At 44.0% G+C, this 123,467-nt stretch overlaps 6 protein-coding genes across 10 annotated transcripts; 4 read left to right on the top strand and 2 right to left on the bottom strand.

Annotated features, from left to right (window-relative positions):
- Nucleotides 1-3,822: 3,822 nt before the first annotated feature.
- wipi2 (WD repeat domain, phosphoinositide interacting 2) lies at nucleotides 3,823-9,190 on the top strand. 3 transcript variants are annotated; one of them, XM_070923259.1, is made up of 12 exons: nucleotides 3,823-4,008; nucleotides 4,864-4,946; nucleotides 5,671-5,840; nucleotides 6,062-6,158; nucleotides 6,654-6,751; nucleotides 7,002-7,094; nucleotides 7,272-7,342; nucleotides 7,476-7,583; nucleotides 7,720-7,884; nucleotides 8,610-8,717; nucleotides 8,870-8,967; nucleotides 9,049-9,190. In XM_070923259.1, exons 1-12 carry the CDS (start codon nucleotides 3,935-3,937, stop codon nucleotides 9,159-9,161), a joined length of 1,278 nt encoding a protein of 425 aa, XP_070779360.1. In that variant the 5' UTR covers nucleotides 3,823-3,934; the 3' UTR covers nucleotides 9,162-9,190. The 3 variants fall into 3 exon arrangements, with proteins under 3 accessions (XP_070779360.1, XP_070779359.1, XP_070779361.1); XM_070923258.1 differs by having other exon boundaries at nucleotides 7,476-7,589; XM_070923260.1 differs by lacking the exon at nucleotides 9,049-9,190 and having other exon boundaries at nucleotides 7,476-7,589; nucleotides 8,875-8,908.
- Nucleotides 9,191-12,474: 3,284 nt separating this feature from the next.
- Nucleotides 12,475-28,284, bottom strand: LOC139299926 (myosin-16-like). The gene is made up of 44 exons (XM_070922878.1): nucleotides 28,075-28,284; nucleotides 27,788-27,931; nucleotides 27,202-27,358; nucleotides 26,694-26,721; nucleotides 26,502-26,598; nucleotides 26,312-26,404; nucleotides 26,155-26,218; nucleotides 25,927-26,025; nucleotides 25,454-25,561; nucleotides 25,090-25,224; nucleotides 24,740-24,841; nucleotides 24,460-24,626; nucleotides 24,206-24,376; nucleotides 23,942-24,118; nucleotides 23,392-23,577; nucleotides 23,055-23,142; nucleotides 22,789-22,906; nucleotides 22,584-22,704; nucleotides 21,779-21,915; nucleotides 21,542-21,623; nucleotides 21,267-21,440; nucleotides 20,748-20,828; nucleotides 20,266-20,412; nucleotides 20,022-20,126; nucleotides 19,842-19,928; nucleotides 19,592-19,737; nucleotides 19,267-19,357; nucleotides 18,422-18,478; nucleotides 18,179-18,265; nucleotides 17,849-18,094; nucleotides 17,626-17,743; nucleotides 17,367-17,494; nucleotides 16,953-17,149; nucleotides 16,657-16,789; nucleotides 15,704-15,920; nucleotides 15,408-15,544; nucleotides 14,964-15,067; nucleotides 14,413-14,605; nucleotides 14,117-14,320; nucleotides 13,791-13,916; nucleotides 13,435-13,605; nucleotides 13,121-13,321; nucleotides 12,634-12,827; nucleotides 12,475-12,511 (listed from the first exon to the last, which is right to left on the bottom strand). Exons 1-44 carry the CDS (start codon nucleotides 28,282-28,284, stop codon nucleotides 12,475-12,477), a joined length of 5,865 nt encoding a protein of 1,954 aa, XP_070778979.1.
- A 4,298-nt stretch (nucleotides 28,285-32,582) lies between these two features.
- Nucleotides 32,583-47,709, top strand: smurf1 (SMAD specific E3 ubiquitin protein ligase 1). Of its 3 annotated transcripts, XM_070923923.1 has the most exons (19): nucleotides 32,583-32,637; nucleotides 38,717-38,755; nucleotides 39,829-39,937; nucleotides 40,203-40,336; nucleotides 40,465-40,530; nucleotides 40,675-40,750; nucleotides 41,332-41,543; nucleotides 41,678-41,762; nucleotides 42,303-42,449; nucleotides 42,846-42,913; nucleotides 42,968-43,098; nucleotides 43,567-43,670; nucleotides 44,276-44,390; nucleotides 44,494-44,672; nucleotides 44,777-44,914; nucleotides 45,054-45,174; nucleotides 45,305-45,506; nucleotides 46,254-46,338; nucleotides 46,429-47,709. In XM_070923923.1, the coding sequence occupies exons 1-19, from the start codon at nucleotides 32,583-32,585 to the stop codon at nucleotides 46,526-46,528; spliced, it is 2,166 nt and encodes a 721-aa protein (XP_070780024.1). In that variant the 3' UTR covers nucleotides 46,529-47,709. The 3 variants fall into 3 exon arrangements, with proteins under 3 accessions (XP_070780024.1, XP_070780023.1, XP_070780021.1); XM_070923922.1 differs by having other exon boundaries at nucleotides 42,846-43,098; nucleotides 46,263-46,338; XM_070923920.1 differs by having other exon boundaries at nucleotides 42,846-43,098.
- Nucleotides 47,710-48,768: 1,059 nt separating this feature from the next.
- On the top strand, nucleotides 48,769-66,724 carry rnf216 (ring finger protein 216). The gene is made up of 17 exons (XM_070923241.1): nucleotides 48,769-48,807; nucleotides 49,657-49,793; nucleotides 51,270-51,400; nucleotides 51,636-52,973; nucleotides 53,141-53,217; nucleotides 54,091-54,199; nucleotides 54,762-54,923; nucleotides 55,005-55,116; nucleotides 55,324-55,457; nucleotides 56,253-56,303; nucleotides 56,698-56,835; nucleotides 57,474-57,622; nucleotides 58,366-58,444; nucleotides 62,976-63,073; nucleotides 64,067-64,289; nucleotides 65,286-65,355; nucleotides 65,784-66,724. The coding sequence occupies exons 2-17, from the start codon at nucleotides 49,727-49,729 to the stop codon at nucleotides 66,170-66,172; spliced, it is 3,327 nt and encodes a 1,108-aa protein (XP_070779342.1). The 5' UTR covers nucleotides 48,769-48,807; nucleotides 49,657-49,726; the 3' UTR covers nucleotides 66,173-66,724.
- An 8,111-nt stretch (nucleotides 66,725-74,835) lies between these two features.
- Nucleotides 74,836-88,225, bottom strand: fscn1a (fascin actin-bundling protein 1a). The gene is made up of 5 exons (XM_070923577.1): nucleotides 87,385-88,225; nucleotides 78,073-78,229; nucleotides 76,798-76,919; nucleotides 75,434-75,601; nucleotides 74,836-75,044 (listed from the first exon to the last, which is right to left on the bottom strand). Exons 1-5 carry the CDS (start codon nucleotides 88,223-88,225, stop codon nucleotides 74,836-74,838), a joined length of 1,497 nt encoding a protein of 498 aa, XP_070779678.1.
- A 23,482-nt stretch (nucleotides 88,226-111,707) lies between these two features.
- Nucleotides 111,708-116,107, top strand: actb2 (actin, beta 2). The gene is made up of 6 exons (XM_070922429.1): nucleotides 111,708-111,813; nucleotides 113,297-113,426; nucleotides 113,786-114,025; nucleotides 114,452-114,890; nucleotides 114,997-115,178; nucleotides 115,295-116,107. Exons 2-6 carry the CDS (start codon nucleotides 113,304-113,306, stop codon nucleotides 115,436-115,438), a joined length of 1,128 nt encoding a protein of 375 aa, XP_070778530.1. The 5' UTR covers nucleotides 111,708-111,813; nucleotides 113,297-113,303; the 3' UTR covers nucleotides 115,439-116,107.
- Nucleotides 116,108-123,467: the final 7,360 nt, after the last annotated feature.

Raw genomic sequence — 123,467 nt, 5'->3', positions numbered from 1 at the left:
CTGCAGTGTATTTATCTCCACATAATAAAAAGGGAGTCATTCTCTCTCTGTGTGTCTCTAAATTTCCTTTTGCAGATCCACTCATGCTTCCCTTCAAACACACACACACACACACACACACACACGCTCAAACCGAATGGAAAATTAAATATTACCCAACAATAACAGTGGCCAGCAGAGGCCCTTTGTGGCACTATGCAGCAGCTGTGTGAGACAGAACAGACACATTATGCAAACACACACACAGACATCCAAACAAGTTTCCACACTTCAAACAAAAATGCGTTACACATTCACCCCCGGCTGTGTTTGGAGATAGGATTCAAAATATCAGCGACAGTGGCCAGACAAGCATGTTTGCACAGGTAAATAACAGCGTCTGTTGGCTGTTCCCAGTACACCGTACAACTATCAGTGTGCATATACAAATGTAGTGTAGCGTGATTACAAACATTTTAAGAGCATGTAGCCTGACTTCATATTAAATCCACTATGAGTGACAAAATGTGCCTTATAGCCAACAGCAATGTTGAACATGTGTGTTTTATATGCACAGGTTCTATGACAGTGTGTGTTTTTCATCTTATAGCACCATATGTTTTCATGTTGTCGTTGGATACAAAATCCTTGAAGAAAACACATGTTTGGACTCCAGTGATTAACATCAGGTATATTTTCTCTCTCTTCCCATCATGGCATCTTATCATCATCATCAAAATAAATATGAACTTTTTTTCCATAAGGGTTTGCAACTTTGCTTTCTACTTCACAAGCCTCGCCTCTGTCTCTCTGTCCGTCATGTTTGTTTGGAGGCTATGGCTTGTGTAAACCAGAGGCCCGTACACAGTGTGTTGGACTTCTGCCTGTGCTGACAGACCTCTGGAGGAGAGGCAGCCGCTCAGTCCCCGAAAACACTAAACTGGACCAAAGGACACGGCTGAATCACAACTACACAGGAGCAAACAAACAACTTAGATGCTCTGATTAACAAAGTGATTCCAAAATGGAGCCACTGTGGTCATTTTACAGATGAAATTTCAAAATAAATGCATCTGTAATGCTCTGTGCTGAGGATTATCATCCAGACAATTCACCGCTTTGACATCTAATAAAATACTACAATAATAATAACACTTACAATACCTTCTGGTTAACGGAGGTGGGATGTAACTAACTACATTTATTCAAGTACTGTATTTAAGGGCAATTTTGAGGTACTTGTACTTTACTTATAAGTAGTATAAGTATTTCCACTTTCCATGCTACTTTGTACTTCTACTCCACTAAATTTATTTGACAACATTAGTTACTGGTTACTTTGCATATTTAGATTATGAATACAAAATATAAATCAATTAATACATTATGATATAGTATTATGGATTAAGATACCCAGCAGTATATAAAATAATTACAATTAGTTCAGCTTTAAAGTGATGCTTACACATTAATGCATCGCTAATTATAATCCAATGATATAATATATATGATTCTGAAATGAGACATTCTGCACAACGATTCCTTTTGGTTCTTTAACTGAGTATTTTTACACTGTGGTATTACTATTTTTCTTTGAGTAAAAGATCTGAGTACTTCTTCCACCATGAAGGTTACTAACTGATACAAAGATTCATTATGTTAAAAGTTGGACTTATTTGTTTGTGGTTTTCTCATGTTTGTTGCCTCTTTCTCTTGCTTGCTTTCCTTTTTGTACTTTCGTACAACTACTGTTGGCTACTGTACCAACTAGCTGACAGTTTGTTGTGTTGATGATCCTCACACAGGCGCAGCTGCCTGCAGAGTCGCTTCAAGGCTTTCTGTTGTTAACCAGTGAATAGTTTGTGTCAGTCACAATCGCACTCTGACATGCTCAGACTTACACCTGAAACTGCAATGAAACTAATATATGTAGACAGAAACTGTGACTCACACCCCAAATTACACAGCCAATACATCTGTTTCCCTCTCGCCCCACGCCTCAGACACCGCTGCTCCAGCCACCAGGGTCATTAATGTGCATTGAGTTTTGATGCTCATGTCAAAGACAGTTCACGTCAGAAGACAGTCAATATGGGGCTCTTGAACAACAATGCAGCTGAAATTAATGGATTGAGTTCACAACAGCTGAAATAAATGCAATTCAATGGTATTATCTTCCTTCATTTATTCATTTCTAGTAACACTGTGTCCAAACCATCTACATGCAGCTGACAGATACAATCTGATACATGGACATATATTTTGATTTATCATCTGTTTTTCACGTACAGTATATTAAAAACTGTATGTGCTGATATGTGGCAGAAATATTTGTTTTGTTGTAATAATATAATATTTATGTAGGCATGCATTGCTGTTTAATATACAGTGCGTACACACCCCTATATTCAACATAAAGAAATATGTATTCGAAATATGTGATTTCAACATGTGCATAGCTAAGACTATTGTGAAGATATGGCTTTGCATTACTTTATAGTATATATAGTACTCAAAGCATCTTTATTATTTATATATATATATATAGGTTTGTACAACATGAATTATAACAGTGGCCCACATATGCAACCACACAGAATTGTCACTTTTGTTTTGCAAAATATTTGAAAATTAAATCATATTATTATATTTATATTCATAATCATATCTTAATATCTAAATATATATCATCATAAAATAGATGTTGTTATATATGTAGCCTGTGTACATTTTTTAATACTTTATTCTCAAAGAAAATGTGCAGTTCAAATTGGGAATATCACAATATCAATGGTATAAATCACATAATACAGGTGGAGTAAACTCACTAAAACACTCTGAAAGGGACTCAAAATATAATTTGTGTCATAGCAAAGTGTGTAAAGTTTGGTTGAGTCTCTTTTCCCGTTGCATAAGTGGATATGATATCTTCCAAGTAATATCATTAAACTAACAAACCTGAGACTTATTATTATTTGTAATTTATCCATGTATAAAAAAACAGAGATTTGTGCTACTGTAAGAGATAAGCAAGTCCTTATATCAACCCAGAGCAGCATTACAAAAGGACACGAGTAACAAAATGTTATTTTTGCATTGACACATGTACCTGGAGCAGGATCAAAATGAAACTTTAGGATCAGAAAATCAGCAACAGGGCATGTGTTTATCTTAAAGCCAGTCTCATTCACTTTATAAAGAACTGGACAAGATACAAAGTGAAAGCTTTTAGGGGCACAGTTTTGTCAATTCATAATAAACAGTATATTTAGGTCACCAAATATACCATGCACAGCGTTATACTTTAATATTGAGATATTTGAATAAAGAAGATTATTTCTAATTAACTGGAGAAGAGCTGTTGGAACAGCTTTACAAATCGTATGGTACAAACTAGGTCAAACATTAATATTACATATTAGGTTGGAGTTAAGAGAAGAAATATCAATGATATGTTGAATAAGTAGGCCTACAATATCGTTAACACATCAATCAGGGTAGAATGAGTATCTCGCCCATTCATTTCAGATGTTGTTTGCACATATTGGCAGTGGGGGACGCTGTTACATCAAGTCATGAATAGTCACTGTACAACAGAGTGTTTCCAGGAGAGCCGTGTTTGCTCCTGCTTTCTCTCTCCCGTGGAGCCGAGATATCACACCAAAAAGATACCATTCACAGTCATATCGGACGGTATTACATTCATAATCATCAGGAATCTGCACTTCACAAAACTGTCCTGGCTCTTTAAAGGCACCCCACGCTGCGTCCTTGGAGCATGCGCAGTAAGAGGGAGCAACAGCCCCTATGAAAAACAACAACAATCACTACAGCAAGGCTAGGAAGAGGAGATGGCTCCTTGAAGCTCAGCACTTCTGGCCCTTATCACAGCAGTAATCCCAGTCCAGCTGCTGCTATTTCTACCGGAGCTTTATATGTCGATGGTGCCGAGCCCATGAACTTGGCCAGTCAAAGCGGGGATGCTGGCGGAAGCCAGCTTCTCTTCGCCAACTTTAACCAGGACAACACGTAAGGCAGGGCCGGGGAGAGTGTCTGGGGATCCGATGGCCTGTGCTGTCAAGCTATGTGACGTTAGCTAGCTCAATGTGGACTTGTCTGGGCGCCTCACGGGATGGCAGGGCTCGGTGTGAAATAGTCTGGATGTGGTTTCTCGCGTTAGAAATGGCTACCAATACACGCTGAGTTTAGCTAGCTAATGAAACTGTCCATTTGTTATTATTTCGCCCGTCACTAGCATAACGTTAGCTTTCGAGCTAACATGATGCTGTGTGGTTCGCGGCTAACTTTAGCCACAATACACATGTAGGTTCGGTGTCATGTAACTTCTTGGGAGGCTGAGGTGACGATTGTTATGATTAATATAATGACTACAGATAAATACAACTGAAGTCTGTGTGATTTAGCTTGTTTCGAGCGCAAGTGTTGACTGGCTAATATCGTTTAGTACTGGCAGGTCCAGTTAGGATGACTGTTATAATGCAGTAAATGTCACAAAGTGGGTCAGTGTATTTCTTGTAGACAGACTTCAATAACACATGGGACTGGATATGCCGCTGTAGTACACGGAGAGGATAGTCCGCTAAATTTACTGGTGACTGCTCCAGGCCTCAGAGGCCTGGTCTTATTGCAAAACAGTTCCAGTCGTGTGACCACTGTCACAATCTGACCAGTACACCCAGTGACACAGAGACAGCCGAGACTGCTGGATTACACGTGCACTTCTAGTGTCCCGTTTGAAACGCCTCTGTGAGCTTTAATAACGAGATTACAGTCTGTCCACATCCAGCGTGTGTATGGCTGTAATATCTTGCTGATGCTTGTTGTTCACTGCTGCTGTTGTGTCTGTTTCTGTCATTTCTGTAGGTCCTTAGCTGTTGGCACCAAATCAGGATACAAGTTTTTCTCCTTGTCCTCTGTGGACAAATTGGAGCAGATATATGAATGTAGTAAGTATTGCCCAAGCTCTGCTCTCCCTTTCTTATGCCCTCCCCCTGCTTGTTCTACAATAACAGCATCACTACTCTGTTATATTAGTGCTTAGTCATATATTTTGAGTTATTGTGTTTAATGCATGCTGTCTAGACACAATCACTGCAGCATTACAGAGTTGCCGTTACTTTAAATATTAATAAAGTTTTTCAGCACTTTTCCCACACCCATACACTATAATATCGAGCTTCCTCCGCATTATTGGATTTACATAATCTATAATACAATCTCTGCTTCAGTCTTATTATGCCTGTTATCTGCCCATTTATGATGAGCCAGCCTGTACCTTTTTTATAATCCTGTTCAATTTGAATAGCCAATGCAAAGCAGGTAGTAGGCAACTCAAGTCGTACAGTCAGAGGAAGGCAATGAGTGTTTTGACCCTATAAGTGTTATTATCTATAATTCACGAAGCCAGCTTTTGCTCAGTGCATTCACTAAACATACAACATACACTCTTGGCAAGTCATTGTATTCCTCTCTGAATCAGCTAAATGTTGTTATTTTGTGATGCTTTCATTTGCACTACTTCACTGTTCAAATTGTTGCCACAAGGGTCACAGAAAGGCAGCTAATAAAAGATGAAAGGCTTCCACTGAGCGAACGTTGTGAAGTGATGATTTCTTTGTCCGTGTGTGTGTGTGTGTGTGTGTGTGTGTTTGTGTGTGTGTCTTGCTGCAGCGGACACAGAGGATGTGTGTATCGTGGAGCGTCTGTTCTCCAGCAGCCTGGTGGCCATTGTCAGCCTGAAGGCTCCCAGGAAGCTCAAAGTCTGTCACTTCAAGAAGGGAACTGAGATCTGCAACTATTCCTATTCCAACACCATACTGGCCGTCAAGCTCAACAGACAGGTAGGGAGACGAGGGCAAAGACATACCTGTCTGTCAGATGTCCTGTCTTGTGTTATTTTCACTTGAAATACACCACCTCACATCACATATTCATCAAACAACAGAAGATGTATTTGTCTTGTGCGAATGTCGTCGTTGGCTAATAAATTAGTACAGCAAAATGTCTAATTAGTGTTTGTCTTTGATGGACATGCTTTTGATATTTTGTGGTTCCCCTGCAGAGGCTGATAGTGTGTCTGGAGGAGTCGCTTTACATTCACAACATCAGAGACATGAAAGTGCTGCACACTATCAGAGAAACTCCGCCCAACCCATCAGGTGAGTCTGAGGAATGACACACATTATGTCAACATAGTATAGTATAGTAGGTAGGACAATAGTAAAATGCTATGCTAAAAGGGTGAAAAAATAATTAAAATACTCCTATACAATACTGTGTGCTTATGCTGAAACCAGGGACGTGACTTGGATTTTGGTTTCTCTTTCATTTTTATCAGTTTATTTTTTAGGTCTCAATTAACTCCATTTTGTTTGCTGCTGCCCTAAAGGCTGAAAACTGTCACTGCGATCTGAGTTACTTCTGTGATATTTGTGTATTTAGTACATCCACAGAACAAAAACCCACTCATGCTGTCAGAACTATTACAGACATTTGGATGATTGCAGTCTCACTGTGTACATGAGTCATTCTTTCAGTTTTACTTATTGTCACATTTCAGATGAATGGGGTTCTGTTGAAAGCTGATTTGTCCTTCTTTCTTTATTTGGCTTCCTTTTGTTAATTAGTTTGTATTTGTGCTCATATTCCTCCAGGATTGTGCGCCCTTTCCATCAGCAACGATAACTGCTATCTGGCCTACCCCGGCAGTGCCACGATAGGAGAAGTTCAAGTGTTCGACACGGTCAACCTGGTAGGTGAACACCGGCACAGTAAAGCCCTCTGCCCTACACTCTCTTTAATAAAGCCCTTATATTTAATTTGTCACACCAGACCTTTCTCCGTAGCTCTTATTTCCTTGCTATCATACATAACAGTTCATGGCACACAAATACATATTATTACTATTCTGACAGCCAGTGTTTTCTATCACAGCTGATGCTCACTGGTTTTGTCTTTCTGAAGTAGTGCATCTCTAACTAGTGTCTGTATTTGTTTTCCAGCGAGCAGCTAATATGATTCCAGCCCACGACAGCCCATTAGCGGCTCTGGCTTTTGATGCCAGCGGAACCAAACTGGCCACAGCCTCAGAGAAGGTACCACAGTTACTGTACAGTACAGTGGCCTGTTGTCTGTGTGGCTTATATTTGTGTGTGTGTGTGTGTGTGTCTGTGTGATTTTAGTCGTTTTGTTCCGCCTGAGCTAATACAGATCGCTGTGGTTGCTACAAGTGTCGTCATCAAGTGTATCTTGTGTCTTTCGCTTCCTCCCAGGGCACAGTCATTCGTGTCTTCTCTATCCCAGAGGGACAGAAGCTCTTTGAGTTTCGAAGAGGAGTCAAGAGGTAGATGATTTGATGATTGATGGACTACAGTTTTGGTTTTTCATAAATTAAAGTCCTACTGTGATGGACTGGCATGATTCTGTAACCGCGTGTACAATCGTTGGTATGTTTGTCTCTGTGCTTCTTACCGTAGGTGTGTGAGCATCTGCTCATTGGCGTTCAGTATGGAAGGCCTGTACCTGTCAGCCTCCAGCAACACAGAGACGGTCCACATCTTCAAATTAGAGACGCAGAAGGAGAAGTATGTGTACGTACTGATCCGTCTCCGTCCTCATATGTCTGATTTTAAAAAGCTTCTGATGGCTGGCATTCACTATGCTTCATATACCTCAGAGAAACACAGGCCTCTCACATTGTGTATGTGTGTGTGTGTGTAGGCCAGCGGAGGAGCCCACCACATGGGGAGGGTACCTTGGCAAGGTCCTGATGGTGTCCACCACCTACCTGCCTTCCCAGGTTACGGAAATGTTCACCCAGGGGCGAGCCTTCGCCACCGTACGTCTGCCCTTCTGTGGACATAAGAACATCTGCGCCTTAGCTGTGTGAGTATACAGACCCACAGACACACACCTACTGTATATGCAAACATACAATATGCATGTACACATATAGCGTTGTTTCTGTCTTTGAAACAGGGTAAAACAATTTGTAAATGCTGTGACACACAAGAAAGAACTGCAATGAAGTGAAAGTGTAATTGAAAGTAATATGCATGACTTGATGCCGGTCTGCTCTCACGGCCAGATTTACATTTATAGACAGATCATACAAAGTTGTATTGTGCCTTCATTCTCATCTTCATTTCTTATTCAAAATCTGTGACATGTTCTTCATGGTTTGCCTTTGGTTTCTGTGACCATTTTTCCCTGGACAGCCCTGAGATGTCATATCAATACTGTGATACTGATGATGTTTACCAATGCAGTCTTGCTATCGCTGCTCATGCTAACAACCAGTCTTGCTATTCCGCTGTTGCTGCTTCTATAAAATATGAATCCCTATATAATATAATCCCTATATGAAGCTGCGAGGAGTCTTAATAACTGTTGTGTTATATTGATCTGTAATCGAGTCCTTTGAAGAGAAAGTGCTGCAGATCATTACTTCAGCCAAAGAGAACTGTGATCCAGTCTCAGTAGTTGCATAACAACAGCATCCAAGCCATGGTAGCTACAATTGGCGCTCAGTAAATCAGAGGCACTTCATCTTTAAATTTGCTCTAAGATGTTTGTGAATCTTTTTTTTTTTTTTTATGTTTTAAAATTAGGATTCAGAAGATTCCCAGGTTGTTGGTGGCAGCGGCTGATGGCTACTTGTATCTGTACAACCTGGATCCACAAGAGGGAGGGGAGTGCACACTTATGAAGCAGCACAGGTAACATGCACGCAGAGTAAATACAGAGCGAATGTGACGATGCACAGGTCTCTGAACACTATAATCTGAAGTTTAAAACGACCAACAGCCTGAATTTTGAGAGTCGTACTGAGAGTTTGTTGCCTCTGAATCTCTGCTGTCATTGACCTCAGGTTAGACGGCAGCGCTGAGCCATCCAACGAGATCCTTGAGCAGGGGTCACATGACCGCCCACTTGTCGCCCAAACCTACAGTGCTGCTGTCACTAAAGGTATGTCACACAAAATATATTCAGTAAGTAACACTTTATTTTACAAGTCCTTAATTTGACCTTTGACCTCTTGTCTCCTAGGTTACTGCGAAGAGCAAGGTGCCGTGGGAGGGGCGGGGCTAGAGGATGACCTCAACGACTTGCGCTTAGAGGAAGAGAACGAGCAACCGCCGCTCATCCTTGAAACTGACTGACTTAACGGACGGCGGTACCCACCTGCTATGAACATGTGACACAAGGGGGGCAGGGGCAGGATCAAAGACAGGGGGGCTGGGGTGTTTTTAAATGCTCCAAGCGTTCGAGAGCCTGTCTGTAAGTCTATCTGTGCATTTGTCTGTTCACATACATGTCTCTCTTTTTCTCCCTCCTTCCTGCGCTCCCTTTACCCTCAGTTTTGCCTGCGCAGGCCAAACTGACGCTTTGCATGTACATGTGCCAACCGCTGAAAACATGCTCCAATGTGAAAGTGAGTAACTGTGTGTGTGTGTGTGTGTGTGTGTGTGTGTGTGTGTGTGTGTGTGTGTGTGTGTGTGTGTGTGTGTGTGTGTGTGTGTGTGTGTGTGTGTGTGTGTGTGTGTGTGACCAAAAAAACAAAAAAAAATGTAGCTGTGTCTCCACTTAAGACACACACACTGACGCAAGCACTGTGTAAAATGAAAGTGATTGTGTTAAGTGCCTCGCTGCCCCGGTGTCATGGTTTCTTCTGTTTGAGAGGGGGGATCTCTTTTTATTGGCTCAATAAAATCTATTTTCAGTTGTCGGATCTTAATCGAGGGTGTGTACTTATCTTTTCTGACCCTTTTCCTCTCTCACACACACGGTCGCACACTGTCCTCTGAGGAGTGTGGCATCACACATCTGGCTCAACTTTACCCTCCGAAGCTTTTGGCATGAGGCAGAGGTGTTTGCGAATAAGAGTGTGTGTTTTTGCGCTTGTGCTGAGGCCTAATTTGTGCGCGTGTATGTATGCTGGGCATGTACATTTGCAAAACACTGAGTAATTAGCCCCCCCCCTTCCCTCCCTCTCACTTTTACCTCATCCAAACAGAGGCTCAGTGGACCCCCCCCCTCCACCTCCTCAGGCCTGCAGTCATTGGTTGATTTTAAACTCTGATATTAATGATCTTTTTTTAAAATCTACATAACCGATCATAACCAATGATGTGTCATGCGTAAGAAAACATGCATGGTGTTGTTGACGTGGTACTTTGTCCATACATTGAAGACATTCGGGTGATGATGACCAGTTAAAGGCAGCCAGCAGATCAGTCGAGAAAGGCACAAAGCTGTCTGCTACAGACTCCTCATTACTCCTCATCCTACTGTATCTCTACTCTGTACATTACTAGATGTGGCAAGATATCGCTGTATCATATATGACCATGGCTTTCGAGATTTTACACTCTGGGATAGTGGGTGTTTGGCCACCGAGTGAACTGTGGATTGTAATTTGACTGATCTGGAGCTCAGGCTGAACCTCATCAACTGGTCCAGGATGCTGCATGATTCCCCATTAATCCTCTGGTGACTGAAGCCGCTAAACAAGGATTAGCTGTGGGATTTTGGAGTGTCAGGCATTTTCTAATGATTTTGTATAAAATGTGAAACGTTCATCTGAAACTAAAATGAAAATAAATTCCATGTTGATGTATGAGCTAGGTGCCTTTGTTCTTGTTACACAGTGGTAACTTGCTTTTATTCATTAAGAAGAGCAGGAGGGGCAAGACAGTGAGAGAACAACTAGCATACAGTGTTGTATTAGTTAGCATCACAGCTACTATAACCAGAAACTGTTATTTTACGTCATCCCAGATTCAATTTTACAATAAGTTCATGGAAAATTATTGAAAAACTTTCCATAGAAAGATCTTTATGTTGAAGATTGCTGGCATACAGTACGGACAAGGAGGAAGCACTTCATTTCAAATGTATAATTTAAAAGAAAGAGCAAACAAAAGCCACTTTCAGCACTGCCCCAGTGTCATTGTGTGGATGAATGTCCCTCTGTTAAGTAGAAACTTTGACTGGCAGACCACAGTACCCCACAGAGACTCAGTGTAATCTTCACACATTCATAATCATGGCAGAAATGCCAACCAGGCAACGGCCCGCTCTCTGTGTGGCAATTGTTTAGTGGTTATTAACTGCACATTTGTTTGGTAGCATGCACCAAAAAAAAACCCAATATGAACTGAGATGGTAATTGCCTTTGGTGGATTTTGCATTTCATCTAATTGTAAACCTGCATGAATTGATTGTTTTGCCACTTGGAGGGCAACGCAACAAACTATAAACACAACACTGACATATCATCCCGTTTTAAGTTGATATTGTTAGCAAGCAGTTGCTCATTTACACATTCAGCAGACACAGAGCAACATTAGCATTGATTTGGAGTAATGTTTCTGGCCACCAGACAAATTTAAGTCCAATATTTGTTCTTCTTCTAACTCTGTTTTTATCTCTACCAATTCCTGATGGAAATATCTGCCGTTTGCTTCTGTGTAGCTAGCATACAGTTTGGTTTTGACAGAGCTTTCATGCCCTAAAAACAATGCTGATGAGAGCGGTGGGACTGAACCAAAACAGTAAAGGTGCGGAGCGTGTAACCAAAACAGAGAGCTGAAAGAAGCTAAAAAAGCTCAGTAGAGCTGAGAGGAAGTGCTATTCTCTGTGGGTCTGTCACTACGAGTGACTCCTTTCACATTACACGTGTACATTTGATCCATTGTTAATGTGGAAATATTGATTAGGGCAGCTTTAATGCAGTCTATTAGAGAGGCCCCGTGTCTAAATCTAGTTATAACACCTTCAATACATCAGTTCGTGCATATTCTTAAATACATTTCTCTGTGTAGCCAAATGATCACAAACTGTGAGGTCTGTTTCCTTTAAAAGACACAGATGTGTAAAGTACATTGTACACTGTTGATGTGGTCTCTATGGATTCACCTTTCATCTAGACCGGATGAGACAACCCCCCCCCCCCCCCCCCCTCCTCTGAATAAGCCACAACTCTCTGCACATTTGCTTGTACTTTATTAAGACTTTGCAGCAGGCCGCCACACACACTCTTTTGACACACGTGCAGCAGCGACACACACAGGTGGGCTCTCTATCGTTGATGTGAGAACACAGCTTCACCCCCCCTCCAGTGTAAAGACACCAACTGAGATCATGCAAGGCACAGACACACATTTAACAAACTCTCTCAGACACATACTAAAAAAACAATATGGGATCCAAAGCACTTTACAGAACCATGAGAGCAAAGGTCAGACACAACCGAAGCTCCACACCGTCCATAAGACTGGAGACATACAAGGCACACTGAAGCGTGCAGGCTAACATCGACTAGTACAGCTGAAGTGACCAATCCTAAGACTACACTGATTAAGACTATTGGTGATGTTAAAGACTCATTTAATTATTTAAGACGTTCTAAGGAGCTCCGTCTGGGCCTTTTTAAGACTTTCCCCCGAGGTGCCTGAGCTCATACTTCCTCAGTCAAGCGTCCTCTGGAGGGCTGAATGGGTGTGTCACTCTGTGGGAGCACAAAGACAGACTGTTATATTGTCATATATGAGACAGATGATCGTCTTCTGTTTAAATGCTTACCTGCTAGCGGTGTGTGTGTGTGTGTGTGTGTGTCTCTTCCTCCTCTACCCATCCTGTCCTCCACTGCTGGGCTTGCTGACCTGGACGATCTCCACCGAGGTGAAGCCCTTATTGGCGGAGGCTCGGTTCCTCATCCTCATCTTATTCAGGGTCATCTCTGCCACCTCCGCACGCTCCTCAGCATCATCCAGCTCGTGGATCGTCTTCCTGTATTTAGACAGGCTACTGTTGGCCTGCTCCTCCTACAGTGACACAGACGAGAGGTTTGAATTGAATAAACACATGTACATTTGCTACTTTAAAAACGTAGCCTGCTCTCTAACATGTCTGCTTTTGAGGAATTAAAAGAAAGCGTCCCATTTCTTGCTTGACCTATATTTGAATATTCTAGGCTGTAATGGGATCCAAGTGCCACAGTTTAAAGAAATTGTTCCACATTTTGGGAAACTGCGTATTCACTTTCTGGCGGAGAGTTAGATGAGAGGTTTGACACCGAGATAAACATAATCATTTTAAATCCAGCATCACCACTCACAGCATCCTCTATTTGCCGTTTGTAGCACTTGAGCTTGTTCTGGAGTTTCTCCACCAGCTCCTGCATGCGCTGATTGGTCTTGTGGTCCTCCTCCGTCTGGAAGATCAGCTCCTTGAGTCGGCGCTCGCCCTTACGGAGGTTTTTCACCGTCTCCATGTGGCGCTTCTGCTCCTGGTCCAGCTCATTCTCCACCTCCTTGATCTAGGAGCAATAAAAGGGACAAATCGACGCAATATGTGGATGAGAGGTTCCCCTCTTGTCACTTTGAAGGTCATGCTATCGCCTGTCACCCCTCAATCAGCCCAACTCCTCACCCTGGTTTCTAGTTTTTGGATGGTGCGTTTCCCGGCCTTCAGAGCCTGTTGCTCAGCCTCCTCCAGCCTCAGTGTGAGGTCTCTGAGGTTCTGCTCCTGGTTCTTCTTGACCTTCTCCAGGTGGATGCTCCGGTCCTGCTCCTGCCGTAGCTCCTCACACAGTCGCGTTGCCTGGAGGCAGACATACGCGTGAACACACGATTCATTTTGAACTCAACAACAGAAAAAGTACATTATGGTTGGCTTGACCAAATTAACTGAACTCATCGATTTAAATCTTTTCATGTATTTTATGCCTTTATGACATTTTTCTGTGCACCTACAGCTGAAACTGTGTGTGTTGTCGTGCAGCTTACATCAGTCACAGCCTTCTTGGCTCTCTCATCAGCAGAGCGAAACTCTGAGATCAGCTCTTCATTCTCGCTGGACAGTCGGGCGAGGTCGGCCTCCAGCTTCCTCTTCAGGATAGTCAGACTTTGGTTCTAGAGCGAGAAAAAGTGATGAAATTAGTTGAGATCATATGATGAGCCAAAAGAGAAAAAGACAACATAAAGAAGTCAAGAGAAACAATAAAGAATCAAGATAGATTTTATTTTGAAACCATATTAAGCCCATGGGTTCCCATGCTCTTACAAATGTGCACTTGCATGGGGCTGCCTGGCCCTCCTGTGCAGCCGCCTACCTGCATGCTGATCTCACTGAACCTCTCGGTGGTTTCCACCAGCTCCTGCTCGATTTGTTTGCGGGCCCTCTCGGACGCCTCCAGGCCTCCTCTCAGCTCCTCCATCTCGCCCTGCATCAGGCACAGACGCCGCTCCTGGAGGCTGTACTTCTCCCTCAGCTCGTCGTGCTGACGGGCGTCCTCGTCCATCTGCACCTGCAGGTCCTGGGTGAGACACGAGGATCACAGCTGTAATATTTTCAAACTACGAGCAGTTTCTGAGCAGTTTCTTATGCCGCCTCAAATGAAACTCCTACTTTGATCTGCTGCTGCAGCTTCTTGAGGGTTTTGACCAGCTCGGCATTGTTCCTGTTGGCGTGCTCCAGCTGAATCTCCATCTCATTCAAGTCTCCCTCCATCTTCTTCTTCATCCTCAGAGCCTCGGCACGACCTTTGGCCTCTGCCTCCAGGCTGGCCTGCAGCGACTCCACCGCACGTGCATGGTTCTTTCTACATGGCACATGTCATAGCACTTGTTGGTTATGAAATACAGATACATTTTTGTTGATCAAGGTAATCAATCAGAACAATTGTGAATGAGTCTTCTATAGTTATGTAATGAATTAATGGTTTACTTAAGGGACTGTATGAAAACAATCATTTTATTTCACCTGTAAACGTGGATCTTTGAGTAGGGACTGAACATTGTCTTTCTAAAGAGTGCATCATTTCTTCATTAGCCAACAATCGTCTTCACTTTATGACACATTTATTATTGATGTAGTATTCATTTGTCTATACGTGTGTGTGTGTGTGTGTATGTATACAGTCTTTGCTTGTTCTTGTTACAGGATGTCTGTTTTCTAACCTGGTGACTTCAAACTCCTCCTCCTTCTCGTGGATTCTGCGATCAATGTCGGCCTTGACCTGAGCGAGCTCCAGCTGTACACGTACCAGCTTACCTTCCTCCACCTAGACACACACACACACACACACACACACACATTTTGACAACTGGAAAATAGACAACTGTACAGATGGACAGAAGCAAAAGTCCCTTGTTTGCTCCAGTGTTCAACTTCAAATCCATCACCAAATCTGTTAGACTACCTTCTGTGTTCTCTGCCACTAACACTGCAGGCGTTTATGGCTGTCTCAATCATTTTTGATAATTTTCTCTTCAAAGTCTTCAATAAATTCACCAACAGCCAAACCTGACTGGAAATAATCTGCCATTATTTTTCTCAAATTGTTCTACTGTCAGAACTCACACAAGGCGAGTCTCTTCTTAGCCACAGGAGGCTCTTTGTACCTCTAGTGAAGATTCAGCCTCGTCCAGAGCCAGCTGCAGCTCCTCCTTCTCCACCTCCAGTTTCTTCTTTGCCTTCTGCAGCTCGTGGACGCTGCGGCCTCCTTCCCCAAGCTGGTCCACCAACTCCCTGATCTCCTCTGTGGGGAGAGAGGGCACATTATCAAGACAAGCACGATAAGAGTATTCTCATGTAATGAGATTTTATTATTATTACTATTTTGGGATATCATCCCCTCTATTGCACTTTTCCCATCATGATCCACTGCACCACAGTATCTGCAGCAGTTAGAGGCTACCTGAGAGGGTCTTGTTTTCCTTGCGGACGGTCTCTACGTGATCCTGGCTCTCCTCGTAGGCCGTCTTCAGCTTGTAGAGCTCCGTCATGTAGGAGCGGCTCTCCTTCTGGCTGTTGTCCAGCTCCAGTTGCAGCTCCTCGTTCTTCTGGCTCCACTCGGCCGCCAGCTTGTCGAAAACCCGCTGCTTCTTATCCAGAGCTGCTGCTGCTGCGCTGGACTGGTCACACAGATGCAGATGGAACACAAATAAATGCCCCTTTTTGTGATTATAGATTATGTCTACACACTCAAAGACAAATCAATTTTCAGTCCATCTTATACATGTTTTTAACTGATATACAGATGCTGACATACAGATACACTCTCAGAAAAACTAAAAATATATGCGTCCCTATATTTTTTTTAAATGTCTGAAGGTGGCCATTAGTAGCTTATGTCCGGGAGGTTGAAAGGCTCTTCAGCCATTGATTGACAGCTGGTACTTCAGTTGTTTTCCTCTGAAGGGCAAGACAATATTTTGCCTGTGAGATACAAAAACTAACCAATTTGACCTTTTTTGATAGTTTCATATCATCAGGAAAGAGACACAAGATACAGTGACAAAAGAAGCAATATTAGATAATTGACGGACGCTGCTAAGTTGAATGCTAGGCAAACAAACAAGACATAATTTTGGCCGCTATTAACTTGTGATGGCCATTTGTTTTTACAGCCAAGTGATTAATAAATAAATGAAAAGACAAATAAATATATGAAGGAATTAATTATCCCACATACAGCACTATGAGAGTTTACATTTCTAGTATGGATGCCTGGTCACAGCAGAAACCTGAACTCCTGCAGAGTGTGTGTTGAGTTACAGACACTAATTTGTCTACATGTGTGTGTGTGTGTGTGTGTGTGTGTGTGTGTGTGTGTGTGTGTGTGTGTGTGTGTGTGTGTGTGTGTGTTACCCTCTCCAGGTCTATGGTGAGGTCCTCCACCTCTCCCTGCAGCCTCTGCTTGACCTTCTCCAGGCTGGCAGCTCTGGCCTGGGCCGCCTCCGCTGCCTCCTCAGCCTCCTGGAGACGCACTGCAAGTTTGCGCCTGGAGGAGAGTGGGTGGAGGGAAGGAGAGAGGGAGAAGCCACCGTGGGATTACATTAAAAAGCATCAAGACAACCACGTTTCACTTACACACAAGACTAACAATTTATGTCTCCACTTTGATTTACAGCTGCAGAGTCCCGCATTAGCTCCATTCAACCTACTTGGTCTCCTCCAGCTCCTCGGTGCGGTGGATGGCGTCCGTCTCATACTTGCTCCTCCAGGAGGTGACGTCGGCGTTGAGCTTGGAGACGAGGCGCTGCAGCTCCCCGCGGGCTTCTGACTCCTCCTCCAGCTGCTCCTTCAGCAGGGAGAGGTCGTGGCGGGCGTTGGCCAGGGCCACCACTGCTGTGTTACGACCCTGCACAGAGGGAGAGGGGTTCTACTTTATAGGCAAGTTTTAAAGGCAACAAGAAGAAAACTATTGAGACAAAAAGAGGACAGATGGTCACCTAAAGGTCAGAGAAGGACTGCTGATGTGCCCATGTGAGACTGTGGCTGAACTTGGCAGCTGCCACTTGTGAAAATGTGTCAAAATATCACACATTCCTTCTACGTAACGCTTAAATGACTTGTACCTTGTTCTCCTCGTCCACCTGCCGCTTGAGCTCGTCGATCTGCAAGGTGAGGGAGGCCTTCAGCCTGGTCACCTGGGTCAGCTTGCTCTGCACGTCCTCCAACTCCCTGCTCAGATCATTGTTCTCCGCTACACACACACAAAAAGGAATAAAATAATATAGTGTTTGTGGGCATCCATGTAAGTGTGTGTGTGTGTGTGTGTGTGTGTGTATGTGTGTGTGTGTGTGTGTGTGTGTGTGTGTGTGTGTGTGTTCTCACCAGTCAGATGGATTTTGGCAGTGCTGAGCTCAGTCTGAGTGCGTTCCATCTCAGCCAGGCGAGCGTTGGCCTCTGCCAGGTTGTCCTCCAGCTTATGGGCGTGGGCCTCAGAGTTCATCTACACATGTCAACACCCAGATACACACAGATGCAACAGCAGGAGTGTGTATGAGTTTATATTCATGCCTGTGTTTTTTTGAAGACTTTACAAACTACACCATACCTTCGCTTTCTGAGTGGCCTCCATGGTGACGTTGAGGTCTTCGATCTCAGCCTTCATGCTCTGTTTGTCCTTCTCCAGTTTCACTTTCAGCCTGGTCAGGTTCTCCAGCTGCTCGCCCAGCTCTGCCATCGCGTCCGAGTGCTTCTTCCTCAGCCCCGCCGCCGTGGCCTCCGATTGGAGCGCTGCCTCCTCCAGCTCCCGCCTCAGCTTCAGCAGGTCCGTCTCCCGCTTCCGATTCTGCTCAATCTAAAGGACAGAGGTCAAACGAAAATGTCTTAAACTGAGGTTCCACTCCCCTCTGATTGACTAACAACTGTCAGTCACGCTCACCTGGGTGACGGTGGCTCCTCCCGCCTCCTCCAGCCTATCACTGAGGTCCTCCAGATCTCGTGATAGCTCTGCCCTCTGCTTCTCCACCTTTCAGAGAACAGAGAATCAACTTTAATCTATAACTTCAGTAAGTAATATCCCACCTGTCTGCCTAGTTATACTTATACAACATGTGAGGACATAATTGTTAACTAAAGTAGCCTGTTATAACTGAAAGTAAATTGTTACAGATTGAATCTGTACCTTGGCTCTCATGGCTCGTTCAGCTTCCAGCTCCTCCTCCAGCTCCTCAATGCGGCCCTGAAAGGAAATGAATAAAACCAGACCATTTATCATCCTCCTGTGCTTCTTCAGCTCCTCATTTTCACCCTCTCCCTTATTTCCAAACCTCATATCCTCACTGCTGTGCCTCTTCTGTTCATCTGCCATCACCTTGCTCCCCTTTCCAGCACACACTCATCTCTCATCTCACATTCACCATCCCATAATCCTTTCCTTCTCACTCCTTACTGACCCTATGCAACAATCATCAGCTAACATTTACCACTGTTAAAAAACAATCATGCCAGGCTCCTCGTAGCATTTGCAAACACTGCAGTGAGGGAATCAATAGCTCCTGAGTATAAATTGATTTATAAGTGGGAATTGTGATGAGTCGTAAAACGACAGATGCAATTTATAGTGGAAAAAAAACCTGCTCTTATACCATCCTCAGGAGGACTGCCATATGTAAAACTGAAGTTCATTTAACATGCAAGTGAGGACCTCAGATAACAAGAGTCTACAGCCCTGTTAGTGGCAACATGTAGGTATAATGTTTTCCATGTTCACCATCTTAGTTAAGCGTGTTAGCATGCTAATATTAACGTGGCTAAAAATAGTCACAAGTTTAGCTCAATGTTTGCAGGAACAACATCTGCAAAGACTGCTCAGGCCTAGACGTCTCCTTATCTGGTGCTCTTAGGAGCTTGTTACCTCCTCGCTAGTTGACTTCACTGACAAGCACATATTGAACCACAGAAGAAGGAACGATTGAAATCAAATGTAGTGCTTCGGGGAATCGGACTCCCGGGCCTCGAGCCACAAACCTGGTGCTCTTTGAGCTTGCGGCTGAGCATGGAGCTGAGAGCCTGTTCGTCCTCCAGCTTCGAGTTCATGTTGTTGATCTCAAAGTCTCTCCTGGACGAACACACAGCAAACACACACACACACACACACACACACACAGCAGGGAGGGGTATCAGCAGTGAGGAACACACACAGATGTATTACGTTTGTATGCTATGTGTACAGAGGCAGTCCAACGTCAGGATACTTCGAAAGCGTAAATGAACTTGTCAGCTTCAGTGTGTGTGTGTGTGTGTGTGTGTGTGTGTGTGTGTGTGTGTGTGTGTGCAGGCTTTTGTCTCTCACTTCTTGATGACCTCCTCCAGGTCGAGCTTAGCGTGCTCCATCTCGTTCAGGTTCTCTATGGTCATCTTCAGGTCTCCCTCTGCCTTCCTCCTCGCTTTCTCCACCTCCGCCCGGATCCTCTTCTCCTGCTCCCAGCTGTCCTCCAGCTACACAAACACAAACACAAACATCCAACCACGACAAAGGCACTAGTGCTGAGTACGTTCAGCTGCAGGTCTGTACATATTCCTTCCGGTGAAGAGTCTCATACCTCATTCACTTGGCTGTTGAGTTTGCTGTTGGTCTTGGTCAGATGGTTGACTTTGTCTTCTTCTGTTTGGAGATCCTCCAGGGTTTTCTGATTTCATTATGAAATATATATATATATATCTTCACTCACTTTTAAACTTAAAAGCATAAAAAAGGTGTGCATGAGTGTGTGTTTGTCTACCTGTTGCAGCTCCTCCAGGGCTCGCTTTTCCTTCTGCAGCTTGGCGATGTGGTCGTCTCGCTGGCTCAGGTCGCCTGTCAGAGTTCGCACCCTGTAGTCCAGACACTGAACACACCATTGAACAGAATTCAGTTTCCTGACTTTGTGTCCATTAATCCAGACAATATTTAGTGAAATAAATGATATCTCCACGTCTGCTACACTTCATTTCCTCTCTCCTCAGCCTCATTCTCCTCCCCTCTACCTGTTTCTCCTTCTCAGTCTTGGCCAGCGTGGACTCCAGAGACTCCAGGTCTCTCTTCAGCTCTGTCAGTTCGCCCTCCAGCTGTCTCCTCTGGCTGTGGAGGGAGGCTGTGTTGCCTTCTTCCTCCTCCAGGTGCTCACGCAGATCCTTATCATTTGACACCAAGGACAGTTTTTCAGCTGTTTCCAAGACATATAACTCTCAAACATTATCAGATTTCAGATTCTTTATAAGATCATCTGGTCTTGTGCATGCTTTAAACATTACACTTATAATATTGTCAGCCATCACTTTTAGCATTAGACTGTTATTCTTCCAGATTGTCTGCAGCACTACTTGTAATTACTGTACAGTGACGATTTTGTAGAAAATAACAGCTGACGCTTGTTTGTTGCTGTATTAGTACAATGTCATACATTCTACTGCTAAACATGAAAGAGCTGAATACACATATAATATATGGTGTATCTATAACATAATACCTGCACTGACTCCTCCAGCTGAACCTTTTGGTGCATCAGCTGGGTGCAGCGCTCCTCAGCATCACCCAGCGTGTCCTGCTCCTGTGGGGAGACAAGGAGATAGACTTTTTTCATCTAGTTGGTTTGAATAGTCTTTTAGGATTCTGTAAATACCTTCAGAACAGTGGTCACTACCTACTGGGTTTTTCAAAGATCATATTTATTTTTCGGAAAAACAGATTCTTTCCGTCCTGACTTGAATGTAACGGTGATACGTGAGAGGCACAAACTGGGGCTAAAAGATTTCTGTGATCCTTTAAAACCAAAGAAAATCAAAGGAACCAGAGGATTTTACTGGTGATTCAATCTTTCTTTGACTGCTTGCTAGAAGCCAGAAGAAGTATTGACCTCATGTTTTACCTACTGCACATAAAGATTTGTCAACAGACTACAAGAATGTCAATCACAAGGCAAATGAACGAGGTCTCAGTAAGGGGGGATACCACGCTGACTAAACTGACTGTGCAGATGTGCACTTACTGCAGCCAGCGCCAGGGCGAGGTCATTCTTCTCCTGTGACAGAGTGACCATCTTCCCCTCCAGATCTTTGATCTTGCCCTCCAGCTCTTTGGCCCTCTCCACTGCCACCCTCAGCTCCTCTTCCTTAGCCTTGAAGGTCTCCTCCTGACGGGCGACCATTAGGAGGGGCTTCACCTGAAGGAGCCAAGGCAGGAAATATGATGATGAAGGTGATGGGGATGATGATGATGATGATAACTCATGAGGTGAGATGAGGTAAAAAGTCAGCATTTTACCTTAGTGTAGAGTTTCCACCAGCCCCAGAAGCGCAACTGAAGGAACTTCCTCACGTTACGCTGGATGGCCATCAGTGCAATTCTGCATCACACACACACACACACACACACACACACACACACACACACACACACACACTGTTGGCACTCAAACATGCACTGCATACTCCATCTCTCTGACCTTAAAGGAAAACACATTTTCTGCATGTACACACAGAAACACAGGCACACACTGACCGTCTGTCCACCATCTTCTTGAACTCGATCCTCATCAGAGCTCCTCTGAGCTGAGCCTGCAGCATCGTGAGGATCTTTGCCAGCCGCTCGTCACGCATGTCCTCCAACTTTGCCAGGACGCCTGCACGGAAAAACACCTGGAGAGGAAAACACAAAGACAGGTGAGAGGAGGAAGAACAGGAGGGGTGAGAAAAAGGAGGAACATAGAGGATTTTATCAGCTGTATGCTCTCCTTTGTTAACACACACAGTTCACAGTAGATCACACACAGTAAGCAACAGAAGAGACAGTGGACAACAAGTGAATTAACTCTTTATACACAACAGCTGAAGTTTTTGGTTGGCCAACTAACTAGTTTACCCGCTACTGCCGAAGGTTTCAAACAGATTAATAGATGAGCTTCAAGCGAGGTAGATGTATTTATAAAATTAACTGATTGAGCCAAATATTTGCAGAGGATTATTTCAAGTGAGCCTGAGTTTGTTATTTATATGTTACATGTAGAGAGTGAGGAGTATCTCAAATATATATTGATTATATTATCTATTATAATACACCAATATACCAACTATTGCCAGTAATTATCGTATATGTGAATAAAAAAATGTAAAATTAAATAATAGCCAATAAATAAAAAATATAGCCAGTTATCAGTAACATGAGAATATGTCGACAATTATATGTGGAGTCTAGATTCTAATATGTTGAATTTATTATCAATATATGTTGATATGTATTTGTTCAATAAGAGACATTATTTAAATGTGCTGTGTTTCAGATATGGCTGATTACAACAGTGGTGTACCTTGCTGTGGCCGATGCGGTACTCCATTTTATCCAGGCCGACTGAACTTAGGAGGAGCTCAGAGGCCTTCTTGTTGTCAACGAAGCCCTTAGGGATGACGCTGGGGTTGAGGATGTAGTACCTAGGAGACAAAGGCAAAATTGAATAAATGTGGAGATGAATGCTGGAGTGATGGAGATGGATACAGAAAGAATGGGAGCCAGACCTTTGTTTGAACTCTGGGTACTGTAGTCTGTTGGGGAATCCTTTCCTGCAGATACGGATGCCCTCCAGCACGCCGTTACAGGCTAACTGGTGCAGGATCAGATGGTTATCTGTCACACCTTTACGACATGACAGAGAGAAAAGGTGATCATGAACACCAAGAGTTCCCAGTGGATAGTGAATGTTTGTGCCAATGTCTCAATAGTGAACACGCTTTCATAGATCAACACTTACACACCACCACACACACACTCTTCTCTCACTGACCTGACTTCTTGAACTCGTTGGGCACGATGCAGCGAACAAAGTGGGGAGCAGTGCTTCGCAGGGTGCTCATCAGCTTGTTCAGTTGTTCCTGTTGTGCAGAAACAGTTAGAGGACACCTGTGAGACCGTGAGCATGTGAGAGCAGAGTGTGTTTGTGTGTCTTTCTGCTTGTATCAAGTACGGCTTGTATGCTTGTATGTTCGTTTCAGTTTTGGTTAAGGCTTGAGTCACTGTGAGTTAAGCTTCATGATGAGGCAGGCCTGCTAAAGTACTTTAAAGCAGTCGTTCGACATTTTTGTAAATGTGCTTTATTTGCCTTGCGCATCTGTGCAAATTACCCTGTAGAAGTTGGAGACGGTTTGAAAGGAGGACCCTTTCTTCTGTTTCTTGACTCCTGCAGCGGCCTCCTCCTCTTTGAAGAGCAGAGCCAGCAGAGGCATGGAGGACTTCTGGAAGAGTCCCACCACCGTCTCATTTAAGGGGTCTTTGTTCTTCTCCAGCCAGCCGGCGATGCTGTAGCCCACCTGCGAGAAGCACAAACAGCTTAACTGCACCTATGCATGCGCTGAAATTACACATCCTACTTTACATTCAGGGAGAAACAATAACTTTGTTGACAGAGGCAATGTACTTGCTGAATAACAGAAATACCTACACACATTACACATTGTGCACAAAATTGCACAATGTGTAAGAAGAGAGAAGGGTTAGTTGGTATTTCTTCAGCTAAAAGAGACACAAGGTCAAGCTAAGGCTATGCATTCATATGTGTGTAACTATCCTTTTAACTATGCTTCATCTCAACACAAACACAAGCACATTCTTTCCCATCCTGATGGAGGCATTAGTGTATTTTTATGTCAAATGCTACAACAATCCAGTACTCACAGTGCCGGCATAGTGCACAAGTTCAAAGTGGGCCTCGGGTCCTTTCTTCCCCCCTTTGGGCTTAAGGAAGTTGGAGGACTTGCCCAGGTGGTTGTCATACAGGGCCGCTTTGAAGGTCGCATCTGTCGCCTTTGGAAACACACACTGCTCCTCCAGGATGGAGAAAACCCCCATAGGCTAGAGAGGAGACAGAGAGAGGGAGGTGGAAATAGAAGAAATGGGGTGTACTCGACATACAGTATACCGTGTGTGGGTGTGTGTTACCCTCTCCAGCAGGTCGATGCAGGCCTGCAGGTCCAGGCCGAAGTCGATGAAGACCCAGTCTATGCCCTCCTTCTTGTACTCCTCCTGCTCCAGGACAAACATGTGGTGGTTGAAGAACTGCTGCAGCTTCTCATTGGTGAAGTTGATGCACAGCTGCTCAAAGCTGTTGTACTGGAGGCGAAACACAGAGTTGGATCAGAGGATGAGAGGATGAGATAACCCAAACAAATAACGCAGCGGACTACAACTCTCACCTCAAAGATCTCAAACCCAGCAATGTCCAGCACTCCTATGAAGTACTGCCGCTGCATCTTAGTGTCCAGGGTCTTATTGATGCGGGTCACCATCCACTTGAACATGCGGTCATAGATGGCCTTTGCCAGAGCACCAATGGAGTACACACACTGGTCCTGGTTCTGACCTGGCATTTCAAATTCAAACATTGTAACTGTGGACGAGCGCATTGTCTACACTTGTTGAATAGTCTCTCTTTGCAAGAAAATTTGAATCATCTAAATAATGTCTTTGGAATACCTTTGGTCACAAACTCATTGCCAACCTTGACCCTGGGCCGCGTTATTCCCTTCTGCAGCTCCCCAGAGCTGATGGCCATGAGGTGGGCGACTTTGTCAGCCACTTCAGGAAGGGAAGGAGAGAGGGGACAAGGGATTACTGAAATTATTTCAACAATGTCTTGTAACACATGCTGAAAAAATGGGTCAAAACAGAAATGAAATAGGGACTGATGACAGGAAAAAACAATGTATAGAGTTTTGAAGTGTCAAAAGAGAGGTAAAAAGACTAGGTCAGATGGATGAGGTAGAAGGAGGCGATAAAGAGGCATGTAAACAGACCAGAGAGAGAGAAAGGTGGACTTTTTATACCCTCAGTGGAATCCACATCAGCCTGTTCCTCTCTGGCTTTCTGTTTGAACTTCATGTTGCCGAAGTGCATTATGCCTCCAGTCAGCTTGTACACGCTCATCTTCTCCTCCGGAGTGAAGCCCAGGACATCAAAGGCTTCCTGTGGATACACAAGCACATGGGGGGGGGGCAGAGAAGAGAATATCAGTACTGAACAACAGAGTTACACAAAAAGAAGCAACAGCACCATCAACAGGCTAATGAATTTCAATTATTTCCCATTGGTCATGCAACAGAAGTATGTCAGCCTTGATTACTGATTTAAAATCAAAGCACAGCAGGAATAACTCGCACACAGTAGCTCGCACAGAAAAAAACTATCAACTCACATCAGTGAGCAGCAGTTCCTCCCCGTCATCCATGTTGTCCACCACAGTGACTCCCTGACACACCCACACATACTGTTTGGGGTCTGGGCTCAGCAGCAGAGCCTCTGGAAGACATGGTATCAAACATAATAATAAAACAATTATTGTGTGTTACCTTGGACGCAAATCCCATTGTTTGATACTCGATATTATTCATCATTACCATCAGAAAGTATCATTTCGACCAATGGTTCCTAACATTTTTTGTGACGAACCCCCACAGCTCTGTCAGACTAACTGGAGTACTGGAGTAGTATTTTTGGTGTTAGAAAGAAAAAGAAACTCAAAGTCTTTCAACACAAAGCTGATGGTAAAACAATAAGGTGTCTCCAGCAGTGAAAAGGATCTTTAGTTTGTCATTTCTTACATTCGCTTTAATTCCATACTAACTGGTGACAATGCAGCTTTATCTTTATTCTATCTGTCTCACCCATGAGCTCTGGCTTCCTTCCAGACAGGAGCTGGTAGAAGATGTGGTATCCTCTCTCAGCGGCCTGCTGCGAAATCACTCTGGATTTCTCGAGCAGATCTGATGCACACACACATAGACACATAGACGCAGAAAAAATTGAAAAATTAATTGTACTCCTGTCATCTACGTAATATCTTCATTCATACAAGGTGCACTTGTACAAAGTGATAAAAGAATTGTACTCACAGCTCTCGATGTCAGCACCAGCCAGCTTAGCTGTTGGCCCAAAGTGGATGCGGATGAACTTTCCCTAAAACGACACATAAATGTTATTCTCACAGATTTAGTGATTGTACTGTTGGACATGAATCATTTTATGTCATGATGTAAAAGATGTCCTTACAAAGCGTGAGGAGTTGTTGTTCCTGATGGTCTTGGCGTTGCCAAATGCCTCCAGCACTGGGTTAGCCTGAATGATCTGGTCCTCCAGGGAGCCCTGAGAGGAGAGGAGAGAAAATAAATTTACATTATTTTGTCAGACAAGAAAAGCAACATATAAAAACATGTCTATGCATACACAAACACACACTTGCCTTGGAGTCGGAGGCTTTGCTGCCAGAAGCTCCGACATTGGCGAAGTACTGGATGACCTTCTTAGTGTTTTCAGTCTTGCCAGCACCAGATTCTCCGCTGGAGGAGAGAAACAAATAAGGAATTCATAATAGTGAGACATGCAGGCTACACCGAATACATCAAATTTGAAAAAAAAAACCTGTTGTCCTTACGTGATCAGCATAGACTGGTTCTCATGCTCTGCGATGAGGGGATGCAGAGGGCAGGAGAGGAGAGAAACAGAGAGAGTGTGAGAGAGACGAGGATAATTACTGCTGATTTCCCTCTGAGCAGATCAGAGGACTGCTGATGTTCTCTGTCAGCAGTACCAGCAACACAGACAGCTGTCAGCTCTCCCCTGATGCCATATAATGGCTTCAAATACTTTTCTACTCCCCTAACAAATCATCACACGCCACGCTGATTACGCACCACCGGCAACTGCCCCACTCCCTCTTTCCACATGAAGAACAGTGTAATGACTTTGAAGCAACTCATCTCAGAGGGGCTATCCTAAATCACCACATACCCCTTGCATGCTTACTTGTCCACTTTGCCAACCTTACCACCCTCCCCTCACCCACCTATGACTTCCCTCTACTCTTCAAAGCCCCCCCCTCTCTGTGTCTTTCTCCACATCTCCCTGAAAATCCAACGTTTTGTTTTTCGCCCTCTCCTCACCCATCAACATGTCGTGGTAGGCGTTGTCAGAGATGGAGAAGAGGTGAGGAGGAACTTCGTTGCGTTTCTTCCCCTTGTACAACTGGGCCACTTTAGCACCATAGATGGGCAGCCATTTGTATGGGTTGATCGCCACACAGAAGAGGCCTGAGTAGGTCTAGAAGTGGAGGGGAACATGTAAAGAGGTTTGAAGGATGCGGCAGGTTAAAACGACTGACACACTCAGTAATGTGAGCACAAGTCTGGCTCATAGGCACCTCCACGCCCCCATTTCGTTACTCTGGTTTCTCTTACAAAATGTCTAGTCTCAGAGCCCGAACTGAGATAACCCCGATGACATCATTATGACAATATCAGGGTTATTTTGTGAGACTTGACAAAGCTCCTCCAGAGACACAGAAGATATATAGATGAGTGGTAGTCGCCATGACAAATAAAGTGATCTTTAAAGTTGTTGTTACAGTCAGGTTGCCGTGACAAAATAGTAACACTGGGCCACAAAACAACGTTTTTCTACTGTATTCGAGGTGTCATGTGGACATGGTTTTGAGTGGGTTTTTGTGGTGCTGTTGATTAACAGGCTTACATAGATCCTCATGCTGACGTAGCGGCTTCGCAGGTTTTCCATGACGCTGGCCTCGTTGAGGAAAGTGAGGTTGGCCATGTCGCTGGCTTGGTAGAACTTGGGAGGGTTCATCTGCTGAACATCATCCATCCTCACAGTCACAGTCTGATCAGAAAGGAAAATCACTCACTCAGTCATTTTGTCATCATCATGATTATTATGATCAGAGTGAGATTACTCTTGACATCAGCTCATTTTTACTTCAGGAACGTAACCCAAACCTTTAAGACAAAATAGCTTAGACTTACAGTGTTCTTGGTGGTCTTGATGGTGACTTTGTCTCCATCTTCAGACTGAATCTCGCCAGCAATGAAAGCCTCCTTCTCGTCTTTGACCCAGCAGGAGCGCTTGATGTCGTATGGTTTATTCATGGCATCCAGGCGCTCCTTCTCTGAGGGAACCAGGAACGGCATGGGGTCCACATCGTCCCCGCACTCCCCTTTATAAGCACCCGGCATGGCTGCTACTGCTGCTGCTGCTGCTGCTGCCACCAACTCACACCAACCAAATGACCAGCTCACTCACCTTCTGGCTGGGCGATGGAGAAACAGCAGAAATGAATGTGTTAATTGTAGTAAGAGGAATTAGCCATCAGTTAAACAGGATCCAACATTTGACTCAGATACTCACCAATGCAGGAGGTGGAGGCACGCTCAGGAGGAATATGGGTGAGTGAGCTGATGCCACGCTGTTATATATCAGGCCTTCTCTTTCCTGATATGGTCACGACTCTAAAACCAGCCATCACCCCGAGGTCTCATCCCTCCAATCTGCCCGGCAGCGCGGGATCTGGGAATTCTTCGCTCTGCCTCCGTCCATCACTCAGGCTGGAACCATCCCCTTTCCTCACCCCATCACTCGATCCATCTTCTCCATCCCTCCGCCCTCCCACACCTCGATTTTCATCTCACCCTGCCTCTGCTCTTAACCAGCAATTGCTTTCTCTCTGTGCGCCCAACAGGAATTGGGATGAGTAAGGCATCTTAAATTAAAACCATTCACACTCGGAGACAGAGTGGGCCATTTTTCTCTGAATATTTTTCTCATTTCTTTAAAGACTGTCCAATTTCAAACCATTGAATATTCAAATATGATGCACATTTAATGCCTTTTTGTTTTGTTTTTTTTGTAACCAACTATTATCTGGTTATGATGATGATACAGGGTACTGTATGTGTGTCGTATGTTATCTTGAAATCCTTGTGGAGTTGAGACACTGAGGCAGAGCTGAGTTTGATTCTGGGCTGAAACATGACCAAGTAAGATGAGAAGAAAACTCTTGTATCCACCAAAGCTTGTTGTGGCACTTTCAGGGAAACTTCACTCATTTCAGCATCAGTGTCTCGATCTTATCCAGAATGTAGCCTCGATCTCGACCAGATTCATCAGAACTGAAGCAGCTGTTGCCCCGGTTCCCCGAAGAGAGCTCTTGTGGATACAGTCTGACGCTAATCACACACAGAAAATCAGCCTCAGGAGAGTTAATGGTTTGACTCAGGCAAGACCATAATTTCCAGCTTTCTAAAAAAAAAAAAAACAGCTTTCTAAAGCAATATTGTTGTAGTGAAGTTATGAACTGTCACTGTCCCTTCCCTTCTTCACATTGCCTGATGTAATTTATTCTTTGCCCCCTTGTATTTCTTCTTTTTCTATTTAAATAATTTTGAGAGAACAAACAAACAAACCCAATGGGAGTTCCCAACTGTTCTGTGCAATGAATGACTTCATCTTCATTAACTGTGTGTGTGTGTGTGTGTGTGTGTGTGTGTGTGTGTGTGTGTGTGTGAGTGTGAGTGTGTGAGTGTCCCCAGAGGTATAACTAAGTTTGTCTCTATGATTGGAATTATCTAAGTAGTTGTGAACACACTCAGTTGGTCTCAGGGGTTCCAACGGCACTTTGAATAACACGCACACACACACACTATATAGACACACACACATAATCACATAATCATACTAACAGCTGTACATGACCGTTGGGTAGAGATAAAGTAATTTGTGTGTGTGTGTGTGTGTGTGTGTGTGTCTCTAGCGATACTACAGCCACTTGTGGAGTGTTGACACATGCATGATACACCAATGCTTCTATGAAATCATTACTTCCACCTGTGCTGAGAAGGAGAGAGAGAGAGAGAGAGAGAGAGAGAGAGAGAGAGAGAGAGAATGTATATTACTCATGTTGTGGGGACATAAATCTGTTTACATTGTGGGGACTCACCTTTCTTTTAGGGACAAAACGCAAGTCCTCATGACGTAAATCATCACATTTTAAGGTGAAGACTTGGTTTAAGGTTAGGTTAGGGTCGAGGTTAGGGTCAGGGGTAGGGTTAGGGTCAGTCTTGAGGAAATATGAATGTAAGTCAATGCAAAGTCCTCTGAAGTGATGGAAACACGACTGTGTGTGTGTGTGTGTGTGTGTGTGTGTGCCTAGCCTCTGGAAGTGTGTGGTGTCCGGCGAGCCGTTTCACTGCTTATGTGGATTTACTGTGTCCTGTAAACAAGCTGGTGAGAGGGTCCATTGTTCCGCCAGCTAATACTGCAGCCATGCCGTTAACCCCAGTGCTGCTAAAGAGCCAAATCCCTCCAGCCATTATCCCTGCCCACCCAGCTCTCCTTGACCTTTAACGGGCCGTACCGGTGTTTTGACCTCCTGTGTGCTATACTTTACATTCCTGACAAACATTTTTTAAAGCATATCATATAATTTTAGACAAAGTAATGCATTGACTTGAACTTGATTTTATATCATATCTGTGAGCATAAAAGCAGTTCAAACGTTCAACTTTTGCATAAAGTCTTCCATCTTGTGGTATTCAAATGCTCGTCGGAAGTTCCAACATCCAAGAAGTAACTGCCTGTGAGGGACACCCTCTCGCTACTCAGGTGAACAGTTCACCTGTATTCTTACCTAACTTTAACTTTTTCGCTATGCTAGAGGCATCGCTCTAACAACTATTGGATGGATTGCCCTGACATTTGGTACAGACAGCCATGGTCCCCAGAAGATGAACCCTAATGACTTTGGTGATCTCCTGACTTTCCATGTAGCACCATCATCAAAAAGTTTAATATATACTTTGTTTTTTGACCAAACACCTGCAAAACTAATGACATTACCATCTGCCTCAGCTGTACTTTGTATTTAGTGCAAATTAACAAATGCTAGCACACTTATACGCTAAACTAAAACATTATACCTGCTAAACATATTAGCATTGTCATTGTGAGCATGTTAGCATGCTGATGTTAGCATTTAGCTCAAAGCACCACTGTGCAGAAGTACAGCCTCACAGAGCTGCTATAACATGGCTGTAGTGTTTCAGTGTAGGTGATTATTCATTCAAATATTGCTCCACTAAATTAAGATTCAGTTTGGTGGTTATGGGTGTGCTGGGAGTAACTGCTAATGTTGTTTACAAGCTGTGCAGCTGAGTTGACCAATTTTGCTGTCATCCATTATTATGAGTCGACTCCTATTTACAACCTTCAATCAACCTTCAACACAGATTTTGGAACAAATTAAATCAATAGATTCACTTTTTTTGGGTGGGGACAAAGTTACACATTGAATTTAAATAGACACTTCCAAACAGCAACCTTTTAATCCAAGAAGCCACTGAAATCTCACTTTCCACAAGAAACTCTCAACTTCACTGCAATTTGAAAACTGATTTTAAAGTCTGTATGTTGGAGGTTTCCACAGACACTTGAAAATGTTTATGGAACAGTTTTCAAATTAATTGTCGACAAAGTGAATATTTCAAGTGCTTGCTAACAAAAGTTAAATAATGGGACCGTTTTTACTTGAACGACAATTGATATTATGGACTTATTATGGAGCAGTTAAATAATGGAAATCTCTCAGTATAAATAAGAAATGGAAAGCAGAAGTGTAGGAGGGTTAATGTAGTCAACTATGAAAAACAACAAGCTCTTTTGAACGGAGAGATTATTGATGAGAACCTACACAATTGAGATTTATTTGTTGTTGGAGATCATGTGGGAGGGGAGAATAACCATAAAAAAGAGGACTTTCTTTTCTCACAGTAATAATTTTAATTTCTACAGTATGTAGTGACGTTGGAGGAGCTTGAACGGAGGCATAGATAAATATCTTTACTTGTACTACTTTTTGAGACTAAATAAAACAGAAAATACTAATCCAAAGTAGTTTAAACAGCTGGAAGTGTATAATTATTTGAAATGGAGAGAATAATCATAAAGAAACAAACTGCATTTCATTGTGACAATTTATTTCCATGTCATGATATCTTATTATCCTATTGCCTTTCTTACTATGTTTATAGTATTATTGTCTGTGTTTGTAACTCACAAAAACATATCAGACATTATTAACTACCGCAAATAAACATAAATAACGAGGGGAATTTTCGTTCTTACTCATGTAGGATACTGTCATTAAAATAAAAGCAAAACCGAAGGTCTGAAGGATTCCATGGAAGAAGCTGATCCTCACGGGCACGCCCACGCTTCCCAGACGCGAGCACGTAAGGTTATACCCGTTAAGGACATGACGTCAGTACGTGCTTGAGCCTGCCCGAAAATGTTCTCTCGTGTTGTTGGATTTCGAAGGAGCGCAGGACTTTGCGATGAAATAATACATTTTTACCCGTGAAGAAAACAAAAACAAACCGCATGTTTTTAAACTGAAGTTATTCGCCTTCCCATTAAGTGGAGAAACTGTGTTTTTGGGAGACTCCAAGGGGAAGTTTGTGTGATCGTTTTTCACGGAGTGATGTCGAATCCTGGGACTCGGAGGAACGGGTCCAGCATCAAAATCCGACTGACAGGTAAAAAAACGAGACCGAAAGAAAGCGCTTACGGTGCATGTTTTAAATGGAGCCTTGTGTGTTGCCCTCACACTGCTGTTGTAACGTGTTGCTATTAGCAAACCAAACAAGACATCACGAAGTGTCTTTCAGGCTCTCGGCTCTGCTGTTTGCCCAAACATCCGGTTTTTGTGTGGCAAACACAGAAGCACAAGTGCTAGCCTGTTAGCTGAGATGCTAACCAAATTACCGAGAGGACAGTCCAGAAGCTGTTCACTATCCTGTGGGTTTCACGGCTGAGACAGCAGACTAGTCGGCTGCTTTCGGGTCATTGGAAACCCCGACTCATGAAAGCCACGTTCAGAAACTTTAACGATTGCTAGCACTTGCTTCATAGCCAGCTAGCGTTAGCTAATAGTAATACTGTAGTTAATGTTGACCGCTAACGCTTGCTAGCTACACCCATTTTTTGGGCTGACCAACCGAACTCATCGCTTGACCTGAATGCGACGAGCTCTGTACCAGGGATGAAGGCAAATGTCGAACTACAGCCTCTCTGAAAATCAATCTGTCGGTAGATTTGACATGCTAGCCTAGATTACCCGTGAGTATTGACTGGCATTTCGCTGCTGTGTCAGCTGCAGCAAGACAAATGTTTGACTCGTTGAACTTACTCAGGGAAGCTTGACACGTTTGCTCATTTTGGGCACCGTGTACTCAACAGAAAGATTTTGTTCGTTTTTGGGTCAGACTCTCCTCTACAGGGCTCACATGAGTCTCTCTCTGTCTAACACACACACGCACACAGCTGGAACAATGGTTTTTACTGTAGCTAATGTAACCCCACTGGGCACCCAGGGGCCTCTATTCAAATGGAAATGACCCCTCTGTGCCTCTGGGCAGACGCCTTGTCCTTGTTCTGATTCAAAACTGAGCAAACACATACCATAATGTGCTTGCTGGTAGACTAAATATTTCTTCATGTGGTTTGTATGGACCAGTGCAGGAGGGCACATCAAGTGTATGCTTGTGATGGATGTTTTTTTTTTTGGTTGAAGTGCTTTCCTTAATGCTGTCTAAAAATGTTTATTTTCTTACTCTGTTCCTATTTTTTGAAACTTGATTTCAAGAGGGCAGAGCAGGCGTCAAAAGCATAACATACACACAGCGAGAGACATAAATGAATTATATAAATGTCGGGACAAAATTTAAAAGAGAGATTGAGAGTAAACCAGATTAGAAAGTTTTTCTAAACAGTAACAAAAATGGCAAAAGGTTCCCTGGTTCCAGCTTCTCAAATGTGAACATTGTCTGGATTTCATAGTCTTCATTGATAGTGAACTGAAAATCTTTGAGTTTGGACTGTTTGTCAGACAAAACAACACATTTGAAGACGTCACCATGGGCTCTGGGGACGTGTGATGGGTATTTTTCACAATCTACTGACAAGTTATCGATTAATCAAGTAAATAATTAATGGGTTAATCGAAAATGAAAATAATCCTTCATTAGAAGAAACAAGGCCATAGTTTGAAGAAACAATACACACAGTGATAGTACCATCATCCATCAGTATCATAATATGTTCAGTACTAACACATTCAATATTTAGAATTTCTTCTAGTGAACTGCAGTACAGTATCAGACAGTTGTTTCAGATGAGTCGAGGTGAAAGAGAGCAGAGAAAGTGTGTATGGATGTTTTCGACAGTGGAGGGTGTGTGTTTGTGTGTAAACCAGTCACTCATTATTTCAGCTAGGATGCAACAAAGGTTATTGCCCCTGACTGTGCCCCGCCCCCACAGGTATGAGTGGAATTCTAATTGGGTGAGGAATGTGCGATGAGCCAATGGGAGAGCAATGCTGCCCGGCTGGCCAGCTCTCTGTTTAGTCTGTCAGAGAGAGAGGGGTTGTTTGGCCTACATCAGAAAGGCCTGTGTGTGTCTGTGGCAGGGACATAGACACAGACCAGGCAAGTCTGACACTGGTTCAGATTTCAGAGACGGCGTTGGGTTTATATGGACATGTTTTAGCTAGCCAAGAAGTGATTGTTGTGTCTTTCTGTCTCTGTTTTTCTTTGTGGATAAGTTAGCTGAAGGAGAAGTGCTCTAGGTATAAGGAAATTGACATTATCTTTAGGTTGTGTGGTCTAGTGAGATGTGAATGGACAGTATTAGACTTTATCGAGAAACACTTGCTGAAAAAGCCTTTTCCCGTCTGGTTTAGGACTTTGTTTTGAACCTAAATACTTTTTGAAATTGTGTATCAAACACTGTCAAGTACTGGAAGTGGGCACTCAATGCTTGGTCGGACTCTTAGTGTTGTTTATTATTCAGTAATTTCGTTTATTTTATATTGTGTTTTTATTTAGGATGTCCTGGGCAGCATCAACAAAGCAATGTTTTGGTATTACCGAAACTTGGTACTTGCACAACATCAAACATTTCAAACAACACCCGGCCCAATTCTGTTTGTTGGCTTTTAAAGAATCTTTGTTTCCCTAATGCTGGCAAGGTTTGAATGCAGGACATGGTCCGGATGATGAAAAATGCAGGAAATAAATAGGTCAGAAGAAAAAAGGGTGCTTTTGATTGGAACTGAATGGGCTTTATTGTGATAAAATGCCATGTAATGGATGAAAGAATCAATGATTCAGGAGGATAAAGTTAATTTGCTCATGGAAGCAACACATGCTGCTCAGGTTTTCGTGCCAGGTAGTCGGATTGAACGCAGACTCGCCCGTGAGCCAATACAGGGCAGCGTCAGGACAGCAGGTGACTTGGGATACTCTCAAGAGGGGGACGGAGAGAGCTGGAAGCAGGGCAGAGAAGTTGAAGAATGAAGAATAACTAAAGGGTGGGGGGGGAGCAAACAAGCAAGGGACACAAAAAACAGCTAGAGTGTAAGAGAGAGAAAGAGAGCGGGGAATCCTGCTTACTTAGGAAGCATAAGCACTTCTAATCCACTCACTTACTGAGACAGCAGCATGTGCAGAAACACACACATACACTCACAAAAGCACACAAAATAAATGTTGAGAATGGAGGGATGTGACACCGTTGCTCAAACAAGCACATCAATGAGGCAGATACCGCCCGAAATGATTCAGTTTTTTTATGTTGCTTATTTAACTACCGGCTTGTGACTATTAAACCCACTTTTTGTGTTTGGTGGCAGTGAGCGCAGAGGCCCGTTCGTCATCCTCCTGTGTGTTGGAGTGGCTGGTGCAGGGCATGTTATTAAGTAGGTGAGATATTTGCTCACGTGCCCGCTGGCCGCTGCTTTTGTTTTTGGAGCTGAGAGGAGAAGGTTACTCAGGAAAGACATCGTTGTAATCTCACATGGGGAGGTCACTCTTCCTTGCACCTTGTAAATCGGTTCGTGCACTCTGAAACAGGTCTAGTCAGTCCCAGAAGGATCTTAGTAGTCATATTTTTTGGGCTACATCAGCGGTCACGATTATATTATGCACCTTGGCATCTTTTCCTAAGAACCATACCGTTATCTGTGATTTAAGAAGTTTTAATGAGCTTCTGAGCTCCTACAGTTTTATGGTTCCTGTCATTACCTGAAGAATATCAAGTACTCTCTGTGGTTGAGGTGCAAGTGTAGAGCAAAATTGCATATCCTTGAAATGTTTGTGGGAGATTGTTGACTGTGCTAAAAACATGTTGTGACTTCAGATTCCTAGAGGAGCTGCTAGCGTGGCACAGAAGCAGCTCGGTTTTTCATCATCTCCCCTGAATTGTGTCTGCTTGTTCCCTCAAGATTGGATGAATAGAATTGTTCCCCCGCTGGCTTTCTGCAGCTCTCAGGTTGTTAAAAAACAGAAATGCCAAAAAAGAAAGCGGCAATGGGGAAATTGAGAACCAGCTGAGCTGTAACTGTGTGTGTCTTTACCAGCCGTGACCTTGGCAGAATGAGGAATTTCCTGAGATGCTGAGAAGGGGTCCTGTCACACATTCACTGCCACAGAAGAGCTGGGGGGGGGTCCCTTGTCTCTGGTCTCTGGTCTCTGGGAAGAGATTGGAGGGTGAGAGGGGTGACAGTGACAGAGGAAACCTTCCTCCATTGCTTGTCTGAAAGAGGAAGCAGGGGCAAATTAGAAACTTGATTCTTTCACTGTGTCTGTGTAGAAAAGATGAGGTCTCGGTGTGGAATGTGTGAGTCAGGAGGAGGAGGGATGGAAGGGGTTGGCGAGGCAGAGGGAAGGATATCCTGCAGCCATTCTCAATGGGTTAATCACAGGAAATAAACCAGGCTATGCCAGACACATCTACACCACCGCACAGTCACCACATCCTAAACCACTGGCTGACTGACTAACTTCCTAGATGGCTGTCTGGGCCAAACCAAACCATGCCAGATTTTAATTGGACCTCAAAGCTGTGATAACAGTTCAGGTAGTGTAGAAAATCAGTTAGGACCAGTTTGAATAGATCAAGAGATTCTTTTGTTTCTCTCAGCCAAGACAATACCACTAATCTGCATCTCCGAAATGTTGCCAATATAACCCCATCATTGATTAACATAGATTGTATTCAGGGTTGCGGTTAACAATTATTTTCATTGTTGATTAATCAGCAGATTACTTTTTTTGCTTAATCTGGTTATCGTTTTCTCAGAAAAGTTATTATTCATTTTTCAGTGACTTAAAAAGCTTGAAACGGCGAAAGGCAACTAACCACACTCACATTGATGGCTTGTAAAATGACCAAATGATTAATTGGTCAACAAGTGGTTTCACGTGTCATTGTAATGCCAAATTTAAAGCTCTGGTAGAAATGCACAGGAGGAAACGGAGCCTTCATAAATTCAATCACTCCTAGCCTGCATCACCCTCGTCTAACTGGATAAAGGTGATTGACATGCTATCGTTACCCAGTCCGCCTCATTGGTCAGATGTGCTCCAACTTATTTTGTCTTGAAGGAGAATAGCAGAGAAATGGGGCCAGAGGTATTTCTAAAACATTACTGTCTCATTCTCCCTCTTGTGTCTGCCCACTAAACATGGCGATTTATCTCAATGACCTGTCAGTCAGCGTGAGTTCATGAAAGTTACCTGCCGTAGCTTTAAGTGAAGAATCCAAATGGTAATTAAACACCGGTATATACGTGCGCCACACGTGTTGGTGATGCATCCCGTGGTTCACATAATCATTCAAACACAGATGAGATGTGACACTATAATGAGGCATTTACATAGCTGCTCTAGAAATATGTTCTGCTGCATTATACAGTAAAGCTAATCATCAGGTTTTGTCAATCACATAGAAACAGGAAGGGTTTCTTTGTTGATGCACCACACTGACATTAAACAATGTCAGTTCCCAACAATGTGCTTAAAGGCCTATATTAGAACTAGACATAAAGACCTGCAGTGTAAATATTATAGTTTTCATGCCAGCTACACCTTATGTTGTAGTCCCCTTTCGAGTGCATTACATCAGAATACAAACATGCAGCTTGTTTTTGTTCAGTGCCCACACTGCCCTATAATCAAGACCTTTACTTGTGACTGGACATGATTGTGTTTCTAAAAATGGGGGTATTGTGGTTCAGTTGTGTTTTTTAGTGTTACAGCAGTGCTCATTGAGCTGATCTAGAGTGTCATATGCCAGCTCTCGCACCATACATTTGTCTGGCGAACAAACGGCAAGAAATTGTACACACACCCACCCACACAATAAACTAAATACACACACTTAGAAATTCACAATGTCTGGGTCAGCATGAGATGCATAAAGATGATGTGGCAGAGAAGGCATTCTGCCACATTCACTGTGTGTGTGTGTGTGTGTGTGTGTGTGTGTGTGTGTGTGTGTGTGTGTGTGTGTGTGTGTGTGTGTGTGTGTGTGTGTGAGAGAGAGTGAGTATGTGTGTGCAATGACACTAGGCTATACTTTACTGCTCACTCTTGTCTGCATGTTTTCCTGCTCATTTCCATCCTCTGGCATTCATATATTATCCTAACCAGCGTTCTTCCTCCTCACACAGTTTGTATATGCACCAGCAGACATTTGTATCAGCCTACACACTGTTAAGATCATTTACATATTGTGTGTGTGGCATTTTGTTCATAATGATTTCATCTTTTACAGTATTATGTGCCAAGAACCTCGCAAAGAAAGACTTCTTTCGTAAGTACTTTTTTTTTTATTGTGTTCATTTTCATGTGCATGACTCTTACTTCATGACGATTGGTATGATGATAAGATAATGTGTTTCAACAAAGGTCTGTGTGTGCCATCAAAAGCAACTCTGTCAACAAAGTGGCACTGGGGTTGCTCAGTTGCAGTACTGTGCACATGATTGTATGCATTTGCACTGCGCCGTCACAGCAGGAGTAACTGTGTTGACCTGTGATGGCACCATAATAACAAGTTTGGCTGGCTAGCCTGCACACACGGCAGCAATTGACCTACAATCAGTTTGTTGGTCTTAGGCGGCATTCAGACAAAATCCAGCGTTGCATTCATTTTGAATGAGGGTAGTGCATTTGGGCTGCGGTGGTGGTAAACGCAGCGCTGCTGTGGCAAAAAGTTGAGACAGATTCAGCGCGACGCAACCCGACATCACGGTGGGGCGGCCAATCACGCAGGCCGCCAATCAGATCAGAAGATGGCCAAGAAAAGAAGAAGCTTGTTTACCTTTTACCGAAAGTAAATGTGTGTTTTTAATCTGTTGATGGGGACAGACGATCACAAGCCGGCATACTAGCAGCCCGAGTCAGGGGTTAAAGTTCCTCTTCTTCTCTTTAGTTGTTTGGTGAACTGCTTTTAAGTGCATTACCGTCACCCTCTGGATTGAGTGTTAAAGTTAACGCCACACAAACGGGCGACGTAGTGTCACTCCCACACCACCGCACAACCCTACATTAATCACCGCAGCCTAAGACTGCCTGGATGGTTTCACCATGCTGTGATTAAATCGTGCATTCCAGATACTGTTAAATAACAGTGACAATCAAATAGAATACGCTGTTATTAGGTTAGAGGTTTTCAAATTGCAGGACCATTTCAGTAAGGGCACAGATACGAAGGAAACATCTGCTAAATGTCTGCCGTAATAGAACACTGAGCTTTGTTGTGGAGGTAGTGTTATGTGCAGTACTTAAGCCAATTGAGATATGTCTAATACTTGAATGTTATCTTTTATCTTGGTGATTTAATGTTGTGGATGCAAACAATTAATTTAAACTGTGTGCTTGCAGGCCTGCCAGATCCATTTGCCAAAGTTGTGGTAGACGGATCGGGTCAATGCCACTCTACAGACACAGTCAAGAGCACACTGGACCCCAAATGGAATCAGCACTACGACCTGTGAGTCTCCTGCACCGCACACGCAACTAATGCATTGAATCCATTTTTATAGATGTGATTATGTAATATTTTCTCAATTGTTCAGTTTTTTTATTGAAATGATAACGTTGTAATAAGATGGATATCTTCTTTGTTCTTTGTTGTTCTTCAAACAGTCTTCTTCCAAGAAACAGGGGTTGCAAAAATGAGGGATTGTCTTTCAATAAGAGAAACACCAGACTGTGTTGAAAAACAACGAGTATCTTACGATGTGTCTGTTTTTCAGCTACATTGGAAAGACAGACTCCATCACCATCAGTATATGGAACCACAAGAAGATCCATAAACGACAGGGGGCGGGCTTCCTGGGCTGCATACGACTTCTTTCCAACGCCATCAGCAGGCTAAAAGACACAGGATGTAAGTCTGTCTTTTTTTTGTCCAGCCCTCTGATTTTAAACACGCATAAATGCACACATGCTCACAGATGGTAATCACATAAGAAAAGCTTTTAGATTAAATGCATTTTCTTTCTCCTCTTCTTCCAGACCAGCGTCTAGATCTATGTAAGCTGAACCCCTCAGACAGCGACGCAGTGCGGGGGCAGATAGTAGGTAAGGCTGGACACACATGCATTATTTGTACTAATTACTCCTCATCGTCCCTCTCGCCGTGTCACTTTCACTATGTCCATATTCTGCCTTCCCGCTCTGTCAGCCCTGTCATCTCCATGACCTTTACCACCTGCTTGTTTCCAGTGAGCTTACAGACGCGAGACCGCATCGGCAGCGGAGGCCCCGTGGTGGACTGCAGAGGACTGTTGGAAAACGACGGGTGAGTGTGTCACCAGAAATATACACAACATTTAGAAAAACAATTGCTTATTGTCACATAGTTAAATGTTTCACAGATTTAGAGAAAGATGATGAGAAGCCACTGCTTTTCTTAATGTAATGCAAATATTAGCCTGAAATGTAGTCAATTTCTAAGTAGGTTGTTTGATATTTTCATGAGGGATCGAACGCCTTTCTTCTAAAGCAATATTCCCACAACTCCATAGCATATGATTCACATCATTTTCACATTCCCAAACCATTCAGTGCCTCATGTCCTGTATGGACGCACTTGCATGGAAGTTTTTGTTCTGTTTCTACATGTGTTTATTCAGGTTCAGGTTTTATCCGTCTTATGTTAATGCAAAGGCTCTTCTTTGTCGTGTTGGGATCCCATGTGACCTTGAGACCCACCTTGGGTGCTTGTTGTGTTGTCAGATCAGTTCAGTCATGATTATAATCAGTTTGATCCTCTCCCAATCTCTTGCTACTCACAGTAAAGAGCAGTCGACCAACCACGTGATTCCAGTAAGACAGAAAATAGGACTTCAGTGATGTGTGTGTGTGTGTGTTTGTGTGTAGGCCTGTGTTTGAGGGATGTTTCAGCGAAGAGCCGCTTCCCTACTCGGACCCCACTGGCGCAGCAGGAGGCGGGAACTGTCGGCTTGACTCACCCAGTCAGGAGGGCCGTCTTCAGACGCAGCGAATCAGAGGGCAGGACTCCAGAGGCCATGGCCACACCCCTCAGAACAGACCTCATGGACACCAACCGCCTGACCTGCCAGAGGGATACGGTCAGTCAAACAGTCTGAGGGTCTATAATTCACACAGTTCTCTGACCAAAATGATGATGTTACTATTTATAAATCTCTCGTGTCGTATTTATAAAGTCACTTAACGTCTTTCTTTGTTTTCTTTTTAAAAACAGAGCAGCGAACAACAGTGCAGGGCCAGGTGTACTTCCTTCACACACAGACCGGCGTCAGCACCTGGCACGACCCTCGGATACCGCGGTATGACCCCACTTCGCTTCACTTGTGTCTAGTCTGAGCACAACCTGAAATGAGATGAACCTTGAATAAAACCCAACTGACAAACTGGGTCATTGCAGCAGCAGAGGAAGAGGACGTAGAGAAGAATATAACGAAAAGAAAGAACAGATCACCACACATGCATTATATTTTGGATTATACAGCAAATATACAGCGTCTTTGTAATACTATGTAATTTAAAGGATTATTCTATTTTTATGGCACGTTCAAGTTGAGAAACGTATTTAGAAATGTATGAAGAAAGGCCCCCACTTTCCTGTTGGCATCGCCTCATGCTACTGAACATTGACTGTAAAGGTCCGTGTTCTCCTTGTTTTGTTCTGCCACTAATTACACCAACAGATTTAGAGAAAATCCCAGGTTATTTCCCTCAGCCCTCGTGGTCTGAGTTCAGGTCAGTATGAGGGGTTAAGAACGTACAGTATGTAGGGTCAGAATGTTTGCAGACAGGCGTCTGGTTGAAGGCTGTAGTCTCAGTCTGGTTACTTGTTGCTGGTGCAGGGACCTGGCCAGTGTGAGCTGTGAGGAGCTTGGGCCGTTGCCAGTGGGCTGGGAGGTCCGAAGCACCGTGTCTGGCCGGATCTACTTTGTGGACCACAACAACCGGACCACACAGTTCACAGACCCGCGCCTACACACAATAATCAGGTACAGGCACGCATGCACACACTCGAAATGCCCTCCGAAATATATCCCTAATGGCAAAATCAATCTACACCTGGGACCCTGACACATACAAAATAAGTGGTTTCAAGACTAATCTGTGGTTAATCTAATCTCTCACAGCTGTAATGCTGGACTCAGACTGGTTCTGAACATGACCTACTAACAGTCATCAGCTCTGTTAATAATACTGAATCGTGTGATTTACAGAAATGTGGGCTTATAGTAGATTTAGCTGCTCTGAGTGAATGCACAGCGTGTACTCCAGTCTGCTCCTTTTTTTTTTGCTGCATTTCTGTCAACTCTTTAACTCCTGTCATTCTTCCCTCTCGTTAAATTGTCTCTTCCCTGTCCTCCTTTTCTGCTTCTTCCCACCTCTAGCCAGCAATCCCAAGCGAAGGAATCCTCCCAAGCCCCCCAGATGGATGTGGGGGGCGAGGAGGTGGGAGGTGGAGGAGTGGGCGGGGGAGGAGGAGGAGGAGGAGGAGTAGGAGGAGGAGGAGATGGAGATGTGGCAGCGCGCTATGAGAGAGACTTAGTCCATAAGTTGAAGCTGCTCCGCCACGAGCTGTCCTTGCAGCAGCCCCAAGCAGGACACTGCCGCATAGAGGTGTCCCGAGAGGAGATCTTTGAGGTGGGTGCAAACGTCAAACCAGGAAGGAGCAAAATGAAAGAGTCACGAAAGCTTCTGCTGAAAGAAATGGCAACATTTCTCTCCCATGAGCGGCACATAACCAGACAGCCATGCCAACTCTCTCAAACACATGCGGATACATTTGTACAAATGTGTTCACAGCCGCTATGAAAGCAGTGAGTGGGTAGTTCCTGTGAAGGTTTACATTCATACAGACGCATCCACACTCCTCCTGACTCACACACCAGTCACAGTCACAACAAACCTATTCTGTCAGCGTCTCTCTCTGGAGCACAAACACAGCACTGATAGTGCATATTAATAAACTGTCTAACAGAACATCACAGATCTAAAGGGCTCTGTGGCCACTCACCAATTATTTCTTTTGTGTGTGTGTGTGTGTGTGTGTGTGTGTGTGTGTGTGTGTGTGTGTGTGTCTGTTACCTTTCATGTTGTGTGTGGGTGTAGGAGTCATATCGGCAGATAATGAAGATGAGGCCCAAAGACCTGAAGAAGCGTCTGATGGTGAAGTTCAGGGGAGAGGAGGGCCTGGACTACGGTGGAGTGGCCAGGTAATTCGCTGTTCATCTCTGAGCAGTTCTGCGTTCATTGGAGGCTAATCCATTATAGTCAGCAAACTTGACCAAGCATGGTAGTTTGCTTTTTCATAAGTCACTTTTCTCTCCCTGTTAACTTAAGCTCAAGTGGTGTAGCTAATACATTCACAAGTCTTCTTTTATAGCTACACAAATTAGAATTATGATACAGCTGAGACTGTTAATTCATTGTTGTCTGTTGCAACAGGTGCTTAGGAAAATAAAATAAAGTAATGTAAATGAAAAATGTTGAAGAGCTGCACACTGTCCGTTTTTAGAGAGTTTCTTTTAAAGTGAAATATATATCACTAGAAATTCATCTTTAATTCAATCTTTAGTACTAACTGGAAAATCCCTCACTGTTTACAGAACTGACAGCTTAATACCTTCAGCTGTAAGAAGTTTTAGCTACATCTATTCAATACAGCTGCTAGTTTTAAAGAAGGACACTCCAGTGGACACACAGACTACATCGTGTAATCTACTGTTTTTCAGTTTTGTCATTGTTTCTTGATAATGATTGTGTGACCAAGTTTCTATAAGTTTTGAACATGTGTTAACAATGTGTTGGTTGTCTGTAGGGAGTGGCTGTACCTGCTGTGTCATGAAATGTTGAACCCCTATTACGGCCTGTTCCAGTACTCCACAGACAATATCTACACACTACAGATCAACCCCGACTCCTCCATCAACCCTGTGAGTACATGCAAACATGTACACATGAAGCACATCACGATTGAAGTGAATAAGGAGAATCTCTTTGACCCTATCTCTGTCTGTCTGTGTTACTTCCTTTCAGGACCACCTGTCATATTTCCACTTTGTGGGTCGTGTCATGGGCCTGGCAGTCTTTCACGGTCACTACATCAACGGGAGCTTCACTCTGCCCTTCTACAAACAGCTGCTAGGCAAACCCATCCAGCTCAATGACCTCGAGACCACCGACCCGGAGTTGCACAAGAGCCTCGTCTGGATACTGTGAGCAAACGCACCTGCACACACGCCAATCTGACAGCAGAGAGCTTAATTTCATACACTGATCGTATTGGCAAGTTAACTTATTTCTCACACTCTTTGTGCAGAGAGAACGACATCACTTCAGTCCTCGACCACACGTTCTGCGTGGAGCACAATGCCTTTGGGAAGTTCTTACAACACGAACTGAAACCTAATGGCCGCAACATCCCCGTCACTGAGGAGAACAAAAAAGAATACGTAAGGTAAGAACAGTGAGACACTTGTGCTCCATCTTTTTTGTGGGTGTTATCCAAACTGTCTTGTCGGCAGAAAGAGTTATTGGGCACAATACTTCTGCAACTTTATTACAGTGTATTTATTATATGTGTTTGTATTTTTCAGACTTTATGTGAACTGGAGGTTTATGCGTGGAATTGAAGCCCAGTTCCTGGCTCTACAGAAGGGATTCAGTGAGCTCATCCCCCAGCACCTCCTCAAACCCTTCGACCATAAAGAACTTGAGGTGCGTGTGTTTTCGGTCAACAATAAACCAGTGATCATAATGAAGTGGGAAAGCTAGAATAAATTAATCCATAAATGTGGCAGTGGTCATTTTAGTCTGATATATCCTGCTTCCTCTCCCTCTCCTCCAGCTGATCATCGGCGGACTGGGGAAGATAGATCTTGCAGACTGGAAGACGAACACCCGCCTGAAGCACTGCACAAGTGAAAGCAACGTGGTGCGGTGGTTCTGGCAGGCAGTGGAGGCCTTCAGCGAGGAGAGGAGAGGACGCCTCCTGCAGTTTGTCACGGGCTCCACCAGGGTCCCCTTACAGGGGTTCAAAGCGCTGCAGGGTGGGTCATGGACTGGCTCACAGACCACACACACTTACTGTACACACATTAGTTACTTTGTTCATTTGATGCTGACATTTGGTCCACTTATTTATCTGTCTGTATGATGGTTATACAAGACCTCTCACACACACTAGCAGCATTTCAGCTAAAGAAATGAAAACAATACCTGTTCACTATGTTTTAGCCTAATTATGGTACATTTTACTTGTGTATCCACATCCTAACAAGAACATATAGGACATGGAGTTGTGCAGAGATACTTGCACAGATACTTAATTTCCCATTTGAGAAGCTAGAAACAGCAAATGTTTGGCGTTCATTCTCCGTTGATTGACTAGTTGCTTCATCAGTGAACCGACGCAGCCGTAGATTCATTTATACATTGTTCCAATTATTGGCTTTACTCCTAATCCAGATTAAAGTCAGTTATTTTTGTATTTTTTGTATTTGCCGATAATGGGAGTCCTGATTCAACGTTTATATTGTTGGACACTCTCATAACTGCACATTGCAGACTTAACACACAGAAGACTTAAATTAATTTTTTAAAACACGTTTTATAAAAGTTCAAACGCATGTCCACACATTTTCAGAAGACACAGTTTAATGTGCAGTTGCAGTTACTCAAATGACAGTTGTATGCCAATGAAACACCTCGTTTATTTGGTAAACTTTGATGAATAGACTGTTGAGTGCTCCGTGCACCAGAGTAGAGCAGTGATAACTAGAATGTATGTGTGTAAGGTTCTACAGGTTCTGCAGGACCAAGGCTCTTCACCATCCATTTGATAGACGCCAACACAGACAACCTGCCCAAGGCCCACACGTGGTGAGCGCACATAAAAGAAGATGATGCAGACTTCTCTGTCTTTATTTGTGTCAGGTTTGGCGTCACTAATTCTCACCTTTCTGTCTCCAGTTTTAACCGGATAGACATCCCTCCCTACGAGTCTTACGAGAAACTTTACGAGAAACTGCTGACGGCTGTGGAGGAGACTTGCGGCTTCGCTGTGGAGTGATGAATCCACAGCCGAACCAACACACTCACACTTGCACTTGCACACAAACTATTTGACATTTTACATATATTACAGACATGTCAACAGAATATCAAGTATACGCAGAGTATACAGGAGCGGCCAAGCATCATAAGGACACACACGGCCTCTTGCCACCTCCTCACCACCGAACTGTTGGGGGTTAAAGGAGGAAGCACAGCAGGAGGGGGAAGAAAACACAAAAAGCAAACAAAAAAATAAAGTATTTTAAAATTTTTTCAGATGTTTTGAAGAAGCATTTTTATCCTTCAGTTTTAACAAGCTATGATGTCATTCTTCAGAATGTCTCCCGCCACAGCGACTTTGACTCCCGACACACTTGAGTCTCCGGACAGAATCAGCCAATCACATACGAGCCTGCGAACAGAGACTTTGAAAATCAGACGCGTGAAGAAGAACAAGGCGGAGACTGATTGTCTTTCTGTCTGACAAGCTGATTGATTGACTAGTGTTCATGCTTCATGTTTAACCACTGTCGTGTATCAGAATGTGTGCATGTACGTGTGTTTGTGTGTGCATGTGAGACAGTGCGAGTGTATTTTTGTCTGTGTGTGAGAGTGAGAGAGTGTGTGTGTGTGTGTGTATGTAATGGCATGGCACCCGGTTACGCTGTAAAAATGATCAAATGAGCCTGCTCCTCTGTTTGGTAACTTTTTGTCTCTTCCGTTTGTATCTGCGACCACTCTGATCCACTCTGATATTTTATTATTTATTACTAAGTGATTACTGACCAAGCTGCTATACGCTCTACAAAGAGCCCACACTAATCTCTTCATCACCCCCTCTATCAGAGTTGAAGGGTCAATTCACTTGCAATTCAAGTAATCCACAAAGTGGGTTTTATTGAATTTTGTTACATTTTTTTAACATTCATATTCTTGCAGAGAGATACTCTTGTCGGTGTATGAAATCTGTTGGTGTTTTTTGGTGTTTTAAATGCCATGTTACATTTAATTGATGTGAAAGGGATTGATCTTCCCAGCCCTAATTTTAAAATCTAACTCTACTGACGTTATGGAGAGGTCCGAGGGCATGGCCTGGATATTTTTTCAAAATGAGCCACGAGGATGGAAAGAAGGAGTCAGTTTCAGGAATTCTTCGGTTGTATGTGACATGTATAATAAAATCTCACAAGCCTTTCATACATGTTTCATCATCCATTTCACCATCTTTTCTTTTTTTTCTTCTTTGTGGCCCTGATGTTTCTCTCTGCCCGTCTCTCTTTTGTCTCCATGGCCTGAATGTTAGAAAGAGTAGTCATCGTCCTCAAGACCACCATGAATGAACAAAGTATCTTTGCAGTCATAAATCCTCCATGGGAAGTGAAAGAAATCAACAACCTAAATGTGGAGCGAGTAATGTGGGGGGAAAAAGTTGGGATCTGTTGTGGATTGAATATTGAAGACTGTTAAGCAGTATCATTTCAATCTGCGTTTTCTAGGTTCTGAGTTCACTGTGTAATGGATGCAAGAGTATTGTAACTTACTATGTACTAAACATTTATGAAAAAATACAATGTAAATAAGATTATATTAAAAGAAATTAAATTGAAAATACATTCCTTGTGTTGTGTGCATTATTCTCTGAGTATATATGACTGTCCGAATCAGTCAGCAAATATTCACTATATATAAATGTATCTAATAAACCTTAATGTATTATTTCCTTTCTATTTATAGGCAGAGGAGACAACAGAGTGATACATTTCATCAAGCTTTGTGCAGCTGTAATTCTTACTTAACTGGATGCTTTTTGATAGATTTAATTAAAAATATTATGTATATTCATTTTATATAATCGGTGGTGTTTTGTCCCTGTATGATTTTGATATTTGAAATGATGGATATCCTGTATTGTTTTGGAATCAAACGCTTCAGTTACACCATAATACTTTTCAGAGTAAGACTGAGACGGTTCTTTTCTTTCTCTTTTAGTGACCTTGGCAACTCAATGACGCCAGAACTGCCCACAGCTATAAAACTCTGCTGCTCTTGTGGCTTTTGTACATATAAATAGAATATATCCTCCGTCCAAGGCTTGGGTGTATTCCTGCCCTGAGCCTGACTACAGGAGGATATCCTCTACCTTTAGGACTACATTTCCCAGCGGCCACATCCCCGACGTCGCGAAAGGCATTGTACGGGTGACGTTGCTACTGTTTTGGCAGTTTGTTTCGATATTCACGGATTGTCAGTTCACCAAGAAGACGTCTTGTACTGGTTATCCAACACGAAGCTGCGGTATTGTACATTTCTGCATGTGTAGTTTTCATATGCATATCTTAAACTCTACGGGGTTGTTTCAGAAGCAATGTTATGGATAGAAATCCCGACAGGAGTGAGCTAACTACTTAACCTACTAGCTAGCTAGCAAGCCAAGCTAATTAACATTAGCTTAGCTGAGAGCAGTGGTTTGTTCTGTGTGTGCGCGGAAATGATCGATTGCTGCTCTGACAAATTTGTTTTTAACCACAGCATCTTAAACTTTAAGCTAATGCTACAGTGTTAGGACTAATGTCAAGATGGTGACTGAAACGCAAGTTCACATAGCTAGTATTGCAACATTGCCAGCTTCTCGCTGTGTTAGCGTCAGCTGTGTAACAACATGTAAGATTTACATTGATTTCATGCCAACATTGATCAGATCTAGGGCAGCTAGGGCTGGGTTAGCAAGTAAAGATGACGGAGTGAATGTTTCAACATATTCCTGTGGGATCAGGTGGGCCAACACGTCAAATCAACTTTCAGTTTTCTAGCTAATGTTGTTTCTAGTTGCTGACACACACACACACACACACACCCTGCTCCTCATGCTTTAGGTGCTTTTATCATAAGCTTCCTCTTTGTTAAGTTCTCTTTGGCTAACAGGCCAGGTGAGCCGACCACTGGATAGTCGCATATATGTTCTTTTTAGCCTTGTGTGATAAGATTATTTTTGGCAGTAGGGTGGAGCCCTACCCCTCTCGAGTTTGGTAAATGTTATGACAAATCACACATTTTAAAGGGAAACCATTTGTTGAAATTTCAGGGGAATACCAGCTTTAACATTGTGTGTGTGTGTGTGTGTGTGTGTGTGTGTGTGGGGAGTAGATGGCATTGATTGAGCAGTGACTCTTGTGTGTGTGGGCTGGTTCAGGGAGCTGGAAAGTGTAGTTTCACAATGGCAGATGGAGGCAGTGATGACGATGTCATTCACCTGGCAAGCTTCAACGTCCACCGCAGCCAAGGTGAGGCACACCTCCGTATCCTCACTCACATGCACATACTGAAACTCAAACTGTAAACATTTGAATGAAGACATCACCGTCCATCTCTCACACACAATATCAGAGGGTCAATATGCCTCACTTAAATTATCAACAGTGATATAATCTAGTTCCAGTATGTGACAGGGGATTATGATATTTAGTGGCTTGGCATCTTACAATATGCTGCCATTTGCACATGCCACTTATAGATAGATATAACAAAAAGCTTTTGTTTTACATCATATACATAAAGATAAATGTGTCATGATAGTGCATTTATCTAAAATAGACACATTTGTTCCGTTTTGCTTCAAAAAAGTCCATAATTAAAATTGCTATGCTTTTTAATAAACCTATCAGTACCTCTATAAACCTCAGGTTAGCTACAACATGTATGAAAAATCTAAACTTTCTATCAAAGCTTGGTGAACTAGCCTGCTTTGCATTGCAAAGTCACGCAAACTGGAATTAATCTGAATTTATTCTGAATAGATTCAAAATCCAAAACTCAGACTTTATTCAACAAGTTCAAGTACAAAGGTCAGTATCACTGTAGCACTCTGTGGGTATTGTAGTTGACTTGTCTCATACATGCATACAAGAGTCCCACCCATATATCGGCCGATATTAGCTCCTAGCAGATATATCTGTATTGGCTTATATGTCAGCCGATGAATAATAAACAAGAAATTGAAATACAGAAATGATTTTCAGAAGATATTTTGAGACAGTCAACATTCTATAGTTTGTCCACCAGAGAGTAGTACATTTCTTGGTTGCAGTTGTTAAAAAATCAAATTTAAGGGAGTCTTATGAGACATGTTTATGTCATGGGTTGTGTAAAAAAAAATTAAGATCAGCCAATATATCATTATTGTTATTGTTATTGTTCGGACTCAAAAAGTCCTGTATGGGTCGGGCTATAATACACACATACATACTAACTGTATATTGCACCTTTTGACAGGAAGGAACCAGATTCTTTTTCAACACATTTGTTAAATGTTTTTACTTATGATTCAGCCTCGAGGATTTCATGCACATCCGAGTGTTGGAAAAGCTCCACTGGCTAGTCGCATAACAATTTCTATTTGAAAAATTGATAAAATAGCTTATTATACCTTCACTCACTTTTCCAATCTGTTTTAATCTGACCACTGTTATTGCTGGGTGTTTAACTGAAATGTTAGATTGTTCAGTGAACAAATAAGTTCCATTGTAAAGACTTAATTGCAGAGGGCATGTTTCTCCACAGGGATGAATGTACTGTAACATAAATAAACATAATAATATTATAATTAGTCAACATAATAATGCATAATGCATCATAAAAAGTCAGTACTGACCTCATGACATGTTCTCTGTCTTTTCCTTTTTTCTCTTTCACACACACAAGACATAAATATTCACACATATTCACATTCCTGTTATTTACATGAAGCTCTGTCTGTTCAGGCTCTCGCGCCCGCAAGAGGGAGCTCATCACCATTTCTGATGACTCCGATGAGGAGCCTGTGACTCTGGTACCCGGCAGCCCTGTTTTAGTCCCAGACGATGCTGATGATGACGACGTCAGCATACTGGAGGTGGCTGATGAACACTGTTCTTAAATCTTTATTGTGCAAAGAGACTTGTTATTTTAGTCTTCCCTGTTACTATGTACACAGAAGGTAAACATTTTAGACAAGTGTTAACATGTGTTGTTGTTATACAGTAATAGCTGTATAAATGCTGTCAGCTGCAGAAGTTGCAACATAAGTAGCTTCTTTGTTTTCATTCGTCTATCAATATGTCTCTTTTTCCTCCTGTGTTTTCCTGCAGCCACTAACTCCTGCACGCAGACATGTGATTCGCCCAGCAGCAAAATGGAGCGGGGGTTCGCACAACCTAATTCAAGTTGTAGGTCATAGTAGCGCAACTTCTGGGGTTCCCACAGGGGACCCTGGTTCTGCCCCCTCTACCTCCAGAGATGCCAAGGCCAACTCTTCCGCAGTAAGGCCCGCCATACGAACACAGACACCAGTGCAGTCTAGCACTCAGCCACAACCTGGCTCTTCATCACACACACTGTCTCAGCCAAAACTTCACACAAACTCAGAGCAACAGGACAGTACGTCAGCACATGCAAAAGTGGAGATCCATGCAGTTTCTTCAATCCAAACCCCATCTACCTCCACAAATGCCAAGGCTAGCGCCATCACATCCAGAGCACCTGTACCAGTACTTCTTCAGCCTGAGCTTGGCACAACTGGACTCATACAGCCACAAGCTGGCTCTTCAGCACACTTAATGGTGGAGCCCCAGACGAGAACCTCTGCCAGTGCCACACACTCCTCTTGTACAGCTACAATGAATGCGTCAATTTCTTCTACAAAGACTCAAGAAATGGCTAGTACAAGTACTCATTCACAAGACAATCCTCAGGCCAGTACATCATCTGCACAGTCACAGTCTCACACACGGACGCAGTCTCAGCCCGGTACATCTGCACAGCTCCAGCCCACCGCAACTGTACAGCCCCACCTCATCCAGGTGAAGGAGGTGAAACTAGTTATTCTTCCCCAGCAGCCGAGCATCCAAGCCCCTGCTCTCATAACACAACCCCAGCTGCATCTCAGGCCCCAGAACCTGCTGCAGCCTGTGACATTAAATCGCATGCAGGGCAATCTCATTCAGATTGAACCACAGCCCCTGGCCCAGGCCCCAGCCCAGCCTCCAGTCCAGGCCCCTCAACCCCCTCAGATGATCCCCCCTGCAGTGCTAATAGCTGCAGCCCCAGAGAGACTCGGACCTCCAGAGGCAGGTCACCGGATCATCCTGGGGAGCCAGGCGCCTGGAGAGGCTGTTCCCAATCCTCCACCACAGGCTGGTGCCTCCAGCGTGGTCCTACCGGCCCGCAGTCTCAACATCAGGGTGCCTAATGCGAACTCTAACCCTCTTGCTCCTCCAGCTTCAGCAGTCCCCCACAACAGAGGAGAGGCTCGTCTTGTTCTGGATTCAGCTCCAAACCCAGAAAGGGTCAACCCAGCCCCTGGTCTGGTCGCTGTCCCTCCCGCACCAGAGGACATTCCCCGAATAGAGGACGCGAGGCCTGGTCCCTCTGCACCACGAGGGAGGGCAGAGCAGCAGCCCCTCGTCAGAGCCCTAATCGGCGGTGTTGTGAGTATCACATTAACACGTTTCTTTTAGCCGAACAGAACGACACAGTGAGCTCATAAGTTGCTTAATATGAAGTGAAATAATTTGAATTGTGGTGTAACGCTGCTTCTCATCTCCTCTGTCCCAACTACATCCCGCCTGTTCACCTCTTTGTGTATCCTCTGCAGCTGGATCTATTCCCAGATGTCCGGGAAGCCTATGTAGCAGAACTGATCCAAAAGAATAATGTGAAAGACTTGAATGTGTAAGAAGCACCTACCTTTTATTCTCCAGAACTTCATATAGTTATAGTTAGAGTTATGATGAGGGATTCAACTTCTCAGGAAATTAAATGAGTACCTGTTGATTAATTGAGCCTTTTGTCTAGTCCAAGCTACTACCCTAGTTTTGTCTAAGGTAGTAAAAGTGAAGAAGTGATTCTTTCTCCGTTATGGAACAAAGTGGGAATATAAGTGTTCTATTAATATAGATAGATAGATAGATAGATAGATAGATAGATAGATAGATAGATAGATAGATAGATAGGGTTCAGCATTCTGGCTGTAATGACATTTGTCAGACTTGATCTGACTGATAGGTCTGACTGAAATAAAACTCTAATTAACTGTACAGAGTCAGATCTGAACTGGAAGCTGTGGTTTACCGTAACACTAATAAGACTTGCTGCTGTATCGTCTGTACTTTACTGTGTGGTTACAGAGTTGAGTATATTTTTCGACCTTGTTTTATTCAGATGTAGTTAACTTTTGTTTGTTAACTTTTAGTATAGCTTGAAGGTCTCTTTTCTTTTCAAGGATTTATTGAACTATCAAAAGTGCCTGACTGAAGAGGTTAACGAAGTATTACTCCATGTTTAAAGGCTGAATAATGCTTCTTTCTAATGGCAGAGTCTCGACCGGTCAAACAAACTATATTATTCGATGTTAAATATATTATTATTATATTTGTTTCTCTCACAGAAAGCAGCCACACATATAATAATAGGGCACAGTCCCAAATCTGTATACTTGAATTTGTTCTGTGTATGTTGACAGGTATTGAAAGAGTATCATACCTGTAACTGTGTGTAAGTCTGTGAAGCTTGTTTACATGCAGCTCCCCTCTGCTGTGTTTCCAGTATCTGTAACCTGCTGCTGGAGAACCCAGAGTATCCGAGGGGGGAGACTGCAGCCGCCACAGCAGCCCCAACCAGCATCCTGCTGGAGTCTGGAGACACCCAGACAGAGGTAACTGGAAACAGAACGTACATATTTACGCCAGTCAAGCTCAGCTGACAAATATTCTTTTATCATGGAGCTTTTCTTGGCGTCTGTCACCAGATTATGACTGTACTGTTGTTGAAATGTGGCAGTTGTTGAGGAATAAGCTTGAATTGTAAACAGAGAATGAATATACTGAAAAACAAACAACTATATTATGTGTCTCGCATGGAAAGGGGACGGACAACTTTATCTGTAATGTTCTTTTCCCAAGCAAACTTTGCAGAGTACTGTACACACACATAATGAAAAGCAGGAAAGAACAATGTCACCTCAGACTCTCTGACACATAAAACAGCAGACGGTGCACAAACAGACCCCTTCAGTCTCTCCTGTCTAGAAACCTGATTATTCAGCTGTTCCTCCACCCACCCTACTGTCAGAAAAAATACCTTGTGTCAAAATGGCAGTTAATTAGACAATGTCATTTTTCATTTGACATTTAGATGACGGCTCCGTACCCGTCTTTGAATCAGATATCTCAGTGTCTGGTTACTGGTGTTAACGCGTCTGCTGTGGGTCTCTTCAGGTGACCGAGGACCTGTTTGACTATGCCAAACTGGGCACGGTGGGACCCGAGGCTGTGATGCAGGCTGCCGACTTGCTCATGGCAGATTTCAGGATGCTCAGCTGTCAGGACATCAAATGGGCCCTCAACGCTCTGAAGGGACACTATGCAATCACACGCAAGGTAGCTGTGGTCTCGTAGTGCACTTTCTCCATTTAGTTGCTCTCTTTTACAACTGTCTCTTTGACTCCCGCTCTCTCCCAGGCCTTATGCGAAGCTCTGAAGAAGTGGCAAGATTCAGGCGACCCCTCAGGAAAGAGACGGCGGAGCAGAGCCTCCTCTGAGCGCTGCTACATTGATTTCCATTTTGAGCACGGTAGAAACTTTTTCACTTCTCTCTGTGTGCAGCTGAATGCTATGATCTATGCACCCACCTACATGTGCCTTCTTTGGTTTTTGTTCCTCTACACACATAATTTGAAACAAGCTGGTATTTGTTGATGATGCTGCTGTTCTTTCATGACTACAGATCTGCAAGTGCATCATGGGAGGACGTTTTCATATCTTTGTCTCTGTCCACCAGGCTCAGTCAAGTTTGACAAGAGGATGTACTTCTTGGAGAATGACCGGCGCTACTACAGGACGTACAGCAATCTGGAAGCTTCTCTGCAGAAGGAGCTTTCATTCTATCAGCAGAAGGCCAAGGAATGGGCCGAGGTAAATAGATTTTTCCATCAGCATAATATTACTACAGGGAATATTTGATTTGTATAGTAGCAGAGTCTGAACGCAGAGTGTAGAGGCTTTCCAAATGAAGTGGAATGTATTTTTTTGCCACTTGATCATATTAAATCTTTTGATAACTCAAATAATAAAAACTCATGTATACAGACACCAATTATAGTCTAGTGCTGCTCAATTAGCAAATGCAGCTTTTCTAGCACCAGTGAATATAACAGTATGACTTTCTGCAACACTGCCAAGTAAACATTTTACATCATTTAAGCTTGCTTACTGCTCGTACAAAGAGCCAAATATTACATACCCTGCTCTGCTTACCAAGACTGAGCTCTGATGAATGTAAAACAAGAGTCAGTTAGCAAGCAGTTTGTAAGAATGTAAACACCTAACTATGCTGTGTTAAAGAATAAATAACACTGAACTTCTACAACACATCATACTCACTTACAGTACATGTAAAACAAAGGTTTTGTTGAGGCAAATGTAAAGTGCCATTCAGTTTTCAATCACAACTTCTAAGATCACACCTGCGTGATTGGCTGCCTGGTAAGGCAATTAATGAGCTGAAGGTTGTTTACGCTTTAGCTGACACAGGTGGTAATCCATCAGTTAAACACCCACGTCACGATGTCACAGTCACACCAATGTGGGCAGTACAGACCTTGGGAGTGCTTTGTCCGTTAAGGTAGAAAGGTGTTATATAAGAGCAGTTTGTTTACTATTTACCCTGTGCTTATGCAATATCTGGTTTACTCCTTTCTCTCTCTCCAGCATGAGGACTTCCTCTTGGCTCTGCAGGTCAATGAAGATGAATACAAGAAGGTAGGAAGCACACATACCTCAAGCAACCTTCACAAAGGCTCACACTGTATGTGGCTTATCCTGACCTTTTGTGTGAATATGGTGACAGTACATAACAATATTGCAGCAGCAGGTATTACATGACCGATTCAACATCAACTCAAAACACGACATCATTGTTATTACCAGAGATTCATTCATAAGCCACCGAATGTATATTTATGACATGTACATACACAGTCATTTTGGGACCCGGATTCTAATAGATCCTCTAGTATTTCCCTCAAAGTCAAACAGTTGAATGGAATTGGTTTTCTTAAAGTTTTCTAAGTCCCTGAAAAGCAATTTACTTACACAAGGCTCATTTTACTTCTGAGGCAGGTTTGAAAACCTGAATGTACGATTGTGTCTGCAGGACGGCCAGCTGATTGAGTGTGGCTGCTGCTACGGGGAGTTTGCGTTTGAGAAGATGACGCAGTGTTCAGATGGCCACCTGTTCTGTAAAGAGTGCCTGGTCAAATACGCTCAGGAGGCAGTGTTTGGCTCCGGAAAGGTACAGACACACACGCACACACACACACACACACACACACACACTGTTTTTCTCACATTTGAATAGGACATGACTGCGAATGTTGCCAGGCAACTATAAATGACTATTCCTATAAAAGCCAATGTCTTCCTGAGCTGGAAAATTCTAATGTGTGGGATGTGACCCTCAAATGAATGTGATTATTGTAGTTATTCAATATTCAAATTCAAATATTGGTTGGAAGGCAGCATGAAGTTGTTCTGCCAAAGAGGCTCCGTACTTGTCTTTGTGTTGAAGCTTATTTTCTGCCAATTGTATGCAGAAAACTGTCGATAGATTTTCATGCTGCTCCAAAGTGAAAAGAATGATATTTATTATTACTAATGCAGTCCAATAAAACATTTCTATAGTAAATCATCTGTCTGGTGCTGCTTCATCTTTATGAGGCTGTAGTCTGTGACATTGTAATTGCATTACAGTAAAACATGTTTATAATTTTCCTAAATTTACATACGTCAGATTGGACCGTTGTACCTAATAATCTGTAGTCTGTATCTGCATACTTGTGTGTGACTGAGTGTTTGCTGAAGGTGCTTGTGAATGTACCTGTGCATTTGTAATTACTTGCGTGTGTTAATGTGTGGGTGTTCACGTTGCAGTCGGAGCTGAGCTGCATGGAGGGGGGCTGCCCGTGCTCCTACCCGGTGTGTGAGCTGGAGAAGGTGCTACCAGAGAACATACTATGTAAATATTATGAGAGGCAGGCGGAGGAGGCGGTCGCTGCCACCTGTGCTGATGAACTCGTGCGGTAAGTGTGTGTGTGTGTGTGTGTTTCTGATTTAGCAAACTTTCGAGGACACATTTCAGACTAAAGACCAGTTACTTGGGGACAGCTTGTCCAATTTGGGATAAAAGCTGTGTCCCCAATTGGGAAAAGGCAGATTTTTGGGTCAGTAGTTAAGATGAGAGGTAGGTTAAGAAACAATTAGTCGATAAATCTAATAGCCGATCAACCGAAAATGAATCGATCAATTCTAAGTAATTTTGCTAAAAAAGATTCCCCAGTTTCATCTTCTCAGATGTGAAGATTTTCTGCTTCTTTGGGTTCTTTGTTATGAAACTCCAGCTGTTTTGAAGATGTCAACTTGGGCTCTGGGGAAGTGTGACAGCCAATTTTCAATATTTTCCAACATCATATGGACTAAACCATGAATCAGCAGATGGATCAATACTGGAAATAAACTTGGACCAGTACATTTATATTCCAGCTGCTTGTCCGCCTTGCTTTGCAGATGTTCCTGGATCCATGTAGTGAAGTTTTGTTCACTCAGTTGCTGTATGTTGATTAGAGTCATATTCACACTTGGTTTTTAATGTTTGACAAATGTAACTGTCTGTCTCGGGCAGTCAGTCTGCATGCGTGTTAATTCCTGGTCTAAAGGGGGTCTCTTTCCTCACAGTGGGATTCTTTTGTCTGTGCTTTCTGTGTCTGTATCATACATTTCCTCTCACCGTCACTCCTTAACCCTCCTTCCTCTCTGGCCTTTTCAGGTGTCCGTTTTGCAACTTCCCAGCCTTGTTGGACAAAGACATGTCTCTGTTTAGCTGTCCCAACCCTCGGTGCCGCAAGGTCAGTCCTGCTCTGTATTTATGTCGTTCATTGGGGAAGCCAGGCTGTTTTACTGCTGCTTCCTTTCCTCTACAGACCTCAACAGGAGAGGAATATGTTCACAGTCACATGTAGGTTAAGACAGCTTAAATCATACTGTACAAAAGAGAGATTGAACCCGGATTTGACTTCAAGCATCATGAACAATTCAGTCCATCATGACAGTACAACCTGAAAGCTGTGTGTGCAGCGTCCACCTCAGCCTGGACATGAGTCGGTGATCAAAATCAGTGACAGAGGGAAGATTGATGAACCGTTTTATAGACGTGATGAAATGGTTCCATCTGGCGAGGTCGCCACCTCAGTCTCCCTCTCTGTTTATCTCTGGGCCTCCTCCCTCTGTCTGAGGAATGCAGGGGGGAGGCGCTGCTTTGTATCTGCCAAGGCTGTCACATGGATTCCAGTCAAAAATCTCCATTATTTGGCAGAAACACACACACACACACACACACCCCTACAATCATTCTCACTCTCACCACATAAACAAAAACCCTCCCTTCTTCTTCTTGATGCGTCTTTGTCTCACACTCACTCCTGCCACACCACCACAATCCTTCTGTGACACACACATACACACACACACACACTCCTGCTATCACTACATTCCCGGAACGGGGGAGAGAGAGATGGGGTTTGTTTCAACACCCGACATAATAAATGTGTCTATAGTCTGATGTTTGTAAAGTAAATAATTGCCTTAAATTTGAAGCATTATATTAGGCCCATATTTTAAATAGTGCTGAAATGATCACTTAATCAGTTAGTTGACTGACAGAAAATTAATCGCCAGTATTAAGCAAAAATGCCAAACATCTGGCTTCAGCTTGTCAAATGTGAGGATTTCCTGCTTTTCTCTGTTTTATATCATATAAATTGAATATCTTTATTTTTAACTCGTAGTTGTCGGACTAAAAAATCAATTGGAAATTGTGATCTGCATTTCTCTCTCTTTTCTGACATTTTGTAGATCAAAACAACATATCTGACAATTGGAAGAAAAAAAAATCAACAGATTAATCAATAATGAGTAATAAAACATTGCAAATCTGTTTTCTACTCACCAACACCAGTTTCGTGTAGTCTTCAGCCCTGACTGAAAACAAGTTCAAAGGAATTCCCCTCTAAGCTTGGTAGTATTTTATGATATATTTCCCTGCAGCACACAGAGACCTGCTCCACTAGTTCCTCTGGCTACACAGTAGTCCTCTTATTTTTTAAAACCAACTGCTTTGCAGTGGCTTCTCTATGAGCAGCTGAGATAATCCTGCTGTCCCAATAATATCCTTTTATTAGCAATACATTGTCACCTCAGCCATCGCTTGAAAGGCAACAGGGCCCTAAAATGTAATCAAACAAACCTCCTGAGGTTACAGAAAAGCAAAACGCTATTTATGTGCAGATAAGAATATTCATCCTTTCTCCTGCAGTTCTGGCCATTCACCTGTAGGTGGAGCCAGAGGTTCACAGTGGCTGCCCTGCTGTGTCACTGCACAGCTGCATCTCATTACATACTCATACACACCCAGAGACACAGAAAAGTTAGACATGCTGCAGATATCTCTTGGTCCTTGGTCTGAATATTATTCGTCTGAAACCAACAGCTACAGACTTAGGTCAACTATGAGAAGCCAATATGTTGACAGTGTTATACTCTCAGGTCTTAAATGGATGCTTTCAGGTTATGAAGGGAAAATGTTCTTTTTTTATTTAGTAAGTCAAGTGCTACAGAAAGTTAACACCACTAGCTTCCTCTGTAATATGTGTGGGATTCAGGATGCGAGTCTGTGGCTGCTGTGGTGTGTGTTGTCTGGAGAGTCTGTGTTTCCCCTCTCTGTGGTGGAAACCCCCTGACCCAAACCCAGATAATGTCACAAGAATATAATTATCATATAGACTGGCTTTACTGTGTGTTTTTGATATTTTCTGTCCTGGTCCCTGGTACCCGGTACCCGGTACCCATCAACATTAGCGCGCCTGTTGTACAGTCGGCCCCACGGCCCGCTCAGTCTACGAGCAGGGAGGGGCTTCATTATGTAACTGACACACTTCCACAAGCCCACCCGCCATTCTCCCACACCAGCCACCTCATTGGCTGGCTGCACTCACCACTCCCCTCATACTGGCTTCTCATTGGTTCGACACACTTCCTCCTCCATTTCAAATGTGGTTCAGATCAAGTTTGACCCAGATTCTCCTCCCTCTCTTTTCCTTTCTCCTGCTCCCCTCCCCTGGCTCTGTCTGACCTGCACGCACACACGCAGACACACACACACACAGACACACACACACACACGCACACATATGTACACTAGCGGATACTAATGTATTCCACATGTGGTTATGAGGACATTTGGACAGGCTTGTTCCTGGCCTGTGTGTGCTTACTTCATGAAAGCAGAGGAATGTAAAATGTAGGCCACTGGAAGGCTGTCAGGGTGCAAACAAGAGCTGAATCTGTGCACTAGACTGTGTGTGTGTGTGTGTGTGTCTCCAGTTGGCATCTCATACATTATCACATCTGCTGCATATCTCATGAGCTCTCCCATAGAAGCATCTTATCACAGACATAAAGCTCCATCGTGTCATGTTAGGCATATGTCTCTTCTCTTCCTCGCTACCCTGTGGTCTGCACTCTCATTTGATTGCAGTAAAACCACCTCCCCACAAAAAAAAAAAACACACTCATGCACACACACACACGCTCCATGCAGCCCCCCAATCAGAAGCTCTGCAAGCTGCTTGCACTGCCTTATAAGGGCTGCTGCAGCCTGCACCACGAAGAGCAGAAAGAGATAGAAAACGAGAAAGATCCAGAGGAGGAGAGGCAAGGTATGAATGGAGTTAGAGGAAGGAGATACCAGGCGGGAAGGGATGGGAGGGGAGGAAGGTAGGACCCCAGGGGAAAGGAGAGCAGTGACTAGACATGGAGGACAAGTTAGAACAGGATGGATGGGAGGAGTGAATGTAGAGGCTGAAGTAAAACAGCTGAACATACACCGTTTGCCAGGTTCACGTTGCTCACACTGCTGTCATTTGTATATCATAGAGATGTGTGTGTGTGTGTGTGTGTGTATAACCTTTGTCACATTTCAACCACACTCCCTTGTATTGAGATTAGACACCCTGGGGCAGGGGAAGACACGCCCCGTTCAAGGGTTGACTCCGACGTCACCGCCTGTATTTTTAGCCGCGCTATAAGAACTCAGGTGTGTTCCTGCTTTTCAACAGCTTGTCAAACACGTCGTCCCAGACACACACACACACTCTGTCACCCTCTCGCTCATGCTGTCCCTCTTCCTGGTCTGCAGGTTACCACTAGGGGGTGATCTTTCACCACTCTGCCTGTCTGCCTTCTATCCTCCTCCCCTTCTGACTCTCTCTGCCTCTGGGTCTTTGTGTGATCTGGCTTTTTCTGACACTTGAGTCCAATCCTGCGCCCCTTGGCTTGCTCATAACCCGTCCTCTCCTCCTCTAAACACCCTCATTTAACTGAAATCATAGACCAGAATGTTTCCTCATTATACTTTTATGCCTGTCTCACACACTCCCATGTTTCTTGACAATGTTTCATGCATCTCCGTGCTTGGACACTCCCTTATGAATCAGAAATGCCACAAAAATGTGAATACGGGTCTACTTCTCATCTGGTTTGTGATTAAAAAAGGTATTTTCCTTTGCTCGAAGCTACTACAGTTTGACTTTAAAGGTCCTTGTGTGCCTTTTGGAGAGTCTTTAGTGTTTCCATTCAAACCGCTCCAAATAAATGCCAGCTAAAAACTCTGGCGTCTCCAGCCCAGTTCCCCACCCTCTGGCTGACCTTGCACACACACAGCTGTCTCAGTGAATATTGTGGGAGCTGCAAGCTTGTGTTAGCTGAAGCACGCACAACATAGTAACACATACACACACACACAGACTGGAGGCTGTGAAAAGAGGTCGCATAGACATAGACATAGATTAGAGGTTGCCGTGGAGATATGGATCATCAGCTGTCATATGCCACGCACTTCAATATTAGATGAGCAGTTCAAATATTTATGGTGACACCACTTAGCTAAGGGTTAGCAAGGGAGGCAACCCCTAGCTAACGTGTGTGTGTGTGTGTGTGTGTGTGTGCGTGTGCTGGAGGCTGGAGTTGCTGTTTCTAGGCAACCAAGCAGTCAGCGGCGAGCAAATCGCACACTTGCTGCAGTCTCACACACACACATTTGCAAGGAGAGCCACACCTAGCTGTGTCTGTGCAAGTCCAAGTCCCTGCAGTGGCAGCACCAGCAGCATATAGAGCAGAAGCTGTGGAGGATTAATCTGACGGCAGGGCTCCTCTTATTCAGCAGTAACTGGATGACTGACGGAGGAGGAGGCGGAGGAGTGATGGATGGATGTGGGGTCATCTCTATTTGATGACATATTAAGAAACGCCCAAGTGAATAAATGTTACAAGGAGATTCTAATGAAACGATCCCCTCTTTGCCTTTCTTTTCTTTCTCTGTAGGAGAGCTGCAGGAAGTGCCATGTCCAGTGGAAGCAGCACGTGGGGAAGACGTGTGAGCAGGTCCTGGAGAGGGACGAGATCCGCATGAGGGTGCTCTTGTAAGTGGTCTCACAGAAACAAACAGGACTCCACCAGACTCCTTTATCAACTCACCACCGTTAAGCCATCTACGCTAATGATCCTTAAAGGACAGATTAGTCTCTCATATACAGATTTTTTTGGGGCCGAGAATCTTGATAAACTCTAAAACATTTCACATATGCTAAATTATTTAGAAGTAAAACCTTTCAGAATAAGGCGCTCCTAATTATCCAGAGTGTTCTCTCCCCATGACTCTTGACTCTTCGAGGGCGTATTTTGTTCATTTCTCTGTTTTCTCGCTGTCCTCTCTACTCCTCGCTCAGAGAGGATGCTGGGTAAACAGCTCAGTTTCCCGGACAACACTCCAGGAAGTGGAGAGGCCGGCTGCGTCCTGTGGCCCAGCCGGCCTTCAGGCAGTACTTCCTGTTTTGAGCCAGTCACAGATCTTCTTACTTCCTGGTACTGAGAGAGAAAGGAAGTGGCCTGGTAGAAAGATCAGTAGAGCAGGTCTGAGCAGCGCCGACTTGATGATTTTAACAGGACATAACTAAAAGAATCACAAATCTCCAGGTTTTGGGGTTTTGTCTCAAGAACTAGGTCTCAGAGGCCTCAGTGAACTTAGCTCTGCACTCATCTGTAAACTTTTTTCCTGTTGATATAAACCAACATGGGTGCATGTTATGGTCAAGACTATGGACAGCTATCCACAACAGTTTGAAGGATAAAGATGTAAAAGGAGTGTATTCATGTCGCCTCCTCCTCCTCCTTCTTCTTGTGTTTGACCCTGAAACCAAACCTCTGGCCTCCTGTTTTGCCTACAAGAAAATACTAACATGAACCTGAGCTGCAGACATGATTTCACATTTCACTTCCAGATTAAAAAAACACTCTGTCCTTGAGATACTCAGGAGCAAGTTATTCTGATGAGTTTTTTCAGCGCTGTTTTGTCTCTCTTTGACTCTACTTTTGTCTCCTCTGTTACTTCTTCATCATTTTTTGATGTGCTGCAGTGAGGAGCGCATGACGGCAGCTCGGGTGAGGAAGTGTGTCAAGTGCGGGACGGGCCTGGTCAAGTCAGAGGGCTGCAACCGGATGTCGTGCCGCTGCGGCAGCTTCATGTGCTACCTCTGCAGAGAGCCCATCACCGGCTACAACCACTTCTGCCAGCACGCCCGCTCTCCTGGAGCTCCCTGCCGCCACTGCCGCAAGTGTTCCCTCTGGACTGACCCCACGGTGATTCTTCAGACATGTTCTTTCAAGATAACTAGCATAACTTTCTCTTTCTTCTTGCCCGATGTGACACCTGCCTCCTTAGTTTTCTTTCTGTTACTGTAAAGGACAACTTGTGTGTTGACAGATTTCTTGTAAAAGTGTCTGGTCATTCTGTTAACTTCATCCAGTGATCATCCAGTCCCAAGATATTCCTGTGGTGCTCTACAACACACTCTTTTACACTCACAAACATGTTGACTATCTCCCCCTGCACTTTGACCCTGACCATCTGACTCCATGGTAGCCCACAGTGACCTGGCCACAGCGTCACTGGCAACCAGAAGCAACAATTAGTCCCCAAGCAGTTAATGATCTGGAGCCGCTCCAGCAGCTCTAGAGAGGCGCCAGAGCCGGCCAAGAGCTAGTCTCGAAGGCATTGCCAAGAAATGGATAAATACTGGTAACAAGAGGGCCATTGGAGGGCTGGTGAAAGGGGTCGGCTGCCTCCTTATCATTATTTAAAGGTTTTCCTTGACGAGGCTCACTAGCTTTATGTTCACTTAACCCGAAAGTTTATAGTTTTAGGTTAGAGAAACACTCAAGTCACAAACTAGGACAACATCAGTCAGTTTAGACCACACTGGCCCACCCACCTCAGTAGCTCTGACCTCTCTGGAAACAGTTTTCTACAGGGCTCAACAAGTCTGCAGCTAAACAGCACTGTGTTGGCTAAAGTTTATAGTTGTGCAGGTTAAGGAATAGCCGCCGGAAGCTACTCTACACCACTAGGCTACAGCGGCTACAGAGATACCACCTGGGAATCGCAAAAGACTGTGATTGGTCAGCTCGGGCTGTCTTATGTGTTCTCCTACATGTTTCTGATGCTCCATGTCCACTGGAGATCCTCCTGTGTTGGTTGGATTGCATTATTTTGTGACAGTGTTCCTGTTTACCTCAAGAGTTGAGTTCACTTTGAGTTGTTGTCTTCAACCTCTCTGTGTTGGTGTGTTTCTGCAGCAAGATGACGAGCGAATCATTCAGGAGATCCAGAGGGAAGGAGAGGCAGAGCTGAACAAGAAGAGTGCAGGTCAGTACTGGTTCAGCTTTAATAGCACAGCTCAAACTATGAAAACTGAACTATTGAAACTATTAATTATTGCTCCATATTTCTAGTTTTTTATAGACTGATGTAGAAATGTGGTGTATTATGTTCCTCAGAAGGGAAATGTTGCACTGCAGCAACAGTATTCTTCCTCTCTGCTGCTTCCTCTTTGTCTTTTTAACCATTATTTATTCAGACACGTTGGCTGTTTACAGCATAAACCGGCAGCAGTTGCAGGGGTGTTTCCTGTGTTTGGTTTGTCTGGATGTGTTTGTGTAACACATGTAAGGCAGGCGAGGGCGTTCGGGGGCTACAGTCAAACCTCCAGGGAACTTCCATGTCAACATGCTGTAAAACCGCACGGTAAGATCCGACTGTTGGTTCATCGATAACCTTTTTTCTTCTTCTATCAGATACTTCAGGGAAGAGGGTCGGCCCTCCTCCGGAGCCCGTCACAGACACCAAGCGACCGCGAGTGGGTCCGCCTCCCGAGAACCAACCAAACCCGAACCCCCCAGCCCCTCCTCACCCGCAGGCGGTACAAGCTCCCCTGTTCGTGCCTCCACGGGCCCGCTACCCACCGGCCCCGCCCCAGGGCAGGCTGTACCATCAGGTGATCATGCCTCGGCTGCCTCCGGCACCCTATGTGCCCCCTCTGCAGCACCTGCCCCCCCTGAACAATAACAACAACAACAACAACCACCATCACCACCCTCCTGTCAACCCTCATCACCACAACATTGACGTCATGGATCTGCCCATGCACTACGGACCCCCGCACCGCTACTACAGACGCTTCTAACACACACTGTGACGAGTGTGTTCACCCTGGTGCAATCAGCTCATCCTCGGACACACACACACACACACACACACACACACACACACTACAGTTCTACTTTTCATTTCAGTGCTGTTTCTGAGCTCTGATATTATTCTGTGCATCACCTTTTTCTATTCGCTCTCTTCGTCTTCATAGCTCGTGTGCTCCTGCAGATTTCAGACCTGCCGCTCAATGCATCCTTTTTGTGTTTCAGACAATAAAACACACTGAAATGATAAGTGCATCTGTAGAAAGACAAACACATTCGGACACTTTGCCTTCTCCCGCTGAACTTGGGATTTCAATAATGAAGCGGATCCCCACGTTACACGTTCCTTTTTTCATCTTTATCTCTTTAAATATTGGGGTTGAACTGATGAACGGTTTAGAATCTTGAGACGATTTATTTCCAGTTTATACAGATATTTTTGAGTACATAATTGAAAAAAAAAACAGTTAGCATTCCCTGTATCTTTTGTGTAACATGTGTGAAGACCACACAGTTTTCTAATAAAGGTTTCAGTTCACATTTCTTTGAGTTCAAACGTTGCCTCTTTGAAGGTTTTGTTCCTTTTTATAAAAAATCTCTTCTTACTATCTTTGAGCCTGTCTGTCTCTCTCGGTCATACCGTTTAGTCTGTCTCTCTCTCTCTCCCCCTCCTCCCTCATCTCATGCTGAAAAAGGGGCTGACTCATGATAACTGAGCCCCTGGGCTATGCACCAATCACATGACAGAGCGGGTGCTTTCCACCAATCATGGTGTAACGACAGCCGGGCTTTGTGATGTTACAGAGAGAGGGAACTTCTTTGTTCAGCCAAGTGTGCTGTGAGTGTGACAAATCACTTTGCTACGCACACACACTCACAGACTCTTGTTTCTGCATTCAGACTATAAAAGTAGCACAGCAAACCCCCGTTTTAGCCCAGGGGTCCTAATGGTTTTAGTCATGGGTGGTATGAAACCGACTGTATGAGAGCCAGAATTCGACTCTGATCAGATTCAGCATCTTCTAACACCAGCCAAGCCGACATGAATGAATTGATGTATGTTGTATTTTAACAAAGGTGCACGAGGACATGAAGAGGCTTCCATAGAGTCTAAAAGACAGTTCATTACTGTGTACGTCTGCCATGTTGAGACAGCAGAAACAAAATATAGACTCAAATGTGTGATTTAATATTTGCATATTTTACTGTAACAAATCCTGACAAACATCAGCATTACCCTTGACACAGCACACCGGAGTGTGTTCATACAGTTAGGGGACTTGTTAGGAACAGGTTAAACAAGAAGTCCATGTGAGGCTCTACTTAGGCACAGAGCTAATTGCTAATATCAGCATGCTAACACTTACAATGACCATGCTGACGTTTAGCAGGTGTAATGTTTACCATGTTCACCATGTTTGTTTAGTGTGTTAGCATGCTAACATTTACATTTTCAGTCTGGACCAAAGTGATGGGCCGACACTGTCGTCCCTTTAGCCACAATGCTAGCATGGCTAAAAGAAAAGAATGCCAAAGCAGCAAAGGTGGAGATATCCTGACTTTTAGTCCTCAAAAAACACTGGATCCTACACTTCCCATAATGCAATTATATCTTTCATTAGACCCTCTCTGCCTCATAAACACCAATGTTTTTAGAAAGTAACCTATGTCAACACTTCTTATGACATCACTATGACATCAGACTTGACCACAGCAGACGACTGTTGACATCACTCGCAGCTGTTTTCATGAATGAATGCTGATGAATAAAATGATCCTAATGTGTAAAGTAGAGCTTGTGTGTGTGTGTGTGACTCCCATGGCCGCTGTAAACATGATGGCCGCTCAGCTGAGTGTAATCACCCTCTGCCCTCAACCTGTGACCCTTCACCCTGACTGTCACTGCTGCTGAGGACAAAGCCTCGATGAACCTGGATCCCTGAAAACAATCACGCCTTCTTTCTCAATAAATCTACTGTGTTTTATTCTTTTCTAGTCCTTGAAGACACCCCAGGGCCCGCCAGACGAGCGTGTGGGTCAGGGATTACAGTGGGATAGAATTATAGAGTATTATCTGCTAATGACTCATTTCAATTCAAAGAACAAAGGGCGGGCTTAAGTGACGTGATAAGGCTCAATCAAGGAGACTTCTGACAATGCAGTGCTGTCACTCACACACACTTGGAGGTCCAACGCTCGCTCTGAAATGAAAATGAAAATGTGGTTCGATGGAGGTTAGGTTACTTAGAGATCTGAACCTCATTAATGGAAGATGTAAATACACACAAGAAGGTCTGAAAACAGGTCGAAAAATCCTTTTACATTGCATTTAAACTTAAATCATCTTATTTGCATGTTAGTGTGCTACAAATACATGGAATAAACACTTTTATGATCTTATTTATTTTATTTATTTATTTATTTTGATAGGGACAGTGCATGTTAATGAACATCAGTATAATAATACAAGATGCAATCACGCCGGAGTTAGCAAGAATGCTAATTTACATCCATAGTCCCTAGGCAGGTAACAAAAGCAGAAACATTACAAGTGACGATATACAAATACAAATATATAATGCATAAGTAGAAAAAGACATATATCACAATATATAAATATTGATATTTATCCATATCACCCACACCATGTTGTTTTTCTACTGTCTTTCTTTTTTATCTTTGTTTTTCAGTCTTTTATGCAATAAGTAAAGCACCTTTAAATGTCATTGTGTATGAAATGAGCTGTACTGGCCTCACCTTATCTGCCTCTACATATAAATGGTGTGAATCAGTAAAATGACAACGTCACCCGTCCATATTCAAACCACTGAAAACAAACGCTCAGCCCTCTCAGTGAATAGCTGGTGTAGACCTGATGGTCTGAGTGAAGTCCTGAAAGTATGACCCAGACATGACCTGCATATCTCCTGGAACAGCTGAGGAGGACAAACACCTCCTCTGCTGCAGCTTCCTGTTGTTATTCTGGATTCACGTTTCTGTGAGAGCTCGTGTGACTGTAACAGCACAACATGTCCACACACACATACACATATTTTTTCACCATCTGTGGTAACTGAGGCAACCTTCACACCCCGGGAGTCACACATTGTCTTTGTGTGTGTGTGTGTGTGTGTGTGTGTGTGCGCATGCATATTCCTCTGCTGCCTCATCCACATGGGCCGCTGGTGTCTGGCAGCATTTGCTCCCCAGACAGTTTCTGCTGCTCCACCTCCGCTGGCGTTGTTTGTGTCTGTTATTGTTTGTGTGTATCTTTAATGAGTGTATATTTTTTTAATGAGCGTGTGCTTTTACAGCAGTGACTGCAGTGCAGCTGCTCATACAACAAGGACGCTTCATACTGGCCTACCTGCCTGTAGTTTAACACTAATATACTCTACTTATTAGTCATTATTTGGCCTTTACAATATGCTCCACATGAAGACTTTCATTCGTCTATTTTCATATAATCTGCTTTTAATTTGTATGTTTCTTACCTCCCAACTAAGTACTTTTTGTATACTCAGTTAAACTGCCTGGTTAAATACAAAAAAACGCATCATTGCTATTACTTTTAAGTTAAATTGATTTCCTGACCCTGCAAACGCCCCACTAAGGTTTTAAAACCAAGTCTTTATCACTCTGAGCTTCAATGTTCTGACAGAAAAGCAATGATCACATCTCTTGGTGGAAATCACAAACATCTGGATCATACAGTTGACATTTGGGTCAGACATTCATGTTCCCCTCAAGATGAATTGTCACTTTGGTGATTCCTTAACTTCCCATACAGCGCCATCATCACGTCATACTTTTAATTGATCCAAAACTAATGACATCCCCATCAGCCTCAACTGTGCTTTGTGTTTAGTGCTAATCAGTAATGTCACTAATGTTAGCATGCTTACAGGCTAACCTAAGACAGTGAACATGGCAAACATTTTACCTGCTAAACATCAGCATGTTAGCATTTAGCTCAAAGCACCACTGTGCCTAACCTCACAGCGCTGCTAGCGTGGTTGTAGACTAATTATCAAGGAGAATGCATTGCTGTAATTTACTACATGTGGCGTATTTTTTCACAAGAGATGTGAAAGTATGTGCCCTCTCTGTCATAGTGAGTCAACCTGCAATTCATCCTGCACAGACCCATGTTGCTCCTTCACGTCCCTGAAGAGATTACTGACTGACCCAGTGACCCACTGACTCACTGCCTGGCCGCCCGCGTGAGTGATGGAGAAATTAGGGTGGACGTAGATTTGACCAGAGCGAGGAGAGCTGGCAGAAAGGTGGTCAGATGAAAGACGCACACACACACACACACACTCCTCTGCAGTGGAGTAGATGAGAGGAAAACAAGAGGAGGGAAAATGGCGAGTGGTTCAGCAGAGCTTGGCCTTGTGCTGTTTCCTAAATGATGAGGTCTTTTCTGATCAAAGGCAGACGCCCCCTTCCTCCTCCTCCTCCTCCGGCTGCTCCCCAAGGCTCCTCATCCTATCCCCCCCCTAAGCTCCGTTTGCACCCACACCCCCCTCAAACCACATAAGCTTTACAAGGCCTCAATCAGCCTGCTTTTTGGATGTAATGAAGGTTTTTGACATTTCTGGCCCTGAACGACGCCACACACTCACTGGCCTCTGTGATTCAGACCTTTCCGCTTCTAGCAGCTGGTGTTTCCATGGTAACAAGGCGATCGGTTGAGGTGTAGGGGGACTCAAATGTGGGTGGAGACGGCGGCCATTTCGCACACAGCCTTCCCTCCCTCCCTTCCTCCCTTCCCTCTCTTCACTTGTTCGTTTGTTCTGAGAGAGAAAGGGAGAGAGAGAGGGCCGACCAGCCGGCTCTGCCTGCAGCCTGACACTTTACCCACAAACCACTGCACCCATTTCTGGGATCTGGGTCATATTTTGAGTGACTCATCTTTTCAGCAAAATTGTTCAGAAGAGGGAGGAGGGGAAAAAGGGAGGAAAAAGCAGAGGGAGAGAAAGAGTATGAGAGATGGAGGGATTGATGGGAGGAGATGGTTAAAGCAGGCAGAGAGGGAGAGAGAGGGGGGAGAAAGATTAGGTGGGAGGGGGACATGAGGCTGCAGAGGGGATGAGATTAGATGGAGGGGTGGTGTGTGTTTGTTTTGCCATGTTTCCTCTGGGATCCTGACGGGGCGGGTGGGGATTAGAGGCCTACTCTCAAGGCTCTATCATTACATTACCACCCTGAATGGTGTTCATGTGTGTGCATGTGTGTGTGTGGCTGTGTGTGAATCTTTAGAGGGGGTTGCCCTTTCGCTGCACTAGAATAAATGTTTCAACACAAAGGCTCTATTCAGGAGACAGGAAAAAGTGTGTGTTTCCACGTGTGTGTGTGTGTGTGTTTAAGTGGGACAGCACATGGAGCCGCTGTGGTCAGAAACTGGCAGAAGACCAAGTATGAAGCACTACGATTATATGAGAAATGAGCAGCGCAAGAAAAGGCAATGATTTCCAGAACTATGCAGGTTGAACTATGACTGTCGTGGTGTTTAGTAGGTATGAAATCAGCATGCAAGAAGAGATCCTTGACCTCTTCCAGCTCACAGACCCTCTGCTGTGTCCGTCAAGTTCTGCTTAAACTCTGCTTTATTTGATTTTCAATTCAAGATCTTATTGGTCTCCTGAAGTACATAAATGTCATTTTGAATTCAAAGAAAATATGGCCAGTGATGTACAAAATATCTGTAATTTTCCAGTTGACAGTTGGTGCAGTGGTGCCTCCCTCTAGCAGTGATTGTGCAATCAAATATTAGCAATCATGATTAGCAGGTTTGTCAAGCTTTGAATTTCTTCACGTTGAATGGAGGTTTCTTTTTTAGCCTCTCCAAAACCAAACAGAGCAAACATACAGGAATTAAACAGTGCGCTGGTCTGCTCTCACATGAGCTGCAATACTTCCAAGTAGCATTTCATACTACAGTAATTTCTCTTGTTAAACCTTAAACATACTATTTGAAAACACAATAACAACAATTTCACGTTAAGTCAAGCAGCCAATCAGGGTTATGTTAGAATGGAAGAACAAATAAAATACAAGAACTAGCTCTACCATGCAATACAAGAACAATGCTGTTTGTTGATTTCCACGTCAGCTACATGGATCATCACTTGGTGAGAATGCTAACTTTTGGCCTCGGACCTGTTAGCTTTAGCCTCAGTCAGTCTGTTTAAGCACAATATCATGTATGTAGCCATAAGGCTGCTTAAATGGGGAAGTAAGACCATTTCATAATTTCAGCCAACAACACTCAGTTATGTTTTAACCATCATGTAAATGAAAATATGAAAAACTAGGAAAATTTCACAAATCAAGGACAAACAAACAGGACAAAAAGAAACAATGAAAGAGACTAGTAGCGTTCCAAATCCCAGTTTTATTGGTCGTTGGATTTCAGGTGAACCAATGGCACGAGAGAGATTAATCCACAATATCAAAAAATCATACAAAATAATAATACAAAAAGAAGTTCCAGTTATACAAAGCAAAGATGTGGACTTTTTTTTTATTTATTTTTTTTAATCTTTTATTTTCCTACTGCCCAAAAACTCAAGAGTAAGGCACAGTCATTACCACATGTTTACCCTTCCACATCCGTTTGTCTAAGCCTCGGTCTTGGTTACCTTGGAGACGCTGTTTCTCCGAGGACAACCGCTCCTTTTATTCGCTTGAGATTCTCAACCCTTCATGCAAAAAACGGTCAAAACTTCAGAGAGAAGATTGAACTTGGTGAGGAGCTGGCTACAATCGTGTATCACTTCATGGGGCTACAATGATTGGTTTTCACATCAGAGGAATGCTTGATGATGATTACGATGATGGGTGGAAGAGCCCAAAAACTTAGGGCCACATGCCCAGATAATCTTAAGATGAACAGAAACCATTGCTGCTTCATGTGGTGTTGTGGAGAAAGCGGGCCGCTGAAGGGCAGAGAATCGAAGAGGGCAGGACCCATGGGTGCAATGTGCTACATGACTGCAGAACAGACATTTCAGTTAAATAAACGACAAATTCAAAGTCTGCTTCTTTTCTTTTGTTTGACGTATCCCCACCTTCACTGACGGGCCAGGAACAGAAAAATCCAACAAAGACAAATACAATTTGGTCACATGTCATTGTGAAGGCTGTCATGAACACTTCAACATTCAGACTGGAATTAAAACCACAGAAGAAGCAGGTTTAGGCTATTAAGGGCACTCTTGCAGCCCTTTTGGTTACATGGCAAGGCTCTCAAGTGCAGGAAATCTGTTGGTCCAGACAGAGTGCGAGATGCTCGACCGTAATGAGTTATTATAGGAGTTGGTAGCACCAGGTTCCAGTTGTGTGTGTGAGATGACAGTTTGTTAATCCAGTATCAAAGGTTTGGTAGAGATAAAGGCTGAGGTCTAAGTTTGGTTGAGGGATTGAAAAAGCAGCTTTCAAAAAGGGTCTATAAATCATTTCACTCCCGTTGCTATGGCTACCTACTATACGCCCACCCATGATAATGTCTGTGCCTTGGACATAGAAAAAGAAATCCAACTGTGTGTCAGAAAGTGTGTTTTTTTTTTTCTTCCAGTAAGACAGGTGAGTGCAGTAAACATATGTGACCGCACCATTTTAAATTTTCTTTATACTATTCTCGGGACAATTAAGTTTAAGCTTGCAGAGGGTTGGGGGGTTGGGGGGTTGGGGGGGTGGGGGGGTGGGGGAAAGAAGGACTGGTGTTTTAACTTCCTACATCCTGTTTGGTCCAGGAAAATCCACAGCTAGAGAACAACAAGGGAAACTGGTTTACATTTGAACATTTTACAGTTGAGATGAAGAGAGGGTTAAACCCGTCAGCTACACCATCTTCGATATCTATATCATCAGATTCACTCCAGTTATATCACATAGTCATCACACAGAGGCAACAGGGCCTGCTCTTGAAAACAAACATACTCTGCCTGGTCTGATAGAAGCAGAAAAGCAGTTTCTACACGAGCCAACCGCACAAAAACAGACGCACTCTCTCCATCTTTTATATCCAGCTAACAGGAAGCAGCTGAGGCAGATTTATCCAGTAGTGGATCTGTTGTGGGAGATTAGATCAGGTAGAAAACAGATCTAGCAGACCAGGTCGGACACCATAAATACTGCCACCATGTGCTGCTCACACAGACAAAAGAGACAAGTAGAGAGACGAGGGGGTTAACTCAGAGAGGGGGGGGCTCTTTAAACGTGGCTCTGCTCTGCTCTGGGAGAGGGACGGCCCAATCGTAAGGCGAGGAGGGAGTGAGTGACAGGTCGAGCAGCGAACCAGATCGGAGCAGAAAAAAAGTGCACAGCCCCATGGTAACTATGGCAACAGATAAAGGTCGGCGCTGCAGAGCAGAGCTGGGAAAGGGAGGAAGGAAGGATAAAGGGAAGGAAAAGGGAGGCAGGAGAGAAAGGAGTGTCTCCCTTCCTTTTTCTTCTATCCTCCCTGTCCTCTCTGTGCAGTTTATCAACATATAAAGTCATAAGGATATAGGATATAATATAAGGAATGGAAGGAGAGGGGAGTGGGGGGGGTAGGTAGATGTATGGACGGGTGGTGCTGCCCTGCTGCGTCGCCACACTTCATTCATCAGCATCGCAGCGATGGGCGACCGCATCCCAGCTTCCCTCAGTACTCCCAGAGTGTGGCGGTCTCCAGGTCGTCGGCGTTGGCCTTCAGCACGCCGGCGTGGTCGCCGCGGAGATATTTGCTGTCGGCGGCGTGGCGGATGGCCAGCTTGTTGTAGTCGCAGAACTCGAAGAGGAAGTCGACGGGTGTGTCGCTGCTGCTCACCACCGACTGCTCGTTACCCGCCATCCAGTATTTACCCGTCGAGTCTGCAGGAGGAGAAGAAGAGGGAACAGATTTGAGGCCGAGAAAAGATGTTGAGAGCAAAGGGGTGAAATGACCGATGAAGGTATGGTGTGGCAGAAAGGTGGGGGGAGGGTGTGAAAAAACAAAACAAAAGGAGGAGGGAACAAAAGGTTTGGCTTAAAATTGCTTTGTTTGAATTACATAATGTGAAGGCGGAGAAAATATCCGAATCAAATCCCCATTTTTGGCACAAACGCCTCATGAGTGAGTAAACCCATAATGAGAATCCCTTAAAGAGTAAATGATTTAATCCCCTGTATGCCTGCAGGAGGTCCCTCCACATGCTCCGGCTGTGTAATGCTGCTGCACATGTGCAAGTTAACACCAACATGTCCTCCAGCAAGACACTGACCTTGCAGGCTGTAGGCTCCATCTCTGAACTCCAGAGTGAAGTAGTCGTAGGAGGAACGGTTGGAGTCCAGTGTCCCCGTCACCTTCCTGCAGCCGATGAAGCCGTGCTCCCCGCGCAGCACGATGATGGGGCGGTTAATCAGCTTCATGAGAAACTCCTCGGACTCACCTGGAGACAGACAGAGGACGCAACATGTTTACTGGAAGGTCAGAGTGTAAAAACTATCATAACCTCAACAGTTTATTTCACTGTATGCTTAAATAACTGACTAATACATTTTATTACACAACACTTGGGTTCTAAAATCTGTACCTCCGAAACATTAACACCGCTCTGCAAGAGAAACTGCATTTGGTTGCAGCTCACTGCTTGTGTGCTTGCTCAGTTTTCATATATCTCATTAAGACTGTATGCAAAGCAACTTGGCTTCAAATAATCCCCTAAAAGGAGCACTGTGGCAGCAGACAGCTCCCTCATCAGAAACTGCAGCACACAGTGAAAGCTTCAGCTTTGATCCACTAATGCCAACACCCAGAGCCTGCTTTATAATTGGAGCGTCTTCTGATCTGCTTGCTGACATGATGCCTGTGTCTTGCAGCAATGAAAACAGTTGCTCTAATGGCCAAACTCTGGCAAAGTCTTCACATTACCCGTCACATCTGGGTGAGCTGGTGTTATTAAAGGAATACTTTGACATTTGGTGAAATAAGTGTATTTGCTTTCTTGAAGTCTCCAGTGGTTACCTGGCGACTGCTGAGAGCCAAGAAATCAGCATATTTCCCAAAATATCAAACCACTTCTGAAAGACATTATTAGACATTATCAGATTGTTTATACCGATGCATGAAGGCGTGAGCAGTATCTTACTGTTGTAGCTGGTCGAGGTGGAGCTAGTTTTAACAACTTTATAAAGAGGTAGGTAGTTTAGTCCAGTGGTTTCCAAACTACAAGATAAATATATCTAAGTATAAAGCAACATAAAATGGAAGTACAACTACCTCAAAACTGTACTTAAGTACAGTACTTAGTAAATGTTACTTTCCACCACTGTTTTGGTGTCATGATGCAGGCTCCTCAGTGACTCTGCATGACTCATTATGTTTCCACTCAACATGATTAACGTGAAAAGAAACACAGCCAGAACATGGCACAAGAAGAAACAAAAAGATTGCAACAAAGCTGAATCCCTGAAGAGTAAACAGGTGCATTCCTTTGTTACGAAACAGAAACAACTGGAACGTCCAGCCAAGACTTCATTCCTGCACTTATTACTGTGTTGAAATTCCCCCCCATCGCCGCTGAAAAGTAAATCAGTTAGCTACGTGTCATTGTCTGCACGGCTGAGTCAACAAAATCTCACCGACCGGCAGAGTCGATGGTGGCTGCTAGCTGGCCGTTTTTCTTGGCGGCGACATATTTCCCATTAGCAGCCCGGAGAGTCAGCCTCTTCCCACGCCACTCAATGTCAAAGTAGCAATTAGCCGACCTACAGAGAGAAGGAGAGAGAGTGAAGGCATGAGGGGTAAGAAGGACAATTAAATAGACATGGCAGTTAGATATCCAGTAGCTCACCTGTGTGAGTGTCGGGTGTAAAAACACCCAGCTGCTTTATCCAGAACTTAAGTAATTGTTGGGCAATTGGATAGGTAGGCTCAGGATGGAGGGATAAGCTTCACTTGTGCTCTTTGGTTAAGCTGAATCAAGCAGCTTGTTAATCCTTTCACTTGGCACAGAGTGGGGTTTTATTTCCTCACTCAGCTGGGGTCAAAACTCACTTTGCCTCGCTAGCTTTTATTAGAGACGCTCTGAAACATTCCCCAAGATGTTTCCTCAAACCCATAAGGAGGATTTTTGCGGTTTCATCTGTGAGGAGTGAACCGAGTCAAATCTCAAGAATGTGATGGAGGAATTTGGTGAACTTCCTGCAGAGCGCTCTGCAGTGAGTCGGTGACACGGGACACATGCTTCTCTGACACTGGATCAGGTTTTTGTTGTGCTCTGTATCACTCCTGTGTATATATATATGCTTCACGACTGTATATCTGCAGCTTCTATTGAGCACCACACTCATCTTTGCATTAAAAATACAGCTCATTTTTAAACACACAATAAATAGGAACCAAGTGCTCTACTTTGTACTCAGGGATGACAAGAGGAGTCTAAGCTTCTACTCCTGCATCTGTTTAGGGCCTCACAGGGAAATCATCCAGGAGCACAGAGTGAAAGGTCAAAGGTCAGGGGTTAACAGTCAGCACTCTGGCTGGACTGAGCCACTGCACATAAAAGAAAATCACTCTCTACAGGTTGAGGTCGCACTCAAACGCACTTAATCTCCCACAACATGCCAGAGTCATGACATCTCACACACACACACACACACCTATATCACCTAATTCACATCACAGCTCAAATTACTGGAGGGACTACAGACTACGAGCTGTGACGGACCAGTATCAGGTTCTCTGTGACACACACACACACGCACACGCACACGCACACGCACACGCACACGCACACACACACCCCTCTGGTTAGTGAGCGAGCGGACAGATTGGAGCAAGTGTGGTTGTGGTGAATTATAAAGTTTCAGACCTGCATCTGAGTAGAGAAGAAGAGACAGGGGTGTGTGTGATGCATACTTGGTGGAGGCGGTGCACTGCAGGCCGCCGTTAGCAGTCAGGGTCCAGTATTTCCCAGCGGCGGTCCGGAAAGCACACTTCCTGTTTTCACGACAAATCTCCACCTGGAACACTTCCTGGTCGCCCTCCTCGTCCTGATTGGCTGACAGGTCCATACCTGGGCGGGGTCAGACGGTTGGGAGGAGGGGTTAGCTAAACTACAGGCTAGCGGGTCAGATCATAAGTCCAACACACATGTGAAGGCTGAAAATAGTCCAGATACACCCCCACACACACACCCCTTTCTGGTCAGGATCAGACATATTAAATGAGCAACATCAGACAGCTTAGATTAGTGGAGGATTTCACACAGCTGCACATAAACACACCCACACACACACATCTGTCATAGGCCAGACCGACCCCACCATAGTTCAAAGGATTAGTCATCATGCTGGACGGTCACAACACACAGAAAAAAATCTTTGAATCATGGATTGTTTAGGTCATTTATTAAGCAACAAGACTAAGAGTCTAAAGTCATGCCAGCAGCTCTGTGATGCTCTACATAGACAAAGTAGTGCTTTGGGCTAAATGCTAACATGAGGATGTTTAGCAGGTATGATATTTGGCATGTGCACATCTTAGTTTAGCATGTTAGCATGCTAACACTTGCTAATTAGCACTAAACACAAAGCGCAGTTGAGGCTGATGGGAATGTCATTAGTTTTACAGGTATCAATACTTTGACCCACTAGTGGCACTATAAGAAAAGTCACAGGGTCAGAATCAGAAATACTTTATTGATCCCCGGGGGGAAATTATACCAAAGGGTCTCTCTGGGGCCCAAGAATATCTGCACCAAATTCATTTCATGGAAATCCATCCAATAGTTGTTGATATTTCCATCTGGACCAAAGTGGTGGACCAACTGACATTGACATAGCATGGCAGAAAAAGCTGTTTCTAGCTTCTCAAACATGAGCATTTGCTGCTTTTCTGTCTTTAATATCTTGAAATTGAATGTTTGGAGGGGTTTTGGACTGCTGGTCAAACCAAAACAAGCTATTTGAAGACTTCAGCGTGAGCTCCAGATGATTGCGACAGGCATTTTTAACTATTATCTGACATTTTATGCACTAAACATTTAGTTGATGAATGGAAAAACATATTAATCAATAATGAAAATAATCGCTGTAATTGTTAGTTGCAGATCCAGCTACAGATATTAAATCTGAAGTCCAAAAGGCTAGTGTGCATATCTGTGTTTGTGTGTGTGTGTGTACATACATCCGCCTGTATGTGTACAGAACACCAGACCTCATTAAAATCACATCAGTCCCACAAAGGCACTTAAGAGCAGCAAAGAAGTAAACAAACATCAGTCAGCTATAGGATGAAGGCATACACAACCCTCCAGTGTACCACTCCCCACACACACACACACACACACACTTCATACAGCACAATGCATGCTATTGTATATGATGAGGTCATGGCGTGGAGGACCTATAGCTAGAGGGCTGATGGAGAGAGAGATGGACTGTTTGTTGGACTGCTGTGTAAATGTGTGCAGAGTGAGACAGGGAAGGAGACTAGAGAAAGAAAGACGTGTCTGAGAAAACAAACCAACGCGCTCATGTGTTCCCCATCCGTCTCCCCCTTCATGTGTCACACCCTCCCCCACTTTGTCTCATTTTTTCCATGTTTCTCTTACAGCCTCACAACCAGCTGCAGTGGTCACGCTGAATACAGTAAAAAGGGAAAAACTGCCCAAAAATGTTGTCCAAAGATAATATGAATGAACAGTTAATATCCTTGGTCAGTATTCCTTCTCCCTTTCACACAACACATTTTGTCTCAATACAAGCTGTACACTGCTGGTCTTCAAATGACGTCAAGTAGGTACTTCATATAAAAAGTAACCAAGATCCTAGTCACAGAAAAGTACGATGTAAGTTGCTGGTCACAGAAGAGTTACTGCTCACATTTTGTGAAAAAAGAAAAGTACATCTAACTCCTCTCCTGTTGAATGCCCGCTAAAGTCAACTCGGGAACTCTGGCCTCTGCGGACAGATTGAGTTCCTGCAGAAATATGTGGGGATGCACGCGTACGAATGCAGCGCACGTGCACACACACACACACACACACACACACACACACACACACACACACACACACACACACACACACACACACACACACACACACACACACACACACACACACACACACACACACACACACACACACACACACACACACACACACACACACACACACACACACACACACACACACACACACACACACACTCTGATGATTGAGAAGGAAAATATAAGTGACCATAATGGGAAGCACATGGTGCGGAGGGGGAGGGGGGTTAAAGAAGATGAAATATAAGTTTAGCTGCGACAGACAGGGAGTGTTTGAAGGAACACATTAGAGGAAAAGTGAGGAGAAAAGAGGGTCAGACTCTGCTCGCCTCCAGGATCATCAGTCACATCACTGGACTCTCCTCTAATCCTCGCCGCTTCCTGCTCGGCCGACACAGGCGCTCAGTACAGAAGCACCAGAGAGACCGTTTATTACAGAAACGGTCTCTCTGGTGCTTCTGTACTGAGCGAGAGAGCAAAGCATCTGCTGGATGCTTCTGTCCCCCAGGACCTCACAGGGGGATTACTGACTCACCTACGTCACAAATGAGCTCATTCCAAAATGCTACAAAGAAAAAGTTTTCTGTGATGTTTAATTCATTATTCAAAACCGGAAAAATATCAAGGACCCATTCAATCAAGGACAAAGTTAGTGAAACCTTAATTCCAAACAAGTTATTAGCTCATTTTGCATAAAAACAATATAAATACAATCTCCATTTTAATTTGTGTGCCGTAGGCCATTAAAAAGATTTGACATTTTGCCCCACAGAGCTATTAACTCTAACTGAAATACTGTCATTTGTACCGGATCGAATACAGAGATCCTTTGTCTCATACTTAAGAATAAAGTTAAATTAAACACACAATATTGCTGTCATGAAAGTGTCAAATCGACAGATACTGAATATGAGCATCAGCTTCAGAGGAGTCTAAATATATTTACGTAGTTGAACAGTTTCATCTCATTATTGTAAAATTAAAAACTCAAAGTCCACACTAGTTAAAGTCCGTCAGCATCCTGGAGGTGAAGGGTAACGCATGAATTTCACTATATGAAAATAAACCAGGAAACTAAACAAAAAGCAGCCTTTACATGCTGCACTGTGAACTGCACAACACTGTTAGTCTGCCGCTGAGCTGATTTGAATAGATTATTCACCAAAAAAAAACGTTTGATTTGAATGTATGTGGGTGAGTCTTTTCAGGGCATCAAATGGGTTTTTACTCTTGTCAACGTAATTTACAAAGGAATTAGGATGATGTTTGGCTGGCTGCCTGTTGGATACAGTGAATAAGAGGAAGTGTTCACTACAGCTTAGTGTCTAATCTTTACACAAACACAGAAACTGGTCAAAAGTTATCAAGGAAAGAAAAATACAGGCGGGTACACACACGACATGAAAACAAGACTGACAGACAAAACAGTCACCCTGAGGCCTTTAGAGCCTCAGCCGTGACCCAGAGAGAGGCTGAGGCTGAGGCTGTGTGTGTGTGTGTGTGTGTGTGTGTATGTGTGTGCGCATTATATGCCAAGATATGTCTCTACTGATCACTGGGTTAATGGAGGGGGAGGGAAGCGGGTCTGCACTTACACACATATACTCAGCGTCCGCCTTCAGCAAACCACACCAAAAGAAGAAGTGACCACACATGCAGAATCCACCCAAACCACACCAAACACACGCACACTGTTGAATACAACCCCTCCATCTTTCTGTCCACCCCACCCACCGCATTCAGCCTGATGGCGGCAGGCACAGATTGTTGGCCCCGGTTACTGTGAGCCAGCACCAGAGGCCTGCTGTGAACGCACGCGATTGTATCAAGTGCAATTGTGTGTCTGTGTGTGTGTTTGTGTGTGTCGCCTATTGTTCAGCAGGCCTGACTGAGGAGGCGACCAGCTGGGGCACAAACAGGGAGCCAGATCATCGGCCTTTGTTCTGATCCAATCACACACACACACACACACACACACACACACACACACACACACACACACACACACACACACACACAGTGCAGCCTACATACTGAATACTGTGCTGACCATAACGCCACTGTTTATACAGTATGGACAAACTGAACTCTCACACTCCCTCTAACAAATGCAAAAAAACCAGCACATCTAAAAATGAGGTCAAACATGCGAGACACAGTATTGTGCCCGGGGATGTCCCAAATATTTTGGTAAATTGATTCAAAGCCCGTTCTGTGTTCAGTGTGTTGCAGAAATGGACTGAAGTACAGTTGGACTGTGAGTTAGTGGGCATTAGTGAGGAGCAGGAGGACACGCTGGAGACCGGCTGAAGCCTAAGACATTAAGGAGGAGAGGCTCCCCGGTGCTCTGCAGTCGACGTGAGGCAGCTCTCTTGGCACGCTCCCAGCACACACACACACACACACACACACACACACACACACACACACACACACACACACACACACACACACACACACACACACTATGACAGTCTGAACACACACAATCACACTGAGGGTCTATAAACACATTAAAGCGTCAGCATGCCAGTAAACGCTACATAAACTGATTGCATCCCTTCTTTTTTTTTTCCCTATGCGGGTGAATGTGTGTGTGTGCAGTGTGTTGATGTGTTGTATGGAGCAAATCATCACCCTTTACCCTGCAGGGATTAACACACACACACACACCAGCCAAGGTCGGAGTTGTGTGTCTCGTGTCTCATTTCCTGCCAGCGGGGGGGTGAAGGATACAGAAATGGTGTCAGGGCCTGAATCATGGCCAGACACAACATGGAGCCTCAGTTTCTGTCTCCTTCTTTTACCACAAACACACACACAGAGGACACAACACACGATTTAAAGCCTGATTGTAGCTCCGATTTAACACTTTTGAGAGTTTGAACTGGAGTCTACAAAAACAAGCCAGGCCACCATAGCCAGTCAGCACTTCTCAGATTGTGGTGAGTAGGGATTCTTAAACCAGACTAAACTGTGACAAATATATGGACGATTTCTTGTCCGGGTGCAGTGACTTCCTGGACAGTGTGACCTCAGGAGGTCACTGTTCCTGGCCAAGAAATGGTCATAACCCCCCCCTAAAACCAAGCTAAGCTAGCTAAGCTAAGCTATAGTGGCTGCTGGCTGTAAACTCTATAGAAGTGACAAATATGAGAGTGGTTTCAATTTTCTCATCCAACTTTGAGCAAGTAAGCTATTAAGCCATGTCCCTAAATGTTGAACTACATGTGTCTTCTCAAGTGGCATTTTAAATCTTTTCATGGGGCTTTAGTCATGTTTTATAGGACTTGCAGAACTTCACACATTCTTGTAAACCAACTTTCCAATTAATAGACAGGAGCCTAGTCACAGGATGCAGCCAGAAAACATTCAAGGTGCACTGCCTCATCACATGTTAAATATTTGACACAAAAAGCAGCAGAGTCCCAACAGAGATCACACTCCAGGTATACACTTGGGTGCTGAAACCAAACAGGATTTTCATGTCCACATCAGGGGGCCATCGGTCAGCACTCAGTGGTCACTCACACAGTTTAGGGGCAGAACAGGCCATTTAAAAAGGCCATTGAGCTCCAGTCTAACAGACTGATAACTGTGTCTCAGTCTATATGAGGGCTGTTAAACAGTCTCTCAGGGAATTTGTGACCATCTCCATTCCAGGGATGAGGAGAGTGGATGTTACGGTCCGGAAACAAGCAAGGGGTCAGACTAATGGCAATTATGAATGCTGCAAGAACAAATTAGAGACCAGCAGAAGCAGGAGGGTAATGTGCATCTAATGTTTGGTTGATGGTGGTTGGTCTGGTTTCTGGTGGTTCCCTACATGACAACACTGCATCCTGAATTTAATGGATTTATTTCAAAGGTTTTGGTTGAAATTCAAAAATGGATCCCACTTCATAGTATCATGCAACTGGCACGTGAAGTACATTGAACATGTTGGTTTCCAGTTATTGAGTCAGATAGTAAAGAATCAATGAAGAGAAGAACAACAACAATGAATGACACTGAGGAGTTTAAAAGGTTGCTGGCACCATCCCAGTTAATGTCCAAAAATGCATTCTTTCTGAATTCTTTGCAGCAATTTGGGATTCATAACAAACTGCAATGAGTTTAGAATATTAGAGCAACTGTTTAATATTTAATCAAATTTAGATCAGTTGGACTGAGGTTTGTTAAAGAATTCTGCTATTTTTGTACAACATGGGTCTTGTGTTATGGCTCCATCTAATGAACGGACGTCTAAACTGGATTTGATCTTGACCTAAATCAATGGGAATTAAGTAGAGTCACAAAATGAACAGTTTTGATTGGACAAAGCGGCTTTTTGGACTGACCCACTTGAGCTTGCTCACGTCAAAAACCTTCTAATGAAAGCCAGCCGACTTCAGCTGCCATCTTGGCTCAGGTCTGCCATGCAAATAGCAGCTGTGCCGGTTTGAAAAACATCTGGAACCAGTTTAATTCCACTCAACATTTAATCCACATCACAATGATCCAGTTGTTGGAGGGTTGGACGAGGTCTTTCTCTAAGGATTCAGGCAGACAGAGCAGGGAGGACGTGAGAGCGTCCGACCTGTACAATGCATTTTGGTGATAAACACTGAGTGTAAACATAACTTTTGTTTGTTTACAAGAAAACTCAGCAGAGCAATGTGGATCGGTCACATCATGCATCATACCTAACCAGCATTTCTATCTCTGTGGAGGAAACGCACCATGTGAGCATTTCCCCATGAGCATCAATAATATAACAGAGCTGAAACTGATGATTTGTACTATTTCGACTGACGGACTTTAAAGTTAGCCGAACCAAACCAGCCCATATTTCTTACTTACTCTTAGCAGCTACTAAAAGTCATGATGTAAAATGAAGAGGAATGACGATAAAAAGTGATTAAATGCCAGTTAGTACAAACCGTTTCCCATTCAAGATGCTAAAACATATCCTACAAGGACTTTTTACTTGTGTATATAGAAATACGTTCTAAATAAATGTATTAATCTTGACTGTTTCAGTATCAGATAGTGTGAGTAGGAGCAGATGCTGATGATGATGTTGCATTTTATTATGGAGCTGCACCCTTGATAATAAAAAGACATAATCTGATTTACCAAAATGTCTCACGGACAGCAATTACATTTTTTTCCATTTGGGGATTATTAAAGTGCAATTCATGCTCTCATTACAGAGGACGTCGTCACCTAATTCCAACGGATCCGTTTAAAACCAGCAGCGTTTGTCATGTTTCCACGTCGTGACCCTTTTTTATTCAACATCCACCTTCAAAACTGGCCTCCATTTTGTGTCGGTGACCGAGCGCCACTCATGAAGCAAACTGAGATGACGGAGAGAAAAGTGGATAAATATCCCTGTGACAAGTAAACAAAGCAGGGAGACAGAACAGACAGGCTCAGGAGCGGGAAAACAAAAGGAGAGACGGATCACTCTTTCTGAAAAGAGGAATCAAAACCACCAAACCGCACGGTATTCTCACAAGTGTCTTCCTCTGACCAGACGCCAAATATAGATTTAAAGAGCATCAATTAGTATATTCCTATCATTCATTACACCAGACAGTCACTGCCACAGTCTCTCTGCTTTCTCGGGCCCTCGTCTCTAGCCTCATTTATTGTGCTGATTCAAAGACGCTTTTACAGCATGAATTAGCTTACAGCTTAAATTAATTTGTTGTTTCTTGGTGAAATTCAAGGTTTCATTCATTGACCAAAAGATGGTCTTCTATTTAGACGCCATCATCACGAGGGATGCCACTGACAATGACCTCAGATGCACAGCAGCCGGGCCTGAAGGAGCAGGGAGGAGTGGGGGAGGGGGTGAGGAGGCAGTGTAGGGAGGATGGGAGAGACGAAGGCATAAGGAAATGATGAAAGATGTAAAAAAGAAGGTAGAGGAACAATGGGCGAGGGGGGTGATTGCGAGGAAGACATGGAAAAAGTAAGGAGGGGTGAGGGAAGAGAGGAAGGAAGGAAGGAAGAAGGTGGAGGGACAAGCTTGTATCTCTGCCCACTCTGACAGCTGAAAACCAGACACACATGGACAAGATTAGCTCACACACACACACACACACACACACACACACACACACTATCTAATCTGAAAAAGTACTGATATATAGATATAGTATCTGAACTATATGCAGGACCATGAATCTAACTTCGGGTTGTTTATTAAACAGCTGCAGGAAGAAAATACACTCAAGAAGATTTTTGGTGTTGGGTTGCCATACCATCAGAGCTGTGTGACTAAAATACTGCAGATGACAGATGATGTTCTGCTTGACGGCTCGTTGGTGTTAATGGTGATGTTTTGCATTGAAAATAAAGTTCTGACTAACAGGAACAACAGCGGACGATCTAAGTGAAATGCTTCAGTACAGATTACTGGATAATAAAGTAAGCAAAGCAGCATGTCTGATTGTTATACTACAAATAATGATATAACAAATCAGGGCGCAATCTTTTAAAAAAGGTGCTGCTCTTATAAAACTGCTCTTGTTGCAACTTTCGTAGGAATGTGCTGTTTTTGAGGCATTGCATCTCTTTCCTCTCCTCTAAGCTGCTCTGTGCCACCTCAGCCTCTTGCCAGTTTAAGGCTGTTTTACATTTGAATGATGGCACGCGTGCACATGATGCTGCATGTGTGTTAACAAGGCTGAGGACTCTGTGGCCTTCTTTGTCACGCTCTTTTCAGGCCAGTTGTCTGTAAAATTCAGTGACTTGCAGCTAACAATTACTCTGCGTCCTTTTAAAATCAGCGTGGGCTTTGCAAACATACACATTTGATGGATTAAGCTTCAGTCTGCGATGGCGTGCATCACATGCTGTGTGCTGTTGCCCTGCTCTTCAGTATATCACAGGCCGTTACTGTTTTTGAGTCATTTTCTGAGGATGTGGACAAACAGGCCGTTGTTTATCAAGTAAATACACACACAGGGCTGTGAATATGTAGGCCATGTACATGTCCTATATCTCACACTGTAGGATGTGTGTGTGTGTGTGTGTGTGTGTGTGTGTGTGTGTAGGCTGCAGGGGGGATGCAGTCTGACATTCCATCACTTTAACCCTTCCTCTGCCAGAGGATGAGATACCAACACACACACACAAGCTGTTACCCAGATGACCTGGACCACGCCGGACCACCACACCTACCTTGCCGGGTGGAGACGTTCCTCTCGTTGGCAGCGGTGAGCACGACCTGCGGGTGGCTCTGCTCCAGTACGAACAGCTCGTCCTTGCCCACGCGCGCGCTCTTGCCAGACTTCATGGTACCGGAGGGCCCAGAGGGCGCGAGGTACCTGCCGCTACAGTCCCTGAACGCCACCTTGCCGGAGCGGAACTCCAGCGTGTAGCCCGTGCTCTTGTCCGTGGCGGCGACCAGTGCGCCGTCGTTCTTCAGGAAGCGGTTGTCAGAGGTCTGCAGGTGGTAGCGCTGCTCGCGGAACACCAGCGTGATCATGGAGTCCACCCCCCACGGGACGTCCCGGTCGATGGCAATCTCGTCCACCTTGGAGCTCAGGTGCGCGTAACGCTTGCGCGTCATGCTGAAGATGTTCACCTGCGGGTGCATGGCGATGTGCACGCTCCATTTCTCCGCCACAGAGGCGGTCTGGGCGAAGCAGATGATCCGGTCCTCTGTGCCGCCCAGGTACCGGCCGTGCGGCTCGGACTGCAGGGACCAGCGGCCGTCATCGTGGGCGGTGATGATGAACCGGCACTCCGGGCCCTGGCTCTCGCTGTCTCCGGTAACGTTCCCGTCCTTATCGGCGGCGATGTACCGGCCCAGATGTGACTTGAGGCAGAACACATTCCCGCTGGAGTCGTCGCCGCTCTGCTCCAGAGTCCAGATCTGCTTCTTCTTCATGCTCGAGGCGGAGGCGTTGATTTTGAAGCCGAAGGTCTCCGCCGTTAGGTATTTGTTCCCGCAGTTGATCAGACCGAACTGGATCTGCAGCATGTCGCTGGTTCCGTTAGTAGCGCCGTTAGTTGTCATTGTCGGTTCTGTGCGCTCGAGCCTCTGACCGGACCGGTTTCTGTCTTTAGAGGGATGGGGGGGGGGCGGTTCTGCAAGTGAGCTCGCGGCTGAAAGGGTGGGATGCTGTGCTGCCTCGCGTGCTTCTCTTTGTTTGGGGAGTGTGTGTGTGTGTGGCTGAGAGGGAGTCTGTGAGCGCGCGCCACCGGTCCTTCAGTGCTCTGCCTGTCTCAGCAGCGCGAGCCCGCCGCCACAGCTGCAGCCTATATAACCATCAGTGACGTTGCGCTGCAGGCCACGCCCCCTCAGATGGACCGAAATCTGGGAGCTGAACTCAAGTTTTATTCCTCTCCTCCTCTGAATATCTGTCGCTATTAATTCAAACGGACTCTCCTCTTCCTCTCTCGTCTTCTCTCCTCTTCCTCTCTTCTCTTGTCTCTTCTCTTCTCTCTTCTTCTCTTCTCTTGTCTCTTCTTCTCTTCTCTCTTCCTCTCTTCTCTTCTCTCGTCTTCTCTCCTCTTCCTCTCTTCTCTTGTCTCTTCTCTTCTCTCTTCTTCTCTCCTCTTCCTCTCTTCTCTTCTCTCTTCTTCTCTCCTCTTCCTCTCTTCTCTTCTCTCTTCCTCTCTTCTCCTGTCTCTTCTTCTCTCCTCTTCCTCTCTTCTCTTGTCTCTTCTTCTCTTCTCTTCTCTCTTCTTCTCTTCTCTCTTCCTCTCTTCTCTTCTCTCTTCTTCTCTTCTCTCTTCCTCTCTTCTCTTGTCTCTTCTTCTCTTCTCTCTTCTTCTCTTCTCTTGTCTCTACACTCCTTGATAGTATTTATTCTTTCAGTATCTCTTCTTCTTCTAGTCTTATCCGATTAGATATACTGTGTGTCAAGAGAAGTGAAGTAAGGCTGCTTACAATGGGTTAAACTCTAAACTCAGAAGAAGTGTGCTAAAAAGACATTTTGTCCATACTGTAATTTTAATGTTGGTCTATCTATTACATGTCTGTCCGTCCTGGGAGAGGGATCCCTCCTCTGTTGCTCTTCCTCATTCGAATCAAGGATCTAAAGATAGAGGATGTTGTCTGCTGAACAGATTGTAAAGTGATATTTGTGATGTTGGGCTGTATGAATAAAACTATAGCCTCCTTGACTTAAGGAGGCAGGAGAGGAGGCTCTGTTAACCTCCATAACCAGCCCCTTTACCCACATCCACATATAGGGAATCTGCTATCCAGCAAGTGATAACATCATATCACCCCTTCTCTCTCTCTCACGCTCTCTCTTGGACACACTGATCAGATGGACTCAGCATTCAAATCATGAGTTGTGTGTGTGTGTGTGTGTGTGTGTGTGTGTGTGTGTGTGTGTGTCCACACACAAAGCTCTATTCATGGCTTGAGCACGCACATCAGAGGGCAGGAAAGGCCTGGCTCCACAAACAAAGAGGCCAAACAGATCACACTGGCATCTTCTCGGTGCATGTGCACAAGCGTGCACTCAAACACACACACACACATATATACACAAGCGTGGGGGTCATCATATCAGCAGCAGCTGCACATTTAGTTTGCCTCTTTTGACCAAAACACGCACACACAAAGGTCAAAGCAGAAGTAGTTCATACCTCATGTCTCTCCCAGTAAAATTACACGAGAGTTGTATCTCTTTCCAACACGGATGCTGTTCCGCTGTCAGTGTGTCTGTAGGCAAAGTGAGCGATGAGAGCGAGAGTAGCGGTTTAGTCCTCCACCTCGAGAACCCACACATTATTCATGCCTGCGTCACTATGCGAAGGTAGTCTCTAAGATCTAGCATCAGAGTTGAGTTACAGACGGTTCAGCAGACGTCCAACCTGCTGAAGTGTCCTTGAGCCAAGCATTGAATCTGTAGCAGCTCTCTGGATTACTCTGACCTTTGACCTTAGCATCGTTGTATTATTATTTGACATTTGAATGGCATTTTCCATCTTTATCAGCAAATAAAAACATATTACCATATTATTGCTTCTCTGCTCTATCTGGATAGACTGGGAAATAAAGCAGAAGTAATTTAAAAACTAGTTTCATAAATAAATAATATTCATAAATTATGACTGTCCCAACCAATGTGCATCAGTGTACCTCAGTGTGTCTCCCTGCATGCTGGTGGGTTTGCAAACGGAAAGTAATCTGACCCTAAAATGTAATCTAATCAGTGTTAATCCCTCTCTCTCTCTCTCTCTCTCCTGCAGTCTGGATAAATCCAATCTCCAGACAGAACATCTTCAAACAAATCCAATGTCAATGTAATTTCCGCACCAGGATCACGCAGTAATAAAATCACCAGACCTGCCCTGATACATTTTTGTCTGCTCGTGTTGTGCAATACTTATTTCTAACAGCCAGAGTTGCAAAGCTGAATTGAACCCTTTCAGCCCACACAAACAGCATATTGCATCTGTGATTTTGCTTCAATGCAGATGGATTTTTTTTGCACTGCTGGCAGAGCTAGTGTAACGCTGCCTTCATGGCCTGTCAGAAATATCCAAATTCATGGCATCTAAAGGATAAAGTCTTGGCTGGGAGTTGTGTTAACAGACGCTGATATCAGACACACATATGCCTGCTGTACATTTCTTCCTGATTTTAACTTTAAATACAACAAAATAAAACACTCAAGTACGTTTGTTATTATTAAGATGAATTTTTTAAAGCTGCACATGGAAGAAGACATTTATGAGGAACACTTGCATGAATAAAGATTAACCAGAAACGTTTTATATTTATTTATGTGGCTTATTTTTAGAAATGTACTGTTGTTGTGAAATTTGACTGTTCCTGTTTGGGAAATGGCTGCAGTGATTTCAATGGCTTATCAAAAGGAGAACAGAGCAGACTAATGAGGACATTTAAAGAAATTGTTGTTTTTACACAGTGGCAAAAAAGCTAATAGGCGTATTTCCCTAAATGTCAAACTATTCCTCTAAAGATAAGGTCTTAGGCCTCCATAAAAACAGTGATGAGGCCTCTGCAGCAGAACTCTATAGGAGGACTGCACACGGGTCCTAAAATGGAAGGAGTCAACTATTTGGGATTGATTGACAGCGTCTGGCTCAGCAGCATCAGTAAGCTTTCTCTGCAAAGTGCATCATCATCCGGCGCCAACTGCAGCACAAATTAACTGAGAGGATTCAGATGAATAAGTGATTCAGGTTTGTTGTGGGATTAACAGACAGTCAACACTCACAGACGCCACCCTCGTTACCAAAATCCACACACAACGAACTGGGAGAGTTTGTTCCCAACTTGGTCATCACCATTTTGGAAAATATCTTCCCATATCTCTAAACTACCTGGTGTTCAATCAAACAGGAGAGGAGCTGATGTCTTCATGTGGAAAACACATAGCAGCTGGATGCTTTATATGATTAACTGTGCTTGCAGTTATCTAAGATTCCTGATGTGTGTCAGCTCAGCCATGACACACAGTGGAGGTGGAAATTATGAATCAATTTAATGATTTCAGTTCCGTTCAAAGATTCATAGTCTGTTCACTTTTTTTCAAGTGTGTGTGTGTGTGTGTGTGTGTGTGTGTGTATAGGTGCATATCTTTGCCCATCTTTCCCTCCAGATGCCTCCATTGTTGCAAATTGAAATTCCTTTGTGTTTTGAGAGAGACAGTCTTGTTCTCTTTATGCATCTCTTTGACCCTGATATGAGATGAGATTAGCAATGATTGGTCAATACGCCACACCACCTCCACACACACACACACACACACACACACACACACACACACACAAGCCTCTGGAGGGAACTCGCCACAGGAGTCGCACACTGCTGGTCAAAAGGAAGAGGGGAGGGAGGAGAGAGGGAAGCTATCTTTGTTCCCAAGCCGAGCTTTGAGGATGGTTGCTATGGAGACCAGCCTCAAATCTGTTGGTTGATGAAGGCCAGGCAGTCTGCTGCAGCGAGCACACACACACACACACACACACACACACACACTGACACACTGACATACTTGCTGCACTCACAACACCTGCAGACGCTGCAGCACTGCAGCACTGCGTCAGAAGACTCAAAGCTGACCAATCAGTATCCCTGTTAGACACACACCTCTGAGCAGGAGCCAATCAGAGCGGCTTTTCCACCGCTGCATTACAATGTCCACCAATCAGGAAACATCATTCCAGATGCGTCTGGAAAATGTGGACCAACCAACAGCCAGATTGTGAGAAGTTTTTAATGAAATGAAAAGTTCTTTAGAAGAAGTCTGAGTCGGATTAGTTTAATGGCCAAAATGTCCTCGTTCTTTGTGTTTGGCTGCAGCTGTGGAGATATTGTTGCAGCTTTCAGTCATGACTCACAAACTTAAATGAAATATAACAAAGATGCATTTCAAAAAGAGGAAGACAATGAAATGGAAATATCAGCTAAGGAGGGAAGGATATGAACAGAACAAGAGAAGAAGAGGAAGCGTGAATGATGAGAATATGAGGCGGAGAGAGACGAGGAGTGCTGAAGGGATCTGAGTCTCTCCTCTGACCTGCATTCACGCTGTCAATCACAAGCTAAACCTGTAGGGAGTATTGTATATGTATGCACATGAATGTGTCCGCAGTGTCCTTGGTCAACATGTCTCATATTGGGTCGACTTCAATCAGATTTTAGCTGACATGTTCAAGTGAGCCCACAGGAGCTTTGGCTGGTTCAGGATGATCATGAAAAACATGTGGGATGATGTGTGTCACCTCTCCTGCATTAACCTACATTTCACTGAGGCCATTGAGCAGCTAAATGGATGCAAGAGTTGGCATCCACTGGCTGAGAGAGTTGGGGTCAGTGCGTTCTTCAGTTGGAGTGGTTCAGTATGTGAGTGAAGACATCATGTCACACTCTGTCCCACATTATTGCTGCAGTAAATCACGTGATGCTGTTTCTATAGGTGACACCAATCTCTCATTGTTTCCTCAAAAGCATGAAATTCAAATGATTTCTTCCCGTCACTTCACCACTCAGTCCCTAATGTGATGTGTTCTGGTGAGCAGATGAGCTGACACATTTAGCACTCATGCCTGATTACAGCTGGTCTTTCTATTGATTGTATTGATCATTTTCATGATGGCACATGTCCTGAGACACACAACTCTTTTTCCCTCTCCTCTTTGTCTTGTTGTCAGGATCACGTTTCCTCAGAAACAAGAAGAAAAAGAACAAAAGCAGGAGTTCGGCAGCGAATCTGCAGGGTTATTTAAAGTTGACCACTTACTGTAAGACAATTTCTTATCTGGTTTAAGATGTGTAAACATTCCATCGCTGACAGCCCTTCATCTGGACTTCACAATATCAGCTGTAGCAGGTGAGAGTCAGCGGGTAAATCTCAAAAATGTCTATGAGAGTTGAGCCCTACTAGCAGTCAATACATGAATAAGTAATAACCTCCTAAAGCTTGAAGAAGGCTTTGTCACTCTGATACTTTCATTCTTTCATCTCAGAAATATTTCCAAGCTTCAGGCGCTGCTCTCAAGTACAGCCTCACAGAGCTGCTAGCGCGGCTGTAGACTCTGGTTAAACAGAACGTATCAGTTAGCTTTTAGCTTAGTCTTTTAATTTGTGAAGCTGTTTGAGTTACATTCACCATTCACGTATATGAACAGTGCTATATTTAATTTTGACGTGATTATTATTATTTCAAATGTATTTTTAGAAAAATGGTCTTTTTCAAATGTGCAGTGAAACAATGCTGAACGTGTAAAAGGTTGTGTGAGTCACTGAGTGAGCTGTGTGTGCTGCTGTCTTTTGCAATCACTAAGGAATGTGTGTGTTTGCTTGTGTGTGTGTGTGTGTGTGCGCACAGCACAGCACAGCTGCAGCCCTACCAAGGGCCTCCTCTCCACCAACAAAGAGCTGGAAGCTGGAGCCACTGGGGAACACCACACACTCCCCTCCTCGCCTTCGCCTCCATTCTCCACCCAGCGGTCAGGTTAAAGGTCAGCATGTGTGTGTGTGTGTGTGTGTGTGTGCCCATGTGTATGTGTGCTTTGGGGGTGCCTCCAGCTCCCCCACCCTCTTATTGTCATGGCGACAGCAAAGCAGTCGAGCCAAGATCAGCAGAGCAACTTCATAGCTTCTCCCTCTGTTTAACACATTATGAAGTGTGTGTGGTTCTGAGTGTGTAGCTCTGTGTGTGTGTGTGGCCATGATGCCTGTAGCCAACAGAAAGATATAGGTCAGTCAAGAGAAACAGAGCATGAGCGGGACACTGCAGGGTGTGTGTTTGTGTGCCAGCGTGGTGTGTCTGTATGTTAGTGTCATGTATGTCTTTATGTGTGTGTGTGTGTGTGTGTGTGTGTGTGCATACATGTCTGTGTGTGTGATAGCATGACGGTCAACTATGTGTGCAACTGTCACATCATCTCATTTCCAACCCCCCTCCCCCTACAGCAGACACACTGGGCTTTGTAGGAGATGAAACGCGACGCTGATTTTCCTCTCAAGGTCATGAGACTGCATCACACTGCATCACACTGCCTCGTGTGTGTGTGTGTGTGTGTGTGTGTGTGTGTGCTTGAATTGATTGTGGGGGCTGATTGGCGCCTCCAGTACTGAGTACAGGGAAACTTGATCAGGATGCCACTAAAAATACCTCTTCCTGCCTCTCAGCGAGGGCCCGTGACATCACATCCTGTCCTCATGAATGGACACTGTGGCTGTGGTCAGCAGTCTCAATCCCTCTTTCCTTTTTATTCTGAACACCTTGTGCAGCTTCTTTGATCCCTGAGGCAGTGAACAGCTGCAGAGTATTACTTCAACTCCACTCAAACTTAGCATTCATTTAGGGTCATGTCTCTGGCCACTTGATGAATATAAGTCCAATATTAACTCTCCTTTTAGCTCGGTTTTTGGTCTCCACCAATTCCTGAGGGAAACATCTGGCTGTCTAGTTGCTAAATGCTCCACTATGTTCTCCAGCTAGTCACTAACTTTGCTGGAAAACCAAAACAAATGAGCTGAAAGATGCTAAAACACTTTCACATACATGTAGTCATCTGATCCATTGCCATATGAAAACATGAATTAGAGCAGCTTTAAACGTGATCATGTTTAAAGCTGCTTGCTGCTGTCACCAATTTCTTGCTCATGGTGGGAACTGTTTCTGTAAATAATAAAGAGTACAGTCTAGACTTGCCCTGTGTGTAGAGTGTCATGAGAATACGTTTGTTGTAATATTGCACTATATAAATAAAGTTGAATTGAACTGAATTGAAACTGCACAGTCACGTGTACTAGACTGTTAATCATAACATCAATGTTTTGATATGTTGTTGGTCTTTGAAAGCCCCTGGAACAACGTATAAAACCTGTTCATCGTCTTAATAATCTCTGTACATTCAGTTATAACAGATATATGAATACTATGGACAACAATACCTGTAGACCGCCCAGTATTTGGCTTTAATGTTGCACACTGTAACAAGCACTTCACAACAATACTCCTGCACCTTGTTATATTACTAGTATAATTATTACTATGGGGGTAGTAGTGTAAGTACTAGTAACATACATAACACTATTTTTTTTTACATTGAAATATATTGTTTATTTCCATATTGTTATTATTGTATGTTTTACATTATATATGCTACATCATGGGATTCTCTTCCATTTCTATTGTATATATTTCATAGTATTGTATTGTAACTGTATCGTATATATATCTCATATATACTGAACATATATATAACACAAAGTATATTGTATTTATTACTCATTATTATTAGTACTTACACCTACAATTATATATAGTATTACATATAGTGTGTAGTATATGCCCAGGATTTGCACTTCTGGATTTCTTTCACACAAATGTTTTCACATTTCACTCATACTGTCTGAGGCATCTTACGTCAGTATGTATATACTATATACAGCTTTTTTTTAAATCTGTCTAATCTTAATTTAGTTGTTTCAATAGTTCTTGATCTGTTTTCTATCTCTGTGTCTATCTCCCCCTGGGGATCAGTAAAGTCTAATCTTATGTAACACAGTGTGTTGAATTACTTACAGGTCTGTTGCCTGGATGAACAGTCCTGCTCCGTCTCCTCACTCATGGACTCTAAAGGAGCTCTGTTGCTCCACCAACTGGTGGCAGCAGCAAACTACACCGCTCAGATCATCCACGTACTTCTGAGTCGGTTTCACTGTGTGTCACACACCTACACAGCTACACTGGCAGCAACGGATGGACACACACACACACACACACACATAGTGGGCACATTTAGCTGAACTGGCAGGTGTTGCTGGTCATTGCCACCACTTTCCTGTTGTATCCCCCGGGTCCCCTTCTTCCTCTCTCTCTCTCTCTCTCTCTCTCTCTCTCTCTCTCTCTCTCTCTCTCTCTCTCCCTTTTCTTCTTCTCTGTCACTCGCTTGCTCCATTCCTCTCTCCTCAGCTTTTCTCTTTTTCTTTCTCTTCATGGGCAGTAAGGAGTTTTAGATGCTAATGATATGCCCCCTTGCAACAAAGGGTTGGAGGCCCCCTTACAGAGCCTCTTTGGACACACACACACACACACACACACACACACACACACACACACACACACATCCTCAAGCACAAACACCAGCTGTTCTCTGCTGGCCTCTTATTACACAGACCCCCTGAAAGATTTAGCTGTTCTGCTTCTTTTTCATTTTACACACATGCGTAAAGTACACACACACACACACACACACACATATAAAAACACACACTTTTTGTTTAACAAGTATAAACAGACATGAACTCAGAGTGCCCAAGTTTGACCAGTTCAAAATATGTTGTAGACTTTAGTGTGACATGTTTAACCGATTTGACAGATTTTACAGTAAATTAGTTTTTTTTCCTTCATTGGTTTCAATCTCCTGGTGTGAATAATTGATGATTGAGAACTGATAATGGAAGACAGCATGTGTGTGACAGACACACACCATCTGCTGACACACACACACACACACACACACACACACACAGGCACACACCATGTTATCATCCAGTCACTACACACACACACACACACACACACACACACACACACACACACATACACACAGGGGGATCATTAACATCTGGCACAGATGGCCATCTTAAACTCACTGGCCAGCCGCTCTTGTGGGCCAAACCAGAGGGTACACTGGTCTGAGGCCAGTATGCAGATAGATACAGTAGATCTAACTCACAATAGAGTGTAATGCAACTTTATTTTTTGCTATGAGTTTGGCTACAGAGTGTTGACCACCGCCTATATATATGATGCAACAAATGACTGATTCTCTGTTTACTGGTTGGCCATTTTTAGCAAAGCTGAAATATGTTGTTTATATGACATCATAGCAGCTTTCATTTCCTGCTGCAGCTCAAACTGAGCCGAGCTGATGAAACCTGATACAAAAGTTAATTAAAGTTTTCCACATTTGAAGGCAGACTGCTCTCAGCTCTGCCCCTTCCTGCTGACTGACAGAACTGCATGTGTTGGAGAGGACTGAGAGGGAATTAACCTCAACTGTTCTGATCCAGAGCCCAGAGATCTGATATTTACAGAAGTGCACACCTGGAGTAAAACTAGAGTATTATACAACTCATATGGGTGCCAACTTTGTAAGAAAATGCAGCAACAGTTGCAGCTTACCCAACATGTTAGTAATCCATTTCCAACCAACACACAATATGTGTTTAAACTGTTTGTTTCATAACTTCCCTGTAGGGATCAATCATGTCTCATCGTGAAAAAAAAATGTCATGTCTGGTAACCAAGAAATAAAACATGTCTACTATATGAAAAGCACTATGATCTGTGATAACTTCCGCATAGGTTATGTTTTCAGTCCTGTATATTTGCCTGTGTTTTGTTGTCATACATTCATCATCCAGGGATATTATAAAGATTTCTGCACATTGAAATTTTCCCCTATTTCCTCATGAACTATTGTGCTCGCTCGACTGAAGACAAACATGCGTGTGCAGACCTGGACGGACTGGATGAGTGTTGTGCGGCACTTGGTGGACGCATGCGCACACTTTCTTTGTTGTGTGAGACTGAAAGAGGACTCATCAGGTTTCCCCATCAGCTCGCTAAAGAAATAGAAACTTTCCTCTGTTTTATGAGTCATCAGACTAAGTGCAGTGCGGGCTGACATATCTGAATGTTTAATGCATGGTCTGTATATTGAGCTCGACGACACGCCCTACAGTATATTGTAATGTTTCACTGTGGATAACCTTCACAGTAAATGTTGTTGCTTACAGTCAAAATGAAAACATAGGGGGCTGTTTAGAGGGTATTTCCCTGGGAAAGGTTTTACTTTTAATAATTAATGCAAATGGCAACATCATTCCCCACTAAACTCCTCCCTGTTTCACTTCTAAAAGGATACACATGAGTTTTACAGGATTTCTCACTGCATGACTGAGCGGGACATTTACTGGTCTATAATATATGTCAGTGAGAGCAAACAATTCACTTGGTTATATATGGTGATGTGTAGTGAAATGAGGTCAGTCCAATGAAAATAAAAAATAAAAAAATTAAAGCCAGGACCCACACACACACTCAGCATGTGCCATTTCTTCTCAACAACAATGTGGTTTCTTCACACACACACAAACGAACCACAGACACAAGCAAATTCCTTTTACAGAAAAAAAGAATGTGACTAACCCAGTCGTCCGTGCGTTACCAAAGAAACGGGGAAAACAGGACAGAAATGGGAGTGCTGCACACTGTCACACACTTTCTGCACACACACACACACACACACACACCTATCTTTCATGTAACAGCTTGCTAGTACATTCCAGGTTATCAGCTTACAATCACACGAGCCAAGAAAGGTGCAACTCCCCCTCTCTCAATCTCCCCATTTCTCTTCTTCCTCCTTCGTATTCCTCCTCCACTTCTTCCTTTTTTCTTTGTCCTATAAGCTTTCTGCAACAAAGAGGAGGGTGTAAAACAGCAGGATTGGATAGAGAGGGCGGCAATTGAATGCAAGAGAGAAAACTAGACATGGGAAAGGTAGAATGAGAAGAAAGAGAGGGAGAGAGCAGCAGGTCTGTGACCGTGAGTCTCCTTAAAAGGCAATGCTGTCCAGGTGATTACCTGCAGCCCTCAGCCAATGACTGTGCAGCAAGTGATCTACCTGCAAAAGCCTAATCTCTCTGTTCTATTACACACACAAACACACACTGACCATTTTCATATGAGCGGTGTGTGTGTGTGTGTGTGTGTGTGTGTGTGTGTGTGTGTGTGTGTGTGGAGCTTTACCATTAGAAGGAATAGCTGCAGCTGAAGGTTTCATGAAGAGATTTTACAGCTGTTTACATTGGATGTCTTCCCTGCACATCAGCACACTCGCAGCCCAATGTTGTATATCTTGTTAGTGAGGGATCTAGCTACACACTTGTGCGTGTGTGTGTGTGTGTGTGTGTGTGTGCTCATGGTTATGCAACAGCGCAATGTAAATGCAGTGCCTCTTGACCTACATTTTGGAGTTTGACTCTATCCCACTGCTTAGGGAATCCCACATCATTAGCTGTAACACACTCACACACACACACAAAGACACACAAACGTCTTCTCCTTACGCTTTTGGCTTCTTTCTCTCCTGCCCTTTTTGTTTCCTTGTATCCTTTTACAGTGCAACATACCTTGAGTTCTTTAAAACAAGTGTTTCCACTTCAGCCCCTCAACAGGAAGTGAACATGTGCACACGGTGAAGAGGGAAACGGGAGTGCAACAAGGCCACAGCTTTGTGTGACGCTCATGGTCAATGTAACAATGCAGAGACAGAGGAGAAGGTCTGGAGGGAGGGTGGGAGGGGTGTTTTATTTGGATGCACTGCCAAACGGGCTTGTTAACCTACACACACACACACAGATGGTGGAGTTAATTGCCATGCCAGAGAAACATACCAAAGTCTAGGAGATGACAGGGAGAGAGAGTGTATGAATGAATGGAGATAGAAAATGAGTAAAAAGAGAGAAAGGAGGAGGAATCTAGCCTTGTCTGTATTCTCAAGGAGGACTGTCGGCCATTATATCACCTCCTGTTTTCTCTGGGATATGTGTGTCGGGCTGGTGGAGGCGGGAGGGAGTGAGGGCTCTGGGTTGGTGGTGGGAGGAGGAGGGGGCGGAGGAGAGGTGGGGATGTTGGTGGGAAAGAGCAATGCCTGAGTCAGAGAAGGATCCTGAATGAATCCAGCGTATATCCCCGTCTGTCCTCTTCTAACCCTGCCAGGCTCTTCTCTTTCTCCCCTCATTTTTATGTTTTTATTCTCCCATACGCTCACCTCTCCTCCCTTCTCTCCCTGGCTATAAAAGCCTGGGGGTGGAGGTGAGGTGGTGGGAATGTACCGTGGAGCTGAGTCAGTGGAGGTCATGCACAGAGAAACAAACAGCCGGGGGATGAGAGATGCCTAAATTAGAATCTGTTTATTAATTTCCTGTCATACAGTGCTGGACAGCACATTCCTCAGATTATACAGGGACAAAGTTCAGCAGAAGAATGATACTGGTTTCAGTCAGAGTCTAGTCTCACCTCTCACCTTTCTCTTTCTTTTATGTTTAGCCATGCTAGTGGGTGGCAAATGTTAGCATGCTAACATGCTAAAGTAAGAAAGTGAACATGGTGAACATCATACCTGCTGATGTTGCTAACCTGGTTGTAGAGCCTTGTTACAATACAAACCTTACGGTATCAAGCCTTGAAACCTTGAGGCTAAAGACAACATATGAGTTGAAAAGACGTTGTGTGACAGCAAACTTTTTGGGGAAACATATTGTTGAGGGATAATAATGTATATATGATAAATCTCAACTCAGGAAATTTGAAATGACTAAAACAGAAACCCTCTGTTATGCTGCTGATCCAGTTTGGAAAAACCAGAAACGGACAGCTGATGACAGCTAAACAGTATTTGGGGCTGTTGCCCAAAGCTTCCTGTCCTCATGACTAACATGCACACTGAGAGTGAAAGAGATGAAAGGAAATATGGTACCAACAGTTTGCCCAGATATGGCTTCCTCTGCTCCATCAATACCACTGTCTGAGCTGGCATACTGGTGGTGTCTGTGTTTATACCTGCAGACTGTTAACCTTATATGGTGCCCTGTAGTGAATCAAGAGGAAGTCCCTTTTTGTGTGTAGTAAAAAGTGACAACCTTGTGATTTCAGTAGACGACCAGCAGCTGTAGGAGGCAGCACCGAGCAGCATCAGCTGCAGCCCACACAGCAGTTTCAGCTTTAGGAAGTGTTGTGCTGATTTTCATTTCTACTTCTTCCATTACACATACACAAAAAATATATAGTATTGTTTCATGCCTCATCCTACACAGGGCTATGAGATAGTAGAACAGGAAGTAGGGGCTTTTATTTTGTTGTTTCCAATAATTCACAGACACATCTCTGATTTAGTCCTGATGCCTTTGTACTTAAGTGACTTACACTCACTGGTTTACAGGCTACACATGAAGTACACAGTCCATAACACACACACACACACACACACACACACACACACACACACACACACACACACACACACACACACACACACACACACTTTCTGTCTAAAAAGGAAATTGGAACGTCCTCCTCTGCAGTTTCCAGTTACTGAAACATAACTCAAAGAGAAGTGAAATCTCTCGAGCTGTGAATTCCCCTGTAATCACACACACACACACACACTTCATATGAAGACACATGTACACCACAAAAAAACACACTGATACATACATGGATGTAGTGTAGGTGCTTACAAATAAGAACACACACCTAATGAGAGCAACACACACAAAGACACACACACACACACATGATTTCACAGTCCTCAGGGGGTGAAGCTGATTTCCTTGAGACGGCACCCCATGTGACCGGTCTTGCATTCCTCAGATTGTTGTCATGTGACAAACTTAAAGATCTCCTTTTATGGATGTCAGCGTTAACAGGAGGGCGTGGTCTCACTAATACACACCCAGGTCAACAAATACACACACACACACACACACACACAAATGAAGAATGCACATAACTGCACACCATAACACCTCACACACTCCTGTCAACTCCAACACAAACAAACACAGAAAGAAAAACAAGGGCTGAAAGAGTTGTGAAATGAGACTGGCAGCACTGTCATCCTCCTCTAAGTCACAGCCACTTCACAGGTACAACCAGCCTGCGACGCTTGGATACTGTATCTGCAATAACTGAAAAACAGTTTAACTTTTTAGATTGATGTCAATGTAAAGGGAGGTAGAAATGATAGCATAGTCCCTGTGGTCATGAAACTTGCTGAAGACATAAAGAACTACTACAACAATAAGAGAGTCTGCGTTGATGCACACAGCAAACAGCTAGCCTGGCCCAGTTCAACGGTAACAAAATCCACTACCAGCACCTCTAAGGTAATGACTGTTATCAACCATGAGGATGCCAGGTGTCCCTATTTATAGTCTTTGTGCTAAGCTAAGCTACCTCTCTGCTCACGCTGGCTTCATATTTGACGTAAATGTTTTTCATACTTTATCCATCCATCTTCCTCCACTTATCCCGGTCTGGTTCGTGGTGGCAGCAGACTAAGCATGGTAGCTCATCCCTCTCCCTTGGCCAGATGGGCTGTGTAATCTTTCCAATGTGTTCTGGGTCTGGCCCTGTGGTCTCTTCGCAACTGAAGGCATCCAGGAGGCATCCTTATCACCTGAATAGGACGCCTCCATGAACCACTTCAGCTGACTCCTTTCAATGTGAAGGAGCAGTGGTACCTCTCCACCTACTCCATACTGCCTGCCAGGGATAACATTTCAGGGCAGGGAAGCTCGAACCGTCTAAAAGTAGTCAAGTGTACATATATTTTATCTAAAACACCCAGCACATGCACATCTGTGATCATAAACTCCCCTAAGGTTGCTAAAATCCAGCTCTCCCTCCATGTCTCGCCCTGACACATTACATCATACTGCACTCATATAACAATCTGCTGCACAACAGCACCATGTTCTGCTGCTGCATAGCTCCGAGTGGACTTTGACCGAGCCTCGGCTGTAAAGTAAAGCTTGTGTGCTGCACTAAGCTGCCATGAGTGATTAAGAGGCTTCCAGTCACACACTCCGAGCACACTTAAAAGTACAGCAGGTATTACCAACGGGTGAACACACGTTTATGAATGCGCTAATCTGGAGAGGATGCTAAATCAGGAGGGAGAGGAGTGGAGGAAAATAGAGGAGAGCAAAAGAAAAGAGAGAATGATGGATGAGAATTGTACAGACAGAAAGGAAAGGAAGAGATGACATGTTGTAAGCTGAAAAGAAAATCAGAATCAGAATCAGAATCAGAAATACTTTATTGATCCCCGGGGGGAAATTGTACAGTACCGGTGCTCCCATTCCAGAGTAGAAAAATAGCATAATTTAGAACTAAAGGTATGTACAAAATATAAAAATAAGAAATAGAAAATAAAAAATATATATATTTTCATCTCTTGTGCTCAAAGACGGAGAAGGGTCGAAGGAAAGGTGTGGCAGTTTCTTATGAATTCTCTATAGGCTGCACATTCTGCTGCCGGTCTCCGAGAGCCGGCTCTCCACTTCCTCTTTACCCCACTTCCTGCCTCTGCTGCTGGCCTATGCCCTTATATGGCAGCCGCCGGCAGCCAATCAGCACAGAGCAGGCAGCTCATTCAAACAGGGAGTGTGAGAGACGAGAAGGGTGGGAACTGCAAACAAAAATGAACTGCATCGCACCATACAAAACAATATAGCCCACTGGCACACACATAGACACACATACAAACACACAAACCTGCCTGCTGGCTTAAAACAAAAAAGAGGTGCAACAATACAACAAAGCAAAGCAACGCATGCAAACTTTACTGAGCGATTCAGGGGCACTGGGTGCACGCTGCAGCGCCGCATTGAAGTTGTTTTTCAGTGGCAAACGCAGAGGGTGGGCTCTCAGTTACTATGCAGAGGAGAGGAGGAGAAAGGAGAGGAGCGGAGAACAGAGGAGGAGATAGGAGAGGAGATAGATTTCTAGAGCTGAGAGGAGGATGTGGACAGAGGTATGACTTGGCACACTGCTAGAATCCCTGTAAGGGTTTATATATATATATAACACTTTAAACAGCAGTTGAGACATGATTACTGTTTGGCAGAGACAGGATGAGAGTGACAGAGAATGATACAGAGATATGAAAAGATACAAAGTGAATGAGGAAATAGGAGAGAAATCAGGGAGGCACGACGGGCTGTAGTGTTATGTAAGGAAGGTCCAAACAGAGCTGACAGCCAAGGACTGCAGACCAAAGTGCATGGGCGTGTGTAGGTGGCTGACCTCCCTCCCTGCATTCAAGCTACAGCTGAGGGGGCAGCGATGGAATAATCAGGAAGTTAAAGCAGGGCCAGGGCCAGTCGAGAGGCTCAAAATCCCCAAACGAGCCAATCAGAAGGCTGGCAGCTCGTGAAATGAGCCAATCTGAGAGGAGGGGTCCTCCCACCAGACAGAGACAGATGGCAGAGGATAGATAAGCCTCCCTGGGTTCACCACCATGCAGGGGGTTGAATAAGGAGTGTGTGTGTGTGTGTGTGTGTGCGTCAGTGGGAGAATTAGATACAGAGATAGATAAATCTGTCACTCCTCTTAGTTTGAGCACAAGAGATGAAAATTTGTACTTTTATATGTTATTCCCATTTTGCACAAACTCTACACAAAAACACTGTCTGTAAAGTTCCCTTATCCTGGTTTTATATGTAAAAGTGTGTGAATATGTAAGCATATCTGTCTTTGCATGCAGTCACAACACATCAGGATGTCTATACATGCTGTTTTGGGTTCAGTTCTGACATTTCTCCATTAATGGTTCAGGCGACAGAGGCTGTCATTAGTCCCCGGTTTGCACGGCACCTGAATAAAACCTCACAGCCTTAAAAGGCACCTCAGCTGCTTATTTTGCACCAATCAGATGACAGAACACCAGGAGGAAGTGAGGTGGGTGCACAGGAAGGGGAAGAGAAGAAGAAGAGCAGACAGAGGGCCCGGTGTGTGTTCATGAGGAACAGAAAAAAACAACAACACTCAGAGAAGCTGCACGGCCTCGAGCGCTGCATGTGGTTATTACGTTAGTTCGGCCATTGTAGAAAAGCTCCCTTTGTCTGACAAACAAGTCTAAAAACTGGGTTATACACTTCAAGCTCTTGATCAGATTTACCTATAATAATCACAGGATTTCCAAAGAGCAGGGAGATTCACCAACGCAGCTTAAGAGTATGATTGATTATTAGCAGAGGACATTTTTGCATTAGTGTGTAGCCAGTGCTAACAAATTACATTTGTTTTAGTGTGTGACCAAGACAAGCTTTGACACAGATTTAAAATGAGGAAGTGCCAAGACTGTAAGTCAACTAAAATGTGTTTTGGATCCTAACAATATGCGCTTTGTAATCTGAATCTTCTTCTGCTGTGGGGGATGAAACACACACACAAAAAGAGGTGTGAAAGATTTGTTGAAATTAAGAGAATTCAAATGAGTTTTATGTTGCGTAAAGTTGATGAATGACATAAGATACTGGTCGGGATGCCATGATTGGGCGTGGCCAGTAAACTCTGTGTGTGTGTGTGTGTGTGTGTGTGTGTGTGTGTGTGTGTGTGTGTGTGTGTGTGTGTGTAAGAAGTGGGGGTTGGAGTTAAGGATCCATTTGGGCCGTAAATGGGAAGCTAATCCAATCGGAGCACGAACAGGCCAGCTGGCAGGCACAACACACATACACACAGCTGGTAACTGGCCCGTGCCTTGGAGTCAGACCGTCACCACGGTGACCCACAGATCAATGACGCTGCAGAGGACCAATCTATTGGCTGTATCGCGGGGGGGGTGTAGAGAGGAAGGAGGTCGTGAGGCAGGAAGGGGGTGAGGGGACATCGCTGAATAGGGCTTCCCTATCTGAAACTATGACCAGTCACAGATGGCAAACAATTGGTCAGCCAGTCACTTTTCAACAGGCTGCTAAGACAAGAGAGACAGAGGAGAGGATGGAAATGCCTGCTTCGCAAGAAAGACAGAAAGAAAGAAAGAAAGAAAGAAAGGGGACGGACAGTCAAAACTTTGAGTTACTGCATCAAAAGTTAAATACATCAAGCAAAGGTGGGGAGCATTTTGGGGAATATGCTTATTTACTTTCTTGTGGAGAATTAGATGAGAAGATTGACACCACTGTCATATTTGTTTGTTAAATATATGTAGCTACAACCAGCAGCTGATTAGCTTAGCTGAGCATAAAGACTCGAAACAGGGGTAAGCAGCTAGCCTGGTTCTGTCCAAACGTAACAAAATCCAACAACCAGCGGCAATGAAAACGTTCTATCTCGTTTGTTTAATCTGACAAAAAAAAAACAGCGTAGAAATGACAATTTGCCACTTTACAGTTATGTGCCGGGCTATTTCTTGGCTCTGAGCAGTTGCCAGGAGGAGATTCCAGTGAGGTCACTGTGCCTGGCCAGGAAATAGTCCTAATCTAACCACCTAACCCCGCCCTGAAAAACATTGAATTGTTATTTTTACTCTTTGGTTTTTGTACAGTTTAAACAAACGAGACATAATATATTTTTACCTCAATATACATTTGGACAGAGCCAAGCTAGCTGTTTCCCCCTGTAACCAATCTTTGTGCTAAGCTAAGCTAACCGGCTGCTGGATGTAGCAACATATATTTAACGGACAAATATGAGAGTGGTATCAGTCTTCTCATCTATCTAATTAATTAGTGTATTTTCCAAAATGTCAAACTATTCCTTCCAAATTCTTAGCTGTTAGTCTAAAGGAGAAAATCCCAACATTGCAGCATTCAGCTGGACCCATACTATCACACACATACACAAACATGTCCAACTATGCACTGAAGCAAGACTGAAAGTTTTGTGAGTTTCCAACATGACATTATATATTTCTCACTGTCTTCCTCTTCTCTCTCTGTCTACATCTTCACTCCACCCAGATCCCATTTGATGGTTTTATCTCTTGCTCTCATCTCACCCTCACTGTCTTCCACCACTCTTTTGATGTCCACATTTCCAGGCCTTACTTAGCTTTCAACCTCACTCAGAGCTAATTGCAACTAATGTTTTTTGTATTGAGCTGCAGCCTTGCAGTCTCGTAGCAGTTAGACTCAAGGCAGCAGATGTTTAACTCTGTGTGTGTGTGTGTGTGTGTGTGTGTGTGTGTGTGTGTGTATGTGTTTGTGGATAATAGACATAGTATTCATGTCCACCCCCTATGGCCAACTTTACCCATTAGCAAGAGGCCTTTCATGGTTCCTCTCCCCTCCCCCGCAAACACACACCCACATACACACCAAAATGCCCTTGTTTCTAGCTTCAGCTACCCAGCGCTATGGGTGCAAAATATCAAATTCGCCTCCGACAGAAAGAGGAAGAAGAGGAGAAGCCATACATGTCGATAGAGAAGAGAGATGAGGAGGTACTGAGAGTAAATTAGTCAATGATGGCCTTCTTGGGTTGAGAGCAAAGAGAAACTTGTGGCATCTTTACTTATTAGAGGAACAGGAAGCCATGGTGGGATGGGTTTAGCAAAGCAGGGAGTGGCAACACTGCAGAACAGACTGTTTGTTCTGTAGTGCTGCTGGCTGGCTGGCTGGTTGGTTACCTTATTTGAAGAAAAAAACCTGAGCTAATGACGTCACATGAGGGTGTCACAACAGCTTCAATTCACTGGTAAACATTGAGACTACACAGGCACATATGCATGCTCAAAGACACACACTTATGAATACTTAATGAGGCTGTGTGTGCACGTTAGAGTCGTTAAAATGGGAATTTGCGTCTGTTGTTTGACCCTTGAGAACACACATGTATGCACTCACTCAGATCATATGTCCATGTAAAGCTAACCTCTGAGCTCTGAATTAATAAGACACAGACTTGCACTGTCATCAAAGATAGCATTCAGTTATGATTAGCTGTTGTCATTTTAAGTTCTTTGACCTTTGAATCACACACACATATATATAAACTCACGTGCTACAGTGGTTACTGGATTACTGATTGACTTGTCACATGGCAATGGGGATGCCTGACTTTGGCAGAAAAAAATTCAATGCAATCACCTGTTGTTTTCTCACATTACATAAATCACGGTGCTAAACACATAATGATTTAAGACAGGATAGTCGTACTGTACTGGGCAGTTGACTTCTGTGACACTTGTCTGAGTGGTTCAATCCATGTCAGTACTACCAACCATGGACATGTGGGAGTTATGATATTCCAGGTTGAGCCCTCGGCCTCTTGTATGCCGCACAGAAAAAAAGATGAGTGGTAACAACAAGCATTGAAAGGTAAACAGCTAGACAATTCACCTGGCTGAAAACCTTTGTACCAACTGACTCTGGCCCCCCCGTTGGCTTCCACAAGCGGCCTTTTTGTGTTGTTTTTGCTAAAGGGCACAGGACTTTTGCAGCTAAATGACAGTCATTTTCAGGAGCTCCCTAACCCTCCCTGGCTCTAAATGACAGGTGCAAGCCCCGAACTTCCACTTGTTGCTCTCGTTAAAGTGTCACTTAGTTAGACAAGTGGTCTATTTGGACAACCACTACTCATAGTAATGGTCATTATACACAACACCTCAAGTGCTTGTGTATAAACTACTGTCTGGATGAAAAATCCTCAAAAAGAATTCATTAGGTAGCTCTATTGCACTAAGCAACTTGGCAGCAAGGTCCAGGTTCAGAGAGCCTACATTTCACTGGCACCCAAGGTGTAAACACACACACACACACTGTTATGACACATGAGAGGAGTCTTCTCGGGATCAGTATTCCAAGCACTTTGCTAGTAAAAATTCCCACTGAAGAGTGTTGACAACACACCACTTAACCAGGGACCTCTCACTTACTACCAGTGAGCCATACACACACACATAAGTACATGCATGTCCAAAGTCCTGCTTGCCTAAACTGACTGACAACTGGTTTAACGCAGAGATACAAACACAAACTTGAACTCTAGTTTCAGGAGTACATGAAGAAGAATATGCCAACATTTCACCTGAATCAGAGTAGGCCGGGCCTGGAACAATGACTCACTCGCTCATGTATGTGCAAAGAGGCACTCCCTTTAGGCCGGATTAAATATTTCCCAGCCAATCCCTGATTACAGCATCAACGTTTCTGATCAAATCTCTGAACAGCATCACCAAACTCACCTTTTAGTTTTATATTACCTCGCCACACAAATGCAATTTTATTACCAGTGAAACAAATAGAAATGAACAGACAAGTTTCAGGCTGACGTAGGTGAGACAGGAATAAGCAAGATTTGACGTTTGACCCTTAACAATGAGATTTAAGACCTGTAAATCAATAAGTGGGCCCAGTAGACCTTTAGTCTCCTTAAACACATTTCCCTCCATCCTTAAACCAGAGTCTGCATGAGACTGTGCAGAGAAACTTTCACGAGAGTCAAATCTCTGTTCCAACATGGACGAACTGACAGGTCTAGCTCTTACTCTTCGCTTTTATTACATTTTTATCAGTGCAGAATAATTATTTAAGTCAGGGAGCAGGGCTCAACTTAAACTGTGTTTGGAAAAATGGCCTGTAAGAACTGAAATGTGCTGATTAACAATTCAGAATCTGAATTGTTTGAGGGAAGTTACACAAGCCATCGCCATCTTTCCGCATATTAAAAGAGAGCTGTTTCACACTACAAGGCCACTGAGTTGTAGCTAATTTAAAGGGGTCATATGAACCATGTGAGGACAACAATAATGTCCATTTAAAGCCAACTTAAGAGCATGAATGAAGAAATAAAGGAGACGCATAGGAGTTGACGCAACTGAGAGAGAGGAAGGGGAAGTGGTAAAGGAGGAAGAGAAGAAGTTGCTGCATGTCTCAGTGGCCACAGTTACAGCTTTAAATGGCACTGAGGCAGCCCAGCCATTCTACTAACGCATGGTGTAGGAGCACAAAATGAATAAAAATGTGTGCCAGATGGTATATATTAAGGAGAGGACAGATGAGAGGAGGATGGAGGACAGATGAGAGAGAGGAGGGTAAAGAGGGGGAGAGAAAGATGGGGGGGTCACAGAAATGAAAAAAATTAAAGTGTTTAAAAGTGGGGCGAATAATTTATGATAAGACTATGGTCTGATGATGTAGGGATCCTTAATATGGCAGTGAATCAGGAATGGAAATTTCACTCGACTGCAGGCCCATGGCTCGCTTTAAGATTTAAGTCTGAGACAGTGTCACATGGGCCTCATTAGTCAGGATGTGAATGGGGCAGAGGAGTGAAAGGCCCCAATATTTTAAAAGTCCACCCTTAACTTAATGATGTTGACCAGGAAGTGGAAATGGAGTGGGGTGTGTGTCTTTTTTATTCAATAAAGGTAAATAAGAGCGGGTAAAAAAGGTAAACCAAAGGTGTTTGATTGATTAAGCTATCTGATAGAGGGTATAGTCTTGACACTTCCTGCTTCATGGTGGGTCAATGTGACTAATAATAGTCTAGGTGTTTTCTACATGATTGAAAGGTGGCTGAAACAGCAACTGAGAATCTCTAGGCTAGTACTTTCAGTCGGTGTGTATTTTGGTGTTTTTTTTGTAAATTTCACAAAGTACATATAGTCTGAGGGCTTTTATTTATCTCTCTTTTTAACACCTTCATCTAGTACACTGCAGGCAGCATTCAAATCTGATGCAAACAAATCTCATCCTCTCCTGAAACGACACACCTTCTCCACACACCTCAAACTATTGTACTGAAGAGAGAGAGAGGGGTAGCCAGCAGCCAGTGACAGGAGACCAAGACCATGTTGAAGCACAAAGCACAAATACTTGAACAATAAATGAACATTATCAGCAGGCGTTGGCCGTATGGGGAAGGGATGGCCGACATAAGTGGTCTTTCCCCAGCCTGTGGCAGGGCAGCTCCACCACCCTGTGTGTGTTATGAATGTCATGTGTTTGACCTGATGATGCAGTGACTATAAGTCCCACCGAGCAGACCTCCACCCTCTGTAATGTCTGAAATATCAAATAGTGTCATGCTAATCTAAAAGACAAGAACTGGGAGAAAGGACAGCCTTTGGAAAAAAGTCTTCGGCCTTTGCAGCCTTCACAACCTTCACAGGGAGGAGTCCAGGGTACCGAAGCTCTTTCAGTTATCACATAAGTATGTGCTCAGAGCCGCGGAGGTTAGACATTTTCATACTTATGAAAGTTTATACATCATTTAGCCTGAATATAAAACAGTATATCAAGAGATTAGGTTTACTAGGCCTCACAACATCAATCCCTTCCCTTTTATTTTCTCCAATCCTTTGCTATTATCGCCTCCCTCTCCCTCTCTCTCTCAAATCGCGAGCGCTCAGTGCACCACAGTGTGCACGCGACGTGCCCCAGTGCATGACGCTGGACCAATCAGAGGGCGCTATTCCGAAAGTTTACCTTTTATGGATAGAGCCGGGCAACTGACGCAGTATAAAAAACATGCGCCCACAGCTAGCAGATTCACTCTGAGCGCCGTCACACGCAGCTTGTGCGGGATATCATTTGCCTGAAACCGGTTCCCTTAAAGCGAAAAGCCCCCCCACCCAAAGGTAAGGAGACAGAAACTGTTAATTACAAATTTCTAATTTTAGAATAATATTTATCAAGTAAACAATGAGTTGATTGTTTTTTTTCTGTGTAGTTGTCTGTGAAATTTGTAATATTTTAATGCAAAAGATGGCAGGGACCACGAGGTTCTTTGTCCTGTCATGCACCAACTGTACTGCTAATTTGAATTAATGATTCGGGGGGGGGGGGAAACTTGATTATGATAGAAACCACTATCTGTATTTTACTTGTAGTGTTTTTAAATAACGTTATGCAGCGGTGATGGCTAGAGACGTAATACTCGCGACTCACAGGTGCTTTTGACTGCAGCCGGCTTATGGTAATGTTACCTTGTAAGTTCACGGTCTTACTTAAACTGGGTCTGTCATTGTGTCGTTTTGCTGTATTCCAGCGTTGGCTTATATCCCTTCCCCAGCAGGGTAGTTTGAAAGAGGCTTTTGAGTTGAGGTCGTCTGGATCCCGGCTGCTCCCTTTGTGCGCCCGATGCGGCGGGGTGTGACCTACTTTAGCATATTAGCCTAGCCACATCATGCTAACACCGCCCTTCACACTTGCAACAGCAGCACTTTTAATCAAGGTTCTCTTTTTCATGGCCACTTGTGTACACTTCCTGGTCGTGTTAAATTTCACTTTATCATCGGAATAATTCATATGCATAAGGCTTCCGTTAATAAGGAAGGGCCAAGAATGCCAGGCCTGCAAAAAGCATGAATTGATTAATGGTTTAATTGAATAGACCGGTTTTGCTTTGAATTCATGTCTTTCCAGCTTGCACGAGGGGGAAAAGGGGAAATTGCGGGTGACAAATCATCCATTCTTAGAAAAGGCGTGGCTTTCAGGAAATGGAGCATCAGTCAAGGACTTGTGACCCATTCATGAGTCAACATATGAGTTCATTATGTAACTTGATTTATCTCTTATTTTTAAAGGTTGATGACTTTTTTAATTGTTAAGGATGTACGTAGTCGTGTGTCAGATGGGCAGTGTGCAATGAATGAAGCGGATGAGGTTGAATATGACGCAGTGATATTGAAGCAAAGCTTTCTGGTGGGTATAAAAACTAGTATGATTGGGCAACAATGGGGGGGGGGGGCAGCAGCAGCAGCAGCAGCGGAGGAAGTCAACTGTAGTGAGCCGGAGGGAGTGGTCGCGCGGCGCCGGGTCTGATAATGTCGAATGTTCTTTTTCTTGACGTGCTCTGCCGCTCTGGCCGCGCGCCATGGCGCCGGTAGCCGCAAAGCTGCTCAAAACCGAACCATGTCCTTATATGGTAATAACAGAATGCAGCGCCACTTCCTTTTGTCTGGCTTGGTCGGAATGTGGGCCACGAGCTCCACCCAGCGGCCAATTCCGTGAACTGCCGCTAGTAGTTAACAGGAAGTGAGAGCGTAAAGTGTAGAGCGGGCGTTGTTGGGAGGTGGATGTCAGTGTTTAACGCAATTCTTTTTTTTTTCTTCCCAACAGTTCAGCCATGGAAGATGAAATCGCCGCACTGGTTGTTGACAACGGATCCGGTATGTGCAAAGCCGGATTCGCCGGAGACGACGCCCCTCGTGCTGTCTTCCCCTCCATCGTCGGTCGCCCCAGGCATCAGGTGAGGCATCTCCAACAGAATAGGCCACACTCCTGATTTGAATAAGCATTTGCTAATGATGACATTTATTATGGATTATAATGCACACATTTACTTCCCCAATTAAACAATTCTAAGTTATTAACGCTAATTCCTCCTGAATTATTTCTGAATTCTATTGTGAAATTTGAACTGGGCAACCTTTTTTATATACACACTCATTATGAATAAGAGTATAGTGCAAGTTCTTATGGGATTTTTATCCCTCATTATTTTACCTTGACCCAAGTACATGTGGTCAAGATGTTTGCCTGTAACTAGATTTGGAAAGCCCTATTTTTCATCTTAATTTAACACTGGCTTGTTTTTGTGTTTTTCAGGGAGTGATGGTGGGTATGGGCCAGAAGGACAGCTACGTTGGTGATGAAGCCCAGAGCAAGAGAGGTATCCTGACCCTGAAGTACCCCATCGAGCACGGTATTGTGACCAACTGGGATGACATGGAGAAGATCTGGCATCACACCTTCTACAATGAGCTGAGAGTTGCCCCTGAGGAGCACCCTGTCCTGCTCACAGAGGCCCCCCTGAACCCCAAAGCCAACAGGGAGAAGATGACCCAGGTACACACCCCCACTTGTGCTCATGCAGAGTTTAGCCACTCACTTCCCATTAAAGTATTGACTGTTCAAAGCTAGTTACCTCATCTCCCTCTTAGTTTCCTTCTCCATTCTATTCTCATTTGCTCCTTCCTCCCCTCTCCACCAGGACCTCTCTCCTATAAGATGATCTATCATCAACAGGTCTCTCTTGACTGTGTGCCTTTTTTTTATCTGCACTTGTGTCTGTTTAGCTGAGTCAGTAGATCAGCACCTAATAGACATCTGACATGCACAAGTGTGAAGAGATGTTGACTTTCTGCACTTTTTTTCTACTAACTTCAATCTTAGCCTCACTCTAATGCATGTAGTGAGTGCAGTGGCCACAAAAGCTAAAGACTTTTTTTTGCCGTGATTGAAAATACTAAGTATGTTCTCTTCATCTTGCAGATTATGTTCGAGACCTTCAACACCCCCGCCATGTACGTTGCCATCCAGGCTGTGCTGTCCCTGTATGCCTCTGGTCGTACCACTGGTATCGTCATGGACTCCGGTGATGGTGTGACCCACACAGTGCCCATCTACGAGGGCTATGCCCTGCCCCACGCCATCCTGCGTCTGGACTTGGCCGGCCGCGACCTCACAGACTACCTCATGAAGATCCTGACAGAGCGTGGCTACTCTTTCACCACCACAGCTGAGAGGGAAATCGTGCGTGACATCAAGGAGAAGCTGTGCTATGTCGCCCTGGACTTCGAGCAGGAGATGGGTACCGCTGCCTCTTCCTCCTCCCTGGAGAAGAGCTACGAGCTGCCCGACGGACAGGTCATCACCATCGGCAATGAGAGGTTCCGTTGCCCAGAGGCCCTCTTCCAGCCTTCCTTCCTCGGTATGTTTCACACCTTGAGCCTAACATGCTATACATGCTCAAAGCCCACTAAACCCTGTTACCCTGCACTTCAACTTGCTGACAAGTGTCTTGTATCTGCCAACAGGTATGGAGTCCTGCGGAATCCACGAGACCACCTACAACAGCATCATGAAGTGCGACGTCGACATCCGTAAGGACCTGTACGCCAACACCGTGCTGTCTGGAGGTACCACCATGTACCCCGGCATCGCTGACAGGATGCAGAAGGAGATCACAGCCCTGGCCCCATCCACCATGAAGATCAAGGTGAGGTGACTTCAGAGTCACCAGAGTGGCACTGCTGCTTGCATGGTGTCTCGTATGTTAAAACTCTACTTGAACAATGCTTTGGTATCCTAATGGGTTTCTTTGTGTCCCTGCAGATCATTGCCCCACCTGAGCGTAAATACTCTGTCTGGATCGGAGGCTCCATCCTGGCCTCTCTGTCCACCTTCCAGCAGATGTGGATCAGCAAGCAGGAGTACGATGAGTCCGGCCCCTCCATCGTCCACCGCAAATGCTTCTAAACAGACTGTTCCTTCTCCCCCTCCCCAACCAAACGCCCAACAACTTCAGCTCTGTGCAAAACAACCACACACCACACATTTCTCATACACACTCAGGCGCAGAGCCTAGATGACCAACTCATTGGCATGGCTTCAGTTATTTTTGGCGCTTGACTCAGGATTTTAAAAAACTGGAACGATGAAGGAGACAGTAATGTTTTTGGCTAGGTTAAAAAAGAAAAAGCACCCCAGGGTTCTGCAGTTGCATCTGGGGACTTAAAAAATGTACATTTTGTTTTTCTTTGAGTCATTCCAAATGTTTGTTAACTGCATTGTTCAGACACATGATTCCAAATGTTAACTGCATTGTTCAGACACGTATTCGCCTCTGTGAAGGCTGCCCAGTGGTTGGCGCATACTTAAACATGGTTGTAGTATCGCTTGTATGTAAATTATGTCTGGGTTTTTTGTACTTTCAGCCTTAAAAATATCTTGGTCCTGTTAATTTTTTTGTTTTTGTTATGCAAAACCCAGTCGTGACCTCTTCTTCCCCCTGTTGGAGGTTTCATCCCCGGGGTGGTGGGGCAAGGGGTCTCGAAGTGATGGGGTAACATGGGGTGCCAGACCGGTGGGGCCAACCTGTACACTGACTAAACAATCCCAATAAAGTGCACATGTGTTCCGACATGACGTTTGACTCTTGTCTGTCTTTTAAAGTATTTTTTTATTTGAAAGTGATTAACTGCAAGTTATTGAAAGCTGAGTTGGACTTTGAACTTGTCAAAACAGAATATGGTTCTTTAGGAAAAATATCTCCAACTAACACGACTACATGCTTCAACTGTTGGTACACCCATGCTCGAGTTTGTAATGCAGCAGTAAAAGACCTAGCTGTGTTTGGCTTAACTAGCAAATTACAAAAAATTTAAACTAGCATTTAATGTCTTATTTACACGCTAGCACTTATCTTTGCTCATCACATGACTTGACTCAGTCTTTACATGTGGGCCTCTAACTTCAAGAATTTAAGTCTAGAAGTCTGAGCTCTGAAAACTTGGACAGAGTAATTGCTCCTTCAGTAAGTGCTTATATGTTACCAAAATAAAGGGCTCCACTGATTGAGATTAGTTTTGTGGATGTAAAATCTTGGCCATCTGAGCTCCAACAGTCAACTTTTTTTTTTTCTCTTTTTTACTTTGACAATGAAACATGTGACAGCCCACAGTATCTGCGAAACAAACACAATCTGTACACACCATTCCAGGCAGCAAGTCGTTTGGGTTGACTTCACATGCATGAAATGCAGGAGACGGGCCAGCTGACGCCTGCAGCACTTATTGTGTCACCCGTTCTCAAGTCCTGTTTACAGTCCCAGCAGTGAAGGAGTGCTGGAAACAGGATGACATAACCTCGAGTTTAAATTCAAAAGCAAACCGTTTGCCTGTGGGAGCTCACTTTAAAGGGCATGTTTTGCAAACATACTGTATTTTTTTTAACAGTAATTCACTGTTACAGTGAGCAGCAGCTCTAACAGTATAAATCCTGGATGATATGAGACAAAATGCTATAGGCTGGTCAGAAACGTGTGGCAAGATGCAAAAGTTTATTGATGGACAAATGACTGCATACTCCAACGTACATTGTGTTTGAATCAGAAAGCTCACATATAGCGTCTTAGCATACTGGAGCTGATCTGGATCCATTATTTTGGTCTTCAGACATGTACTCTTTGATGTGACGTTGCCACATTTAGGACTATCAAAACAAACCATGATAAGAATTGGACAGTGTAATACGTTAGATTACACAGGGTGTGTGCTGTGTGGCCCAAAGCACCTGGACCAATCCCATCAGAACAGCCTCATCGTCAATACACACCCTCCTCATCACTCAGCAGTGCTACAGAGACTGAATACAGCTTTTATCTTATTTATTAGTATATCAAATATGCTATATATAGATAAACTATATACTATAAAAGTGCATTTTATGAATAATGCAAATATACCTATAAGCTGTACTCGGAATCAAAACATGTCCCATACAGACAGCAGAAAATAATACATTATAAGATTTCTGCTAAAGCCTAAACCTGTTTACATGTATCTGTATCTGCTGTGTTCTGCTTCAGGGTTTACGCTGACCTATTTGCTGCAGTGTTACCTGGCTCAGCAGACTGGATGTAAAGCCATGAACTAAAAGGTCAGGGCAGGCTCAAAGGCCAGACCCCAAAGAGCTCCGATCAGTCACTTGTCACATAAAAAGTATTTTTTTCCCCACCCTCAGGCGTCTCGTCATGACATCATTTGCGATCATGCTCCCCTCATGGGACCATGAGATCACAGATTGCTTATCGGCTAGAAATGTTTTAATGATGAGAATGAGTAACCGAGGACGTTGATATGCAACACTCTTATGAGGAGAAATATCTTTCTGCAAATTAGAAAAACATTCATTTATGATCACAGAGACTTTGACAGCAATGGATCTCCACTTTCCATTTAATAGTCTCTCCCAAAAACAACACATAACCACATTAGAGAACATTACCAAATAGTGTTCTTGAATGTTGTCCTGACTTTATTGCTGAATTTACAGCCGTGGCACAGTTTAGACAGCAGATGGCAGTGAAGGTCCATTTTTATTTATATCCAAAAGTGAGGCGTGACTGTGTTTCTGCATCTCAGCCCTTTAACTCATATTGAAGCGTATGCAAAGAGCTAGATCTGGACGCATGCTTTTTATGCTGGCTTGTGTAATGTGTGTCCATTTCCCTCTTTGATCATAAAGTTACATTTGATTTTGATTTAATGGGTGAGGCATTACTGGGCTGGTATTAATGGACAGTGAATATGGAAATGGGGGAGTGCTAGAGACAGGCTTGTGCGTTCAATACAGCAGTGAGAAGGCTATAAAAGATGGAGCCATTAAAGTAGCTGAGCTGGTCCGTGTTTTATACCAGCTTTCCTAGAATGGTGGGGAAAAGATCTTCTGCTGCTGATACGGCCACATTTCCCGTCCACATCTAAAAAGGGATCTCAACATTTGCATTTTACAGAGATTAAAGAGGATACGATGGATGGTTGCAGCCGGCCCTCATGTTCTATGCATCATATCCTGTTTCTGTGTATGACACCACACATCCAGCACCAGCCGGAGTCACGCTGCGTCCATTAGTCAGGCTGTCCCAGTTTCATACAGTATTCTGGGCTGCATAGAGGCACCTGATGATATATGAGGAGCCTGGAGGGAACATTGAGGCCTGTGTGCATGCATATGGAAGTGTGTGTGTTTGCACTGATATGAATTCATATATACATGCATTAAAACAGGCTGCCTGCTGCATGCACATACACACTGAAGATCAAATCAAGTGTGTTTGGTATTGGAAATGTATTCCCTCTTCGCCCCCCCACCCCGCCTGTTATTCTGCTGAGACTGCTTCCCTCTGATATCCTTTTATTGCCACGCCAGCAAAACACTCACTGGCAGGGAAGCAGTGCTTGGCGTGTGTGTGTGTGAGTGCAACCACACTCCACCTCTCTGTGCTTGTCGAGGTTGCCATGCATGTGTGTGTGGGTGTGTGTTGCCAGTGCAGGTGTGAGCACTGCAGGTGTTTGTGAATGAGGCACTCCAGAGACGGCACAGAGGGGGACCAATTTGTCAGAAAATGAGGCTTAACTGTGTTCCTCCATTTACTACAGCTGTTCCGCTTTACAGCAGCGCCACTGAGCCACCCTGCAGTGCAGTTCTCATCTTTCTCCAACAGGCGGGGCCGCTGCGCTGCACGAGTCGGTTTGGCACATAAACTGGGTGAAAGGCAAGCAGAAGGCTACCACTGCTGACAGAAGGAGGCCAGCAGAGAATAATTGATCATATTCAAATACAGTAGCTCCTCTTTTTGTGCGCCTCAGAGTGATTCGCCTTCTACCGAGGGTGACATGTTCACTGGAGGTGATGATGCACCCCCCCACACACACACAGTTATCCCAGTGAATGTTATTTCGTTTGATTGACTGACAGCAGATGTGAAGTGCTGTTTCTGTCAGGGAAGCGCTGACTGACAGGAGGCTATAAAAACTGGTCAGTTGGCTCATTTTTAATGTTGTTTTCATTAATCTTGTTTTTACATCTCTCAGTCAAATCAAATATATTCTCCACCCAAAGATGGACATCGATAAGGTTCCAATCTTCCACAATTGTTGATAGGAATAGAAAGATTGTTGTGTGAAGTGCAAGAGCAGACTTTGATAGCAGATAGAGAAAGAAAAATAAAAGAAAGAGAGAGAAATGTACTGACAGGGGTGCAAAGAGGTGGGGTGGCCTCCGCAGGCATTTTCTATCTTGTTTTTCATGAGGTTTCTGTGGCCCTGACACATCACCACTGTGCTTTTACTCAGCAGGAGACGTGTCTCTCTTGCATCAATGTTTCCTTACGGTTGTGGCCAGGCTGGATGTTTTTTCTCGCAGAAAACCCCCACGACTTCTCAGAGCTCTAACCGCAAGACTCAGGCACAGGAACAGTCACCAAAAATACACACCCTGTGCACTGCAGGCTTGCTCAAGCCCCCTGCATGCACAGTTGACAACCCCCCCATCCCCCATCTTGGTCTAAAGCAGTGGCAGATGGGAATCACTTTCCAGAAATAAATATGTTTATTTAGATTCAAATAAAATCCAAAGGCAGCCTTTTGGCTGTGTTTTAATGTTTCCTTTGACAGGGACAGCACACATCAGTTTACATGATATTTACATGATACATATAATAGATGTTGTGAATTCTAACTACAGGTCTTGATCTTGGTTAGACGTGTTAAAAATGTGGGTCAACTTATTGATTTTATGTGTTCTAGTTGAAGTGTTGCATGTGTGGTGGCTCAGTCCTGCTAAATGAATAAACTGCTGCAGTATATGTAATGTATGTTACAAAATCGTGAAAAATGGGAACGTGTGAACGGACAGACAATGTCTAGATTTTGTGCGTCCGTGTCATCTGACTACTTTAAGTTGTATGACAGTCAGGGTGGTGTTAATGTGGCCGGCTGTTTGTCCTCCAGCAGAAAACCCCCTCCCTCCCTCCAGTGGTCCACCATAAAACCCTGCAAGGCACTGTCTGATGATTGGCAGGTACCCCATGAGAGCTGTATGTGTATGCTTCAAGTGGGGGTTGGTGTGTGCGTGTGTGTGTGTGTGTGTGTGGTGATGTCAGTCATCTCAGACTCAGTTTATTCCTTCTGTGTGTGTGTGTGTCTGTATTTGTTTCATTCCATCAGGAAACATGACACTGCAATTAGCCTTCCTCACAATCATGTTGAGGATTTGTCTTTGCTGCAGTGCAGTAGCAGTGGCTTCAATAACAATACAGTGCTGTGTAGATCACGAGACAAGGTATGATGAATGATTTAGCCCTTTGGGCATGCAAGCGCTGTGTGTGTGTGTGTGTGTGTGTGTGTGAGTGAGTGCGGATTGGGAGGGGTTGCATAAAATATCTGCACTGTTGTTCTTCATTCCTGCTTCTAATTTGTTCGTTTAAGGAATATTGTAGAGAATATGTTTAATTGGCAACATGGCCGTGCATCCAGGCTTCATTAACACCCCGCAGCCCCAAATAAGATGTGCTAACTGAAGTGTTGTTGTTGAAGGGTGAAGGTGCTTATGCAGGAGGACATCTTTCTGTATTTATTTATTTATGTATTTCCAGAGAGGAGTGAACCCCCGCTGAATTAATCAATGCTGTCCCTGTGCTCTGTCCCCAGTGGGTTAATGCAGCCACATGCCCGGGGGAAAATCAGATAGTCTGGCCGCCCAATCAAATCATTTACCTGATCCCTCAACTGATAGAACAGAATTAACCCAACAATGATATTTGGACAGCCACACAGCTGGATGGTTGAAATGGTGAGATAAGAGGCAAACAACAAGGGGAAGAGAGAAAAACACAACTATAACAAGAGTCGGGGATGACAGATGTTCTCATTGTGTAATCTTTGGTACAATGTTAGTGGAATGAAAAATTGGCTGTGGTTTTATATTGACTCAGCAGCGTTTTAGGCTGTAAATCATGGGTTTCAGTACTTTTCCACTGCAGCCCCACATAGAGGACAAGCTTGGAGCTTTAAGTTGGACCATCCTCAAAGAACCCAGTTGGTGTATAGGCTATAAAAAAACATAATCTACCAAATGGTCCCATCTGTTCCTGCGGTAAAGCATCACTGGGATAAGCCTAACCTGGAAATAAACAGATAGTAGATCTGTGTTATTACCATCAAATGATGAAGGAGAGAAACTGCCCATAAACCACACATTGTTCCACTTATTATCTGGTTGCTGTGTAGGTGGAGAGTGCAATAAAGAATTTTGAATTAGTCTTTATTGGGTTATTTTGGCTGCACAGCTGATGGATTTCATTACACAGAAATACACCGACATATTAATTTCAGCACCATGACAGGCTGTAATAATTTAGGACGGTCACACTCTGTCATAAAAGTCATCTTAAATTAAGATTATATATTTAAATGTAAGTTGCTGTTGAATGAAACCCGTGCGTAAATTCTGCATTTATGGATAGGAAATATACTGTGAGCCTCATTATCTGAAGGATAATAATCTGTTTCATAAAATTGTATGATTTCACAACCACAACCCATACAGCAGCCAAAACCCACCTCGACCTGGAGATAACCCCCCACCAGCGCCGCGGCATTTGACAAGAAAAACAACAACGCGAAGATGAAACCTGCCTCCTGCTCGCTGGGTGAAAAGACAGCAACAATAGGGCCCTAATCTAAAGGCATTGTCTGGATCCTCAGTCGGAGCGATGTGGAGAACAAAGGACGGCTTGGTCCCCTCGGAGGGCCCGATACATCGCTATGATCTCCGCCTGGTAATTCCTTCCCCGGGTCCCGTCAGGGGTGACGGGCGCTGCGAGCAGACAGGTCAGCGGGGAGAGAACCTGTCGCTGAGCGGCCTCCTCTTTCTGCTCAGCTCGGTTGTGCGGTTGTTGTCCGAATGGGCAAAAGAAAAATACCGAGGTGTAACCACCGAGTGTGTCGCGACCGGACAACCTCACAGCGGGCCCATCTCTCCGCTGCTGCTGTGGGCATGTGTCCGTGTAGCTGGTGCTCGGACGAGCCTCCGTCGCGCTCTCTCCGCTCTCCGTCAACGATACGGGCTCGCCGCTGAAGCGCTTCCTTTCGCCTACCGGAGGGTCGCCTTGAAACCGACACATTGTACGGAGGAGGGGCTGGAGAAGTGGAGCGGGTGACACGGGCAGCTTGAAACCGTCTCACACTTTTTTTAATCAACATTTTTTGCAACTATGTAACGCGGGGCGGTTTACCTCTAAGGAAACTTACGGATAATAAAATCCGCAAGAGTCAGACAGTAGCCCACTGTGCACGAGGAGGAAAGGAGAGGTCATGTGAAAGGGTTTTTAGAGCCCTAGTTTACCGCCCCCCCTTCTGAATTTTAGCATAATAGCACTAAATCAGTACGCCACTTTTTCCTCCTCTTCTTATGCAAATATGTGTGTGTGTGTCCCCGCTAAGACTCGACGCAGATTATACGCAAGGAGACATCCAGCGTTGCTTCACCTATACAGCCTGTTTGAAGCATTTGCATACCGAAAGCCGGCATTATTCCTCTGTGTGAACATGGTGTGGGGAACCAAAACTGTAGCCCTCATGAAGGCGACAACAGTCATAAGTCTTCCTGGCTGATATGATAAAGGTCCAGGATGCCTTTGACCAGGGAAATCTCTCTGCCTGCAGACCCACCATAGTGCTGCCTGATGGCCCACAATTGGAGGGCCTGTTTAACAACAATCACTTCAGTAGGATTATTGTTATTGTATGACCCCCTCTCAGCGTTCAGTTGATGACTTGGCCCTGCATTGGTAGCTGGTCAATTGTCAGACATATATTTTCTAAATAATCTGTTTGGCTTGTAACAGTTTCACTCACTTTTCCCTGTAACCATGCATCCATAATGACTGGCCTATTATGGTTTGTGTTGGGTTTGCCCATGGGGAAAACAACGCCCAAATTGT

This window comes from Enoplosus armatus, chromosome 17 (genome assembly GCF_043641665.1).
Source record: "Enoplosus armatus isolate fEnoArm2 chromosome 17, fEnoArm2.hap1, whole genome shotgun sequence".
Classification (NCBI taxonomy): Eukaryota; Metazoa; Chordata; class Actinopteri; order Centrarchiformes; family Enoplosidae; genus Enoplosus; species Enoplosus armatus.
This window is presented reverse-complemented; position numbering and strand designations above follow the sequence as displayed.

What these genes read in the sequence shown, in the direction of transcription:
- wipi2 (XM_070923258.1), top strand. Translation starts at nt 3,935, where the DNA reads ATGAACTTGGCCAGTCAAAGCGGGGATGCTGGCGGAAGCCAGCTTCTC. An exon ending in TTTCGAAGAGGAGTCAAGAG is followed by an intron (nt 7,343 to 7,475) that starts GTAGATGATTTG and finishes TTCTTACCGTAG; the next exon opens with GTGTGTGAGCATCTGCTCAT. An exon ending in CAGTGCTGCTGTCACTAAAG is followed by an intron (nt 8,968 to 9,048) that starts GTATGTCACACA and finishes CTTGTCTCCTAG; the next exon opens with GTTACTGCGAAGAGCAAGGT.
- LOC139299926 (XM_070922878.1), bottom strand. Translation starts at nt 28,284, where the DNA reads ATGCCGGGTGCTTATAAAGGGGAGTGCGGGGACGATGTGGACCCCATG. An exon ending in TGCCAAAATCCATCTGACTG is followed by an intron (nt 17,495 to 17,625) that starts GTGAGAACACAC and finishes GTGTGTGTGTAG; the next exon opens with CGGAGAACAATGATCTGAGC. An exon ending in GAGGAGCTGGAGGAGACCAA is followed by an intron (nt 16,790 to 16,952) that starts GTAGGTTGAATG and finishes ACTCTCCTCCAG; the next exon opens with GCGCAAACTTGCAGTGCGTC.
- smurf1 (XM_070923920.1), top strand. Translation starts at nt 32,583, where the DNA reads ATGTCGAATCCTGGGACTCGGAGGAACGGGTCCAGCATCAAAATCCGA. An exon ending in CGCAAAGAAAGACTTCTTTC is followed by an intron (nt 38,756 to 39,828) that starts GTAAGTACTTTT and finishes GTGTGCTTGCAG; the next exon opens with GCCTGCCAGATCCATTTGCC. An exon ending in TCGACCATAAAGAACTTGAG is followed by an intron (nt 45,175 to 45,304) that starts GTGCGTGTGTTT and finishes CCTCTCCTCCAG; the next exon opens with CTGATCATCGGCGGACTGGG.
- rnf216 (XM_070923241.1), top strand. Translation starts at nt 49,727, where the DNA reads ATGGCAGATGGAGGCAGTGATGACGATGTCATTCACCTGGCAAGCTTC. An exon ending in ATCCGCATGAGGGTGCTCTT is followed by an intron (nt 63,074 to 64,066) that starts GTAAGTGGTCTC and finishes GATGTGCTGCAG; the next exon opens with TGAGGAGCGCATGACGGCAG. An exon ending in CCCTCTGGACTGACCCCACG is followed by an intron (nt 64,290 to 65,285) that starts GTGATTCTTCAG and finishes GTGTTTCTGCAG; the next exon opens with CAAGATGACGAGCGAATCAT.
- fscn1a (XM_070923577.1), bottom strand. Translation starts at nt 88,225, where the DNA reads ATGACAACTAACGGCGCTACTAACGGAACCAGCGACATGCTGCAGATC. An exon ending in CAGTGCACCGCCTCCACCAA is followed by an intron (nt 76,920 to 78,072) that starts GTATGCATCACA and finishes TTCTCTCTGTAG; the next exon opens with GTCGGCTAATTGCTACTTTG. An exon ending in AGCCACCATCGACTCTGCCG is followed by an intron (nt 75,602 to 76,797) that starts GTCGGTGAGATT and finishes GTCTGTCTCCAG; the next exon opens with GTGAGTCCGAGGAGTTTCTC.
- actb2 (XM_070922429.1), top strand. Translation starts at nt 113,304, where the DNA reads ATGGAAGATGAAATCGCCGCACTGGTTGTTGACAACGGATCCGGTATG. An exon ending in TCGGTCGCCCCAGGCATCAG is followed by an intron (nt 113,427 to 113,785) that starts GTGAGGCATCTC and finishes TGTGTTTTTCAG; the next exon opens with GGAGTGATGGTGGGTATGGG. An exon ending in CATCCACCATGAAGATCAAG is followed by an intron (nt 115,179 to 115,294) that starts GTGAGGTGACTT and finishes GTGTCCCTGCAG; the next exon opens with ATCATTGCCCCACCTGAGCG.